General features: G+C 35.3%; 5 protein-coding genes across 12 annotated transcripts; 1 reads left to right on the plus strand and 4 right to left on the minus strand.

The window, feature by feature from the left end:
- Positions 1–8,950: 8,950 nt before the first annotated feature.
- Positions 8,951–35,034, minus strand: LOC113504710 (tubulin polyglutamylase TTLL5). 7 transcript variants are annotated; one of them, XM_026887115.1, is made up of 19 exons: positions 34,813–35,034; positions 34,145–34,246; positions 19,692–20,302; positions 19,471–19,610; positions 19,130–19,347; positions 18,780–18,932; positions 18,350–18,563; positions 17,870–18,126; positions 17,221–17,420; positions 16,921–16,993; positions 16,468–16,612; positions 15,962–16,184; positions 15,737–15,893; positions 15,483–15,620; positions 14,885–15,035; positions 13,163–13,329; positions 12,580–12,771; positions 12,009–12,050; positions 8,951–10,577 (listed from the first exon to the last, which is right to left on the minus strand). In XM_026887115.1, exons 2-19 carry the CDS (start codon positions 34,240–34,242, stop codon positions 10,433–10,435), a joined length of 3,324 nt encoding a protein of 1,107 aa, XP_026742916.1. In that variant the 5' UTR covers positions 34,243–34,246; positions 34,813–35,034; the 3' UTR covers positions 8,951–10,432. The 7 variants fall into 7 exon arrangements, with proteins under 7 accessions (XP_026742916.1, XP_026742917.1, XP_026742915.1 ...); XM_026887116.1 differs by having other exon boundaries at positions 13,163–13,314; positions 14,879–15,035; XM_026887114.1 differs by having other exon boundaries at positions 14,879–15,035.
- Positions 35,035–35,663: 629 nt separating this feature from the next.
- On the minus strand, positions 35,664–38,863 carry LOC113504711 (26S proteasome regulatory subunit 6A-B). Its single transcript, XM_026887121.1, has 5 exons — positions 38,195–38,863; positions 37,329–37,524; positions 36,658–36,854; positions 36,291–36,421; positions 35,664–35,942 (listed from the first exon to the last, which is right to left on the minus strand). Exons 1-5 carry the CDS (start codon positions 38,747–38,749, stop codon positions 35,735–35,737), a joined length of 1,287 nt encoding a protein of 428 aa, XP_026742922.1. The 5' UTR covers positions 38,750–38,863; the 3' UTR covers positions 35,664–35,734.
- Positions 38,864–39,244: 381 nt separating this feature from the next.
- Positions 39,245–43,120, plus strand: LOC113504791 (succinate dehydrogenase [ubiquinone] cytochrome b small subunit, mitochondrial). Of its 2 annotated transcripts, none has more exons than XM_026887234.1 (4): positions 39,245–39,401; positions 40,770–40,903; positions 41,314–41,498; positions 41,793–42,048. In XM_026887234.1, the coding sequence occupies exons 1-4, from the start codon at positions 39,371–39,373 to the stop codon at positions 42,031–42,033; spliced, it is 591 nt and encodes a 196-aa protein (XP_026743035.1). In that variant the 5' UTR covers positions 39,245–39,370; the 3' UTR covers positions 42,034–42,048. The 2 variants fall into 2 exon arrangements, with proteins under 2 accessions (XP_026743035.1, XP_026743036.1); XM_026887235.1 differs by lacking the exon at positions 41,793–42,048 and adding an exon at positions 42,447–43,120 and having other exon boundaries at positions 39,255–39,401.
- Positions 43,121–44,234: 1,114 nt separating this feature from the next.
- On the minus strand, positions 44,235–51,045 carry LOC113504790 (phosphatidylglycerophosphatase and protein-tyrosine phosphatase 1). The gene is made up of 6 exons (XM_026887233.1): positions 50,944–51,045; positions 50,708–50,854; positions 49,958–50,038; positions 46,309–46,412; positions 45,515–45,647; positions 44,235–45,101 (listed from the first exon to the last, which is right to left on the minus strand). The coding sequence occupies exons 1-6, from the start codon at positions 50,944–50,946 to the stop codon at positions 44,961–44,963; spliced, it is 609 nt and encodes a 202-aa protein (XP_026743034.1). The 5' UTR covers positions 50,947–51,045; the 3' UTR covers positions 44,235–44,960.
- An 18,646-nt stretch (positions 51,046–69,691) lies between these two features.
- LOC113504889 (proline-rich protein 4-like) lies at positions 69,692–73,441 on the minus strand. Its single transcript, XM_026887389.1, has 3 exons — positions 72,968–73,441; positions 71,812–72,057; positions 69,692–70,132 (listed from the first exon to the last, which is right to left on the minus strand). The coding sequence occupies exons 1-3, from the start codon at positions 72,977–72,979 to the stop codon at positions 69,947–69,949; spliced, it is 444 nt and encodes a 147-aa protein (XP_026743190.1). The 5' UTR covers positions 72,980–73,441; the 3' UTR covers positions 69,692–69,946.
- Positions 73,442–120,897: the final 47,456 nt, after the last annotated feature.

The following is a 120,897-nucleotide window of genomic DNA, read 5'->3' on the forward strand; positions in this document are numbered from 1 at the left end:
GTGCGTAACGTAAACTATCACTTGTACACTAACGTCAAAATACATCGCCGTTATGTTGCTATGAATCTCATATAATTTCTGTGTTCAACAGGCTCTGGGCGCCTGGCTGAAGAAGATCACACTGGGAACAACAGGAAGAAACTTTATTTTGTATGATACTGGCCTGCTCGCCCTCTGTGGGGCGTAGGAGACATGTCACATTGGTGTGTTGATAAATAAAACGAACTGTCAAATTCATTTGTTTCATTTAACTTAAAGAAACCTTCTCAAAAACAATTATTCCTTACAGCATTCATACTTCCTACAACGATAAAATAAATAGTAACTGGTATTCGTTGGGCACTATTTAGTATTAACTGAAGTTCATAAAGATGCCTAACTCAATATCTTAAAAGAAAATTATTTTTGAAGTACAAAAAATGACATGGAAAATAGACTTCTCATAAAAAAAATCGAAACACTTTCGTTTTTATTGTTTTTGTCCTAATTTTTTTACAAAAGAGAAATAATTCCATTAAAAAGAAAACATTATCGTGTAGCTGGCAGTTTGGTCATTACAGTAAGAAGAAAAAAATCAAAATTCGAAATTAGAATTTCATTTGTTTATCCTATAAATGAAATTAATCACTGTTTTGAGACAAATGTGTATTTAGGGTTGGTTGTTGTCTTTAAACCTCATTGTTTCTTATTTCATTTACTGTGACTTAGGGACGTCTGAATTTTTTTTTTTCTAAAACATGGATACTTCGCCCGCAGAACCCGCCCAAGTGGTGGCATTACTGGATTCTAGACTTAGTCAGCGTGTTGTGGCTGCAAGATTGCATCTAAGCTTATCATCTGTTCATAGAATCTACAAACGCTATCGGGAAACTGGTTCGTTCACGTGCCGTTCAGCATCTGGCAGGAATCGGGTCACTTCTGAGCGAGGTGATCGATTTATTGTAACAACTTCTTTACGAAATCGACGCCTTAACGCTTTTCAACTGCAGCAGCAGCTTCGCCTTGTACGAAGAGAAGCTGTAAGTGACTCTACAATAAGAAGGTTGAAGGAACGCGGATGAGCACCGCATAAGCCAGCGAATGGGCCGAAATTAACTGCAGACCATCGAAGAGCGCGCCTTAACTTTGCACGCGAGCACCTAACTTGGTCATACCTTCAGTGGAGCAAAGTACTGTTTTCTGATGAGTGTAAAATTATGCTGTATGGTAACGACGGAAGGAAGAAGGTCTACAGAAGAGATGGAGAACGCATTGCACAATGCTGCATTGAAGAAAAGGTCAGCTATGCTGGCGATTCGTGGACGGTTTGGGGAGGAATCAGCGCCGACGGTAAGACAGAACTTGTCTTTGTGTCTGGGCCACGGCTGCCTGCACTAAACTCTCATCGTTACATCAAACAGTGTCTTGAACCTCATGTGATGCCCGATGCACATTTTATTGGCAACGACTTCATAAACATGCACGACAATGCTAGAGCTCACACCGCGGCCGTCGTACGAGATTATCTTACCGAAGTCGGTATCTTCATTATGGTATGGCCAGCAAGAAGCCCGGACATGAATTGAACATCTATGGGATGAATTAAAGAGACGAATTCGAGCAAGAGATCCAGCCCAGAAACACTTAGCCAGCTGCAATATGCAATCCAAGAGGAATGGGATAATATACCACAACATGTGATCGTGACTCTCATCCGATCGATGAAGAACCGTATGGAAGCAGTAATAAGAGCTCGCGGAGGGAATACAAGTTATTAAATAAACGTTTCTTATTTTTTCATTCATTTACGCGTGTTGTTTTACCCATTTCCTTCATATTCCATACAGGGTAAAAATTACTCATTATACAAAATACGAATCCTATGAAGACTTAATTTGAATTCAGAACATTAACATTAGGATTTAAAAACCTCATACTACTCACTATTAAATGACAGTTTACATTTATTCCTAAATATACACATTTTTCTGATAATCCTTATCAAATCATAAACTGCGAGGCGTTTGATGAGAAGTGTATATAGTCAGTATCAGCACCAACAATGTTAATAAGATCCCATTTTAAAATCTTATATAAGGAATATTCGAGGTTTACCATGTATATGAGAAGCTTTTTCTCACCAATATTAATCCACTTTTTCAAAGCGTTAGGGTGCTTACACACGTTATTTTAGGACCGAAATAATTTTAAAATTTATAATCTTGGAATTGGGGACGGGACAATACTTATAAATTTTTGGAGGCACTGTATTTTTACCATAGCAATCCGCTGATAGTTTCAACAAGGCGAAGTGATTGCTGCGGCTAAGGGTGCGTCGGGGTCACGTTACCAGATTTGTCTCTGCAAACTAGCGTCGTGCGTCGCGTCGAGCGGACGCATAAGGCTGCACCTTAAGGCATTTTAGAAACTATCAGCATTCAGCTATTTGTGACATCAGATAAGAAAGAGCGCTACAAAATAAAAGATTAGGATACTAAATATAAGGAAATAACAATTCTGATTTGTTGCGATTTTTAAAAAATACTGCCTTAAGAAAAATGCAGTCCAGTAATTTTTTCCACCTTGGTAACACTGTTTATAAACGTTAATATTGTTATTGTTTGTTTGATTCGTTTTGTAGTCGCACGCATTTATGATATTATCATTGATAGCGGTAATAATAGTGTTAAAAATGGAAAACCTTAGCTGTGAAAGTTGCTCAAGTGGTGTCTGTGTACAGAAAATAAAAACAGGTGCGTTTCTAAAACTGTCTTTCAGCGAGAAAAAACAATTTATTGTGACTGGCCGTTGCAAACCTTTTTTGAACCTAAAGCAAACAGAAGGAAAAGTCAATAGGAAATTTAATGTTAAACAATATGAATCATTTAGTTGGCTGACGGGTTGCACTCATAGTAATCGCTTGTTTTGTTTCCCGTGTTTGTTATTTTCGAGTAATAAAACCGTATGGAATGACGCCGGTTACAGCAATATTCATAATTTTCTTTCCGCGGCAAAAAAACACGAGCTCTCGGAAGACCATTTAAATTCGTCTCTTAGCTATGCAACCTTTGGAAAAAATCTTGCTGAACTATGTTTAAACTCACCAAAACGAACCGAAATTGATAAACATAACGTGGAAGTCGACCGGAAACGAAATATTTATCGGCGATTTATTGATATTGTTTGCTTTTTGAGTAAACAAGAACTCTCTTTTAGTGGGAATGACGAAAATACTTCGAATTATTTGGAGATGGTCAACTTGCTTGCGAATTATGACGGGGTTTTAAATGAGGATTTACAAAATAGTTCTAGTTCTTTAACCGGTTTGTCTTATCAAAATAATAAAATTCAGAATGACCTAGTCTCAAGTGTAGCTTCAGTAATTATTGAAACAATAAAACAACAAATCGCTGAAACTGATTTCGTTGCCGTGATGGTAGATGAAACACCAGACGAGAGCGGTAGAGAGCAACTAGCAGTTATTTTAAGATATTTTAACAAGTCACAAGTGAACGATCGTTTTATTAAATATATTGACGTAAGTTCTAACCAGGGACCGGCCGGATACTCATTGAAAGGGTTTTTGAAGGGGTTTTTTTAAGCGCTTCAAGAAAAAACCCTTTGACATATGTTACACCTTCGAACGGATTACTGGAACCCTGTTCCGAACAGGTTACCCTTTACTACCCTGTAACACTGTAACAGGGTAACCCACTCCAACCTAAGACAATGTAATATGCACTCTTTATCATAGACATTAGTTTGAAAATAGTATAACCACGAGCGCACGTGACATCTTACCGCCCAGCGGCGCCATTGTTGCATTTACCGAGCGACTTGTAAACATGGAATAAAAATCATTGTAGATATGACCTTACAGTTTAATTTTGCTGGTCGCACATTTCAAACGTTGTGATATATATTTTTCGTGTCTATACTTGTACACCAGGGTCGATAATTTTTAAAACCAAAAAAAAAATAGTAGGATGAAACCCATTAGAAAAGTAGGGGAATATTATAAAAATGAAAGGAAAAATAATTTACGGGCGATCTGAGGTCGGGAAGGGGGTGGGAGTGACGTTTGAAGAGTAAAAAACGGTTTTTCTCGATTTCCGGCAAAAGTAAAATTCGTATCAAAAAAAGTCAAATGGCAAAGTTGTAGGTAATAAAAAGATCTAAAACTTTTGTGTTCACATTTTTTTCACATAACCTCAAAATTTATGTGAAAGATCCAAAAAACCAAGATTTTGGTTTTTTATTTTTATCTTTTACAAAAATTTATTTTTGTAACGAAATTTGGTGAAAGCTTACTTTTTTTGTGTCCCAAATACGCTGTAATTTATTTGATTAAAAATATTTATTTTTTCACCTTATTTTGAATTAATATAAAAAAACACTCTAATTTTCAATCGAAAATTCACCCGTCAAATCTTCTCAGAAAATGCAAAAAATGAAAAAAAACTTGATTTTTTTTTAAATTATTATAAATAATTTCATCTAAAAAAATTGATTTGAGGTTTTAGGCTAGGTATATAAAATTACGCTGCAACTAATAGGAGCGAAGATTTAATGGAAAATGCGGCAAATACGGGGAAAAATATTAATCTTCGAGGGCTTTCGTTCAAAAATTCCTAACTTATATCTTCTAACCACGCGGACGAAGTCGCGGGCAACAGCTAGTTACCTATATGAAGTTTCGCGCGTAGGTAGTTTGTCCGAGAGGCGCGAGTCGCGGCGCGACACGTCGGCGATAGAAGAAAATCAGCTGTAGTCTTAGTAAAGCAATGAGGGGCCGCTAGGGTGCAAGTATGCAGCTCAAGTTTAGTGGGTAATTCAGGGTAACACGAATAAAAGCCTTTCGTGAAGGTAACCACTTCAAAGGGTTAAGTTATTGAAGGGGTTAACCCCTTCACGTGGTTACCCTAATGAAGGTGTTAACCATTTCGCTGGGTTTCGAGGATGTAACTCGAACAAAAGGTAACACTGCGATATGAGTTACCCCGTGTACGGGTTACCCTGTCAAACGGCTTAACTCTAAAGTGGGGTTGTCCGGTCCCTGGTTCTAACCCAGACGCTCAAACTATTAGTCATATCATACTGCAAACTCTATCAGAATATAGTTGTTTATCGAAATTAGTAGCTCAGTCTTACGACGGTGCCGCTGCGCTGTCACCTGAAGTAAATGCCCTTGAGTCGTTGGTTCGCCAGCAATGTCCTCTTGCTGCACGCGTCTGGTGTTCCTACTATGACTTGAATTTAATTATCTCAAAGTCATGCGAAAATATTTCGGAAACAAGACGTTTTTTTTATTTAATAAAAAATATAGCCAATTTCTTTGATAACAATACCAAAAGGCAAGACCAATACAATAAATTGGCTGATATCAAAAAAATACCTCGCGATGACGTCGCGCAATGGACTCATAATTCGCGATCTGTAAATGTTATTTTTAATTCGTTAAATAGTTTAATCTATTTATTTGAGGATATCGATGAAAACGGTGACTCGTGGGATGGCGAAACCTTAAGCCAGGTTTCAAAATTATTAAACGTTTTAAACGACTTCGAATTCCAATTTTTACTTCACTTGTTTAACGAAATTTTTGCGGAAACCAATATCTTAAACGAAATAATTCTAAAAAATACATCGGGTGTAATTGATTGCGTAATTAAAATTAAAGAATTCGAATCGTTTATTGATAAGTTCAGATCTCAGTTTGAAATAATTTTTGAACGCGTTCTTATTATAACAGGACCGCCAAAACCAAAACGAAATGTTACAGACGCGAAAAATAATTTTAAACGAATTTTTAATGATATCGTAGATAATATAGCTAACGCATGTCGTGACCGTTATACAAATCTAAGTAAGTTAACATTTTTTGACTTACTCTCGTGGGAAAAATTTGATCAATATAGTGCTAATTTTCCGATTGAATTAGTAACAAAATTTGTAGATGATTATAGACCATTCAACTTTAACTTGGACCGCCTTATTAATGAGCTCAAATGTGTTTATAAATACGAAAAATTTAAAGATAATATCAGTATTTATGGAATTATACAATATTTTTACGAAATTAATTTAAATTCAGTATTACCCGAAGTACTGCGTTTGGCAAAATTAATTGTTACGATTCCCGCGAGCAGTGCTTCAACCGGAAGGTGCACGTCACTAAATCGTATTCACGCTCATTTTAAAAATACCCAAGGCCAGGAAAGATTTACTGATCTTTCCATTATAGCAATTGAACAAGACCTTCTTACGACAATAAAACGCGAACCCAAATTTTACGATTCCGTATTGCAAAAATACTTACTGAAAGATAGACGGGTAGATTTAATTTACAAATAAAATCAGGTACTCTAAATCTTTTTACTTCTGTTCACAACATTTGAGCAACTTTTCCCTTTAGATTTTTTAATTTTGCAAGTACAGAACAACAGACAAACGCGCCGAAAGGCCACTTCGAATATTCGCAAATTGATATGTTTATAAAATCAGTCAATTTATGTATATTTGAGATGGCCACACAAAAACAAACATCAGAACTTCAAGAACGGTCAACCTTAAACAAACTGCACTGAGGTAAGCTTTTTTTGCGTCTGTTTAAAAACTGTGTACGCAACTGGTAATGAAACTTATCTGTGTTCATTATATACATACGTCCGCGTGGTTAGAAGATATAAGTTATGATCTATACCTGCCTTGTTTTTTTCTACATTTTCCATTGTATCTTTGCTATTATATTGTATAATCGCAGCGTGATGATATATAGCCTTAAACCTTATTCGATGAATGGTCTATTCAACACAAACAATATTTTTCAATTTGAACCAGTACTTCCTGAGATTAGCGCGTTCAAACAAACAAACACTTCATCTTTATATATTAGTATAGCCGCATATGATGGCTTTATTACAGAAACTCTCATAGAGAAACAATTCGTAAAAAGCATGTCATCGGTGCGTATAAAATGCGTATTGTGTATCTATCATTTGTCGTTCTCCTACGTACTGTATCAGGTTCGTGCACAAGAAATGAAACAAAATAAAGATTTCAACTTTTATTTAGCATATTCAAAATATATTTTCACATATGAGATTAAAACTTTGCCAATATATCTCAATATTTCACACTTTGTACTCAAGCGAAGCTCCACCTTTCGGTAGCAGCATGTTACATGATGCACAGCGAATAATATCTTTGGGATATGGCACTAGTTCTACATTTTATGTTATAAAAGCAAAAACATTTTCACTAGCTAAAATAAAAAGTTTATAAATCTATAATTTTAAAAATGTTTAAGAAATTTAAAACAGCTCAGCTGCTAACAAAAAATATTCAAATATATTATAATCAAAAATATATATTAAAGAGATCTGTTTCGGTGGCTGTAACCGCGTCAGTGATTCATATCAATATTTTTACATTCAAGTAAAATAGAAAACTAGTCTGTTACATTTGTTGAATGCCAAAACTATATAACATGTAACGCTGAGGGCATACTTTTACGCCAATTTTTCATCAGCCAGGCCTCCACATACGTCATTGGACCGCACAATATGTAATAATTTGGAGTTGTGCAAAACTAACAAACAAGTTAACACTGCTCACTTAAAACTAATAATACTTGTAATAAATACCGAGAGAAATTATAATGTCATGAGATTCTTAAATAAAATGCGAGCATGCGCAATGGACGGTAAATCTTATGAAGTATGTTTTTTTCGAGTGTGTAATATCGTTGAATTGATTTGAAAAATATATTGAACTATCACTACTACATTTCATTAAAAACATTTATCGCAAATGCTTGATAATTTATAGTAAATACAGATATTAAATTAAAATTATATTAAATTAAGCAAATAAATACTTGGGAGACTTTGGCAGTTGCGCACTGTGACCATGTCGACTAGCATATGTTGTCAAAATCACATCTAATAGGCTAAATACATAAGATAAGGCGCGGCTTACATAAGTTCTCGCGGGTTTACACGAATATTATAAAAAACGCTTAATAAATTTTATAACTAATGACATGTTGAAAGAGATTTTTTTCCTTACCTCTCCCTATTATTGCCTATTTATTTGGCTACTCCCATTCATCCACATGATGGAACCTTTCACATACTTATATTACTATCATCATGAAAATACCCGCGTATATAACAAGTACACATTCAAATTCTAAAGTTTTCACAACTTCCTCATAGTAATATTACATTCATGCTATTTAAATTCACAATCAATGATATTTAAAACATGAAGAACACATATGCGGTAATTCGTTCGAGTGCCTTTTTCTGTCAGCGAGATTGAAGCAACGTTAAAACGACCATTAATAAATATAGTCCAATTTGAAGCAAAAAGAAATACATACATAAAATACTGTTGGCGTCGACGTGAGCGACTGTTAATTTGGCCATCACAAAACCAGCTATCTTGTAAATAAATACTATTATTTTGTTATTTGTGGTTAAATTTGATGTTAACATAAGATATTGTCATACGCTTTTTTTTATACTTTTATCATAAGTTTGCATCAATTATTTGAATATTTTAGTTACTATAGATGGCCAACACGGTTCAATTTAAATAAGTTGGGCTTTATCGGATTTAGAAATAAGAGTGCCAGTGGAAAGAAGATTAAATAACCATAAGATCTTCTTAATTAATACAGTGCTTAATTCTGTATAACTATATAAAAATACCGCATATGTGTCGAATAAGTATTCTGTTAAAGAGGTGCACATAAGCGAGACTGTAATAGATAAAATTGCGTTGTCCATAATCACAAGTCGGCATCTGCCTGGTACATCACTACATCAGTCTAAAACTTGTATGACGAATATGCAACTGGCATGGGTAGAAACAAACTTCTTTACTAGTCATTAATATTAATGAACTCTCCAAATATGAAGTCTTTAATAATCTATTGTGATATTAAGTATCAAGAGGTTTTTTCTTTGTTTATTCAAGTATAGCCAATTGTATTGTCTTGTCAATTTAGGATTGACAATAAATAGCTTGGCAGAACTGAAGACAGTGTTATCTAAGTAGCCCGAGGATATTGTAATATACTAAATGGCAGCTTTAAGTCAACAACTAATATTAATAGTTCTTTTATTGGAAAAAGAAGAATAATATTCTCAATTTCCAAAAATAAATGTTAATAATGGATCTAGAAGAAAAGGTGTAAATAAAAAAAAAACTGAAAAGATTAGCAATACAAAAGCATGCCATATTCATTTACCGATTGCTGGTGATTGAGACAGAAAAAAAGAATATTTTAGCTGAATGCCTGTGCCCCATGCCAGTTTCACAGTCGTAAATTCTACCAAAACAGAACATCGACAACATAGCACCTTCAGATCATTATATCTAGTGCCAGGTACACAGTAAATACAAGTATGGTATCATATAATTATTGCTAACCCTAGAAGGCAGACCGTGCAACATCATTGTACTATTTGGAAGGCAGCTATAACGGTTCATAAAGGATTTATTATCACACTACTGATTGACTGGGTAGACTAATATTACGTTGAAAGAGAGAGAAGTATGCAAGATAGCACTAACTCTTTCTTCTTAAATGTAAAGCGAATAGGCGTTTTATCGCCAGATCTGTAACAAATTGCTACGTGATTGCAATAAGGTTTATTTTTCTACGATGTTTCTATCACATCTGAAGTTAAGTGGCAGTATCACTTCAAAAATATATTTTATACATATTCTTCTAGATTTGGTATTGTTTGTACATTTTGGATGACAATAGAACATCTTCAGGGTATCTTATAGCTAAGATAGATGCAAATGATGATTAGGAGTGGTAGAGGAAGCTAAGGCAAGGATAAAAGTATTAAAAGGGAACACGACACTAGCTAGACTAGCGGGGACAAGCGAACACTTGCTTTTTCTGAGATGTAGAAGATTTTGCTGTAGCACTTTAACTAATGTGGACTTTAAAACAGTAATTAGTAGAAAATTTTGCTAAAATCTCTCGTAGACCCGTCTCAGTTGGAAATATTCGTATAAAATTGATTATTGTTAAAAGTATATAACAAGCAAGATCATTTTTCATGCCATTTAGTAAACGGAAAAGGACAGAATTTTTACCACATAATAAGACAATTTGAACGCGTAGTTTGAATTTTTGACGCGTATAGAAAATATGGGATATCCTTTTTGAAATGTCGAAGATATTCAAAATGAATTGGTGGTCTTCTACCATGGTATATGACCAACTGAGACTGTTTAATAGAGATCTTTATTACAATATTTATTTATGAATGCACACATTATTTCTTCTAGTTCGTTAAGTGTGGTTTATAACTAGAACTATCTTTTAAGGGGATCAATTTTAGTATAGTGACTTAAAAATAAATTTTGAGTAAATTATCATAAGGTACAGCATATCTTCTACGTCTTACTGTAACGGGGACTGTTGCTATGACCTCGCGTACTTGAGGGCTTGCGTCAGAGGCTTCTCCTCCTTCAGGGATTCCTTGAGGACGATGTCGGAGTTGGTGAAGGGGGGCTGAGGGTGGTCGCTCTCTGTGTCTGTCTCTGAACGGCTCTGGGAATCTGTGGACCTGCAATATAATGAGAGAATATATGAGATTGTAAATAGCATGATTGATTGTATCCACTCACGTTACCTAGTTAGGTGAAACACGCCTGAAAAAGGAATTTAAATCTTGTGTAGCAGTGTTATTTAATTTGTGCTTTATAAATGGGTCTTCGATATCGAAATTACCAAGAAACAGGATTCCAGAGTCTAAACAATAATATACATTAATGCTTAATCATTACCAACAGTGATGTGTAAATCTTAGCTTTAATAGTGCAAAAATATTGTGTTCTTAGAAAAAAACTTATATGATAATAGGTGAACATGCTTTCACACGTGTGTTTCTACCTTACGCTGCAGTTTATTGGAAGCGTCACACGAAGGAACACACCGCTACTCACATCACCGCATTATTTTGTTTAATCTGTAGCTATGCAGTTATTCCTGAGTCTTTGGTCCGTTTCCCCCTCCTCACACTTTTGTCTATGACCCGAGTGGCCGGGTCGACGCCTTTCCCCACTGGTAAGCTATTTGTATTGTTTTTGGTAAGACACGCAAGCAATAGCAGTAGGGTAGCCCCGTATTCATAGTTTAATTATGTCATTTATATACTGTAGAAACGACATTTTACGATTTTTATAACTGATTCTTGTTTGTTATTAAATGATGTACAGGTTTACTCACGCGTATTTATCAGGGGTGCCCGACTAGTTTCGGACCCAACCGGAGTCCTTAATCAGAGTAAACCGTTACATCATTTAATAATTAATCAGTCTCACGATAGTTTATTATAAAGATACTTGTTTGTGTAAACGAGTGTTTTGAAAATGAGTTTTTATTTTTCAAACCTGGTTAGAAAACTTATATCTTAATGATTTTGTTTAGAAAATATCGCAATTATTATTATTAAATGACAAGCCATGACGGTGACTTTTACAAAGTTTTCATGTTATGAATAATGGGCTACACTAAACGTGGTAAATATGATTGTACAGTCAAAATGAACCTTAAACACTAACACATAAAGCTGACACAACAATTTAAGTTTCAACATACACATATTAATATACAAAAAAATATTATTAATACACAAAACGTATACATATATGTGTATGTTTCATAGTTTATTAAATGTTGGAGCAAGCTGATATGAAGAAAAGATTGCTAGACCAAGACATAAGGGTTTTCAAGCAACCGTTAAAAGATTGATGAGTGAATATAAAAAAAGTTTGCAAAAATTTGAAAATGGCAAGACGGAAAGAGACAGAGAAGTATTTAAAAATGTGCAGTCATATTTCTAGTAGTCCCACAAACAGGTAAAATTTATGTCCTCACACACTAGCCTAGCGGGCCTGTGAATATGTGTTTAAATAATCATAGTGGTTTGGTAATTATAGTAGATATTGAGTGTGTTTGTGGGACCACCAAAAACGTTGCGTATATAATTTAGTACCCCAATTTAGCTGCCGTGTTGATCCAAGTCGTCCACTCTGATCTGAGGGCCAAACATAGCATGTTCAATGTTTTATTCATATTTAAGTTGTATTTGTCGCTAAAGCCAAATATATAAACAAGTTGTATAAAAGTTTAAGTAAGAAATAATATCAATAAACGTTTTATTAATTCCTGTTGTAATTATTTTTCAAATTTATGACTTTACACTAGGCGAACTTGTCGCTGTGCTAGAAGACCAGATGTTGCTAGGACTGATTTTAGAGTTGCTCTGCATGTCGGCGCTGATAACCAAAATGTTTGTAACTCTTGAGTCATTCTTAAATGACATGACTGACACTTGTGATTGCTAAGTATTTTCATATCAGACCTTTGGCTGTCAACTCCAATGTTCGATATAACTCTAAAGCCGGCCTCAAATAATTAGCACCAGTTAATAACCATACTATGATCTGTAATCTGATAACAATCACACTACATCTAAACAAAATACATTATTATCCAACCTAATCTAATTCCAATTACTTTTTATTTACTCTGAAACCTATTCTATCATTAGTAAGTCTGTGTACCTGTACTTCCTGGTGTTGATGGGCGAGAGGCAGGCGAGATGCTTGAGCAGCGTGTGTCGGGCGGGCGGCTCCGCGCAGAGCTTGGCGGGCGGCAGGTCCACGCAGAACATGTTGCGCGCGTCGCCCAGGAACGTCGTCTGGTAGTTCTCCATCTTCAGCTGCAGCAGGAGCACGTCCTCTAGGTCTGCCTCGCTGGATAAAACAGTGAAATGGGTATATACTTATGCTCGACGACTAAGGTATTGCAGTTTAATAACTCATCGATCAACATTATAATAGTCAAGTATGAAATCTGAAAACGTTTAAATCATAAGATACGACGTCCGAAGTGAGGCAACAGTTAAAACTTAGTAAACTCGAAAATAGCATATCGTGATAGCACGGATAGCCGAGTGTTTAAGGTAGCTAAACCAAGTGTGATCCATGAATGCTTGCTCTAAATCTGTGTCTTTGTGCATGTGACTTGAAAAATTGTGAAAGCACCGCGGCACAAGGATTAAATTCCTTAATGCGGACGCAAAAATAACCCTTAAAACTGTTCCCATAAAGTCCATTAACAGTCAATAAATAGTTGTAGACTCACCTAGCGGAATACAAGAACTGCGCGAAGTGTATATTAGAGACGCATCCCTCCTTGTCCTCGCTGTCGGTGTAGAGGTCGGTCTCCCTGTAGTACATGTACAGGAAGTCGTTCAGCTGCTTGGCGATCACCGCGCACCTGTCCTTGTCGCACATCTTCGCCGGCGGACCCTAAGAACTCCAGGATTAATCGGTACAATAGGGGCAAAGCACGATGTTGGTACGTAACTAGGTAACTATACAGCATTTTGTTTAGGAGTTTAGAAAGGTAAACAATCATGGTGTATTTTTGTCAACACTAAAGATTAGATTATCTTAAATATGTAAAAACAAAACAATAATGAAAGGACACACTTAGATTATTTACCTTTTTTAAATTCGTAAACGAAGGCAGTATAGTGTATGTTCAAACTACCTTATGTGGATGTTGGTCTTATTTTAAAAACCTCTGGTAATTAAATGACAAGAGTTTTTAATTAAATGAAAACGGTGTCCAAGAAAATTTAACATTACAGACAGGCACCGAACCTGTCACTCTTGGTTAAAAGCACTAGGTGCGTTATTTATTACAGTTATAAAAGGCGTCGAAGACAGAAATCGAAGGAGAAGGAAAACATGACAGTAATTTAATTTCAAGACTAATTCAATAAAGTAGTAAATGATATAAAAGATACATTAAAAGCGTTTTGCATGCGAACAAAGCTTAAACGGTGTACATACATATTGTCAAGCCAGGTCCCTTGCCGGGGTAGGCAGGAGGGAGGGAGAAAAGCATAAGTTAGTACTGAGGATCTTCAAATGGTTTGAAAATCATTGTTTTTCATTCTGAGATCCATTATTTCCTTTTATCAACAAGGTTTATCTGAATTTCAAGTTAATTTATATCTTTTCCATGGAGGTGATACTGGATTTAATATCATATTAATACATAAAATATAGAATATTTCAGTTGGCGATGTGCACATCGCACATGCAAACACAATATCAACATATTACATAATAATTATGAAGTCTCCATACCATCCCAGATTAATCAAAACACATTTTTTATTAATGATACGATACGAAAACTTCATTATAAGTTAGTTATACATAATAATACCTTTAATGAAAGCACAAATACCACAAATCCGACCACAAATACACTCGCTGCATAACACAAACTAGAATTAGTAAAACACACGAGTTAGTAAGCATATGTGTGTAAGTGAAACCGTTTAATAACTTATGTCAATAGTATTAAACAACTTTTGTTTAACCATACTTTAATCATAACGTTACATTTATTAGTGGAAATAATAAATTCATATAACACACGCATAGGGCCCTTAAACAGACGTGGCTCCATCTAGAATAATCGACTTAATTCTAACGATAAAAGTATTGACAAAAAATACTGTCAAAATCAATGTGATGGAAATTAAAATTGAGCTAAAAAAAATCGTAAAACAAAAGTTATTTTTGTCTTATTTTTTTAACACAAGTCATTCAACGTCCACAAAGTTGAGTGTGTGTGTGTGTGTGTAATCAGCCAGAGTATTCCTTGTTACGCGTTTTATAAATAGTAGTGACTTATGACACACACGTCACTTACTTTTTATATAACACCCACACATTACTCATCTAGTATGTTTGTAATGTCCGTATCTGTACAAGTGTTTGTGTGTAGTAGTGTGTATGTGTGTGTGGGCAGTAGTGCGGGCATGCTTAGAGGCGTCACCTTTACATTGTAAGGCATGCGCAGCGAGGCGGAGGCGCGGCGCAGGAAGCGCAGCACGAGCGCGGCGTGCTGCACGCCCAGCTCGTTGCAGGGCGACGACACGCGCTTCAGCACGTGCGTCAGGAACAGCCCGAACGCGCGCCGGCCCTCGCCCATGCTGCGCGGACACACAGAATGTAGCTATACCCCTCATATACTTGGACGTAACTTAATACACAACACGCATTCAGAGGATATAGTACACTGTTCTTCGCAGTCGGCTCCGTTTCGGTGCCACGTTATCCGATGAACTACGGAACTTAATGGTAAAAGGTAAATGCCCGTAAGATCCATGCTGATAATCAAGCATCGGAATGTGTAGCAACGCATAGATACCACATGAGAATACTTCTAGGCTCGAAGACAAGAAACATTTCTCCGAGCTCTAGCGCTAGTTAATCCCTAAAATGTATTCAAGTAACTTAACTACCGTAATTCGCTGTAGAAAAATGTCGTTCCGTACATTTGACTGATTCGATCAACACTAGTCGACGACAGCTTCGAATCAAAAGGAACTATTAGACAAATATATAACATTATGTATCCGTATTGTATTGGTACTTACGTGAGCTTCATGCCATCCATGAGCTGTCGTTTGACCAGCTCCTTAGCGCGCCTGGTGTCGTGATGTTGCGGCGTCGTCTCGCCGAGCCACACCGCGGGCGCCTGGCATGTTATACTTACCGCTTCGTAACGTTTTAACCTAAAAATTTATTAAGATTCACTATTCTGGTTACTATAATTGTTTTGTTTCGGTAGAAAGTTGCCTTCAAATATTTTTTTTGGTATGTACGAGTATAACAATGTCATAGTACCGACCTTTGCGGCGTATCGGTAAGGCTGGTGGCGACGGTGGCATGCTGGAAGTGCGGCAACACGTGCGAGTGTACCAGCAGGTTGTAGTTATGCTGGACCACCTGGTACGGGATGTTGTTGTTCAGCGACGTCGAGCACACCGGGATGCCCGTCACTGGGTCTGTGGAACACCAAAAAATCATAAAGGTATGTCTTCGGCTGCTGTGTAGTAGCGGTTGAGGTACGTACCGAGGTACTGCGAGTACTTCTGCCAGGAGTTCTGGCTGGGGAAGATCCTGACGAAGCCGCCCCTCCTGGCGTACTGGGCCCGCACGGCCCGCACCAGACGCAGCTCCTCGCCGGTGAGCGCGGACAGCGCGGCGCCGGCGCCCCCCGAGCCGCCGCCGCTGTTCTCTGCGCTGGTCCGCTTGCCGCGCACGAACACGTTCTCCGCGGAGTGCACGCGCCGACACTAAGTTACATCAGTCCAATGTTCAAATCGAGCCAAGGTAATATAGTTGATTTCTTAAGCTCGTGTTCAACCACGCTTCAAAAGAAGGAGAAATGTTCGCAAAATTTCTCAAAGAGTTAGCGGGATCCTAACATTCAAATCTCGATGGCAAAATCCAAGAATTCCAAACTGCTTATATCTGTGCTTGATCGCAAAAAATGCGAGTAAGAACAACTCTCCAGAAGCGTGAAAAATAACAACTTCCACAAAACGTAAAAAAAATAAAAATATTTTTAGTACTCACCGCCCCAATCCTCATTTTGAGGGAATTACTTTGCGTGGAGATGTCTGCCTTACTCATGGGGACAGCTGGTAGCCCCACCAGGGTGAGGGTATCAGCCAGCAAAGCCGACTTCACGCGAGCGTCGAGAGGACTCTCGCATGCAAGACTGAAAGTTCCAAGGTAGAATATGATAACGTGGTAGTTGACAGATGTACTGGATCTAAGGATCTACTTAAATAGTAAAAAACTTGTCTAAATATGATGCGACTACTGTCAGTTGAACTTATCTATGAAGACGATTTTATTTTAATTCGTGCTTTCTAAGAAGCAAATACAAAGGTGTTTTTCATAAACAAAAGCCTAGTTTAGTCTGTCCTAAGATAAAACAATTGGGTTAACTATAGCCTTCATAGCATTTCGTATCCTTGACTCTAGTATTACGAAAAATACAATGGTTAAGTAATGGTGTGTTACCTGGGCGAGAGATTGATTTCAAGCAGCCACGGCTTCAGCATGTCGTCGATGAGAATATCATAACCGAATAACTCTGAAATAAAAACATTGTGGCCCATAGTTGTGACATATCATTACACCCAGACTATTGAATTCTGGCGTTGGTACTTTCCACTTAAATAACACTCACCAACTTTTTATTATTCATAAAAAGCGTGTTGAAAAAGACCAAAATTTAAACTGTTCTTGGTCCTATTGCCCAAAATATCAACCGTCCAAATATTACAGAATACAACTAAGAACAAGAAAGCAAATACTTACCAAAGCAGTTAAAGAAATTGGGCACAAAGACCCTGGCTGCCGCGGTGATGGTTTGCGCGGAGGATAGGATGGACTTGACTACCAGGTCTTCGATGGCTGCCATCAGAGCGGTGGTGTTTCGGCCCTGCTTCCGTAAGTGACGGAGTAGGGCAGAGAGCGTCCACTTGTGACCTATGTTGCCAGCGTTGGGGTCGTCACATCTGTACCACACGTGAAAATTTCGACATGAGTTTGACAGCTGTTAGGGGTAGTCAGAAACTAGAAAGTCCGACAACAAATATGTTTAAGGGGAACAGTGTTGGCCAGGTGACTAGATTGAGGTCACAAAGGCAGTCGCTCCTTGTAAAACAGTTAGAATAAGGGTTACACTGGAAGCCGATCCCAGCATAGGTGGGAAAAGGCCACGATGTTGAAATCCGAGATGCGTTGCAAACATTGATATGGGTTAGGTAGTATTTACCTAGTAATTCGAATTGTGACAAATTGAAAACCATGAAGATGTTAGTATGTCTCACGGAAAAAATGGCGAAGAGTAAAGGCTTATATGTTTTTCGTGACCCATCCCCATGGCTCATTAATTCATACTACATTAATACAAATACACCCGGATGGGCTGATGGTTATGAATGGTTCACTTTTAGATACTCACTTGATGTAATCCGTATGATATTTATTGATGCTGTAGTTACAGAGATGCATGCAGGGGTTCCACAGGTTCTTATTGGTTTTATCATACTTGACAGTGGCAAACCTCACGAGCCCCTCCTCATACAGGTATATCAACAGGGGGTCTATAGACGTCACGCACACATACAGCCGGAGGTCGCACTTGTGACCACCGATTAGAAGAGGTTTATCTATGTATTTTGCTACTACTACATTCTCGCCTTTTGGTATTTGTTCAGGCTGTAAAGAAATGTTTCTCTTAGAATATGTCTTGTCTAAAATGTCTAAACCTCAATTTTATACATACATGTCACTGAAACAACTTCATTATAAATCAGTTATTTGATTCCGACTCATCATAAGCCTATGATTTTTCTGACTGTATATTTGTTATAAAAAACTCTACATAAATACTACAGATTTTTTATCAGTGTATAATTATGACTATCTTGAACCGACTTACCGTGTTAACAATATAAATGCCTCTGCCCCGGCTCGAAGCCGCCGGCTTGACTATCCAGGGTCCTTTGGTCCTGTAGTGGGTGGAACACAGCTCCTTATACTCTGCAGGCATCAGGAAGGTGGTAGGAATGAAGTCGAACTGCTTCAGCCCTCGAAAGTATTGCATTTTCTCGATGTTCTTAAAAAGTTTGTCTTTACGAGTCAACTCGTACGACCTGCAAAGAAAATACTATTATTTATTTTGCAGAATTAAAATTCTTACGTTAATGTTTGGATTACTGAATGTAGATTCCTGAAGTGAATATTTATTCAGATGAAATACATAAGATTCTAACAAACACTCCTATTTATAGCTTCTTCATGTATATACCTACCTATTTGATACACCTCACTGGTTTTATAAGAAGGACCTAAAAGTTGAACAGATTTACCTGGGGAAATGATTGACTTTCTGGTTAGGGTTCAATGCTTGGAGGATATCGAAGGGGATCATGAGTGCTGACCACATGAGCGTCCAAGAGTTGGAGCTCAATTCCGCTTCGACCAGCCCGTGGCTATCCAGGAGAGAGCGGAGCAGGCCCGGCCTACAGCGAAGTACTGTCAATATTGTTGAATTGTGATGTTTGTGAGTACGAAAGTTATGAGGGAAGAACTCCAGTTTGGGCGAAGCAACAAACGTCTATCTGTACATGATAAAATACCTACTTATCTACTAATAGCACTAAAGACCAAAATCCAATAATACTGACAGTAATTCATCTCTCTCATTCCTTTTCCTCACCTAGGGAAGTGGTTGACGCGCTGGTAGGGCGACAATGACCGCAGGACATCGGGCTTCGGGTGCAGTCCTGACCACAACAGGTTGAAGTCTTTCGACTCCATGACGGCTTCCTGTAGCCCGTGAGCTTGGAGGAGCCGGTGCAGGAGTTTAGTTTCCGTGTTCACTAGCTTATAGGTTATTTTGAGGAGACGCGCAGGCATGTGACTGCTTTCTAAGACCTGAAGTTACGGTTAGCTGGTTGTAATTAATTAATATGCTCTAACAAACTACCTATTCGTATATCGATCATTAAATGAATTTAGGCTATAATCTAGGTATGCTGAAGGACTAAGATCACTCACCTTTACACTCTCGACCTCTTTCACCAAGAGGTGTTCTGAGTCATCACTGTCAAGCGCCGGTGAGTTAGCACGCTGCGACACCGGCGTCTTGCGTTTATGCTTACCTTTGTTCTTCTTGCCTTTCTTATCGTCTTTGCCATCTATACGAACAGGAATGTTGATGTAGCTTACAATACTATTTCAAAGTATCAATAAAATAGGTTATGTAAATGAGAACAAACCTTTGCTAGTACCATTAGGAGGCGGTTCTTCCGGGGGCTTAATGTTAGCTGTTGTATTCTCGATGTTCAGGTGTTTCTTCAGCGTGATCTTACTCAAGTCGTTTAGTACGTCTTCAATGTCTCTCTTATGTCCGAGTACGTCCTGACCCTCGTGACCTTGGTCCTCCACCGGTATAGTCTCGGGGATATTCGTATCGCTAACGTGTCTCACTATATAAGCATGCCCGTGAAACTTGTTGCTGGTTCCAAACGTTTCCATCACATCGTGCATTATGTTCTTTGGTCTCATAGCAAAGGAATGGGGCTCAGCGACTAACCTGCGTGCCATGTTCTTAGCCTTGTTTAAGAGTATTGTTGTCCCTGTGTTATTGCCGATGGTTTTCGTTTCTGACTCCATTGAAGGAGTCCTGGACGCGAGGACGCATGATCTGAATACCAAAACGGCTCCTTTAGACCCGAGAGGCCCTCCCGATATCCAGTCGGAGACGGAACCTTCGTTTTCCTTAACTGGAGCTTCTTCGTCATTTTTTCGCATGCTGTGTTCGTTTTGCTCGTCTGTAGTCTGAAGGCCTGAGGTCGACGGATTTTCGGTGTCTGATGATGCATGTGGACTACAAACATAAGATATTATAAAGGATTTGCTAAAATATATGGATGCCGAATGGTAGGACTACGTGTCTGTGGAATATGTTCTAATGATTAAGCATTTGAAAACAGCGTGATTCGAAAGAACACTTCGTTACAAATTGTAACATTTTTCATAGAATTAAATAATTTCTCACAGAAGCTTGAACAAGTGACATAAAAATTTAAATATTGAATGTATGCAGAGATCGAACCTTATGAGCTAAGTAAACCTGAGCTAACTCACTTATCACTACGCTATGTTTACCGTGGACAGTAAACAGGAAGTAAATTACAGCATTTATTTATGAGCGGTGCGGATTCCGCAGCGGGATGTCCCACAGCGCTTGTATCCACAACACAAAAATATTATCCGCCAAGCCTTAGTGGACGTTGGTGAGCTCATTGTTTTAGATAAAAGAGTCTTATCTAATAATTATAAATCTAATGACGCAAGCATTGTCTTAAAATTACATCATGCTAAGCCATACAAAACATGAACAGCACCAAATTCAAAACTCCGTTCTGAATTCTACAAAAGCTGGTCCTTTTATCCGCAAAGTACTAAGCATATCAAATCATTGTAACACGGGTGGGTAAAACTGGGTTAACAAGGGCGTTGCCAAATGCCATGCGAACATATGGCCACTATGGTCAATCAATGAGGCGATTGTGCCACCATAAATGGTGAAGGCTGGTATAGGTACATGCAATTCAATCAGTTCGTTGTCAACCGTTGTTACAAAGTTGTGTCTGCATGTGAATGATAAATACGTGTAAAAAGGCAGGTTATTTGAAGAAACGATGTCGCGTTCAATGATGGTATTTACTAACAATATGTCTTGTTAGCGTTTCCGAAGATGACAGACTCGCATGGTATCGGAATCAATGGAGTTTACTATTACCTATTACCTAACTATCATTTAGCACTTTTGAATCAACTTTTTGGGTGTTCGTCCATGATCTCTTTCCGTTGTACAAACTCATGAAACGAGTATATATTTTCTCTTTACACACTTGTTGGGATTCAGAACTAGGGAGAGGCCAAGGTTCCGCTGTCTGTCCGTCCATTAATCAGTTAGCAAGAATTTGATGAGTGACCAAAAATAAAATATTGTTAAAAGTAATTTGAAATCCTGTTTCAGTCTATTTGTACGGAACCCTAATGGTAGCTCGACAGAATCGCACTTGACTGGTTTTACGTAATAAATGCTGACTATTAATACTTTTGATCTACTGCAACCCCAAGTGACTTTTCAGAAAAGCAAATATTTTACTATTAACATTACGCATTTTTTTCTATTTGATAAACAGTTGTTGACATTCCCAACACCTATTGATATAATAAAATCATTTATTTATTCACACGCCGACATAAACAGGTGGTATCGGTAACACAGTTCTATATAAGGTCGATTATTACCAAGAATTCATAAAAAATAAGTTGCCAAGGCTGTATAAAGGCTGACTTATCGATTAGTTGAACAACTTGGTTAAATAATAGTTGTAAATACTAAATAGTAGCTAGGCATTAATAGTACTTTTGGCATAACTCCATTTTAATTTTCAATTGTTGTAATATTTATTCAACATTATTATTATTAATCACCTAGTCCGATATTTTCCTTTCTAGGGAAATTTTCACAGTCCCTTATTAAGGAGTCGTGCTCATCACACTGCATATGCCTGGTTCTACCACGTGGTCTGGCAGATAGCGAAAATAAAAATTTGACATTTTGGATACTCAGTTAATTTTAAACTGTCCAAAAAAAAAATTCACGTGGTTCCCACTACATAATGAAATTAAATAATCTCATAAATCTCAATAACTACAGTTTCAGTCACAAATTATATTAGCAGACAAAAACAATAAGATGGATAAAAAAACATGAAAGACAATGCAACCAGTAAAACTTTTGCATCTGATAAAATAACGGTCACCTGAGTGCTTTTGGCAACCGTAAATGATAACGGAGCGTAAAATTAACGGGTTGACGTGCTCACTACGAGCTGTAAGCGAGACTTTTGCAGTTGTGTGAGCGGGACACCACTATACGATGTGTCAAGCGCCATCTCGCTTACACCCCGGTATTTCTCGTGGTTTAATATCTCATGGTACTGGTACTGAAAAGTTTCGTGTTAACCACATGGGATCGGTGTCCGCGAATGTCTCGGCTCTCGTGTTATGTGCCCGTAAACTTGTACTGACGGAAATAAAACATTTATGTGCTTACTGTTTTGACCAAGGATGGAAATTTTGGTGAACGAATTAATTTCTTACTTTTTTGGGTACAAGAGGAGTTTGATATCTATATAAATGGGTGTATATCAAAGTGAACTCAGACGCTATTGAAGAACCTTCCGTTGAAGATAAAATAATTAAGTAGGGTATTTGGCTAAATCTACTGGTATAATAGATATTGAATACGACTTTTCAATTAATTACATCATTAAAAAGTAAGGAAAATAAAAAGCACTTAAGAATGGTAGTGGGGCTAGAAATATCACTTACTAGAAAAAAATGTACTGGTAAGTGACGTCACACGAGATTTTAAATCACTGTACCTCCTTAATTTTTTGTTTGCGAGATAAAAGAATAGACACTTATCCAATATTTTTTGGAAATCTTACTGACTAAACAATTTATTTTTTGTCAAATGCCTAATTATTCTATATAAAACAGTAACTTATAACAATCCCTAACCTTCACACTACCATAGTTCCACTACTAACTACCAATTCATATTATCTCCACGTATCCCATCGCTGTAGTAAATTAGTTCTACTCATACTAATTGCATAATAAACAAGTGAAGCTGTACGCGGCATTATCTCGACAAGACGTTTAATCACGTCACTGTTTGTATGTGAGGCGTGTGGGCAATCAATTATTACTTGTTATATTTGTTTAATCTAGACAGACTGAGTATGGAGTTAATGACACTTGTCCCATTTAGCACATTATAATTTTAAGAGATGATTATCAAATTAAATTATAAATATGGTTTGTAATTCTCGTAATGTTATGGAAAAGGAACTAATATGCAAGGGACAACTAAAAGCGGTAGATTTCGTAATAAAAATCCTAACAGCTTTTTGTGAAGAAAAAACTCCATGAATATTTTTTTTTCATAGATGACAATTTAATGATCTGATATTATTCAGATAGCGAAATAAATCAGCTAATTGACAATATATCAAAGAGTCTTCATAAAAAACTCATGATTATTAATGACGGTATGTCGCCAAAAAACGACAAATGAATAGCCGACGTAAAATATCTAATCATAAATTCTAATCAGATTCAGTATCCCTATTTGTGATGCGAGAGGCAATAAAACAAAAATAATAAGTTTTACAGTTTATTGAACTGTAAAACTGACACTGTCACTGTTTAGAATTGAAAAACTGCTGGTTGCTTGAAAAATATGAGGAACGATTACTACTAGCTAACAACTTAAATGTAAGTGGATCTTACATCTGAAACAAAAATATAACGCCAAGTTGGTTCAGATAAATAATTTTAATCGGTGTTCTAGTTTTTATTAGCGATATTTTCAAAATGATTTATTACAAAAGTAATCCCATATAACTTCATAATCATCATAAATAGTATAAAACAAAGTCGCTTTTTCTGTCATCATGTTGTATGTCCCTATGAACGCTTAAATCTTTAAAACTACGCAACGGATTTTGATGCGGTTTTCAACAAAAGATAGAGCAATTCTTGAGGAAGGTTTTAGTGTATAATAAGTTTAGGTTTTGTGTAAACTGACAATATTACAACGATATTAGTTAAACATGTCGGAAAAAATTAAGCCATTCGAGAGCTTTCCTCGAGAACGCTGCCAAAACCTTTTGAGTTACAACAAAACTATGTATGGCGGGTTTGTACCTCTTTAATAAATCTAAAAAAAGTCCGCGGTGGTATATGTCTATCTTCCAAGGATAACCCACAATAACCATTTTTATGTGTTTTCTTAATACAGTAAAATTATGGGTTATTTACGAACCTATTTTTAACAATACAGTATTAATCCTTATCCAAATAAATAAGTTAGATATATTATACATGTAATATAGAACAAAATTGCCTTTTACACTACACCAAAAAAGTGAATAGGTAATGAGTTATCGTAATATTAAAATCTCCGCGCGAGAAATTAAAAATCGATGAAACGTAGCGAAGATATCGTTGGCATCTATATACTAATATACTTATACTAATATATAAAGCTGAAGAGTTTGTTTGTTTGTTTGTTTGAACGCGCTAATCTCAGGAAATACTGGTTCAAATTGAAAAAATATTTTTGTGTTGAATAGACCATTCATCGAGAGAGGTTTTAGGCTATATATCATCACGCTGCGACCAATAGGAGCGAAGAAAAAGTCATAACTTATATCTTCTAACCACGCAGACGAAGTCGCGGGCAACAGCTAGTAACTTCATAAATGACAAATGTCACGTGGCGCTCCCGGAATAAAAATAAAGTCCTTGAACTTGAGCGACACGGCCCAGGACGTGTTCCAATATTTTTTTGCAATGAGATTAGAATATTTTGATTTGAATGTACCAAATAGAATATACACGTGGAAATCATGTTTCAAACTCACAATTCGAGATCTTGTGATCGAACCCAATCCAAAAATTAAAATCAAAATTTAATACCTCTCCTTTAAATCTGTAGTCTTTGTAATCTTTACCACCATAATATACGTAATTAATAAATTCGTATGCACGTCATTCGGTCTGATTTCGTCGCGGCCATATCTGGCAACATTTATGGCTGAGTTTCCGCGGTGTGGAGCGCCGCCAGACGAATAAATTCGGACTTCGACACGCGAACCCCTCAGGCCTATGTTAGATGCTTAACTGTCCAACTTTACGAATGCAATTTACTTCGAAATCAGATTTCCGAATGGCACAATATGTTACCGATTGTTTGCAGACTATTGTAATCGTTTATCTATCTACATTATCTAGCATATGCTATTGGTTTTAATCTGGTCACGGGAGCTATTCTACTAAGCTAGTACTCCTGATAGGTACCAAGCAAAAAACACGCCTGTGTAGTTAACAATAGGTTGAAAACAAAAGTTCTCCGAGCCTGTAAATGTCCCAAAGACAAAGGCTTTTTCTGCTACGAACTGGAGCGAGCATTGATTACAAAACACAAAAGAAATCCTTAAAATACGTATTAACTATGGCTATATTGGGGACGTATAATAACTTGTATACTTGAACTAACTTTCATCCAAGTCTCAAAATGTTCATAACATGATAAAAAATACAGGACTAGCTTCGCAGCAAAATAGCGAAAAATTTATGAATATCATACAAGACCTAACAATACGAGTGGGCCTGCAAATTACCCTGATACCAGAGGCCGTTTAGACGGGGGGATGGTAACAATTTCCTCTCGACAATTTGACCTCCCTTTTTATTCCCTCCGGTGTTGTATAAGTGGCTCGTATAAGAGAAGACCTTAAAAGTGTGCGAGCGCTAGATCTCTATCGATTTATAGACCCTTTTTGAACAGAGATTTAGATAGGAAAGGGACTAAGGATAATTGAGATCTTTGGGATAAAATTTGTTACTGGTTTTTTTTTTAAATAAACGAAAATCAATAAATTTGGAGAGTCCAACAACTTGAGTTTGTGTATTTTTAACTCTCTGATTCCAAATCATTTTTTTTCTAAAACGTCACCGTGTGTTCTCACATTCATTTTCGTATCTTCAAGATTGTCAAGCATAAATTCCAATAATTGCACTTTCATAATGGTCTGATGTGTTCATTAAATTGCGATTCCAGAAATACTAATTTTATTAGCATTTTGCGGAAGTTCTGCCTTCCGCAACCGGAGCGGGCTGGGTGTTATTCTGCACCATAGTGGCTGCCGGGGATTTTAACAGTTACAAAATCGAACTAAAAGTGAAAATGTCTGGTCAATCAATCGTGGGCGTTTGTTGTGTAATAAGCAAGGTTAATGGTGTAGTACCTTAGTTATTTACGTTGGTATGGCAGAGGTATTTAAAATTATATTACATAATGGAGTTAAGTCCCACGTAAGTTATAAAATACATTATTACGAAATTCTTTCCAATAGCGCTGTTAGTGGCAGACTTACTCCTAAAATATTCATATACTTATTCGAGGAATTGTTATAATATTAATTTTAGTATTGTCTTTCAAAATTGGACGCAGATTTGTGTTTGCTAACGCGATAACTTAACTGTAATAACATGCACCGTTTTTTTTTACAAAAACAGGGTGATACTGATTTGCCTTTCGAAAAAAAAATCCCTAATAACCAGTTAAATGACTTATCAATAAAAAAAACCACCAGTCAACCGTAACCAGAGGCCTACGACCCGTGGGTTGTTTTGCCAAACGAGAGTTACCATAGTAACGGGAACTGACGTATCGATCCCGGGTTTTATGGCCACATGTCGAGGGAGACACCCTCGCTTTAGGAAACGATAGCGTGGAGCGAGAGACGGGTTAAAACTTTTTTTTTAAAGTAAATTTTATAGCCACGACGGAATTATGTAATGTATGCAGTTTATTGACAGTGAAGTCAATTTAACGTCATAAAACTTACCTGCTTAAAAATATATATTTACCCGACAGAAAACAAGGAATTATGTTTCGACGAGTTTTTCAGAACTCTGAAGTTTACTTTAAACTAAGTATTTTACTTATATTACGATGAACTTTGAAAGCAGAATGAAAGCCCCGTGACACAAGGATTAAACTATTTAGTACAAAAATCGTATCGGTTTAAAAAAAAAAAACCACATATTTTCTTCAGAATACAAAGAAAGAGCAGATAGTGATAAGATGAAATAAAATAATTATATGAATTCAATCACTCCTTATAAAACACTGGTACTTGGCCGAGTCCGGTTAGACTGGAAGCCGACCCCAACATAGTTAGGAAAAAGCTAGGACGATGTCTCTTTAAATAAAATGCATCAAATACCTCAATCTAATTACAATTAGTCCCAATATAGATTCACAAATACTTCAAACCAGCTGACTAACCGCTCCGCTCATCAATGAATCACCGGCCTTATATGCCGTGCCAAATTCGGATGCAAGCTACAATACGGTGCAAGTTGTTAGAACGGCGAGCATGCTTTCTGTTCCCTACCAAGACTTCATACACCAAAATCGTTGTACTTGTGAAGCAGGATAGCGCATTACACAACGTAGTGCACCATCACGCTCCGACAATTACAGGATTTACTTTATGAGGTAGTAGTAGGTGGGGTAAAGCTATTTACATTATAATTCGCATATATTTACCGGGTCATGTACATAATCCATTATGTTATTGCAGGGCTATATCGGTATTGGGTGTGTGCAAAGGAAATGGGTGCAGAAATAGATTAATTAATGGCTTTTTCTTCTGAAGCGATAAAAAGTATTATTGCTGTTTAATCAAGATGTAAGGCATAATAATAAGTGCACGTAAAAAAAATACTAGTTATTAAAACAATTAAGAATTATAATAAAAATAGCTTTACTGGTGCGATTGTATCGCAGTATGTTCTTATCTGGGCGATATTTATGTCCAAAGTTACGAATACAGGTTGAAACTAATGAAGCATCTTCAATAATAACCTATTCGTTAATAAGTCTCGCGACACTTTTATAATAATAAAAGTTCGGTTCCGTTTCTGTTCCTTTCTGTTGTTGAAAAACAGTCACCTGTCGTGTTTAAGACACAAAAATTAATTAATTATCCACAAGTGTGCCCTTATACACGTAGCCTAATAAGGCACATTATACACCGATTTATCCCTTTGTTAAAACTTTTGATGTCTGACTTGTCGAGAGAAATAATTTATTAAACGTTTGACCGTCAATTTAAATCCAACGATATGTTAACGAGGAAATGTTGAAGGAGTAAAGTTTGGAAATAAATTCTACAAAATTGGAAGAAACATTTGTTTCTCAGCACCATTAAGACCGCCAAGCCAATCGTTTTACCACTATACTACCGTAGTTAGGGCTATATTCGGTTATGATCCAATGGATCTTTCAGTTGAGTTTGAGAATAGTGCGTCACGGTATTCAGAATAAAATTATGATTGTAAAATTCTTGCGATTAGTCAATCAATGGTATACTTATTTAGTAAAATAAAATTCACGCTACTTTTTACATGAAGACATATCTTTTAATATTGTTAAAGATATCGTTGTCTTGGTCTATAATTGTAAATTGCTAATTCGCCCAATAAACATAAAAGCAGCAAAATATATCAACAAAAAATATCCCGAAAGACGCAAAAGACATGCACGTGAGTAGAAGTGAATAGAAGAGGAACTTAAAGAGTGAATGAAGATCACGGCAAACGGAAATCCGTAGTAACATCCATCACATAGAGATCGCTTTGACAGAGAGGCGTGGCTGTAAGTATGTATGCAGGAAGGAAATGAGGGCAGTCGTAAAAGCTGAGCCTATGACAATATGGTATATATTGAGCCCTCGACGCCGGTTGTAAACTTTATAGGAGTATCAATATTGGATGCCAAACGCGAGATGGATTAAGTTTTTCGCGCACAGATGTCGAATGACGAAAGACTGTCAGATCATTTTTGAAACGGAGTTCGGGAAATGGACAAAATTAAGATTTTGAATAAAAAAATATAGGTGTTTTTTATTTGGATTTAGATAAATCCTTGAGGGATTTTTGTATTATTGTTTTAGAAAAAAAATACTGTACATCATCGCGTAAGTCCTACTTATACCTTAAAACAACGTAAAAAGAAAAAATAAGCAAAAACTGACTCAAACTAAAAAGATTGGCATAGTAAAAGTGTCACCGAAAGTTACCACACTTGACTCAGAATAATGCTGTAAATTCTTATTTTCCTTTGAGAAACTAACGAAAGCTTTGAACGTAAATCCCGACCTAATTGGCCCTCTTCTACCCAAGAGCGTACATGAGTTAGCTCTCAAAACTTCAAAAACACGTGCAAATTTACAAGTTTATTTCCAACATACATTTATTTGCGACATAAGTTGCAATTCGTAAATGAAATGGAATTCAAGTCAATTGCACTTCACAAAGACAATAATCTAAATCGCGATTAGAAAATGCAATCAATTTCGATTGACTACGACCGATACCGCGACAAGCGTAAAATCTTTACGGGTATAACTCCAAGTACTCAGCCCGACAAAAACCCTCAACTACAAAAGAAAAACTACACTCGATAAAAAACGTAAATTAATATAAATACTCACACAAAAACCATGGCTATTTAACACGATCGCGTTGAGTCAGTGTCCTAAATATACATACGTAGTTAGCGTAGTAAATAAACAATGTTTGCGGAACAATGCGTTACGTCCGCCGCGGGTGACCAACGCACGTTGACTGACGACGGGAAGGAAGCAAGACGCGAACCGAGCATTACGCAGAGACTTATCGAAGTTCCCGCTGAGATCCCATTGTCTTGGGTTCGGTACTTCGGCGGCTGCTTCCAGTCGTTACTTAGGATTTCGGTGAGGTAATGAGAAAGGGACAGAATATTGACGTTTTCTTTTAGGGATGCTAGGAACGTGCGGTCTCATTTCGGAGAAGCTTTTTGCTTTTGTTTTCCGGGAGGAACTATCTAGTATCTTGTGATCTAGCTTTTTTGCTACAGTAGCGTGATTATCTGTGATAGTAGAGTATAATTGTGGTCCATGATGTTATGGGTTTTCATCGTCGATTTAAGTGCGATTAGCAGACGTTTTTACGATTTAATGGGAGGGTTTTCATCGCAATAGATAGTAACTAGCTTACTTTTGAGCCTCTAAAACTCTCTATGCGATAAAAGATTGAACTGAAAAATGTAACTTTTCAGATAAATCATTTCATAAAATTTTCGGCAATCCTAAGCAATAACCAGCAAATTTCTAGACGATTTCATCTCAAAAATAACCCAGACAGTACGCAGAAGACCAGACTGGTTATCCATAAAATTAGACGATGCCGGAAACCTTATCCCAACATGTAGCGACACCTACAGCTTATAGCTGACTATGCAAACAGCGTACAGCTAGGGATGTTTGGATTCAAGCCAAAAAGTTTAGAGCCAAGTTGAACTTGTTGAAAATTTAAAGGCGTTTTTGTTCTCATTAATGTTTGACTGAGTCTGGATACAAGGATCTCGTATTTTCGTCTCGTAGGATAGTTTATGTTTTACAACAGTTGAACAATATGATGTCATATGACGTGCTCATAAAGTAACTGCTAATGCTTTATCCTAATAAGTGCATAGTCTACTTAGTAAACGACGTAAAACTAGTAAATTTTAGAGAGATAGATGACTTTTGCTTTACAAAATGTATACTGTCATTAAATAGTGCACGTAGAAAGACTTTTCTTTTGCAGAACATATACATATATGAGCTTTCCCTTTCGGGGAATTTTGCATGAACACTGGTAAACTACTAGTCAGTGAAAACAAGACAATGTTTATGGTCCATAAATGTCATTATTGCGGTTATAAGGAGTCATTGGTATTCATGTTCTGTTTGATTGCGTATTATGAACTTAGTATCCCGCACCTTATGCAGATTTACTGGCTATTAGTCTTAAGGAAGAAACGTTGGAACTGAAGTTATAATTATTTACATAGTAGGATATATGACCAAAAGTCCGTCAACGTAACCAAAACAATGAAGATGATACAGTGAAACAAAATCTCGCGTGATGTCACTTACCAGTACGCTTTTCACTAGCAAGTGATATTTCTAGCCTCCACTACTATACGCTAAATCCTCTGAAGTGCTTTAATCTTCCTAAACGAGTCTTTAATTTTTGGAAACCTGTCTGATGAACTACTTACATTTTTTTTTATCAAATACCCTATTTGACCTTTGCTTGATGCATTTGCAGTGCTGAAATATTCTAAGCACTAGATTGCTACCGAGACCACAACTTAAATGTCAGAACATCTAAGCAAAATTTATAAGATTGCAGGTTCACTTTTCAATAAATAAGGAAAAGCTAAGGAACATGCAAAATATTTTATGTATGAGAAGCATTTTAATAACCCCAATAAAAAATGTATCAAAAAGATCGACGGTGCGTTTCGAGTAACTCCTTTAACGTTTCATTTCGACTCCCCTAATTTAAAAAAAAAACAACTTCTCGTGCACGAATCCCATTAATGTTGTTACATCCTGATACAAAATTGAAAAGAACGGGACTAATAACTTCAATGAGGTCACAGGGTATGTCAATGTTTGCATAGAAATTAATCAGTTTTATTGATTGGGGGCGAATGATGAATATGGATATTATGTAGAATGGCGATGCGGGTTAGTCGATATGTCAGGGCATACGTCATAAAGTGCGTTCTCTTTACTTGTAAAAAGTAATATGGCCTCCTTCAAACCCTCTCTTCTCTTTACGAATATAACCAGCGGTTTTTTTATCCCTATCCCTGTTTTTCTAAGACCAGGTAAATGTTCAGGCCAACGTCTTCAGGTAATTCAGGTGCATCAGGGAACTACTGCGGTCAGGATCTCTTTATTCATATTTTAAATGATAAAAAGTCGTCTATAGTGTTCGGACAGTCTCGTTGCCTGGCGCCTATGCCTTTGAAGTTTGAAGCTACCTATCAATTAAGAAGCAAACGTCTAAAACCATTAACACATACTGTGATATTCAAATCTAACTATTCCAATCTATTCTGACCTCAAAAATTATTTAAAAAGGTCAAATTAAAGCTATCACGCATTTCCCCCTAGTCAGTAACCTACGTAGTTCCATCAGAAACTCAAAGAAATTAAAAAACAAACAACCCATCACATAAAAGTGTCACGCGAGACATACTCGTTAACGACTATTTTTATAGTTACCTCCGCGTCAGTACACTAAGTGCTAAGTAGGTACTTCGCCAGTCGCATTAACTTCAATGGCAATACTAAATTGGAAAAAAGCGTGATACTTCTCTTCCAATATTTCTTTAGTAACGACTTCAAATTGATAATATTTATCTAATTTATTCAATCGTAGGCGTAGGGGAGTAGGGGCGATATTTCTTTGCGCCCGTGCTCAGCTAAAGTGGTTCTATAACACCGATGGTGCCCAAATCAGTACCTGGTACTGGCTTCGCCGGTTTTGGGGCAAATAAGGTCGCATTCACGTAGAGGCGGCAGCGGGAAAAATACAATGTTTTAAATTCTGTGTGAAAGTCTTACAATAGGACAACTAATGTAATTAAATGAGGTTTTGTATTGATAATAGATTGTTTAATATCCTCGGTTAGGTATTGTTTTGTACGATGTGTTAGTAGGATTTTTTCACAGGCGATGTATGAGTGGGGATACATTGCATAGATAAAAATTGAAGTCATATTCTGTTTTAATTATGGTCACTACTGTAATAGGTGAGTTAGCAGATCAGTCAAGGTTTCTAGTTGATCAAACTATACAGTACTTCGACGACACTGTCAGTTCCGTAACACTTAAGGGCCGATAACGCCGTATAGTAGCATAGTCTCAAATCTGTACTAACTTTATTTAGCTGAAGTTTTTTCGTTATTTTAGTGTTAGCTAGTCGATTTATTGAGGAAGGATGTAGGATACATAGAATCACGCTATTAGTATGGCGTAGAACCGTAATGAAATGAAACTATAGATCAGATTTTTTAAATTCCTAACTTAAATCTCAATAGCCACGCGGACAAAGTCACGAACTAATAAAAATAATGAAATGACATCTTATAAAAATAAAATAGCTTGTTTAGAATAAATTTCAAAGCGAAATAACAATCGATAGGTTTAACGGCAGATACCATTACAAAGAAATAATTAGAACATAGCATCAAATCGTTGTTATCGTTAACCGATTGGTATCCATGCCAAGACTGCAGTCGCTGGTAGCTGCATCGAAAATTAAAAATGTCTAGACTAAAAGTTTGAGAAAAAAAATATCTTAATTATTTTATGAAATAATAATACGACATGTCATCTTCATAGCCAAAAACAGATAGAGGGAGAAAAGATTAGACCGCCTTTGCCGTAATGAGGCACACAAATGAATCAGAAAAAAAAACTTGTCAATAGATCCTTGACAATAGTAATTAAAGTTAACAATAATGCCGTTGCTGTAGGTTACGGAATCAAAGGGATTCGTTACACAGCCGCATAAACAAATGCGGCCGCGACCTAAAAAGAAAACATTGAACATCGTATAAAGGAAAAATACGGCAATACGTTAATAGTGCGGCGAATAAAGCCTACAGCTACACTCGACATTTTATTTTCATTTTATGTCTTTATTACAGTTTGGACTTCAGGACTTTTGGGACAAACTTATCCGTTTTTATTGTAATATTTATGTTAATAGGTAGTTTGATTGATTTACTTTTTAAAGCTTCTTTTATTTTATTTTTTATGTATTTATGATTTTTTATATAGGTACTCGACTCTAAAACTAGTACAAAATATAACTAGCATGATCATTTTTAAATACATAAATTTATTACTGGTGAACCTGTGAATTGTATGCTAAGGACAAAAGGTAAATATGTAGGTACTATACTTGTTTTGATATATTTAATAAATTCTAAACTGATAAGCATAGCTGCAGTAGATGATTTAGTGATCAATATTAAAATATACTCTACAGTAATGTGTAATGTGAGATATTATTAAGACCCAAAAACATAAAAACCCATTCATTAAAAACAAAATTTAAAAAAGTATATTTCTCAATTAAATTTGAATCCTGGTTGTATTAAACAGTTTATGGATCTTATTATTTAGTGAATATATTTAAAAAATAAATAAAAATTAAATATACATAACATAGGAACCTGGTGTGTGGACGGTTGTGGTTGCATACTGAGTGTACTTTAGGAATGTCGTCTGGTGCCGGTTTTAAACGAGGCTCACACTCATCTTCTGGCTCCATGGCTCTTTTGTAGTAATAAAATAAATAAATATATTAATACATAACTAAAAACATATTATTACCTACTTGTGTGAAGTACTTAATATAATGCTAATTTAAATTAAGTTATGGAGCAACATTTTATTTTTAAAGTTTTCTTCAAGTTCGAAATTCAAAAGTTTTTAGTTGGAAAAAAAGTTTTTAAGGGATTAAATTGAACCGGCATTATTAATGTTAGGAAACTTTTAATTTCAACACTAAATATTTTTATCAATAATTAACTGATTCAAATAACTTTTTAGCAGGTGCGTCGGGGTACTTTACTCTGTTATAATATATAGTATTACTATATAATTTTATAAAATACGGCCGTTTAAACAACTAGAAGTATAGGGCACTTTCAACTGCAGAAATAGCCAATATATAAAATGCACTGGAAGATACCACAAGCTGATAATTAAGCTCTAAGCATACACACCGCATACCGGAAATACATTCACAAATCGATAACGTAATGCGGCATTATCCACAAATGTTTATACTTTAGCCAATGTCAAATTACAATTTTCAAAACATAGGTTATGTACTTACGACTAAGGCCAGAATCTCTTCGCCGATGGTACTTTCTAACGAAGTAAAAATTATCGACACTAAATTTTTCACATTTCTAAGTTTTCAAATTTTTTTGCTACTTTAAATTAAATTACAAATAACCCAACGAACTAGGTACTAAAATTTTGATAGACTTATTTCCATGTTTCAAATTTAGCATACGCACGCGCGTTGCGATTTTGTGAATTATTTTATCGATGCATTCGTAAATAACTATTTGCTAAAGTTTTATTGACATCAAGAAAAAAAATGTCCGTAAAAATAAAACGTTATGTTTTGTTTGGAGATTATAAATATCATGGATATTGCAGAACCAAAACTACAACAAGCTTTTATTTTTAGAAAGTCTCCCACAGTTTCGTTTGCCATTGAAAGCATCTGTGAAAGTATATTTTTATGACCTACACCAACAACTTCATGTGGGTATTTGAGATTTTTTACAGAAGCAAATCTTATTGCTTATATTTACAGTTGCACTATTACGATTGTCCGTAGATCTACTTACCTACTCACCGTATACAGATCTCGGATTCCCGACGACCTCTGCTGAAGAAATTAATTTTAAGGGTTTTGGAAATAAGACTTTCTTTTTTCTAATTTAGTTTTTTTCTTGATCATACTAAAAGCTTTGTTTTTTTGTCACGCGCACAGGGTTTTTTAACGAACTACTTTATGAGTGTGTAATGTGTATGTTTATGTATGGTATCGAATGGAATACTAAATCGTACGATTTTTTATGGACCTTTAGTTTTAGATGGACCCTGAAGGCTGAAATTTGATGAACTGAACTGATATACAAAAGTCCGTAGAGTCAGAATTAAAACACAATATATTTTTCCTAAATTTTATTATACAATAGACTTACAATTAAATACCAACTGGTTATAGTATCAAATTTCGTTTAAGCATAGTAGCTGAGGTTGGCCTTCTTCTTGGCCTGGACCTCTAAAATGGCGTCCATGAAGTCTTCGTGCGTTACGGCGGTGGCTGAGCGGCGGAGGGCTATCATACCGGCTTCGACGCACACGGCCTTGCACTGAGCGCCGTTGAAGTCGTCCGTAGAACGAGACAGCTCCTCGAAGTTTACGTCGGGGCATACATTCATTTTCCTGTTGATAAATTAAGTATTAGTAGTAGTATTCTAACAGATATTGTCCACATTGTGACTGTGCTTAAGCCTACTTTTAAAAATCGCCCTAGACATGATCATAGATCTATGTCAAAGTTTTGCTAAAATTAGATTACTTTAGCGCATCGCTAACGACCGCGCGTTAAGATTGTTTCTATAGCAAATTACAAACGTACCTATGTCACGACTACAGTGTTTTCACATGGCTACAAAAGTCGCGGTGAACAAGAGGTCTAACCCAGTTCTATTTCTTTTTATATTGCTGGGTCTGGGTACTGGGTCCCACAACTGAAACTGAAACATTGAAATAATTAAATATAATTCATACCTGGAATGGATCTGCATAATCCTAGCCCTGGCTTCTTCATTGGGGTGGGGGAACTCAATCTTCCTGTCCAGACGTCCTGAACGGAGCAGGGCAGGGTCGAGGATGTCCACTCTGTTTGTAGCAGCTATGACCTGGAATTGAAAAATAGTCAGTCCAGAAATACAGTGGTCTTTGCCATGATTTTATATAAGAAAGAGAAAAATAAATTTATTGAGTCTTTGTGCAAAGATTGGAGAAAGAGATGCTACAAAGAAGATGATACCATGTATACGCATTTATGATTTATCATCTCTAAAACAGGAGGGGAGGCCTTAGCCCAGCCATTTTCAATATCTACGCCAATTGTAATCATTTTAAACTATTTTACCTTGATGTCAGCAGTAGAGCTGAATCCATCAAGCTGGTTAAGGAGCTCCAACATAGTACGCTGGACCTCACGGTCACCAGCCTTCTCGGAGTCGAAACGCTTGGTACCGATGGCGTCCAACTCGTCAATGAAGATGATAGCGGGCGCCTTCTCCTTGGCTAAAGCGAAGGCGTCGCGAACAAGCTTAGCACCGTCACCTGTAGTAAGAAAAGATAAAATTAACAACCTTAAAAGCCAGTAAGTAAAAATATTTACTCTCACAACTTTTAAATAGCTCGACTAATTTTGATCAAACATGTTTAAGAACTCTCTGTCTCCACTCTCTCCGTTTAATTCACTATTAATACAAATAAACTAAATAGATTTAACTCATCGATTTGGGAGCTATGATTTCACAGACAGACAGATGATACTTAAAGTAGTTGAAAAGAGCAGGTCATAAGAACTAAAAGTTGTAATAAAAAAAAACGAAAAAGGTCATTATACCAAGCAATACTTAAGCATATCTTTCTCAGAACCTTTGCCAGTGCCTCTCCAAATAATGAACCAGCAAACAGCTTATGGGATATATACCCATTCTTACTACAAGTAACAGTGACTCCATACTTTATTGAACTATGCAAATATTCCAACCTTTTAAAATGTTGATGCTTTGTCAGTCAAAAGCTTACCAATAAACATCTGCACAAGCTGAGGTCCAGCCAGCTTCAGGAAGGTAGACTTAGTCTGTGCAGCACAAGCTCTCGCCAGCAAGGTCTTGCCAGTACCAGGGGGTCCATATAGAAGTACACCCTTGGGAGGGTGGATGCCAAGGTTCACAAACTTCTCCTTGTGGGTCATTGGCAGTACTACTGCTTCAATCAGCTCCTGTAATGGGAATATAGGAATTTGTTATTGTTTTGCCCTGTATTAGATTCATAAATTTATATTGTAGTTGACTTTTAAAACTTAATTTACTTAAGTGAGTTTTAAGAAAGAAGGACTACAGAGAATTTATAGTTTTTAATGATAATATTTCAAATCATGTCAGATATGAAATCAGAAAAGATAGCCAAGTTTGGAAGATGAAGATTTTGCCCAGCAATGGGGGTCATATACTGGTAAGGTAAAAAAATATGTATATTTCTTATTTGAATAAACATTAAACTACCAATATTCTTTTGATAAATGTTCATAGAAGTAACATTAACAGGTAAAGCTAAATAATTTAAGATATTTTATGTTATTGCAAGATACCTTTGTTAACAACATTCAAAGCACCCATTTAGTTACAAATATATCACCCATAAGTTACAAACATTATGAAATTAGATTGTGACTACAATGTGGGCAGAAGTTGTAAGTGGGTGTCAAACATTGTAAATGCATTATGTTTCAACAGTGTCTGTTTAATGCCATAAAAAATTACAATTATTATAGTACTTTGTGAAAACAGGGTCAGTGGTATCATTCACAAGGGTGGAATAACAGATTCATTATCATTAGGAAGATTCAAAGATCAGATGACAAAGCAGAATTAAGTAAAGTTGTAACTGACCTGAATTTGTTTGTCTAGACCACCAATGTCCGAGTACTGTTCAGTGGGCCTCTCGTCAACCTCCATGGCCTTCACCCTGGCGTCGTACTCCGCTGGCAGAGTCTCCAGAATCAAGTAGGAATCTTTGTTTACTCCTACAAGATCGCCAGGCTTCAACTTATCTGCGTCAACCAACCCAATGACTGGTAAAAAGTAGGTCTGACGTGTGGAGGTTTTAATAACCGCGCATTTGCCCTTGCGCTGCGAGTCCAGGTCCACGACCGCACCATCCTCCTCCTCCTCTTGAGGATCAACGTCCAACAGCTCAATCACATTGGACACCAAATATGGCAATGTTTTGTTCACTTTGATCTTTTCTGTGTTCTCCTTTATTTTATCGTTCTGAGCCTGCAGTTCGTGGGAGATTCTCATTACTTCGCTCTTCATAATTTTAATCTCATTGTCTAGAAGTCTGGTACGGCTGATAATTTCGTCTGTGGGCATGCGGAGAACTTCCTCACTAAGAGCTTCCTCTCCATCCTCCCAGATAGATTTGTCTTCTAAGGTTGTAGCCATTTTGAGATTTATTTATTATGGACTAATTAAATATCTTCACTTCTAAAATGATGCTAAACAAGATTGAAAATATTGGAGTCACCAAAATGAATTGTCATTCAGCAGAACTACAGTGTTACCACGACATAAAAATTTCAAATACAGATAACCCAGTTATTTTTCATTTTTTTTTCATTTCGTTTTAAAATTAAAGACGTTGAAAGGTTCGAAGAATAATAAATATTTCAATTTCCTGAATTTTCCTCTTACCTTAACACCATCGTACAGATTTTTAAAGTTTGCTACAAGCAAATGCAAATGCCCAGTTATTATAGAATCCTATGTCAATAATTTAATAAGATATAGTCTAATGACGTAATTTAACAAGCAACTTCAGTTTTAGTGTTTTTGTGATGCTAAAAATCGACATATTCAATTACATTTTCTAAGCAAAACAAATAAATCTGTAAATGGAATCGCAAGCAACACCTGACAACTTTGACAAGAGAAGGTCATTCGATTTTTGAATCAGTCTATTTTGACATTTATCGAATTTGGGGACTCGATGGCTGACGTTGTGAATTAATATTTTAGAAATTTTTATTTAACATAATCAGTAGCAAATCCATTATAACATCAAGAATGGCGTTTTCAATGTTGCTGCGTACGCCAGGTAATTTCTCTATAGTAGTGATTGTTTTGTTATTACATAATAGTTGTTAGTGTTTAGCCCATTCGTTCTCGTACTCTTGCACCACGTTAAAAGCATTTAAAATCACAAGACCAGCTCTTATCTTTAACTAGGCAATAATTATTATGCGACTTGTAAATTTTCCTTTCCAATTAAGGTATATATTTTTTATACATTATCTTAGGTTAGAATTTGACTGCTAGTGGTTAGTTGGGATAATTGTCTTAGAAGTTTGTTAATTATTAATAATTGGTTTGTATTTAAGATAAGAAGAAGATAAGCTAACCCCTGTCTGTAAGTTATCCGGAGTGCTCTGCACTAACAGATAAAGCTTATTAGCTGTTTACATTGATAACATGAATAGTATTATCTAACTTTTTAAACTACAGATAATCCCATGTTTGTTTTGCTTTCTTACAGGCTAAAATGTAAAACTAGGTTTTGTGGAGCACTACATATTGTAATTGTATATTTAACGAATAAAAATAAATAAATAATAAAAAAAATAGAACCAGAAAAAAAACTGTTATTCATTTGTTTTTAAACTATGTGCAAGAGTTAAATTAACATCACATAACAACAAGTTTAACTTAGTTTTATTGTTGATAACCAACACAATTGTAAATTATTATTTTTTAAAAGGCCATAACTATGCTCTATTTTATAATTATTTATTTTAATTTTATGAAAGTACTAGCCATGAAATCATGTATGGTATTATAACATAGTAACAGCAGAATGTTCTGGAATTGAGTGAGATATAAATATGGGCTTACAGTAACAATCAACATCATTGTCTGTGGAAAATGATAGCTTGGTTCGTAAACATGGTACAGGTATATTGACTTTGGAAACACATGATAACTGTTATGAACTGGAAAAGACTGAATTCAAGTAATTTAATCTATTGTAGGTTTGTTGTGCAATATTTAAAAATAATTAAAAACCAATTTATAAATTTTGAGGCAGAGTTGAAAATGCCTTTACCATGCATTAGGGCAGAAAAGACTATAAAAAACATTGGTTAAATTTGGACTATTACAGGTTTTAATTTTAGGCTTACTAATCATTATAAAACAAAAATTTACAGTTTATATCTGGAATTTTTGTTAGTATAAACAATGAACCTAATGTTATTATAATTACTTCCATTCATTATTGTTTACTTAATAACTGTTTATCCTCACACATTTATCAAAATTGCCTTACTGGTTGTGGACCCAATGAAGTCCTTAGTCTTTCGCTGACACGCCGGCAGGGTCGCCAGCCGAACTTGCGTACGTTTCTCTCAAATCATCCGTAAATAAATAGAACAAAGTGTTAAAATATTGTTTGTTCTTGTATTTCCAGGCTACACAAGTCGGCTGTACACCCAGCAGATGATGAAGCTGGCGACACAGGCGTCCCTCCAGCGCTCCGCCGTCAGCGTCTTACCTGCCACTGCTAATGCACTCAAGGAAATGAACACTCCTATCCTTAACTCTGTAAGTCATGTTTGATTTAGCCTTTGATTCATATAGCCTCTTAACTAAGGCCTAGACTATCACAGTAGCTGTGGAATGTCGTCAATGTGGAAGGCTGCAATGTCTACTCCATTTATTGAGAAAAGCATATTTAAAAAACATATTTTCAATATTTTATTATGACATATTTTGATATTATCATTTTATTTATTTTACAAATTGAAATCAGTGGCGTTATTGGAATTCATAAAAAAAAAAAAACAAGTAAATTGACTTACCATACAATGTCAACATTTGTTAAAAAACTGTGCAGGAAGATATAAAATTTCTTTCGGCATGTGGTCCACGCTTCGCGATTCATGTAAGAAAAAATTTAATATATGATTGCAATAAATAGATACCTAACTATATAGTCGGTAATTTATTTGCAGGTGCGTTCATTCCGCACGTCGCCCGTCCGGCTGTCGGACGAGAAGCCGCACGACCATTCCAAGCTGTGGGTCATTGAGAAGGGCGTGGCCGCCCTCATGGTGCCCATCCTGCCCCTCGGCCTGCTGCTGCCCAACAAGATCCTCGACTCCGTCATCGCGATCCTCATCTGTGCCCACTCCTTCTGGTGAGTTCTGTAGATTCTTTGATTTGTCAGTAGTTTTATTTACTAATAGTTTGAGGAAATGAGCAGAAAAGATACTTGTTGGTTTTTTTAATAATGTTATTCTGTGTCGAAGCGGTTATCAAAATTGGTCATTAAGATTCGCCTTGGTCTGTAAAAGAATGGTTTCTAACATTATCTGGTGTCCATAATGTATTACATGATGATGAAACCAGCATTATCTGTACATTCAGTTCCCTAGCTTCCCTAACATATTCCTTCCTTTTCCTGCTCCTACCGTCCTTTTCCCTCCCCCAGGGGTCTAGAAGCGATGGTCGTGGAATACATCCGAGTGCTTTTGTTCGGGGCGTTCATACCCAAAGTGGCGATGGGCATCGTGTACTTCGTGTCGGTGACCATGCTGGGTGGCCTGTTCTATCTGATCTTCAACGATATCGGCCTCTGCAGAGCCTTCTGGCGAATCTGGCGCAACATGAGGAAACCCAGCAAGTCTGGCGGCTCTGGGGGGGGTGGAAAGAAGAAGAAGAAGTGCACTTAGGCAAGCTGACCTAGTTATTTCGTTGTAGTTTGTTCCATAACTAGGTGATTGGTGATGTTGATCCCCTTTACTCAAGCTAAGGAAAAGTGAAAGTGTTCGTATTTTTTACTACATGCCACATGAGAAAATTGCGGCAGCAAATAACGAACTTAGATACTCTAAATAACTGTCGCCTTAAATATTTTTTTAGGGCGAGCCGACAAAATTGTTTAAAATTTATTGGGAGTGAAATTCGCTTCTTTCCCATGGGGGTAGGGAAATTCCTTTCGTACCTTTTTGATCCAGTTTAGCGAACCTACAATCCATGAAAGATCTTACAAAATCCTTTTCCTATCTGCTAGGATAGAATGCTCCTATGATTGAAGAAAAATGTTATTTATTTTTTGTTTAATTTTTTTTTGTCTACATTCCAGGGGTTTGGAAGCGATCGCAATAGACTACGTCCGAGCAAGTGTTGTGGGTCCCATTCTTCCCAAAATTGCCCTTGGGCTTGTGTATATTATCTCTATCGCCACCCTGGGCGGGCTCTTCTACATCATCAGCCACGATGGCGGCATCGCGAACACCATCAAACAGATCTGGGCTATCAAGTCCGATCGCCAGAAATTATAAACGTCTCCAAGCGAAGTTATGTTACTATGATAAGTAAGCTAGGACTAATTTTAAATAGTGTTGCCATGTAAGCGGGCTTTTATCTGTGGTCTAACGTTTACCGCCCTATTTATTCCTTTTTTTTATTTGTTTTTTTGGCAACGCTATTAAGGCACTGTACAAAGAGCGACTCGGCAATCACAGACTGCGATACCGTAACAATGAAATTAGTTGACTGTTTGTTTTTTATGAAATATTTTTATTAGTCGAATGAATGGTCGAAATTAATATTGGTATGGCAGAGATTACCTTTGCCGGGTTGCGATACGACAATATTCAAGGTAGGTACTTAATTGCACAAGATTCCCAAATTTCGTTTTGCTTCAACGATTAATGTTTATAGTATTATTTATTGTTTACGCAGTTTGTTCTGATAGTTTGAAATGTACGCACTTGCGGGGGTGTAGTTCAATTTATTAGAATAAATAATAGTTGATTTAATTGTTGTTTTATTGTGGACTTATATCCTTTCAGAAACCGTTATGCTAAAGCATACACCTGGCTTACTGACGTTAGTCATATTGTAACGCATTCCAATTTCGTAGCAAATACAAACTTTACATTTGTAGCACTCAAAAAGCATATCGCTCGACATTATTTGAAGTGCGCGTGAACCTTGGCAGAATAGCTGATGATGATTTTATGAAGTTGATATTTCTAGCAATGAAACTTGACATTCATAGAGGTTTCAAGGTCGTCCCAAGTGGGATCCGACGGTCTTATCAAAAGGACCCTGCTTTAGGAAGATTATATTCGTATTAAATGAAACATGATAGTCGTAGCATATATGTATGTAAAACTTGAGATTCGTAGCATGTGGGCCCCGAACCTCGTAGCAAACTTGACGTTTGTAGCAAGTAGAGACCGAAATTGATAGCAAACTTGAAGTTCATATACCCTGACATTCGTAGCCAAGTTGACCTACGTAGCTAATCTACCTACGCAGATTATAATCTTTGTCGTAGAAATTAAATATATCATACGACTCAGCAGGAATGGGCTCGGGTCCATGGGCGAAGGAGGTTAAAAAACAACTTCATACCAAAATATTATTTTTAATATTTCAATAATAATCTTATACATATTTGTAACAACAATCAACTACATCTTGTAAAACTACTCTGCACCACAATATTAAACTGTAATAATTTGAGCATATTGGATATAACAATAGTTTTTACGCTAGTGCAGGAGCACTATTTTTCATACCCTGGTGGTAAAATTTTGAACTAACGAAACCAGTGTTACTAGGTCAAAAAAATGTATTCGAGCTATTTGCTCCTGTCATTATTCCTTCCTGTAATATATTATATTGGAAAACATATTTATACGGACTACCTACAAATATACATAAATATATTTTGGATAAGGTAACTTTTATAAAATTAACAAACATAATTAATTTGTTATGCTTCTGTCTGTTGAACGAAGACAATTGAATACTATTTGATACATAACAAATATAAGACAATATTAAAAAATAAAACATTTAAATAGGTATTTCATTATTATAAAGTTATAGATTTTCAGTAACTTTTTGTAATAAAAATAAACTACGTAACATATTTTAATAAAACAATAAAATAGTTTGTTTATTATTGTAAATTGTGCTAAACTGTACTTTCGGTTAACTTTGCATTATTATTGTAAACTAAATACGAATGTTTAACATTTTAAATATTTTCTAATCTTGATTTGAGGTAGAGGTGCGAAACGTATTCAATATACATGTATTATCTCGAGGCAACAAAGGAGGGCCCCCTTGGTTCAAGTTATTTGCATTCAGTGAAAACTTTATCGAGCTTTTTGGGGGTGATTCTCCGGAAAAAAGTAACACAAATTAACAACATCATTATCCTCACCACACTTTACATAATGCAGATTGCTTGATTTAATATTATATTTATCTAAACTTGTAAAGTTCTACGGCTATTACTAAATGACGTAAGGATTAAAACATTTTAGCATCACAGTGATGTAAACCAGTTGGTGAGGATAATGACGACCTTGAATGGATGTAATTTTTTCTGAAGAATCACCCGGGCCCCTGGTCATAGTGGCACTGGGCTAAAGTGCCTTATACGGCACTGTGTTTTATACCGATATTGTAAATGTAAGTTTTCCTGTGAGGTCTATTATTGACTGTAATTAATTTGATGTTAAAACAAGTTTAAACAGCCTAATGACACCTAACATCACATTTAAAAATATCATAAGGCATTGTTAAAACGCTCAAATCAAGTTTGTCTAATTGTCTATGACTACAGTGTCTACTCTCATGTTCGATTGACGTTATGTCTATGGACGTGTTGTCTATGGAATATGTCTAGCGCCTCCCACTGCTTGGTGTGCAGCAGGATGTGAGGCCGCCTGTGTCGCATGTACTTCACTGCTTCTTCAGGGGACCATCCGTTTTTCTGTAAGAGAACGAGTGTAATATTAGACATATGTCGTGTATTTGTAGACAGGTTTTTGACTGGTCTTTTGGTCTGATGGTTAGTGGCCCTGATTCCCAACCAGTACTAATGTTCGTGGGTGTTATGTGTCTAGATGTAATTAATTTATGATGTTTATGTTTTAAGAAATATAGGAGTATGTTTACTAGTTGTCTAGAAGTCATAATGCAAACTTAGCTTAGTTATACTTAGACTAATGGCGTTCTGTAAAAGTTGTTTAATAATATACAGCATGACGCAACAAAAGTGTATATACTTTAAAATACGTACAATTGACTGACTTGGAAGGTTCCTACCGTTTAGTCGTTGATACCAAAATAGGCAAAACTATGATTATTATATAGACTACAACATTATATAGAGAGCTAGTTCACCATCATGAGATAGCAGCCCACGAGCGTGGCGCTGCGCGTGCGTCCCGCCTTGCAGTGCACGTACACGCTGCCGCCGTTCACCTGCGCGCTGTGCGTGGGCACGCCCGCCAGCTTGCTGTCCGGGGGTAGGAACCTGGGACACACAGGTGAGATAATGGTTAAACACGAATTGGAAATTATTTTACATTGTCTTACCTCACTATTGTTGATATTATTGTTAATTTTGACTTTTATTTTAATTTTGATTTTAAAAGAGTATATTGGAGTTGATGTGTTGACATTTTCAAATTTAACTCAAATTTGTGTTGTTTAATGTGTTGTTTAATAATGTTTTAAAATTAGTCTGACACAGTATTCTCTACCTAACACAAATGTTATTACCTAATCACTAGAGCTGTTTCATTCATATTTGTTATACAAAATGTATTTAAATTACTTTATAAATAGCCGATAAATATCTCATTCAACATCATCATCATTCCCCTGCCCTTATCCAAATTATTTTATATGGGATCGGCGCAACATGTCTTCTTCTTCCATACCTTTCTATCTGACGTCATCTCACAAGAAACGCTTTTCAGCCATATAGTCTTTCACAGAATCCATCCATCGTTTCTTTGGTCGTCCTCTTATCCTATATCCATCCACATCCCTGCTCAACGACTTCCTCACCACGTGATTTTCATTCCTCCGCATAATATACCATGACAGCCGATAAGTATCTCATTCATGATTTAGATTTCAACAAACAAATAATTTACCAAATAACAACTTATTAAATATGAATTCGTCACCTGTTGATAAACGTGACTCCCTCAAACAGTTTGTCCTGGTCTGGCGCTTCAAATATATCTGTAGTTGCTAACTGCAGAAACTCGACGCCTTGTTCCCGCCATTTCTGGAAACACATGTCATAAGCATTAGTGTAGGTGTATTACACGACAGTTAAGTAGTACAAGTTTGTTTGTAATTATATAATGTACATATGCAGGTAATAAATGTACGTCTTCAGTAATCTATATCTATACTAATATATAAAGCTGAAGAGTTTGTTTGTTTGTTTGTTTGAACGCGCTAATCTGAGCAACTACTGGTCCAAATTGAAAAAATCTTTTTGTTTTGAATAGACCATTCATCGAGGAAGGCTTTAGGCTATAAACCATCACGCTGCGACTAATAGGAGCGAAGATACAATGGAAAATGTCAAAAAAAAAATAGGGCAGGTATAAATCATAACTTATATCTTCTACCCACGGGGACGAAGTCGCGGGCAACAGCTAGTATTAAATATGTGCTAGTGAGATTGTACTATATAAGATATAGAAAAACATATTGGTCACCCCTATATTAAACGTCTCAACCGCACCTTAACCTCGACTTTTACATATATATTTATCGTCATAACGGCAACAGAGGACCACAATTATTCTATAAAAATCAACCGTCTCGCTATCCCTCCCAGTAATCCCAGTTCCTGTGGTACAGCTTAGTGACAGACGGATAGATAAACAGCGGAGCTTTAATAATAGTCTTCCGCTGTACCCTTAAGATAAGTTACCTTATCCGTGTTCTTCTGCATCTTTTCTTATGTCTCATTTACATACATTTCAATTAAATCTACAGACTTGGCAGATAGCATAGCTATAGGCATGAATTATGCAAAAAAAAAAGTATTTTCCTTAATATATTCACCAGACTGTCGCATGTCGTAAGACTTAACTACAATTACATTCAAGGCCAACTTCATTTTTAACTGTAGAGGTTTTTATATTAAGAAATTGCCTTAGCTTCGATGTACTGTACCTATTTCATTTACTTTAAAAAAGGTGATATTATTGTCTATCTAGATACAATTGTAACAAATTCCTACCAGAAAATCTAGATACTAAAATCCTGAGCGAACCAATTAGCAATACCAGGGTTTCCTTGACAATTACTTTCGGGAATTTACCGTAACAACTTATGTAGAACGGGTAACGCAAAAAAAAAAATTGTGACCCTCATCTTTGTTTTCATCACACATTTTTGAAAAAACATATAGTAGGGTAATCCCGTAAAAATATATTCATGTGATGACATGAAAAACCCTGTGAATCATATCTCTGACTGAGTGTTATAGTTATATTAAGATTTATTTAGCTAGGCATTGTATTATTTGCTTACTAGCCGTTGCTTTTCATCCCTACAGCTGCAAAAACATTACTTTAACGAAGTCATTAAGTAGCCTATGTGATTACCAGAGCAAATTTCCGTGCTTTCAGGCGTTTTTGCCTGATATCTGAGCCTAACTCAGTTGTCAATCTCTTTTCTTTGCTACAACTAGCTATTTCTTCTCTTGTCTCCCGCTTGCTATGGAGGGAAGTGGAACATTTTTTCTTACTCCTCCTTTTACTATTTCTGATTAATTTCGTTACAGGATCCAGGGCAGTTAATTGTTTCCCGTGGTACACTCCGAACTTAAGTGTTTCGGTGGTTTTCGTTGGTTTCATTTTAGATCCTGGCTTACAGGAGTTGCAATGACGGGCATGTGTGGCGGGCTAGTCCCAAAAAAGGCCTATGTGATAATCTAACGTTCAACGAAATCGGTCTAGGGCACATACTTTTGCTTTTACAATATCAGTGTGACTATTACAAATAAGGCAACATACATAATATAAATACATATAGCTACGAACATGCGTATCTATATCTAAAAATACCACAACCGGAAAACTCGCTACAAAACCAAACAACAAAAGGGAGAAAATCTAAGATAGAACGTCTAAGTAGGTTACATACCTACGACCTCCATACTAAAATATAATAGAATTATCATAACAAAGTGATTTTTATAAAGTTCGTCGTCGAACAGATGAACCCTTGTCGTTGCGATATCAGTTGAATAGACGTTCATTCATCTACACGTGTTTGTGGGCTCATTCATATGCTTGGGACAAAGTCTAGTGCGAGAAGACCAGATAGGAATTTAAGATAGCCATTTTATAGGCAATATTAGTCAGGTACTGATAGCTTAAATAAATATGTTTTAACTAACTGACACTTGCGGTTCCATACCTTTTATTCATGCGCTTTTACGTTTTTTTGAGGGAGATGGAGAACCTAACACAAAAAAAAGCCTATAGATGGCCAACATCTGGGCACAGGCCTCTGCCCCTATAAGGAAGGCTTGAGTATTTAATCACGCGCCACACTTGCTCACTGCGGATTCGCGATTTCAATTCCAATTTCAATAAAAAATGCATCCCCAGTTTTTATAGTTAAAAAACTATGATAGTGGATATAATGCCTGAGGCATTTTCTACCAGTCAAAAATAGTGTGGTATATGAAAAATGTCTTATAGTGTCTTAGAATAATTAAGAATGACCACATAACTTCGAAAAAGTCACATTGGTATTAGCCTGAGTTGAGATCGAACCTGCACCTCATGCTTACAAATTCATACATAGAACTTCAAGGCCATGACAACAGTCACAACAACACAATATTTTTTTAACTCAAAGTTAGAGCTTCTAAGATAACCATATTCTATTTATATGTATAATATTAGTATGATGTACATACATACACAGAGATTAAATGTGATATATAATATATAGAGACGTGGAATGTTTGGTGACTGTCCCAATAGGCTCCTGTGAGATAAATGTTATCTTTATAATTATTTTATTATTTAACAATTCTCAATCTAGTTTATTTAATATTCTACATTAATTAACAGGGCATATATTTTTCATCAGCATAGATCTGATTACTAAAATGGTTCATGAGGCGAAAATATCTGACTACACTTTATTATAGTTAGCTTATGCTTAACAATAATGTCTTATGGTTTTCTTAAAACTTTGTGTGGAGTATTACACAATGCATGATGGCATAACAGTCAAGACAAACATAAGGTGCTAAATACTGTTTACCACTCTGGCAATAGAGATATCACACAACACATGCTATGTATTGAATATAATGTACTAAAGTATTTCAGATGGAAATACAAAGATGAAAACTTAATAGATGATACTACCCACATTTTTAAATGTCACTCCATTCAAATTTTATCAAAATCGACCCAGTCATTTTTATAGCTGTAAATTGCATTGTCATTGGGTTTGAAGCTACCCTGAAATTTTCAGCCTGCTAGCTTATCGGGAAGTGCTACAAAATTGAGTTACAAAGTGGCACTGGTAATTTCAGGGGTCCTCTCTAGTGTTGAGAGAAGTTTTTCAAGTTAAATGATATAAAGTTCTGTATGATGTCAAGCACCCAAGAATTACTTGGTTTCCTTAAAGAGAGATGTTCCATTTGCAGAAGCAGTGTTACAAAATATGACATGGCTTTGGCAAAATACCTTGACATACATAATGTTAAATCTTGGAGTAATTGTTTCTTTGATTAGTGAAGTTTAATGATTCAAAGTGTAGCATTATAATTTTGTAATATCTTACCTCTGCATCATTTGAGAATATCTTCAATTCATATGTCTCGTTCATAGAAACAACTCCTTTAATATTTTCTTCTTCTTTTAACTGTAAATAAGAATTAATACAGGATGTTAGTTAGTTTTCAAAACGAGAGCTGTAACAACAAACGATATTAACACAAAAAACATATTTCGGAAATTATTTATTTTTTAATGATCTAAATAAATTTTATTGGGTGAATCATATTCCTAGTTTTCATTTATGATTTTTGGGATCTTTTGCATAAATTTATTGAACATGAGGACTACTATGAAGTAATTATGTCCTGAGCAAATAGATGTTGATGGTATTTGTCATTTATCAGTGACATACCTTTAAACTGGTTAGAAAGTCTTGAATGAATTTATTGTATTCAAATCATATATCTATTAGAGTTTGTATCTTAATGACTCATTAACCAGAAGTAGACCTATAGCATTCTTTATAGATAAATCTATTTGTTAATCGATTTACAAGTTCGTGAGGGACGTGAATATTTTTTTACATAGTTATTTAGCATAATAATAAAGTATTACAACATGAATTTTTAAGTTAAATAACTATCAAGTACATTAGAAACTACACTATTAGCTATCGTAGACATGTCAAGGCAACTATTATTTACTCATTAAACATCAAAAACACCACGTCTTCATTTAGAAGAAGCAAGAAAAGGTCGATAATGTGAAATGTACTACCAAGTTCAAGTTGAACAAATAACCTACTAAAACGTACCTGTTTTGTCATACTTTGGAAGGGGAGAGCGCCCAGGATCACAGTATCATCCATCCTGTCGTACCAGCGCCGGCTGGTGACCTTCTCCATGAGGACATTGTACAGGAGAGTCGGGTAGAAAGTCACTCGCGCGAACATTGCGGTCGCCTAAAAAATACAGTTATGTTAGGATCGAGCGCCAGAAGCCGGCGGCTAGTACATTGCACGGCGGATCTGTGACACTGGAATACAGCTACCATGGTGAAAGCTGATCTTCGTGGTGGGGATTGAATTTTAATTTCTGTTTTGCGATCCTCCTTCCACTTGCGATGACAGCTAATGTGTTATGTCATCTTGACAATGACGGTTCTTGAGATGTGTTGCCATGCCATTTGTTGTGTTCATCGTTTAGGATGCGTTCCTTAAAATATGGTATCACAAAATAACATTAATTATTTTACTGTTTTTTCCTTATATTTAAGGTTTACTTAATGAGTTCTGAAATCATAATACTTGTAATGCGTGCATATAAAGCATACTCAAGTTAAATATATAACGCCTTCGAGTTTAATTTAGGTAACGCAGATCGGCGAGAAGAAACTTATTGCTATAATAAACCCATAAGGAAACTACAATTTTATATTAGTACATAATATATGAAAAAATGTAATAATTTTATTTGACCAGAGTTTTGCATGTTGCTATTTTGTATAAAAACTCAAAACTAATCAGTCGGTAACTATTAAAAATCACATCACAAAATAAAACGTGAACATGATTGTGTAATTGAACAGTTTGGGTGAACTTTGTTATAATTAATAGTACTTGACCCTTTCTGTAACTTTGATTATATAATATATAAATTGTGATTAATTTTGATTATGTGCCATAATTTATTCACATTCGAATGACGTTTTCGGCCCCAATTTGATTCGACATATATTTATTAGTCACCTCATAATTTAAACGATACATTTATACGACTAAAATTAACTTAATTAAGTTTACAAGGATCATTTATAAAAACCGTGACTGGGCTTCTAGTTTCTAGTAACTGCCCGACTTGATAATATTTAACTCGTTGGTCATCTAATATATCAGTATGTGGGGTTAATTTTTTCTACGTATACAATTTATTAATTCGCTGGCCACGCCGCGCTGCTTTCAAAAGTTGAAAGAGATATCATCGACGTGATGTATAGCCGCCATTTGTAATCGCGGCGGGGTGCCAGACGCGCAACGACATTCCGAATTCAAATTAAATTAAAATGCGGTAAAAACAACGTGTTTCCGTTTGGTTCGTTCCCTATTCAAATTCTGTGTAGATTTGATCTGCACTAATTTGTCTATGACGGTTTTGGGAACGCGGGAGTTGATAAGATTATGACGACGAACTGCTGGGAATTTGAGACCTTTGATTAAAACGTAGATGTGTTTCAGTTGTATCTTAGTTATGAGAGAGTACTATTGGAATCACTGAATTGCAATATTGTAACATGGTCGCTATGACCGGTAAGGAAAACCTGCTGCTTCGTAATCGGTTGCCATCGTTAGCCGATATTAAATTTGCCTTTTCACAGGATTCAAATTCATGTTTTTCCAGGACTTATAGATTTAGTTTAAAAAAAACGTGTCCTCATAGGGTGGTCAACTAACTCAGAGTTGATGTTAATGGAATTTTGTGATCGTCAGAGCTTAAAAGTAACTTATATATAATAGACCCTTTTTGGTAAGGCTTCCTCTTAGACACCCGCCTCTACGGGGGCAGAAGTAGGTCGTGCCACCGACTAGTCTGACTAAACTTGGACTATCGTGCTACTGCTCCCGGGTTTGGCCGGTGCATTTGATGGCAATACATTGCAATTCCTCACGAACTCTAGCAATGCATAATGAGCATTTTTATTTACATAAATAGGAAATTTCGTTATCGAGTAAGCAGTTTTAACAACCTATTAAGTTTAGTTATCAGTTAAATGCCCAGTACACGTTAATTATAATTATCAATTAAAACCAAAGAAAAGACATAATAATTTAGTTTTAAGAACGTTTTTTAATCCTAATTAGCAATAAGACAACAACGAATGTGTTTAAAGGTTACAATTATCGCGAATTAGATTAAATTCACCTGTTGACAATTAGCATACAGACATAGAAGAAATAATTTCAAACTATGTTGCGTTTGGGATTTGCAATGCAAAAATATTTTCTATGCAATGTTTTTTTATATTTTTACATTAGTTAGTAACAAATTGGGCAAGGTGCGAACCCTGTGCAAACAGTTATTTTATGTTTATTAAACACCTAAGCATAGGGGTTGGCAGAATCGAGAGAACATGGCATGCTAATGACAGACTTATTAAAAAAAACATGTATACAGGCATTCTGACTGACAGTTATGACCGGTAGGTTTAATAAAAAAAATAGAACGGTCACAGTTTCATAAGAAAAGTTTAAAAACACGATCTATATTTTTCATTAACTAAGTTATTCGCCATTCTTCGGAATATTTGCTAAGAATTTTGACAGCAATCATTATCAGCGTCTATTTTTGAATGCATGTTTTTGTTTTTAGACCAAAATAGAAAAAGAAGCCTCCTAAAACCTTTCGATATTGACAACATTATGGGTAACGCTATTCACTTTTGAAGAATTGTTTTTTTATTTAACCATTTAAAAACAAACACAGAGTGACGGATCAGTTGAATTTTAAGACCTTTCACAAGTTAATCCGTAATATGTTGACCATAATAGTTGGACCCTTAATGATATATTTCTAGCACATTAATATATAACTAAATTAACCAAACCATTGTAAGTTACATGACCTCACCGAGCCTCTAACAACCCGAGGGGTCTTCGTGAAAATAATCAGTTGATAATTGTTAAGTTAATGTGTTACATTTGTCTTCGCAACAAAAGGACTCACTCCGACGCGTTTCTTTGAGCGTGAAAATAGTTTTGTTATGCAGATTACACTGCCCTAACATTAATAAAACGCTACATACTGTCGCGATAAAATACCATTAAATATTGTTTTCAATTACGCATTTTAAATACTTGATATCTTTGCCATTTGCGTTCCAAACCGACCGTTAACTAATTACTTACACGCCACTAGTTTTATGTCTAACTGTGTGGGTGGATAATATACTGAAATAGGCATCTGCGTATCTTTAGTACGTTTGTAGAGACGCCTACGTCCGTAATTACGTTTCGATATGAAATAATTTACGTAAATATATTTTTTTCTATCAACAAGTGAGCGCATCGTCCGCGGCGGCCGCGGCCCGCTCCGGCCGCATTAAGCCGCGATACCCCGCCTCATCTGTCATCATTAATGCCACGGTATCCTAATAAGTTTGCTACAATAAATAAAATAAGAAATATCAAAGACTTGCGCCCCGTTTAATGGTTGTAATTGTGGCCAAATGAAATATGGCCACGGACGATACGGACTCTCTGTCGTGGGTGTCTACCCGCCTTAATATCGACGTTTACACGCTATAAATATTTTAAATGATTATCTTAATGCGGTATTTGAAGTCGTCATTTACATAAGCGCCGATGGAATGAGGTTGAGACGAGACCGGTGCAGTTAAAACATTCGCACCCCGTTCGCGAAATAGCCGCCAAAGTAAACGCGCTTTCATCACGTACGTCTCATAAATAGTGGTCGGGTGCAGCTCGCGTCGGGGCCGAACTAAATCTGACCGTATTATGCGCGTCCTGTCGAACATCAGACGCTTATTTGTGTCCGAAAAGCGCTCGAAAGACTTAAAGCCTTCCCGGTTGATGTATGGCGGCGACACGTGAATGCCGACCTTTATATTCAAATCGGCGGTATTCAAATGCGCTCGTTGTCTATGCGACGGTTGACAATTCGCGGGCACTTTCGAAAAAGGAACGCGGGAAACGTCATATCACCGGCGAGGTTCGAAAGTCGAATTTTGCTTTTTGGCGCGTCGATACGCATCTGGCTTCTGGGTTGCGTTCAGGAGTCATGTTCGGTTCTTTGCTTTTATTTGAGTTCGATTGTGTCGGACGGAGATATAGTTTGAGATCTGTAGATATTTTGACGTGCGCCGCTGATAAAGTTAGTGTTTCGCGGCGGCCGGTGAGTTAACGAGCGGCTGAGTAATGAGCGATGCTATTGTGATTTGAACAATGGTTGGCGATCGCTATTGTTTATATAATTGAAAATGATATTCGATAACGACGGGTTGCATTTAGACGCGGCACCTGCGGACGATAAACTGTCGGATAAAAGTATTTCTACTTTCATTTGCGGTATTTTTGAAATAGCATCGTCGGTATTATTTTGAGCTGAAATGTTTTTACGGTGAATGGTGGTTATAATTAGGTATGGGGGCGGCTTATTTGCAAATTTCTTGTTCCGAAAGTTGATGCAAATGTTGGTGGTAGACGCGGTCGGATGTCCGCCATCTGCATACAATGAGATGGTGCATCGCTCCAGTTCACTCGTAATTTACTGCTGATCCCGCCGCTTAGATGTCGCCCTAAGATAGCACCGAACCTAATTTAAATCTAAAATAAAAGGTGTTTTAAAGTGCCGAACTCTGTTCTCTACGACATTGAGACGGACTTTTAAACAGCTGCACATTTCAGCAAACGATATATTTAAAGATATTTACTCGGAAAATATTGTTTTTAACTTAGCTTGAACTTACCTACTCTTATGCTCAATTATGCTGTAAAATTCTACGACATGTCAAACTTTAAAGTTCATGTTTCATACGGTATAAATTTTAAATCCAAAAAAGTTAACAAATAGTTGTTTGCAGTAACAAACGTGTCAAAATACGTGTAACAATAACTTAAATTTAGTCGACCTTTAAGGGAACAATTATTAATCACTTTATTGAGATAATTGCTAAGTGTACCAATTAAAGGAATAAATAACATATTTGGTTTGTATTCCGAGTAACACGGTAGTGCGCTTTGACATTTATTTTTAAGATTGCCATCTGCATTTAAAACGTCTTTAAATGCATTTAATTAAATGGCCAATAAGGTTAACACCGCAAGGTACTGAAGTTTTATCGTATCGATAACTTACTTCGATAACTCCACGTTTTTATTTAGAAATAGCGTAAATTATAACATTGGGCGTTTTGTATAAGTTTTAAATAAACAAAGGAGTTTTTTATCATCAGCTGTTCGTTACCAATTATCTGTGGTCGGAACGCCTACCGTTGACAAATTGATGTGAATTTCTGAACGGGACCGCGCCCTTTTTAATTTTTAAATATGGCCGACATTTAGGCAATCTATTTCGTGTCAGAGAGGGTTGTAGGTCGCTTAATGATTACAATTTATGAGAATTTTAGTGTTTAATTTTGTTTACGACTTACCTACGTAAGTAAAAAGGAATTCTTTCGTAAATATTGATTAAGTTACGTGCCATTCCAATGTGGTTTCATAGTACATGTTCCTTTTTTTAATTATACTGGCAAATGATTTGGGACAACCAAATTACTTGAAATTAATTTAAATAACTTAATTATTCTTTTAAGTAAATTACGAAACCGTGATTAGTCTTCCTAATTAAAATGGCGGTCCAGCCCACATTGTGTCCCAGGTATCTTCATTATCAGAAAGTTACTTTTAATTTTAACAATCCAGGCTCTGTCCACGGTTATGACAGATGACTCCTGCACATACCGCCATTAATTTACATTGTATGTAATTTAAGTTTGCGCGCGCAGCTTGCGCCGGCGCACCTGCGAACTTCAGCGCCATAATTCTTTTTAATTGGTTACTTGTCTTATAAAATAATATTGTAACAGACTATTAACGTCTCATTATTGGAGTTCAGAGGGCATTAATAAAATCTACGTGTCCGATATGCAGTTGTTTGGATTTTATTCTGTGATCTCGCAGGAAGATGGAGTGGGTCAGTTGTCTGCGCTGGCGTCGGACCAGTGTCTTGTCACTTCGGCTCCATGGCAATGGCAAGCCCCTATACATTTTATGGATTGTCTTTATGCAGGCTTCATATTATATCAATTTGAGTTTTACGTTTTTCTGAATAAGTTATTCATTGTATAAAATGAATTTAATGTGGATATATATTAAGATTCTTAAATTATTATAAGTAGTAAGTAAAACAAAGTAAATTTACAAATTACAATACGAAGTACAATACACTTTGCAACTTCCAACATATGTATATCTAACTCAGTCTGCAAAATACGACAAGAAATTTACACCTAGTTAAAAAGGTTTAATATTCGATAAATTTCAACGAACTAAAGGTCGAATAGATTAAGTACCACGCCATATTCTGAAAAAAAAATCATCGCTGTAAATATTATATTATTTAAAATTGTAATGACGTCACGCCAGCAACCCCGCTAAACACTGAACTAGCCACATTCCCTCGCCGCAGCCATTAAACAACATCAGCTCGCTATCTAAGTCGTTTAAAAGAAGCAAAGCAACAAAAACACATGCAAATCGACTTAATTTATCTACGTTCATTGAAAAACCTTAGATGTCCAAACAAAAGTTTAGAGAATTCAATTCAAATGCCGCTATTGTTGTCTACCGGAGTTTGTCCGGTTTATTTTTTTTCTTGATAAACGGTTCTCGACCGGTAATTCGTTTGGCAGACATCGATTAATTATGTTTAAATCGGCGAGTCTATTACGGATTTTGACGGCGCGTCACTAGCGATGTAGTTTGTCAAAATCATTCCCATGGGTGATGTGATGTCACAATGTTTGTTCGGAGTTTTTTGGGGTGAGTCTGTGGCTCTGCGGCCAAATTATAGAGCAAAAGATTGATGTTTGGAGCTGCTGGCATGTCACGAATGATTTGGAGCTTCGAGGGACGTTTTAGAAGTCCGTAAGACTTGACTTTGATTGTTAGTTGAAGTTCTGTTTCTTTAGTGTTTGAAGTAGGTATCTGTAAAAAAAAAACATCTAAGTAAATGTAATTTTTAAAGAAAGGGAAGGAAAAGTAATTTAAGTAGATAACTTTTCCTTTCAGCTTTACATGTTGCTTTCAGTTCTTAGCCCCTAGTGCACTCCTGACACCTTCTTTTGTAAATGAATGACTAGATTTTGGTCTAGACTAGAAGCACTCACAACGGAACCCTGCCCATCCAGATCTTACCTGCATTTTTTCAAAGTCAGGCTACCGTCCGCCGCTCGTGTTCGCGCATGACTAATTGACAGTCGGCCGTGGTACTTTGACAGTTTGACTAATGTTGCTCTATAGTCGATGCTCAAGTTTGACAGGTGAATTAAGACGTAGAATAGGAGTTTCGACATCGCTGTTATTAACGGGATAACAACGCGATGACGTCAAATAGATCCTTCTGAAATTTGTCCAGACTAAATTATAGTCTGTTGAAGAGGCAATCATTTAGGGTCCGAGTTATTTCGCGTTAGATTTATTGTTTTAGTTTTTTGGATTTTAATTTATTATTTCTAGTTTGAATTTGATAGGGGTCGGGAGTTTTTGACCCAGATGTTTAATGGTATGAATGATAGGTTCGGCTCCAGCTGTAGGTTTGTATGTGACTTATATGCAAGTATCAGTGTTTGGTAAAGCCTAGGTTTCTTTCTTATATTGATTCTTGTATTCTTATATCTTAGGGAAATAACTTCCTTGGTCTATTATCTACTCATGAAGACCTATCATATTTTTGCTGAGGTAGGTACTTTTTATTTGATAAAGCTAAACGTGGCCAGAAATCGCAAAAGATTGAGAGTTCTGAAGAGAAAATGGGAGGCTTTTGCCCAGCAGTGGGATCTAAAACGAGCTACATAAAAGAAAGCTAAACGATCCGGTATCTCCTTTAAGGTATTTTACAGTTAAGTCGCAGGAAGAAGGTAGTCACGGGAGCACCTAAAATTCAATTTCGTTTTTTAACATGTAGCCAAAACACGAAGTATCTCGAACCTGACGCTCTCCATAACCAGCGAGCTTCCTGATACTTTTGATCTCTGATTTATTGATGGACATGAACATTACATTGTATATCGGTTCCCAGGATGCCGGACTAACTGACCAAGATAGACGGACGTCACAGCGAGTCATGCTCACATCATGCACCAAGCATTCGGTTTATGACGAGATGTATATTCCTAAGAATTAAGACGTAACATCCACAAAGAGGCATGCCGAGTGTTTTTAAATCTACCAACTTAACTCGCAACCATCCTTCTTTCTCCAACCCTTAAAGCTTGAGCAGTATGGTTGGGAATCGCATGTTTCTGAGTTATTAAGTTGTAAATGTGTGTTGGTTATTGGTCGCCGATCGGTTTGTTCGATTAGACAGCAGATGGGTTATCAGCGAGTGTTTCGAGGTTGGAATGTCAACCGGTGTTTTGTCGAGTTTGTTTGTATATCATATCGACGTACGATGTTTACGGGGTCGCTAGTAACTGGTATTAAAGGTCTGTCGATAAATTGGTTCTTCGAAATCGTTTGAGACAAATTCCTCTTTGAATTAAATTTTTTGGTCGACATTATTTTAGAACTGCTTAAGGCTCAAAATGAGATTACTTCGTAAAGTAGTTTTTGCAGTATAATGCTTTGTATTGCTTATCATTTCTATCCCCTACAATTGAAGTACATTAGTTACTTTAATATCAAAGTAAACCATCAGAACACAATTCAAAAGGCATGCCTTTGACAGAATAAAAGCAAAATGTCGAAAGCAACATCTGCAGAGTGAGTTGTTACTACCAACTGATGAGCGACTACTGCATGCATCTGAGCAATTTTTAACCCTCGTTATAATTACAGAGTACGTTAGAACCTTATCAACGCACCTTGTACAAATCATTCGGTATAACAAATGAGTAATACTCGTCGGCGTAACGCTGACTTGTAGCTCGTAGCCTCATAGCCTCATGGCCCACCTCAGACTTACTTACCGTCCAATCTCGTCTCAAAATAGCACACGGCTGTTCGCTGACGTGCAAAGGGCCTTTGTAAAGGGCTTATTAATCGCCGGCCGACCAACCCTGCGACTGGGCGGGGCCGCGGGCGCGGCGCTCGCGTGCAATTTGCATCGGTCCGGCCGCCGCTGCCTGACCGCACGCAAACGCCTGTTAATATCGCGTTAATACTACGTTAACACATGCAATCGCATCGCAAGCCTTGATTAATTAGTTTCTGTAATGGACTGCCGTTAGGTCGTTGGAGAATCTAGGAATTTTAGTTATAATAATGCTTGATTAGCATAAGTCTGTTAGTGAGCCCCGGTATTCATGCTGTTATCTGTTATGGTATTACTGGGTGAGCGGGACGCAACGGGGATCCTCCACTTGAATTAGCTTTGTTTCATGTCCGCGTTGAAGGAAAACCGTGCATTTCATTTGATATTTTAAGTTAATTACCTTAAAGCAGCTTTATTTTTCTGCTGTCAACAAGGTTTTAAATTACTCTTTTAGGTGAACAAATATTGTATTTTATGATTTAAATGAAAATAGGGCAAAGGAAACAAAATTCAAGTTGCCAAGGTATTATCAACATATTTTTGATCATAACATAGTCTCGTTAGCTTATCCGTAAGACTTTGTTTGAAGTGATGATTGTGGTGACAAGTGGTGTGAAGATTTTCTTCGACTTTTCAGGGTTCAAAAAATGGTGATAGAATTTGTTACTTTTCTAACAAAAAAAAAGTTACCTGATAGGTTGTCGTCTAAATAAATACGTAGGTGTCTTCTTATCCTAATACATCCATAAGAGCCGGATCGGATATTTCGCCTCATACGTTACAGCTGTCAGCGTAAGCAGCCATGTTTGTTGCCGAAGCGCGCGAAATTATCCAGATTTCGCGGGCAAATCTCCCGAACAGTTTTGTTTACGATCTGACAAAAACACATTTACAAATGATAATTTTAAGATTTTAAGTAATTTTAAACTGTAAAGCCTTGAATTACGGACTATTAATGTGTAACGTAATGTTTGAATGGATATAGTTTTAAATGATGGTTTGTTTACGAGCGTAAAGTGAAGAGTTGGGATGCGTTCGTGTGATGCTAAGTTGTTTTATTATTGTTATTAAAATTTAGTATTACCTCAGTTATTGTTATATTAATGTGTTTATCTACGGAGAGTGTTGAGTCGGGAATAGAGATCGATCGGGAGAGCACTTTATTTGATGTATGATTTTTAAAAAGCATTCGCTCGGGCGCCATTTTTCTTAACCGTTATGACAGCTTTATTGTACTTTTAGTGTGAATTACCTTTCAGATGTTTTACTGACCCATTTATTTCTACGTTTTTACATAATATGTATAGACAATACATAACGTAATTCTTATAATACTGTATAACGAATCTGTAAAAGTTTTGACAGCCGAAAATGTAAATATCAAATCGATTGCCTAGAAATTGAATATAAGGAATATAGCTCTATTTATAACCCATAGGTTTTTATCCAGTCTTGATATCTCCAGGCTACGTTCAGAAGCCTGTAATTAACTCCTGGCGTCGGCCTCCTGGCTAAACGTAGCTAAAGGCGATCCGTCCGTCTATCCGTTGTTTGGCAGAAGCAAACTATTAACTATCCTATATTGATTTAATAAATAATGTCAACTATGGTTTTAAAAAGAAAAGTGCGTACAATATCTACAGAATTGTTTGCTGCGAATATAAAGGATTACGTCCAAAACGATTGATGATTTAAGAACTGTGAGTGCATTTTACGGTTTTTTTTTTCAAAATTGTTCATCGTTTAAATTGTAAGTGGTAATGTATACAAGAAGGAGCTAGTCTTAATAAAAAATGAAATGTTTATTTGGTTTGTCAAAAGCTAGTAAACTCTTTTGCATTGTTCTTAATGCTATTATATTCATTGATTCGAGCAGCTATTTCATGTAAAAGATTAATACATTTCCACAATTATCAACTTCTTTAAAGAGAAAAGTTACTTAAAAGATGTTTTCTATCTACATGGCCGTCTTAATTTGACGTCTAACCTCGATCCTCACACCAAGAACCAAAAATACAACCTTTATAACCAAAACGCGACTTCTCATACAGGATTTTTTTAAATATATATTTTTAGGGCAAAGAAAACCTGGCATTAATCCGTCGGCATGAAAGGAGGCCGGGCGGCCCCCCGTGGGGGAGGCAGGTGCGCGCGCGCAGCGTAGGCGACCGGAAAAAATGCGGGGACAAGTGTGAACCTTGTACTGTATTTGAAAAAGATCAAATATAATTAGTGGGTATGTAGGGTTTTATTTGCCCGTTAGTAAACTACTACTGCCTATAGAAACTTTATTAACTACTAGAAACCTTAGGTACTACGTTAGCGTTTTATATCTGCCAGAAGGGTAGAAAACCGCATTTTTATTTTGTTTTGGAGTTTATCATTCATTTCGCTACGAAAATGTTTTAACAAGTTCCTTTCTTATTATTGGACTTCCAATTTTAGTTAACAAATTCACAAATAATATTTTTAATCTTAGCTGAAGTAAATAATTAAAGTTCACCTTTATAATTTTCCCGAACATTACCATTCCTATCAATCAAAAGTTCTGTACAATACCGGAATACATTCTACTGACACGGATCCCTAAAAAAATCCAAAATAAAAGAGGTGGTATCGCCCGCAGCGCGGCTCGCGGCGCGGGCGGCGCAGGCGCAGCCAATCGCTTGGTTACGGTAACGCTATCATTTCATATTCGGACAAGTGACCAGGATTCGGGATTATGTTCACACGAGGATTATGTGTTATCGTATGAGGGTAGGCAGAGATTGAATTACTAAGAAACTGTTTTTGGTTGTAAATTTTTGCAATACTTCCTGGGGCTGGACTTCGTTCTGCGAATTTCCGTATGGAAATCATCAAATGACTCCTCTTGGTTGAACTGAAATGTCAAAAATACTGATTAAAAAAACACGCTAGTTCCTTTCTTTGCCCATTATGTACCCGGACTGTGGCAATTCTTTCGATCAATTCCACCACCTGAAGTATATTTTTTTTTAGTTTGCAGTTAACGATGGCAGAGCAGAAACCAAAACTGTTTTAATCTTTTAATAGGTGATGATAGGTACACTGAATTATATGTACACCTCATATATCTTTATATAAAGGAGAAATTATTAGAGCTACTTTAAAATATTAAATCTCTACTTTATATTGGAGGCTCTATGGCACGGATATCCAAAGATAAATGTAAAGGGAACGGTGTCGGAATCAGGGTGTTGTACAATGTCGACATTGACTTTCGAAAAGTGCTACTTATTCGAAAAAGTTGAGTAGGTAAAAGATTATGTATATTCTCATTTCTAGCTGGCAAATTTCATCAAACACGGTTTTATAATTTAGGTGCTACAAACACAAATTATAATAGTTCACTATCTAGCACTTAAGCCGTAAGCTAACAAGCTTCTTTAGCAATTATACGGCGGGGGCAAAAATAATTAAAATTACCTATCTTTATTAAAATATGCAAATACCATAATATAAAACAAATACATTTCGCAATAACTGCAAGAAAGAGTGCTCATAATATTATGCGACGATAAAAAAGTGTGAATTAAGCGCCACTAACTGATACACTGGCCTTTTACGATGCGCGCGCGCAGCTGGCCGGTCTAAAACTCAAGTTCCATGTTTAAAAAGCTCCCTTTACGCAGTTATTGCTCTTTTTTGATAATATTTGTGGAATCGAGTGTTTGTATGGGATTATCTCTGAAATGCCTGGATTAATCTCGATGCAACTTTGTTGGGAATGAGATGACGGTGGTGCTTGTCTTTTTATGTTATGAAATGCTAAGTTTTAAGAGGTAATTTAATAAGCTTTGGTAACTGAAGCCCGGATTACTTATTTAATAGTTACTATGTAGTAGCTGATGTCTAAGTTATAACTACACAAGCTGTTCGATCACAGGTTAAACTACGCTTGATTTGGTCGGTTCGTGGATTGGTGACCTATGTCAAACCAAATTAATCCGTGTTTCGGAACGCACGTCAAATTGTGAGGGCACGGCGTTACGGATAGTCAGAAGCTAGAAAGTCTGACAATCAGTCTAACTAAGGGGTATCGTGATGCCCAGGCAACTGGGTTGAGGAGCTCAGATAGGCAGTCGCTCCTTGTAATACACTGGTACTTAACTGCTAACTAGTCTGGAAGCCTACCCTCAACGTAGTGGAAAAAATGCTAGCCTCATGTGAACTGAGGGTCAGCTATCAGCTCTTGAAGAAGGTTGATTGACATTATGGATCGGACCAACAGATGAGCGGACAGACAGCGGAGATTTCATAATATAGTTTCGTTTTTACCCTTCACATACGGACTTTAATAATAAGACCAGCTTAAATACCTCAAAGTTAAGAACCTCTTCCTCATTGATCACCAGAGGCTCTACCACCATGTCTTAAAGTTATATTGTTGTGATTGTGTAAGTGTGACAGCGCGATACATAGATAGAACGTAGTCACTTTTCTACACTACAACAATATTAAGTATTACTTTAAGATATAACGGTTGGACCTCAGGCTTACTGACTAGGTAGTGATTCCAATTTTTTGTCAAGATATATTTTTCTTCACCGTTTTGTCAGTTTAAATGATGAAGGGAACACTACAAAAGACTTTGACTCGTCTGCATTGCGTTCGAATTTGCAAACCTCTTCAGGAATTCCATTTGCGAATCCGTTGCTAGCGAAATTTATTTGTCTGACTATTTTATTTTTGGTATTATAAGTTTCTTTTCTTGACATAATTCTATAGTATAGTTTTCATAGGTTCTATCTTACTAAAAACATGTAGATCTAACTAAACAGACTATGTAGTTCTATTTATACAGCATTAATTTATTATAAAATATTCGCGCTTTCTCATATTGTATCGAACTTTATGTTATGATGGCGTTTTTTATTAAAACTAAAATAAAACTACACAAGGGAACGCTATAAATGTGACTCGTGCGCAGCAGGAGCGCTAATCGATACCTGCTAGTGATGCGCCGTAAAAGTATCGATTGTTATCGATTTATTTGTTTTGTTAGTACCGTTTTGAATGTGTGCTGTTATTACGATTGTATATTTGATGAGAATAGGAATGTTTAATAAGATGATGACTTAATACGTTTTTATTGTCCGGTTTGATGAAACACTTGTAGAGAAAAAGACAATATTTTGTTTTCTTGGAAATAGAAAAATGATTGAAATAAGTAGCTGAAATAGTTACTACTTATAAGTTAAAAAATTGTAACGCAAACTTAGTCATAAATTATTTTGTTTTTGCTATTTAATCCCAAAATTAAATTTTGGCAAATCTTCACAAATCTAATCTACACAGTATAGTGACCGCATTTATTTAAAAATTTCTAAAATTTTTGAGTTTCGTAAAACATTCACTAATCCAAATCGATCGATTTCCCCGCACTAGTCGAAACTGAAATCGACATAAGAGATGATATTCTGTTTACCAGTAAAAGATATAGTTTTAACATAGCCCGGGTCATGTAATGTGTCTCATGGTCTGTATAAATAACGTTGTTGTCGTTAGGTGATTCCTATTCCTTACTCGATCATGGTGCGGGTTCGATTCAAGTTTATACTGTTTAAGGTGACGATAAATTTTGCATTCGTATGAGAAGTTTTACTCGTGATAAGTGTTGTTGACGTTGTTGTGTTGGGTTTGATTCCGATGTTTTCATGATTCTCATGTTTAGCTATTTTGTATCTTTGTAGTCGGGGCAAATCGATTTTCAATTTTTGGGGTTCATACCTAAAGGGTTAAAAATGGAAACTAAGGCATAGCTGTCTGTTCGTCACCATCACTAGGCTGTATCTTATGAATCCTCAAGGCTAGGCAGTATATTTTTAAATATGACGAATTTCATATTTAAAAAGCAGTTGTTAGGGCCAAAAATTTGATGGTTGAGTAGTTTATTTGTAAATTAGTTCCTCTTTTTTTGATAAAATATCTGTAGCAGATTCCGGCGCTGTTATATTGCTCTAGAGCAGAGGAACCGCCTCACGCCTTGGGCCACAGTGGATTTCACAAACATACCAGTCACAAGAAACCCAGTCTCAGAACAAACATTTGTGGATATTATTCCGGGTATCGAATCCTCGTCAGGTGGCCCACAGGCGATTTTACGTAGTGACCATAGTGACCAGTTTGATCCAACTTGTAAGATGAAATAGGTTCTCAATTTAATCAGTTCGTTATACGCCACGGTAGTTTTTATAAGTACTTATAGATTTTCTTCCTATCTACGATCGGATACAGCTATAATCTACCAAGACCAGTAGGAAACGATTACAGGAACCAACATTTATGTAATAGTGATACACAACTTTCTCTGCATGTCTAGAAAATCTAGGTTATGTAACTGTTTTGAGATAATCACTCGCTTGAATACTGGCTCTGAAAATTACTTGGTTATGGCAGAGTAATGAACTTTTAATGGTTTGAGAAGTGATTCGGTTTCATTGGTTTTTTTAAAGCTAAGTTGAATATAATCGAAATAACGTCAATTTATATTTTACTTTATACTTACGTAATACTACAGAAAAAAAACATTTTAAAACAAAAGTACACAGGGGCTTAACTTCTTTCGTAAAAGAAATAAAAATATGAAGGAATTACGAAGTCTATAAAATTTCAATATAAGTAAGTAAGTAAGGTTTATGCGGCCCTTACAAATTGTAAGTTTTGTGCCTAGAAACAAGGGTATGACCCATAATCGAATTATTAAAAAGTCCATATTAAAAGGCTTTTAAGAACGCCTTAATTCAAGTTGCGACTCATTAATGACAGCTATTGTCATAATTTAAAGATGAATATAAACTTAAGAAACAAGAATTCTTATTAAACTACTATGTCAGGTGATTATACACCGTGATTTTTTAGTCGTCTTACAAAAGCAGCCCAGTTCATGTATCCAATGACTAGAACACGTTCATGATTAAAAAATAGGTATTTATGAGATTTGAAAAAAAATTACATTTTTTATTCAATATTATGATGCAATTCGTAGTTTTTTAGAAACACAGCTCATTTGCGAGCCCGGTCCGAGCCTTGTAACTATGGTGAGGGGCGCGGGCGGCGGCGTTTTTATCATTATTAAGAGTATATTTCAGATTTCTCTTGTTTAATTTTTCTTCGTACTTATTATCTTAGTTGACGATCAAAAAATAATAATCGCGCCTAGGGGTATTTTACGTCGAATACATGAACTGGTCTACTTTTGTAAGACGACTAAAAAATCGCCGTGTATAACCTATAAAATTAGCAAAACTTCTTGAAACGTGTAGTTCAGTTTATCATTTATCTAGTTTATAATTGAATAGATAATTGTGAGCATTCTTAGTTATTACAAGTGAGTGCACCGTTGTGACTGCATTAGGACCGCACACTTAGTACAGGTGACTACTAAAGTGCTAAAACTCTCACTGTTTAATACTAAGAAATGCAATGGTTTACTCGCGCCTTCGCCGAGGCGTCAGCTCATGATGAAGGTCTCCGTTTGGGCCTGAAACTAGTAGTGCTTGTTATCATTGTGAAAAGAGTTATTTTTATGATTTCTGAAACTCGAATCTTTACATATTCTAAACGCTCCTCATTTACCTAAAAGGATATGAATAAAATAAAATTAGTAAAATTAAATTGATTTACCATAATATAATTGTAACGTAAAAAGTTTATTATATCTACGAAAATATACGTATAACTTTTGTCGTCGACTGTACTGAAACTGGATTCGTATCTACATACCTAGATGCACCTTGCATAGAAACAACCAGCTATCAACTACTATACGTTGGCCTGTTCTGCAACTCTCACTTGCTACAAGATATCACGCTGTAAGACTCATTTCTACGACACAAGAGAGAGGTTAAGCCATCCTGGGTGGATGGGTGACAAAAAATCCTCCAGTTCACAATCTTTTAGGTCATGGTTGAGTGTAAAGTTAAATTTATTCAGAATTAAAATTACTATCGATCATACGAAACGAAATTTCCGTTCGTATCAATTACTCAACGAAAACAAAATAAATAAACAATCGATTTATTTACAAGCTCTCAATTGAGCGACCTATAACGTACTAATTGAACATTCGATAACCATTACCGGCTCACAACACATCTATTCTTAAATACGTCGTATGAAACACGCAATGGATTAGCAACAACGCGGACTTTCAACGTGTGCCACCAGTAGAGTCATTGACCGAAGCCTTGACCGCCGCCGCTCAGTGAAAGTTGCATCGATGCTAAACAAGACACCGAGATATCGATTTGCAGTAAAATCGATATAAAGTATAATCGATAAGTCTGATTTTGAACTATCGTAATATTAATCCTGGTTAAATCGTAGCCTGTTCACTTCATTTTTATTGTGAAAATTAATGCTAAATAAAAGTAAGTTCATTTGACTTAAATAATGCAAACATAAATTGATCAAATAACGGTGAATGTTAACTCGTGACGTTTATGTACTTTGGCTTAGTTGTTACGTCACAAAACTTTTAAACTTTAAAGCAGTTTATTTTTGTCATTTTTAATAGTTCAGGAAAAGGTAAAAATGCATGTCTCATAATTTAATTATCTGTGGAATGGAATAAGAGATTCCTCAGTCTATTGTGTGTGTAATTCAATAATGTTTTTGTTCTTGACATATATTTATTTAAATCTCGACTATCTAATTTAGCAAACTATAGAAGCGGTGTCACCGTCGCCATTACGTCTAGAATTCTTTAGGTACCGGGTTTGAATAATGGAAGGGTAATTTATCACGGTTTTAAATACTTATAGGTAAAAATATATTGATATATTTTCCTGGTTCGATTTAAGTTAGGTACTACAATCTCTGCCTACCCACCATACACACTCATAACTTAGATAAAAAGTGAATGTTCTCAAGCAGTAAACATAATTGCAACGCGAGCAATGAAAGTCATAAAAACCTGTACTTAGTGATAATAAAAGTTGTCTAGCACTAGTCATTAGTATCTAGAATTCTAGATAATTTATGTTATCATAGCTAAGTGACCGTGTTTTGACTACCTGGAGTAACAGAGACTGAAGTTTAGAGTTGAGTATGTGCTGTCTGGAGCGGCCACAATAAAATAATAATAAAAAAATGGGTTACCCGAATATGTGAAGATGGTAAAACTAAGTTAAACAGGAAATGCAGCAAAAAAACACATTAAATGAACGGGATTCGAACCAAAACCTAAAGAAAATAAGCCTCCAAAGTAGAGCACTTTCAAAATACGTAATTATGATTATAGTTTACAACGTCGTGGAAACAACACTCAAATTATAATCAAAACAGCAGCGATTAAGTGTGGAATTGAAAATGACTGCCTAATTAAAACACAGATAAATTAAACCAAGTAACTAATCCCGATCAATTAATCCGGTTCAACTCGAAACTTTAAACTCATTCCCAAACGTTATTAAAAAAAAAACTTAAGAAAAGAAGAAGAAAAAAACATTTTCGAAAATGGCCGCCCGAATTAAATTTGGAACGTCATAAATTGCCTATGAAATGCGTTCAGAATCGGAAACGTTCGTTCTATTTCAAATATATCTCGCATTATATGGAGATTGACGACTCCTGTTTAATGGAACATAAATGTTTATGAATTATTCAAGTGTTCCGAGATTTGTTCCGTTGTATATTATGTAATAACATTAATTCAAATTGAGGCTTTATCAATAAACTAGTTCGACTTGAAACTTGTTTACAATTTTGTGTATTGTTATGGACTACTAAACTGTGGATTCCAGTTTAGATTATACAGAGATATGTTATGCTGTTTGAGTCGTAAAAGCTTGAACAATATTGAGGCAACAACTGTCCCTAATTTCATAGGTTTAGTGGCCCATTTCGATCGATATTGTATTGCATATAAACACCTTCTTATAACACATTTATAACGCTATTTCATTTCACTCAATTACCTTTAAAAAGGAAATAAACTACTACACAAAATCTTGAGACGTAAAATTACAGTAAGAATTAATATTGTAAGGATAAGAAAACATAGGAAGAACAGTTTATAACATTGTTTTAATCTACAACACTTAAAATTAAAAAACATCAACAATTACACAATAGTCAACAAAAAACGCTAACAAACAGCACGGACGGCAACACTCATTGTGCACACAACAATAAATATCACAACATTATTACATAAGTCAACACTGATGGAAATACATCTCCATCAGATCTACAAAATTTGTATTTACACTGGCAACCCTGCTTATTAAAAAGCTTTGTGACCCCCCTTTAGTGTTTAGAGCTTAGTGCTTATGGCCTCCTTTGTGGTGGTATACGTGTTTGTAGACGGGGACGTGGACGGGGTAGGGCTTGGGGATGGGGACCTCAACCTTCTTCTCCACCTCGACGGGGTAGGGCTTCTCAACCTCATAGGGGACGGGTTTCTCAACGGTGTACGGCACTGGCTTCTCAACGATCTGAGGGACGACCTGTAAATAAAGGTTGAAATTAGTCCCACTATCATGTACGGAAGCTGTAGTCATAAAACCATATTACGACTTAGTTATAAGGAAATGTAAATTTAACATCAACTGTCCACTTAAATTACCGCGGAAACATTACAACTCTCCTCCATTACATGCAATATAACTATAAACTCCCTAAACACGGAACTAGAACCTTATTTGGGATGAGTGAACGTATCCGAACGTAACTGGCCGCAAAGTGTCACAAACGCGCGGGAATACTGTTCTTTTTTCAAACGCACGCTCGACTGCCCGCGCTTTTACTTTCGTCATGGCCGACTGCATTACATAACAGATAATGTTGCAGTGAATGACTAACGCTGTGAGATAATTGCAAAAATGCAGAAACACAATACTGTGATATAATACTTGCGTTCTACTAATTTCTTTGTCGAAGGAATAAGTTTCTCTTTCGCTTCATCTTGTGGTTTGGCAAGCGAGAAGTTTAATTGAATTTGTATTAGGTAATTGTTGGGTAGTGTCCTTTTATTTATGATAGTGTTAAAGCTCAAGGTGTTTAAAATATCTACAATTAGCTACCAGCGAACAAAGAAGGCATGCCCGCCATTACATCTATATGTATTATCATTATTTGTGAAAGTAATAAACACTCGCTGTGGTCATTTTATTTGAGTATAAATTTTTATGTTTCATTTTATTTGTTTTGCTAACAGCTCGCTTAAAATGAATGCAAATGTTGTAACGCATAGTTTTGAATTTATTGCTGCTTGACATGGAACAATTAGCATTTTTGAGGAAGAACAGAAAATGCAACTTTATATAATGATAACGAAAAATTATGCTCGTTAGCTTTTATAAGACCATGGGGACTGAAAAATGAGTTTGCATCGATGACTCATTTAAACAATCAAACTTAATTCATCGCAACATGTTAATAATGCGCTTTTAGTTAAAGTTAATTACGGAGAATGATTGATTCGTTCATTACGTTTCAGTATGGGCATGGATCGAGAGATAATTTATGACTAAGACGAATAAAACAATATTTTACAACGATGAAACCGAATGATACGGAATTGTAACGTGACTTTAAATGTTGGAGACATTGAGTGACAGGTGTGTGAATGTGGACAGAATGCCACTTTGGTTGTATTATTAAATTGATATTATCTTGTGCAGTGAATGTCGGAGATTGTTCTACTTTCCAAGCTATTAAGTTTACATCTTTCTTTTTGCGATTCAGTACTTTTAGAGAGTTCAACTTTGATGTGTTCCTTAATAGTAATTATATCAATTATAGATTTTAATTGAAGATTGAGATTTCAATGCATTTTGAACGTTGTTGCTAACCTCAAAACTTCCGATATTGTAAGATGAGAAGACTTGATTGATCACGGTCAAATGATTGGTAACCTAATTTTACGAACTACAAAAGTACTACCCCCATTTTCCTAAATCCCCAATCATAATTCCCTTCACTAATCACCAAGAACTTATAACAAACTAGATAAACCTTTGCCAATATAGTTCAGGAAAAGACTACCCTCACTAAGTCCTCTTAAGAGAACCAGTACCGTTGTGCAAGTGAAACAGCGCTTTACACAGCGCGTATTGACATCTCACTTCCACAATATACCTTAACTTATTTCCTCGTTTTACTGCTAGGTTTGATTATAGCTTACCTTATAAACTGGTACATGGATCGGTTGCTCTACCGTCACGTGGACGGGGTAGGGCTGGGGGATGGGCACCTTCACGTACTGCGGGACTGACACGGCGACTGGGTGCGGTACAGGCACTCCGATCTTCTTCACCACCGTCACGTGGTACGGCTTCGTGTGCTCCGAGTGCGAGTGGCCTTCTGGCTCCCAGTCTTCGGAGGGGCGAGCGCTGGCCAGCGCTGCCAGGAGGAAGATGGCGGCTGTTCTCTGGAAAATGAGAGGGATTTTGTTGATTAGTTGACAAAAGATAGGATTATCTACATTTCGAGGTGTTATTTCTTTGTAGTTATTTAGGACTCCACAAAAATGTGACAATTTTAAAGTTTTTTTTTTACCAAAGGACGTCTTTTTTAAGAGTAATAATTTTTACCAAAAGTCTTGAAAGTGGCGGTTAGGATGGCCTGTTCGTAAAGGTCAAGAAATGTTGCTGTTTGACACTTTGATCTCAAGAACCAAGTTAACGAGTATACGTTTAAGTCAGAATTAAAGTAAGTCTAGATGAAATCAAGAAGTATCGTGATAGTATCACATTGTATCCAATGATACGCTTCAGCGCTTGTATGTAAGAAATATACAACACAGTATTGAATGACCGAAGTTTTTAAAGCAAAAATATTGTTAATAAAACTCGAAGATTTATCTATGAAAATAGATGTCTAATACTTTACTTCTAATTAAGAATTTTTAAACATAAAGTTATGATAGACCATCACAATTTCCTTTTATTAAAAATGTAAAATGCAATTAACCATAAATAGATTCTACATTGGTAAGTTTAATTATTTATGGAGTCGTAAAATTTTACAGCGCGTTCACCATGACACTGGTTGTAACAAAGTAGTGATGCAACCAACATTATGTCACTATCAATAAGAAAAATATGTTAGAATTATACGTTCAAATACATTTAGAGCGTGAGAAAGTCATAACCATAAAAATTTAAATTAAAAATATATGTTTTATATTTACGAACAAAGTACGCCATCTTGAATGACACTTTGAACTTTTAAAGCAAAAGAAACACACGATACAGCCTAAAAGCCCGCGAAAAAGTTCCGTTCCAATTATTTTCTGTTATGTCATGTAACTTAAGAAAAAAATAATATAAATAACTTACAAAAGCGATCATGTTGAATAGTTTAGATGCTGTTGACGACTTCTAAGTATTGACTGGTGCAATCCGTGATCCCCACAAGCGTTTTATACTTGGTGAAATGTACAACGCGCCTTTCCATTCAGTGATAGGGTCTTCCTACTGTGAAATTAACTAGTTTAACATCTGAGTGGACACGATTGCAATGTTTCGATTACATTGCGGTTTTTGCGTGTCGTGCAAAATTTATCATTCATTAAAATGGCAATGGATTTGATGCAATTTGCAGTATTTGTTATTGTGATGTTTAGTATTACGGCGTGATTGTACTATTTCGGCTTAACTAGAAGTAATAGTTTTGTTTTGTTTTTATCTCTACATGTGCTCGATTTTTACAAGCTCCTTTTTTAAGTTATTATGTTCAATAGAAAGTACGACAGTTTCATTAAAACCCTAACGGCGTTCATAAAACTTTAATTTTAATAACTTTAACGAGATGTCGTTCCGACGCAGGCTATTAATTCTTATTCTAAAATATTGTTTTGGTTATGTACAAGGTTTGTCGTGAAACTATTTTAATTAGGTGTTTTTATAGTATGTTTGGTACAATTACAAAAAACAGGAACAATAACAAAAGGATTGACAAAAAAAAATACTGTAGAAGTTAAAATATTATCAATTTATGACCATGAATATGAATATTGAAAAAGGAGATCCTTTCAATAAGGATTGTCATAAAATTATACTTCGTATTTAGAACGCAAGACAGTCCAAATTACATAAAGCATAGTCCACACCAAGAGCTAAGCGAACCAACTCATCTCAGAGAGCTGAACTTGATAGCTTTGATAACACCCTGCAGTTCTACGTAGGATGGTTCAAGAGAGACGAAACACTAAGCTGTGTATAGCGCTGTCCCGCTTCAACAAATGCAATAATAAGAGTAAGGGAAAGAGAGAGACGGAGGCTCTACCATCAGGTTTTAAAGTAATATTGTGATGGTGGTAGAAGCGTGACAGCGTTATACACGGCGTAGACCGACATCTCTTTTCCACTTACAGTCGTGGTGGTAGTCTCCTGGTTGGACTAAATAAGTGGATATTAGACTTCACTTACAGGATAAAAGTATTCAAAGGGAACCGTTTTATACCACAGTAATAGCGTTTAAGAAGCCATGAAAGACAGTTTCAAGTAAGTTTCCTTCAAACAGTTCTACTTAATCGCCTAATTTTGATGAAGGTTATTTTTTAATACGTTATTTTTAATATTAATATCCTATTCATAGCTGGTATCCGAGATATCATTAATTACAAAAAACATGGAATATAGTATCCAAAGTTTTCTTCATCAATCACGAATCAACTTAGATTCAATCAAATCTAGCTTAGCTCACACTGTAGCTGACACTTAAAAGACTTTAGCTCTAATCACAGTTCCTATCAGTCACCATCAGGAAGTGACGAGCACCAGCGTTAACAGAATACGCAGTGTTTCCTGTAGTCCACGGTAATGGCTAAGGAAGATGCCTTACACAAACATTTATGTAAGGTACTGACTTAACTATACCGTAATGTTTATGTGGAGATAAGAGATTATTATTTAAATTACGCTGTTACAAAGTTGTTATAGGTATACGTGATAAGTAAGGTAGTTTTTGGGGTTATATACGTAAGTGGCAAATACGGAATTATGCCATTGAAGCTTTGATATTTTGTGAGTTTGGAGTTCTGTCTGTCAGTCAGTCTGCAGGTTGTATCTCATGAACCGTGATAACTAGACAGTTGTTTTCTTTTTACAGGTGATGTTTTTCTAATGCCGTTATAACAAATAAAAATATAACACAAATCGGATAAAGGTCCTTACGTTTGATCTGTGTTCTACGTGGGGATCGAACTCGGGGCATGTCAAGCACTGTGGGTTTGACGTTCTGATTCCACTCGGCTATCAAAAAAGATCTACTTTAAGAGTTCATAGTTGACTTCCTGGATCCCCAGTTGAAATGGGCAGATGTATATTGACCACTGTGCCATTAATATCTGTATGTGCATCACAACATGCTTACTGCCACTGTCAATTAGCAGTGCCCCGGAAGGTATGAATGTTATAACTATAGGTGCAGTGTACACGACAAAATGTGGCACGGAATGGTATCGGTGGCACTCAGAACGAAATCTAGGGCAAAGATTTTTCGTCTTTTCAAACTTAAAGAATGTTTCGATTTTAACATTACCCATACAGTACGTAAGATCAAAAATTATACGTGGTTACGAAGAAAGACGATGTTATTTTTATTTCATATCTATTCTCCCTATTTTTGTAACAAATTTTCTTTACTGCTCTGCTCAAATTAATTATACCGTGATGACTAGGCTATCTAACATTGAATGAGTTCTAGAATTGAATCAGTACCAACAAAGTCAGTTCATCTAATCCGAAGTTTTGGAGGGAAAAAAACAAAATAAAGACAAATCTACCCCCTCCTTTATGAAGAAGTCGCTTGAGAAGTGGACGATCCATACTACACGTTTCAATAGTTTCTCATGGTACCATTTTATTTGATTTTAATGTTACTTTTATAGGGCCGTATACTTCATGTGTGGCCTATGCAAAAGTGATAAAAATGGTATAATACTTATCTTTTTAATTACTCTTTGTAAATAGGATATTAGGGCTTTAATACTGCACTCCATGGTGGTGTTTCAAAGTAATGTTATCGTGGTTCATATTCTTTATTTTCTCCAAAAAACAAAAAGACTCCCGCACTAAGAATTTAATCCTTGTGTCGCGGGGCATATATAGGCATTGGTGGATCACACAAACGCTTGTCCTACGCGGGGATCGTACCCGTGACACACAGTGCACAACACATAACTTTCAAAGGAAGTTTTAGCGTTTCCGAGACCATCTTAAATGACCTACTTAACTTTAGGTTGAGTATTACTTAACAAATCCCGTTATCAAATACAAAACATTAAGATAATACACAAAACTGCATAAAAACATTAAAAATAAACGTATTCGCGCCGAAATGCAAATTAATAGCAAAAATATGCAAATATGTTGCCATTAATTGATCAAACCGCGAATGTAGTAACAGTGCAGTGTCACCACACAGGTAAGAGCAGAAGGTCCACTTATATGAAATAGTTTTAGTTTAGATTAAATTACATTAGATTTTATGGTTGCATGTCTTTTTTTTATTTGTTTTTTTTTTTAATTTAAAAACAGTTCAAAAATGCAACGAGTGTCAAAAGTGACTTTCTTTAAATACAACTAGTGTGGTTTCCCATTCATTTGACCAAGTAATAAAGCATGAAAATAACGTTCCTAAAAAAAACGTATACTCCATATAGTAAGATAATTCACTGAAGCTATGACTGCTCACGTTGATCGATCATAGGTTAAGCTAAGCTTGATACAGTCGGTCCGAGGATGGGTGACCTTCTGGTTCCAGGTGACATAGCAAGATCCTCCGTGTTTCGGAAGGCACGTTAAATTGTGGGTCACGGCTGTTATTCATACATATTTGACAGTCGTTACGCTTAGTTTCAATCTAAAAAGTCTGGCTGCCAGTCTGATTAAAGGATATCATGTTGCCCAGGTAACTGGGTTAAAGAGGTCCCATAGGAAATCACTCTTTGTAAAACACTTGCACTTAGCTGGATCCGGTTAGACTGGAAGCCGACCCCACATAGTTGGGAAAAGAATAGGCCGGTGTTGAAGACTATCCCTTTCAAGTAATTCCATACCGTAAATGCTCAAAAACCCATCTCATAAATCAGAATTTTACCTTCATTTGTACAGACTGGGACTCCTGTAAACATGTTTCTAGTGGCGTTACTATCATTCTGACGTAATTTGTACTCGCACAAAAACACGAGTCGGTTTGTCTGTCGCGTGGCGAGCGCCGCGCCGGGTCTATAGAAAGTAACTCTATGTACAACTCTAGTTTGTTTTGTACTCTGTGCTCTCATTTGTTTTTGTTCGCAACGTTTTGTAGCTCTGCGTAAATGGATAGCGAATTGCGACTTATGTTACATACGGTCTCTTTAAATCAAAGACTTTCAAAATGACATTTGGACAACCATAAGCATAATTTTTATTTTTCTTGAAAAAAATGCTGCTTCATCGTTGAACATTTTCGTATATTTACACGATGTCTATGTAGGCTAGCGACTACAGAAATACAACTTGGGTATAGAGGAAGTTCTGTGTATAGAAATGCATTATTTTTTATTCATTATTGTGTTAGAATGCTGCTCCACTTAAAAGTTACATAGATAAAAACGCTCTAAATGGGACTCCAACCGTGAACGCGGTTCAAAGGCTGAGATATTCGCGTTTTTGAACCACATTTCACGTTTTGGTATAGATTGAGTTAAAACTCCAAATTGAAATTAAATACATAGGTATTTATAAGTAATAGTTATAAAACTTCATCCAAAAATACATAAACACCACACACTTGTCTTAATTGAGACTCAACAATATTTATAGACAGTATTAAAGATTCATTTCATTTATTTATTTTATAGAAATTTACCCATTCATTATATCTTGGAATATCAGCCCCGCTCTACATAATCCCTCAAATCAGAGTTAAACCTACATTACAAAACAAGCACTCTTTTCAATACTTCATCTCAAAACTACATGTCCACTAACCGCTCTCTAAGGGACCACACTCTAAAACGCCACTACTTCACAACTCGCTGTAACTGCGACCCCGCCTCACAGCGCATTACAAAGCACGCTATCTTCCGGAGAGCGGGTTCCGCATGCATTCTGCACTTATCTTGTTCTTATTGTACCACTCACATTGTAATTACTGCAAACGTAATGACACGTTGTTTGACGTTTGTTTAATTAGTTTTATTAAGATTGTCATCGCTAAGTAGTGTAGAATGACACTGACTGTTGTTCAGAAGTGGGAGTCAGTGGGAGTCAGTGGGACAGATATTAAGTGAAGATTATGCAAACTTTTGTTTAATCAGCATCAGCACTTAGAATTTAAAACGGTGAAGGGTGGACGAAACTGGGTGCTTTCGAATATAATTTAATCTTCACAGAGTGCTATTTAGTAGATTGATTTTTTTGTCCCAGCCCCCTGTTTCCCACTTCTGGGCCTCCCCAAAATCCTTCCACGTTTCTCTGTGCAGGGCCTCATGGAACCAGCCCGCGCGAATTAATTTTAGTAGGTATAAAATCACTGGCAGTGTTGCAAGACTATAATATTACAAACAGGAAGCTGTGCCTGCCTCATTTTGCGTGGCTGCAAAGCAAATAACTTCGGTCCTAGAGAGGGAACTGCGTGGGGATATGTCAATCTCTCATCTCTTAAAAGCACCCTGAGCCCCTACATTTGCTTCAGCCAAAGTCACGGGATCGCTCACGCTGGCCTGTGCGACTGGAAGCTGCCCCAACATCATAGCCGGGATAAGAGTCAGTAAGAGTCTGACACTACCCGCTCTCTTCCCCGAGGGGCGGGTGTATGAGGATTCCCCCGCCCAACAAAAAATGCTGACGATATGACCAACATGAAATAAAATGGATAGACAATTACATAATTATTTTATACCAACTTCAGAAACCTATCCTATACTAATATTTTAAACGACAACATTTCATTTTATGGATATTTATTTGTTCCTGAAAAAGAACGGATTTAGACGAAACACAGTACAGATAGCTTACAGCCTGGATTAACACATATTATAGGTTTTATTCCGATTTTATGTTCCCATGGGATCATTTCCGAAATGTAGCAAGCGGGTCGGCAGATCACAGCTTGTCACACGAATCACAACTCTATTACCCTACAATAAAGACCAAAACAAAAGCCTCAATAAATTATACCATATTTCAAAACAAAGCTTAATCAACACAATAACAATAGCAACTAATTTCTATTTAACAATAAGACAGGTATTACTTTCGATCTTAGATAAGTTAGGGTACCTAGGTATTGCCAAATACCTAAATACTAGAATGAGACTTACAGGCGGTTTGTCAACGGAAATGTACCCTGGGAAAGAGATTGGCTTGAAGATAACATCGTGGACTAAATGTGTCTCAGTAATTAATACCAGAGCAACCAGGGACCGTCAGTAACGAAAGCCACATTTCATGTAACTAAAATGTTTGTAAAACCCCTCGCGACACAAGTTTTAATTCCTTAGTACCTACGAGAGTTGTTTTTTCAAAAGTGAGATTTACAAACTGTTATGAATGTTTAGCAACAGCTACAATATAGGTCAGATTTTTTTAGTAATTTTAATGACATTCTTGGTATTCTTTTGTAGCCCGAATAGAAACTTATTTTATTTTGATATTCTACTGATAATATAAATGTGTTTTTATTGTGGATGGATTGGTGTTTGTGTGTCTTTCACGCAAAAACCACGGGACGAATTTGGACAAAATTTGGTTCATTGATAGTATTTAACCTTTCAACCGTAGGATCTTATCCCGTTTTGTACATATCGAAATGTCGATCAAATCAAATCAATCAAATCAAAAATAAAAAAAGTCAATCGAAAATGATCCCACGTCACAGCCTAAAGTTTCTTTGCTGTCCGTACAATAAGCTGTCGAGGTGCAATAAGAGCCTAGTTGTTTCACAGCCAAAATCTTGTGAAGGAGAACTTTAAATCACATTTGCTGTAGTTTCATAAATACTATGGCGAAGGAAAACATAGTCAGGAAATATGGATTTATGGTACCTGAAATCCAGACACATCAGATCCTTATTTATTTACCAAACGAACGTCTTATATAAAACGATAAGCGAAAAGTATTCTTTAACGACAAAAACATGCAACAATTATTTATGGGAACAAATAACAGCTATTTCAAATAAAAAATAACAAAAATAAGGTCCTATCCAAATAGGTAATATCCAGGATTCAGAACAAAAAAACTAAATAGGTACTGCCAAATACAGAACCTCCCTTTTGAAGTAGATTGAAAACTGCAATCAACAGTAGTAGCTACAATTCCAATCTATAAGATACATCAAGAAACATTTCGTGGCTAGCAATTACGAAGCTAACATCAAATAGAATGTCCTCAGTTCGGTAGCTAGACTAGCTAGTCACCTGACCTCACCTGCACTAATTGCGTGCCTAGTAACAGCGGCCGATTGCACTGACCGATTAGCTTGAATTAAGACCAACTTTTATACAGCTGACATTCTATTAGAATGAATAACGAGTTAACGAGTTTGGTTTACAAGTTCTTTATTTGAAAAGTCAATGTATTAAAACCTTTTTTGTATGTAACTATTTGCAGCGGTCATGCTTTTTGTAATAGTATTTTTAATTTGCCTTTTTTTTTAAGGTCCTGCATTTAGTTTTCGTTTTTGACACCAGGTTGTACGTCAAGTATAGGAAGAGAGGATTTGCTGGGTAGGTATTTCTATCTGCTGTCAGACGATTGAAGACTACCAAAAGTTTCGCTCTAACTTAATTAATACTTTATGAAAATATTGAGTTTTTAATAACGAACATTGTTTCAAGTTTTATCTGTTTATTCCTAAACTTATGTCCTATACAATTTGGATGATAACAAACCGCTAAAGAATATAGTAAATTGCGTACCGGAGCCATTAAGATCAGTTTTACAAGTTTTGAACACAGTTCAAATGATTAGCGTAAAACTAAAATAAAATCTTAGCCCGTATACGTTCCATTGGACACGGGACTCTACCCATATAGGAAAGATTTGCTCGTTGGTCCCCGATTTAGCATGCTTGCTAAGTATTTTTCAAGAAAATATACTTACCAGGTACTGAAATCAAAATCGAATATATATAATTATATGAAAACGGAGCACTCACTACTCAAATTTCAAGTTGTGTGGAATCTTAAAAGCACAATTTACAACACATCACAATCAAGACCAGTTAACTTTTTCTTTTAAAATAATCTTAAACTAATCTGTTACAAAATCCCAAAATATAGATTACAAATAAAAAAGTATTCCTAAAAATGCGACGGCGTATGCTTTTTCATAGATAATATTCGTATTTTCGGGACCACACAAGTGAATTCCTCCGTCAAGTACAAAATGGCGTCCGAAGCTGTCAAAATAGTTGAAAACGGATTGATTTATCTGCGACCTACTGTTCGGAACGCTGTAGGTGGTAACATGTGCTGCCTGTATCTCTACTCATATTGTTTTGCTTAAATATAAATATAGGCCCAAAGAGTGTAGTAAGATGTTTTTTGAAATATTGCATACCTAACGGTGTGTTTGCAAAAAAAAATACTTTGCTACTTTCGTTTCTTTCACGTTTGCGTATTTTACATTTCAACTGTGTTTTCCTTCTGTGACTCTTTATGCAATGAAAGTCTGACAATCAGTCTGACTAAGGGGTATAGGTAGTCCAGGTAATTGGGTTGAGGAGCTCAGATGGACAGTCACTCCTTGTAAAACACTGGTACTAAGCTTCATCCGGTCAGAAGACCCCAACATAGTTGGATAAAGGCTAGGATGATGACTCTTTACATACCTAATTAGAATTAGATTATTTATAGCATCTACATACGAGAATGTAAGCACCTACGATATACCGTTAAAAACCTAATATTAGCAAAAACTGAATAGTCTGAAACACTTGGGACAAGTGCCAGTCGGACTCGCGATGTTAAGGACAAATTTACCTTCATGACCTTTATGATTTTTGCTACTTAAATTTTAATCTCAATTTGACTCAAAACTTGTGATTTGTTTTGCTTAGAATAGCTCATTTATATGTAACATCAGAAACACATCATCTGTAAACATTCCAACTGTCTAGAGATGGACTAACAGACAGCGGAGCCTCAGTAATTAGGGACAGTTATTACCTTTTGTTTACGTAACCACAAGTTCCTAAACATCTAATTATATTTAACTACCTACATGTCTTATATTTATATCCGACATAATTGCCAAACAACACCAAACAATAGAATCCCGACAATCAGATACAAACAAACATGATTGCCTTTCAAACCTAATCGAAGCACATTTTTCCATCGAATCCAGCATGGCGGCCAGTCGATCCATCATGGCGACCGCGGTCACAACCACATCGCCTAACAAACTCCATAACCATTTGTCTTCTGATTAGATCAGCATTAGGTTAATTCACACCTACGAGTGCGATGGTAATTACTAAGTCCAACAGATGGTGAGAAATGTATTGGTAAAGGTATGTGTCGCTTCAATTAGGTGAACAAGGATAATTAGACGGATTGGTCTCGTTAAGTATGGAAGTTTATGCGACGAACGAAAAATGTTTAAAAGATTAAGTGTTTTATATTGAAACTAGCTTTTCGCCCGCGGCTTCGCTCGCGTCGATGTCGGTTATATCGCGATTCCAAGAGAACTCTTCAAAAGTCCGGGTTAAAACTATCCTATGTTTTTGTCAAGGTCAACTCTATCTCAGTACAAAATTTAATTAAAATCAGTTCATTGGTTTTGACGTGAAAGCGTAACAGACAGACAGAGTTACTTTCGCATTTATAATAATATATAGAGTAGGGATTGAATGTCGAATTCTCTCTTTAAAGTGCACATAAATCTATGTTTTTAAACTGAATTTAAAATGGGGGACGTTTTTAATTCGTATTCTGTATTTTTTTCATAGAAGCACAATGGAGTTCCCAACGTATTTAGATACTAAGCTATTGTAATTTATGGAGATAGGACTAATTCGAGCTATTGGTATTTTTGTGTTAAATGTGAGCGCTTCCTTTATGAAATATGGAAAGCAATGGATTGCATGAAAGTCTAAAGTCATATTTAGTCCTAGTGTCACGGGAATTAGACAAACATCAAAAGTGTATGCACATACAACACTGACAAAAAAGATCAGTATTTTCTTTCGGGTCCATACCCGCAGCATTTCTCATATCTAATATACCTACGCCCTAAGACGCCACTTACATAACAGACCAAAAATACATGTAGTTATGTGACATTTCTGAACTAATCAAAATAAATCCATCCATAGAACAATTTGTCTCGTTTTTGACTATAGCAACATATCTTAATGAGGTGATTTCGCACCAGCCAGAAGTGATTATTGCTGCAGTAATTTTGTCAGGCGTTTAAACTGTGTTATAAAATATATTATACATACATGTAATTCGATGTTATAGTAACCGGTTTTGTACTATCCTGAGGATCGTTGCGTATCCTTGTGATGTCCTTGTGAGGTTGTTTAATGCTATACCGTGAAATTTAGTGTGGAATCTGTTACTTTGTATTTATTTGTGGTTAAATATATCTATACCTATAGGAATTATATGTATGTGTTTATATTTAAGGAGTTTTAAGGGGTAATGCAAAGGGATAAGGGGTAAAAAGAAGTGACTCTTTTGTTTATGTATTTGAGTTAATTATTGTTTAGTAGTAGGGTCACTAAAATATAATTATTTTGTTGTTTTTAGAGAATCCTATTTTTATGGTGTTATTTATGGTCTATGTTTGTGTGCATGTTTGTGTTGGCCGAAAAATTCAACATGTAGGTATACGTACGTAACGGAAGAAATCAAAACTCAGACAAATGGGTAAAAGCTAGATAGACGCGCCCCTGAGAGGTAAAACCTGTTTTAGGCTGCTTTTAAGAATTACAAACTAAGCTACTACTGCACAAGTAAATCACGGGTTAAGCTACGCTTGCTACGGTCGGTCCATAGATGGGTAGCCATATATGTCATAACGAATTTCTACGTGTTTTGGTCGGCACGTTAAATTGTGGATCCCAGCTGTTATTTACACATTTTTGCAAGAAGCTAGAAAGTCATTAGTGTTGTTACCCAGTTACCTACCTGGAGTAGGTAACTGGGTTGAGGAGGTCAAATAGGAATTCGCTCCTTGAAACGACTGTCAATGATGCATAAATAGAAGCCGATTTCATTATTTTTATACTAATTTTGTAACGAGCTAATTGGTAATCAAACCAAAACACGTGACTCGATAAGATTCGTTGACGTTTGTAACAAAACTCTGTCTCTTTCACTTATACGTTCTGATTTCAATTCTGTAATTTTCATCACTTCCATTTGTGTAAAAGTGTAGGGCGTGAATCCTCCACAAATATTCAAAAAAACACTTTCATCAAGTTTTTATTTAGATAAGAGAGTAAGGTTGTGGACAAATATTTGTGTGAGCCATGAATGTTTGTCCTGAGTTTGACTGTCTTTGTGCATGCGACTTGAAAGTTTGTGAAGCGGGCTTTTACATACTCACACTAGAATTTAATTCCACAGTAAAAAATGAAATGAAATGAAATCATTTATTCTGTAAGTAGGATATATCATCACTTTTACATGTCTTTTTGAGAACGCTGGAGTTGACATTTCCTATCTGACTGCGAATCTGAGAAGCAATGTCGAAACAAACTCAGGGGTCACAGACTCTTTTGAAGTCCAGACCATTTCAATGCGAATAGATATGCATAAACTAATACACGGTATTTCTTTGGACTGGCCTTTTGAAAAAGTACCAGATCGATCTGAGCAAGGGGAAAAAAGAAACTCACTCAAGTCGCCAGTTTGAGAAACAACAAATGAAATATACCTAGTAGTGGAACTGTGGGTCCGAAGCTAGTCGGGCAAAGAATACGAGTGAGTAAACTTTTGTAGGTATCATTCAGGAGCGTATGAAGGATTGCGACGCACATACACCGACACAAAAACGCGGATGACGTAGCACGGCGGTTCAGGTTTAGTCAGTAAGAGTCTGACACTACCCATTTCCTCCCCCGAGGGAGTGGGTGTCCATGAGGATTCCCCCGCCTAAACAAAAAAAAAGGTATCATTCAGGAAGGTGCGTTGTCCAACACCTTACAGTAAATAGTTACCTAAAAGGGTCCCTCTACTTTTCGTATGATTGATGTATAACCTTGACGTTGTTTTAAACAAGAGTTGTGATTGCACTAATAGCCGAGTGGGTCACTCCACCAAGCCTACTGTGTCTCGATGGTTCGATCGGCGCGTAAGACAAGTATTTGTGTTATCCACAACTGTTTGTTCCGATTCAGCGTTGGTTTTTACATGTAAAATCTCCGTGACAAAACGATTGATTTTCCGACTGCGGCAATCATATTTTTAAAAGAAGGATAGGAAAAACTCACGAAACTTTCCTTAACCGCTTTCAGCAAGCGGTTTTTACTTGTACACGCACATACGCACATGACCTCTAACACTCACATTCTTCCCGTCTGGATTTGAACATACGACCCTTATCTTCGCAGCTTATCGGCCCTACCACTATTCCATCACATAAATGCTAACTAACCTTATTAATGTAGGTTCCGATGTCAACTGACACCTTCCTTACCTAAGTTCAAATGCTAATAAACTGGTTTGAAGCTACTTGTCTCTTGAACTCTTTTAGAATTCCGTATCCAAAGGTTGAACAGAAAGCCTCTTACTGTGGAACTGTCGTCTGTCCGTCTACCACTAAGCTGAATATTATATATACGTCTATTATAAACTGTGATAGCTTGGGAGTTGAATTATACAGATGATGAATTTCTTTTCTATCTATACGGTTGTTTTACCGGCTGTTATGGTCATAAATATGTCAGGTGATAAAAAAAATTGTGAGTATTTTTTTTTGTCATCCAACTGATTTAATTTCCTTTAGCCTATTTGTATGGGAGAGCTCGTGGCTAAGCTATAACTGCATAGGTAAGTAGGTCTAACTCAAGTTAAGCTACGCTTGACGCGGTTGTTCCATAGATGAGTGACCATCTTTGTCATAACGAGTTCCTCCGTGTTTCGGAAGGCACGTTAAATTGTGCCTTCTGTCGCAATACATACATCTTTTACAGTCTTTACAAGCAGCCAGAAGCTTGAAAGTCGAACAAACAGGTAACTGGGTTGAGGAGGTCAGATAGGCACTCGCTCCTTGTAAAACACTGGTACTTCGCTGAATCCGGTTAGACTGGAGGCCGACCCAAACATAGTTGGGAAAAGGCTAGGATGATGCTATCCTACTTGTACGGAACCCCCCCCAGTTTCGTCAGTCTGTCTCGCACTTTCCCGGTATTTTTTATGGTTGCTCATATTAATATGTATTACCTACATTTAATTTATCGTTATGCCTCGTAAGTTGGACTAAGTATGACACATCACATATCACTTTGAATAATTTATAGCTTGTCTAAGCACTTAACAAGTAAACTCTACATTCGAGCAGCTGGTACTTTAGGTACCGTCTATGTGCTACTTCTTTGAAAATATTTATATATTTTTGCTAAACGGAATCCGGAATATTAATAAGGCTCTGCTGTCTGCTTGCCCATCAGTCTGTCTGTCAACAGGCTGTATCCCATGAATTGTGATACCTTTAGAGTTAATATTTCAAAGATGACGTATTTCTGTAGCATTGAACAAAATTCTAAGCTTGTTCAAACCGTCATAAAATTGATAAGTAAGCCTATTTATACGAATCCTTCGGTTTATTACACATATGGACATTAGGCAGAAAGGCCCTTAATTGCGTTAGTGCAATTTAACCTTGCGACAGACATATATTGCGTATTTACCTACACCTTGAAGTAACAGAAGAAATATAAGACTTAATTCAAAGGCATATTGTAGTTAGTTGTATTGTATAATATAATTAAACTAGCTGTCTCCAGTGGCTTCGCTACCGGTCGGTAATGAATCGGAAGATGAAATAGGGACAATCTTAGGTATGTGTTAATCCATTATCAATCTGAGTACCGAATTTCGTCCAAATCAGTTAAGTGGTTTTTGCGTGAAAAAGTAACAAAGATCCATAGGTTTTCATTCATTTCATTTCATTCCAAACATTAATAATAAACGTTTATAATATCAGAAGGATGTTAGAACATAAGAACTTGAATATCGAAACCAAAACTTAACTTAGACAGACACGTTTTTAATATGTGTATATCACTAAGTACCTACATTACTAATATTAGGTAATATTCAGTTAATAGATATTCAGACATAGGTAGGTAGACTTAAAAAAGGCTGCACCACACTTCATAGTGTTAAAAGTAATTGTTAGAAAACTGTTTCGTATTTATTTCCACTATCAGTAAAATTTAGATTAGCCATTTTTCTTCGATAACAAGTGTTTCGTATTCAAAATTTATTAGAGAAACCTAGTCATTCTTCAAGCAAACTATTCGTAACGCAAAACACATTACAAAGATGCGTGTTAAACTAAGCCGATCGGAATTACCTTTAATTAATTACATTGACCTATTAAGGAATCAGTCGTTACTCAAACTATTGAATGCCTTTATAAATTGCTATTCCTAATTAACCAGCCATTGCTGGCCACTTAAAAAACGTGTAGATATAGGTAGGAGTTTTCCCGCCGCCCCGCTTTTCCCCGCTTTCCTTGAGGAGGCGCGCGCTCCGCCAATCACCTCGGCCGCCATGTTGGTAGCTGGGCGGGGCCTACCGCGCCACGACCTCTGTCTCGCTCTATGTTTTAGTTTTCCCGCTCGCACGCGACGCTCGCTCATTGGCGGGGCCGCAATTAAGCGCGGGAATCCGAATTCTATTTTTGAAGTAAATGTTTTTTCAGCGGCCGTTAGTGCCAGCCGCGATGACACCTGTCCACGAAGGTTCGTATTCCATCATACGGCCATCAAAAATTGGTCGCTTTCGAGTCTTACATAAAGTAAATCTCGGTTGATTTATGTTTGTGAATTAACACGTTCGTCTGTCCGTGCTGATGGATTTATTAGATGTGTTGTTACAAATAGATCGATAAATCTGTTGTGCCGAGGTGGGCGGTAGCTACCTACCCCTGGCGTAATATTAACCATTTTCTACCGTTGAAAGTTTGATAGTTATCTGAAACATGGTAATGTGTCTTGTGCATTGCGTAGCGCGGTGTTTAGCGTCGCCGCGTCGGGCGCATCTCACGATATTAACATGAATTAGACAAATTAGAAATGTTTACCTGCACTTTGTAATGGCGGACATCTTTATTTACGATACTGGCTTTACTAATATAATTCTGTTTGAATTTAGTGGTTATTTGTGCACCACAAATAATGGTAGAGTATTTGCTTGTGTAGGGGAGTGGGTCAGGGATGCATCGGTCACGGGTTCAATCCCTGTAAACTGGTTTTGAGTTCCGTGTCTGAGTAATAACGCGAACACAATTATACACGCAGGAGGATGATACATAGTAGGAAACCTTGAGTTAATGGCGGGCTTTTTATTCACATAACGTTGTAATCAACGCGGTATAACCGACATAATTATATGGCGAGCTGTTTCCATTCTGTCTCTCATAAATTTATCAAAGGAGGTTGTATGTGAAGACTCTTCCTACTTGTGTTTAAAGTACTTTGTTTTAATTAAACTAGGTGTGTGCTTAGAGTGGCAATGAAAGAGTTGCTAACATCAGGAACGGCCTGATTAATTGAATGTTGGTAGAAGAAAGGTTTTTTGTAATGGTTTATTTAATGTTTAGTTTGCAAGCGCTTAGGGTTTGCTTTGTTGTGTATTGTTACTTATTTGATTTAAAAGTAAAATGCTACACAACATATAGGTAAGCATATGATAGGTACATATACGAGAATAAATCTTCATCTGCCGAAATAAGTAGATAGATATATTATAGAAAGTGTACAGTAAATAGGTACACCACAACACTTAAAAATATAGCATTGTTCTTAGGCTCCTCATTCTTTGTACTCGACATAGGTACTAGCATACAGAAACTCTTCAATGTTGCGTGAATAATAGCGTCTAGCAAGCCCACAACTGGACAAAAGTCTCTCCTTCTAAGTCAAGAAGAAGAAAACTTTTGAACCTGCTGAACTTTTAGCTTCATTTTGACTTTTTGTTATTATAGCGGCAACAGAATTTAAACACAAAAATTCAATCTTCTAGCTACTATAGTTTATGAGCTACAGCCTGGTGACAGTCGGATAAACAGCGAGGCCTGAGTTATAGAAGTCCATTTTTGCCCTTTAGCTTTAAGTAAGTAAGCTAAAAATAGCGATACCTTTTACAGAAAGATACTTAATCGATATATATGTATACACTGCACGGATAGCCGAGTGGTTGAGGTCATCACGTCAAACCCACTGTAAGTGTCGTGTCGCGGGTTCGATCCCCGCGTAGGACAAGCATTTGTGTAATCCACATGTAAGCATTTGCGTTGTCCTGAGTCTGGGTGTCTTTGTGCATGTGAATTGTATGTTTCTGAAACCCCCCGCGATACAAGGATTAAATTCCTTAGTGCGGGAGTCAATTAAAAAATAATAATTCGGAAGTAACTTAGATACGAAATATCTACACGTCCAATTATACAGCTAACTTTTGACCTGACATTAACACTATAATATATAGAAAAAAACTAATATTACTAATATTCTAGCTACTATTTCTCTATCTCTGAATATCTAAATAAACATCACACATGTTGACATTAACGTTGACGTCACGAGATCGATGTCAGACGCCATTTTGTTTTGGTTAATTAGTAATTAACATATCTCGGTATTTAAATGTTAACACGTAACATTGTTTGAGGGGAATAAAAACAGGGTGTTGAATAATAATAAGATGTGACATTTAAACTATTTTTAGTTATCCGTAACATAATGTAAACCAGTTTTAGGGTCACCAAATTCTACTACAGATAAATTATCCGAATGCTTCAAAAGAACTGTTAAGTTTTCAGGTTTGTGGGTATGTAAGTTTTATTACTACCATAACTACTAAATGCCTAAACCGATTTGGATGTATCAGGTGTCACAATAGCGGGAGATCAGTAAGGTTACTTCGGATGCAATCAAATTGAGATATTTGAGGTTACCACGCCAAATCCATAGAGCGTGACATGTCGAGGGATCGATCCCCGCGTAGTACAAGCATTGTGTGGTCCACGAATGCTTGTAATGAGACTAGGTGTCTTTGAGCATGTGACTTGAAAATTTGAAACGTTTGTGAAACCCCTTTCGACACAAAGATTAGCTTAGTGCGGGAGCCGTTTTTTAATAAACTAATTATGGACCCACCAGCTAATAAACCAGTTCTTAGTATATATTTCTAGTTATATAAAATAATATACTATTATTACTATAGGAAATTGATTTCCATATTTCACAATCCCTCTCAATAATTGGAAATAAGCAACAACACTCAAGTTAATAAATTTTCAATTACCTACTCGTTTCGTCAAAACAGTGAAGTTTCATAATTTAAATATTAAAATCAATTAGTAATAATTGTCAGATTATGTAATTTATTCCACATCGATTTAAAGAGCCGACTTCTAGGTTACGTTATATATCCCAAATTCTGTATAATAAAGATATAAGATGGTTAAAATGAATAAATGACGGTTAAATTAATAATTAATAATATGTTATAACTTAGCTGTAGCTTCGAAAACATACTCCTGTTTTAATGCAGTCTAAATGTTAATTCAAGGTACCGCCATACCAAATTTCACCTAAACACGTTCAGCGTTCCTTCCTTCCTTCCTTGTCGTTACACTCTTGCCAGAGTGGTCGTGGTCGTCACGTCAGGGGTTAAGAGGTAGTAAATAGTCCCTAAACATACTTCCAATTACACTCATATACTTTCGCATTTATAATATCAGCTTGATACCAGTGTTCCATAAAAGGAAGTTTTGAACATTGATCAACAAATAAAATTATCTTTGAAAATACGATATAAAACCACTGTTAGGAAAATTTCCTATCGTTTATGTTTTTGTTCAGATTTAGTATCAGGAATTTAGTATTCTTTCATTCGATTCTTCAACTTCAAAACTATTTCCTACATTGGACTCAGTTTCCATTTACTCCGAACTACATAAACATATTTATTACACAGCATTCAATAACTAAATAAGCCCTTATCCTCAACAACTTATCGAAATCAATATAAATACAGTAAGTTCTTCACAAGCCCTTCAGACCACCAGCATTATCATATCGCGACCTTTTAGCTTTGTTTTGACATGTGCGGTGTACAGTTTGACAGATGTCAGATCACTAGCCGGTAGCGAGTGAGCACTAGAGTGGGCTATGACGTCAGCATGTACAGTATGATGTTAAATAATATAGGTATATAATAATTCATTTTATTACTAATATATTATAATGTAGCCATGTAGGTAATTAAACGTATTTGAAGTTTTTTTTCATGAGGTAGACGGACGTGCCTCAGTAATAGGGATCCGATTTTAGAATTTGTTTTTTTTTTTAAGTAAATGCCTCCTGCATTTAGGAATTAATTCCTTGTGTTGCGGGGGTTTTCACAAATATTTAATTCGCTTGCACAAAGACACCCAGAAGTTATGATAAAAAATCCTCTCGATATGTTTGTAGGTATATCATTTAATTAAACGTTTTATATAAGCTTTAGTTAGGATGAGTTTATAAGGGGTTAAGTTGGAATAAAAGTGTTTTTCGTTTAGGTAATGATGTAATAGAATTAAAAATTTAAAGGGGTTTTTTTCGTACACTGCATATTATTGACAAGGATAATTCTTATCACGGTTATGAAACATTAAATTCTCATTTTTGTAATGAAGTTTTCTTTTACATGCCTGTTTAATTTTTTTTTACCATCTTACAGTCAAAAACTCGTTCTTAAGACATAACTCTTTAAATTTCATGATCTAAAAGAGTCGATAATAGTTGTATTTAATTCATCTAGTTTTTTTGCAAAACAATCCATGGTGGGTCCACTTAATGCAGTTCATTTTCTACCATCAACGTCCCAGGCGATGTAGTTTGTGTGGGCGTCAGTGCGTGAGATGTTTATGTTCATAATCAACTCCCTAGTACCAAGCATTTAATGCGAAGAAAATTAAAAAAACGATTTTGTGTGGTCCACACATGAATAAAAATTAATTGTAAAATATCGGCAACGGAAGACACTAACATTGTATGTAACAGGCAATAACTGGTCGAATAAGCTTTTATTGTATCCGCTTAAAAAAATATTCGAGCAAACTGCCTAGTATTAATAACCGCAAATAAATTATTAACTTCAGTTAAAACATTTTTAATGTGCTAAATGGAAAAGAACCGAGGAAAAGCGAAGAAAAAATTACGTAAATCTTGGAAAACATTGCATTTATACAAGAAACGTATTGCATGCCGACACGCAATGATGCCATTAAGAAAAAAAACGATACGTATTTATGGTTTTGTAAATCGTACGATCATAAGTGTTTTGGACGTCCGAGAGCGCCATTCGTCAGTCACCACGTCCAACATTAAGCCATATTGTCAACATAATCGTTTCGTTCTCGTTATTAATCTTGTTTAAAATTTAATCGGACGCGCACAAATACCTGCGCGACGGAGCCGAACGCGGCGGCAAGTTTGCGCGCGAAACTAAACGTCACATTGACATATTAACGCGCGAAAACTTTAATGGCCGCGCACTTTCACAGGCAATTTCACTTATTTCCCTATCGCGCGCAGACTAAATCACAGCCTTCGTTTCTTATTTTGTGTAATAAAACGTAATTTACATAGCTGTACGTATGTTTACGTTTAAGGCTAATACCAGTTCCTCGCTGTCGTTTACGCGCGCCGTGACGTGTGATTGACAGGTGAAAGGGCGCGAAATTAGCCGGCCGGACGGCGACCGAATGATTCCTTAAGACCGAGCCATTGTCCGTTCATTACATCCATGGTTCATTGATACAAATTAATAAAAAACGTTACAAAAAAGCACATACTGTGCGCCCGCGCTTTAACGTTTGCGCAAACGATTTGGATTTTAGGGAAATGTTTGAATTATAATAACTCCATTAAGCGCTCAGTGAACATATGTTGTAGAGTGGGCACGATAAGATAGAGCCGTATGTCATGTAACAGCTACCGTTTGGCATCCGCCAACAAACCGAGGATGAGGGGATTAGTTGGCAAACAATGTGATGTTGTTATTAAAACGAAAACTCTTTAGATAAAGACATGAAACAACAGGCCTGAGGAGATTTGAGATAGCGGGCTTAGCAAGCGTCGCTGCGTCGAGACTTTATCTCGCGAGCGCAGCGTGCGGCGCGCAGCCGGCCGCGCACCGCAAACACTACGCATTACAAAACTCAACTTCGTTCTGTAGCGTTCTTATTCTTACATTCAAATTCAAATTTGAAATTGGATCTTATTTATTTTTCTATTCAAACATGAAGCTTGATTTACTGGCTACATCTATGTATAAATTCTGTCAGACAGCATGCAGATTGGGCATAGATAAAGTTAGGTCGGTTTAGTTAGAAGAGTTTTTACGCAAAAATTCGCGACGAATTGCAAACTTTTTGCACATTACATGAAAAAATTATATTTAGCTACAATTATAATTGTTCAAACTCTTCTTAACAGTGACTATGATAATACTATACTAGTTGTAAAGTTCTTAATAAGAGACTCGGTTACTCAGAAGCTGTGTTTACTAGATAAGACACAGCGATACCACCGAAACCAGCGATGACTTTGTAATGTTATTTCTGTGGCACTTTATTCTAGAGGGTCGTTGTTAGTTAGTTAAATATCTACTACTTAATTACCCAGTTCTTGTATTACCTATAGTAAAATTAATTAAAATTTGTTCTAGTAAGGTGAAGGAACCCATTTTCGTCATAGTAGATTTGAGTTACTTAAATTGATAGTGAAAGATGTATACTCAAGTAAACAAGCTCAACTCCGTTTTATCAAGTTGTTTTCAAAATAATAAATAGTATGAAATTATTTTGTTTTGTTACAGCAAAATATGACATATGCAATGCAGCAAAAATTCCATATCCTAAACTTCGACATATGTTTTCCAATTTTATTTTTCATTGGCCAATTATCATGAAACCCTCAATCTAACTAGTCCAATTTGCACTTAACTGAAATTTCAGACATAAATCGATCCTCAAACGTGAAAACAACAAGTAATGTGACTTTTCGAATCGAGACAGAATAAAGTCGTTTACTTTCATATAGGTAATTAATACCATTAAACACTTGTAAAAATGTCACTTGTCTGGCCATCAAATGACACACGAAAATGCAGTTGACATAAAACGGTATCACAATTCCTCGGTTACGTTTAAATAACTTATTTTCATACGAATGCTTTCGAAGACTTCACTTAACGCATGAATTAAGATATTTCAACGTTTGCAGTCATTATGAAACATTGCGAGCCAATTAACAGCGTACTGTCAAAGCAAGCACTTGGTGATGCTTGATCGCACGTCGTCTTGAATAATAAAAACCGATTAAGTGCGAGTCGGATTCAAAAGTATGATGGTTCCGTATAATTTGGCTTAGGAAGAACAAATAAGTAAGGTGACGCATAAACTAAAAATAAACCTCAAATTTAAGTGAAAGCTACAAATTTATAACCTTAACAAGATGCCTAGCCTTGGTGTTTATATTTAGTATTAGTTATTATAACGGCAACAGAAATATATCTTCTGTCCAACTATTACGGTTCTTTAGATACAGTCTGATGTAAGACTGAATGACAGACAGCGAAGCTTCAGTGAGTAAGGAACCTTAATTAAACCACCTTCTAATATTACCACGAAATTGGTGTGTGAGAGAGATGCCACTCTACGCCGTGTATCGCCCCGTCTTGCTTCCACAGCTGCAAGCTAAAGATAGACATCCAGGAACAGTAATTACCCATCACTTAACTTTCATAAGCCAATGTTATGGATTAATGAATAAATACCTTTTAATACTGATGAAGATATGTTATTTATTAATTTGCGCAACGTTTTGTTCGCTATCAATGGTATAATAATGAAAATTCATGATCTTTTTGTCTCATTGAATATGTTCACACTGACCTGTCAGATTGTAAAAAGGTTGAAGTCTCTTTTTAGTTCGATAAGTTATGCATGGATGGTTAATGGGGTTTTTACCTTAGACGCAATGATCGGTGGAGGTTAGGTGATATGACAGTTGTATTTCAATTTAATATCGAGTAGCTTGTTTATTAGTATTGGGGTAAGTAGAGAGCGGTTTCCTTTGTAATTCATTGATGTTGTTCAATTTTTGAAAGTTATGGGTATAAAACTCTATTTGCTTATAACCGCTATACACAAACCCCGGTCAAACTGTCAACATATACAATCTCGTTTATGTAGAATAACAGAGATCCAGATTGACCCTTGGAAACCGATACAAGAGCCAATTAGTGCATTGCAATGAAAAATGTTTATTAAATCGTTCCTAAACAATTACTTTTTGCTAAGCTTAAATATTACCAAAAACTAAAATAATGATCAAAATTAATTACACACCATTAAAATCCTAGTGAAACTAATTACCTATAGTAATTATATTTCGCTGAGGTCCGAAATCTTATTTGCTGAAGTTTTTTTAGTACGCAGTGATTTTAGGCACTGTAATTACCATTTCAAATTAGTTTTCAGCCAATGACGAGCCGCTTTACTATATCTAAGGAATAGTCAATTAAATTACATGCTAGAGGTTATTAAATGTATTTAGGTAGAAGACTACCCAAAAAACTGCGCGATGTCTTCAAAAGACTTACCGGATTTGTCGTCCTCTAAAGGCATCGTACATCTAGACTCTCTTCCACTCGTTTTTTTCAGAGAAACATTGCTAGGTATAGGCTTCAGTTCATTTATGCCATTCTCCTCTTACAGATGAGGAGAGTTCTTCGCAAACCTCTCGTAAGTCAGTGACGGAGCTGAACACAAGCTTAAAAAAATCTCAGGCATCCAGGGCCCAAATCTGCTATTTACTATGGCCGATGAATGAATTAAATTTGGCTTAAAATGTCAATTTTCGTATTCTCTTAAGCTTTTTTCTACACAATAATTTTAAATTCAGTATAAGATTATTAAACTTCATAGTTTTTCACATCTTGAAAATCACGCAGACAAAGTCGCGGGCAACAGCTAGTTCAGTATAAGACGGTACATTCACGGTCAATACAATTAACTTCCAAAAAATATATGGGGGAAATAGGAGGCTAAAGAAAATAGGCATAATTTCATATTTAATCCAATTGCCATTCATTATGCGGCCACTGTAAAATAGCAGAATCGGAGCCCTGGTTCTATCACAATGTGTACGATATACGATTTTAGCCTTATAGTTTTTTTTCAGCGTCTCAGCACCGAGGTATTTGAGAGCCAATATGAGTTTTGAAAGTAAGTATCCAAAATGATTGCCACTTTCTTAAAATTTTAAGTTAAGTATGGAAAACTTTGAAAGAAATCTTATCTATTCTTTTGTGTTAAATGACTAAGACAGCATATATAAAAACAACAAATTAAAAGTGAATTAACATTTTAGTATTCATTTTTGTATTAGAAATTAAGTGAAAGAAGATACGACAAGGCTATAGATATAAAAAATGTAATATAGGCAACAGGTCTCATGAGTTTACAGCCACTTTTCTTTGACGTCCACAACAATTGAAATAAATTTTAGTGAACAATCAGTAATAATACTATAATGATATAATATCTTTGCCAGTAATAACGTTGTAAAACTTATGGAGCCATTGTTGCAAATGAAGACGTGTCGCCATTTTGGAATGCACAAGATGGCGGTTTTTTTTGGCGGGAATTTTAATTATGATTGAGTTAGTAAGTTAATGATCCTTAAGCGTTAATTTGTTGCTCTGTAACAAAGAATTCTATAAAAATAACGAAGACGTCATTTGGCATCCTCTGCCTGTATCTTATTTAATGTGGTACCTATGTATTGCTTGTTAAATAAGTTAAACTTGTGCAAGAAAACGATAATAACTTTTTTTTTAATCTACTATGTAAATATAATTATATTTGAATGCAGGTGAATTCGTTTTATTAAACCGCATACTTTTGACGCTTTCACTGAAATGGATTAGAGTCCAGCTGTGGGCTATAAAATCATGAGTTTAATATATTTATAGTTAATGTCCAACCTTCAACAATTAGATACAGACAGTTAGGCGGAGCTTAAGCCCAAAACTTTAAGCATGTGACGTTTATTACGGAATTAAATTCGTTTTATTCCTAAAGCTCTAGTTGGTGCTGCATGTTGGTCCCCTGGATATACTTATACATATATTATAAGTATAATTACTACTTACTTGAGACTGTGTTCCGAAAATGAAGATTAAGTCACTTCCGAAAGAATTGGTGATCGTTTTCAGGATACACCAGAGTCAGATGTTTTTCCACAAGATCTACTAAATGGTCAAACACATTATGATGTGTGGGGTATCATTAGAAGCCTTACATAATTGGCCGATGAATATGTGATATTGGTGGTTTTCGTTGCACATATTAGGTGTTTTTCTTTTTTTTTATGTAAAATTACCGTGGTAACGGGTGAATTTATATATTAACTTAGTCGGGGATGGAAGTGAAGCGAGAGTGGAGATAGATTTTTGATGCTTAAAACTGAAACATCCTTCTGACTTATGCGTGGCAGGGTACGTTTTACAAGGGTAGAAATGATGTGTGGTGGGCTCGCCCTATAACAAAACTCTCTCAAATCATAGTTCCAAATTGCAGACGGGTTTTAATTTTTATCTGTTGTGCGTAACATTTATAAAACTTATTGGAATAAGGGTTGTCTTCATAGCCAATTCGGACGTTTAAATATCGTTATAGAATACTTTTCTTCACTGGCTATAAAACTATTGAAAAAATCTTTGCTTAAAAAAATATTTCCCATCCTATTTTAAGGAGTAAATATCGAAGTTATTACTCCGAAGCCCTTAAAAACCAATTTCTAACCGGTTTAAATGCTTTAACTATCCCAAGCAACAGTAGCTAAGTTTTAAAACTAACTACGTACTTAAATGAAATATAACAGGCTAGTATTACATTCATAAAGGGTGTTATATTAGATATAACATCTACAGGTGATTCTTGGGCCACCTGTTTTACTTTATGGTCAATAAAAAATAAACGGCTATCTGATCTGACTGTATTTTAACTGGCCGTTTATCAGAAAACTTTGATATGTACGATCAGTGAATGACAGTTATTAAATTAGGTAACAATATTAGTATTTTTTCGTGTAAGCGACTTTGTAATTTTTACAATCGGATTAGGGTTGGGGCAAACATTTGTGGATGTGTCAATCTACTGATTTAGTTGCACACAAACTAGGAACAAATATTTGTGTATCACGCAAATGTTTGTATGCATATAATATATGTATGCTTATACCCTATTTTAAGCTCAATCTTTCGAGAAATTTTCTAAGAAACCTGGCTCTATTTTATGACGTTTCTTGCAAAGCTACTTAAAAGGTACTTAAACCAAATCATGGATACTTAATTTTCTTAATTAGATAATTATGTTTATTCAAGATTTTTAATGGAAACTAAAAATTAATTCTATGTATCAAGTGCGCTTTAACTGGAAGTAATTTCCTCAAATAATTGGGTAATAAAAGTTTACATAATTAATTAATTATAAACATAAGTACAAAACTGTTTATAAAATACTTAACAAAAATGCAAATATATGATATTATCCTCTAAGGTTAAAAACCCAACTAAAATGAGAACCCTCATAAAAACGCACACCTAACAGAATCACCATTGTATTGTGTACATTAAAATTTAATTTAGAGACACAACGAAATGTTAATTCAGTCAAAAAGGTGTCGGTTACGACCGCAATACGTCTCGCAACAAGATCGAATAGATAAAACCCAACAAAATTAATGTCTGCTCGTAATTCTGAATGTTACATTTCGTCAAATTGACGCGCGGAAGAAATGAAAAAATCCATCGATCCGCCATTTTTGAATTTCAAATTTGACATTGGAATGCGCATGGCAGCTTTTATTGTCTCGAGCGTGTGCTTTTTTCTTTTTACCGCCAAATTATGTCGTAGTCAGTTATTAAAGCGATCCTGCAATGTATTATGGATTTTAATCTTTAAAAGCCTACGTATTTTTAATGTGGCAAACATAAAACTGTTAACTGAAATTAGCCTTTTTCAGAAAAAGAAAACTTAAATAATACTTCAAAATATTTATTTTTCAAAGCAAACAAAAGGTAGTTAGTGTCTTTCGATTAGCTTTTGACGTCTCAAACGGCAATTTGAATATTAATTTACGCGGTAATATTTTAGCAAGATGGCCGCAGTTGAAAATGGCGGACGCCTAAGTTAATTAGCGTGGCGTAGTTATTGTTTATTGTTGTATTAACCGAGGTAGATTGGTTGCTTTGTTTCCAACTCGTAAAGTTAACATGAAGACTGAATTTAGAAAGTTAAATTTTGAACTTGGGTCGTTTTTATATAGATTTACATGTTGTGCTTTCTGAATGAGGATGTCTGAAGTTCTTGTGATTTTTTTGGAAACTGTGAAACAAGCTTTGCTAAATGCTTTGGTAAATCACTGATGAATTGTTTTACCGTTGGTCTCCCATCACATTTATAACTACAAAACGTAAACTAATTAACCTTACCTACGTATGATAGTTACGTGTAAAATTTGTAATTTTCTAAAACGTTTCACGAGATATGGCTTTTTATTGCTTAATCAAAATTTTGCAGTTGTAAAGATAGTAAGTAAGTAGTAACCAAGTAATTAAATTGAATCCTAAACTACAATCGTTGATGCGTTAATGCGGATCCCATATTCAGTAAAACAATGAGGCAAAAACTAAATGATGGCGTCTCTCTATTAACGTATGATAGCGGGAAGGAAATTAATAGCGCTGAAGAAATACCGAGTATGGGAAAGGCACTATAACAGATACACTCATTTATACTGTTGCTAGATTAGCTGTAATGGCCGGGGAAATTAAGACAGAACAATGAATGAATCTAAACAAAATTAAGTCCGTAAGATTACAATTCTATTATGAGAGCTATGTACCCAGGGCTTTTTATATAATCTGTAACAACATAGTATGTCAACCCCTTTGGTTTGTGAATAAAAAAATAAGTTTAAATCTAGAAAAAACAAAAGATCATTATATATCGAATCAATAAAGAATTAAGACGTGTCTGTTTTTCTTGTGTTTAACACTTGAAACAGAAAATTCGAAAGAGTTTGCACTACTTCCAAATGCAACTAACCAATATATTAAGCTTCTCGGCATTCCATCATAACAACAGATCAGAGATAGGCATAAATATAACTTGTCTAATAATAAAACGTAATAAAAATAACACTTTTAAAGCCATAATAAAACATTTTAAATTATTCTCACTTTACAATGTAGTATCGAAGTCATTAGCACTACATAGCGATGCAGACACCATATCTGAAACTAAGGCTGTCGCACCTGAGGAAGAAGGACAGCGCTATACACGGCCTATAGCGTTGTCTCTCTCACACCTGTAATAATTTTGTAATAAGAGGTGGTACGCCCGCAGGTGTCCTCTTATCTGGAGGGGAAACGCTAAGAAATAGGTCAACGATTAAATAAATAACAGCAAACATAATATATCTGATAAAAGTGAATAATTATCGAATACAAAGGTTATGTTATCACCACTCGCGTGTCTTTGTATTTAACGATATGTGTAACATATTACCGAAGGTGGAGATGTAATTGGAATTAATAATTAAGAAATAAGAAATATTTTTTTTCAAGCCTCAACGAATTGTTTAAACCTTATTTACATGGAAAGAGGCAAGCAGTGAGGTATTAAGTTAATTAAGGGAAATGAAAAATGGTATTTTAAAAAAAAACTTAGGATAAATACTACAGGACAAAAAAGACGGATAAGTTGTGTATCGTAAAATATGTTAACAAAATGTAATGAAATAATATGAATCTTCATATTTAACGCACGGGAATTACATGATAAAATAACCGACAAGTGCAACTTACATTTGATGAAACAGGTATTACAATTAAATTAGCTGACCAGGGCCCCAATTCTGCTATTTACAGCGGCCGATGAATGAATGAAATTTGGCTTAAAATGACAATTTTCGTATCCTCTTAAGCATTTTTCTACACAGTTATTGGAAATTCAGTGCAGGACGATATACTCAAGGTCAATACAGTTAATTTCCAATTATTGTATTGGCAAAATACTTAAGATAATAGGAATAAATTCAAATTTAATCCAATTGCCATTAATTCATCGGCCATTGTAAAATAGCAGAATCGAGGCCCTGTGCACAAAACTGCCCACGTCACTGTTCGGTATTTTTCGAATATGGGAAGGTGGGGTAAGACGGGGTAGCGAGGTAAGATGGGGACCCTCCAAAAATATATAATACAGTATTAATTGAAAAGTTATTTTGACGCCATCTAGTCGTATTTATCAGTACTTGTTAGAGTCGCAAAAAGTTTGTTCGAAGGAGCGCACGATTCTTCATGGTAAGTACATTTTTAAAATTTGAAGTGGTTTTATCTAATTATTGAAGCATATAAAGTGCATGACTGTTATAATGTATGATAAACATAATGTGTGACATATTTTTTTTGTTAATTTGTATTTATTTTACTATTGTAAACTCATTAATTCATGCCGGTTTCTTTTGATTTATAACCTCTAAAAATTCAATACAACTTTTAAGTCCAGTTTGGGAAAGATGGGACACTTATGTGGGGCAAGACGGGGTAGGTACCCGATCTTATCCGCTGAGTTGTTATTCAGTTTGTATTGAGATTGCATTCAACATTAACTATTTTTTTATAGTACAGTTCCAAAAACAGTAATGTTGTCATTTCCTGATGCTTAAATGGCTACACCGCCGTAAATCATTTAGCAAACTCTCCACCTCCACCAACTGCTTCAACCTCATGTCTCAAGCAGGCAACAGTAAATGATTATATAGATAATGATGCATTCCATCTGGTTAGCCCGAAAAAGTTAATGCCTTATTCGCGATTCGCCGAAAAAAGACCAAGACAAGTTCGAAGAAGGGGAAAAGCAGCTATTATTACTGCTTTTCTATATAAAAAAGAATGAGAGGAAAACTAAAATAGGTAGAAACTAAAACCACATGTAACAAACAAAAAGTAAATGACAAAAATAACAATAAAGAGAACTTGAAAAACCGAAAAAGCGAAAAGGCACAGAAGAAGAAGATACAGAATGTCTATACTGTCGCGGCTTGTATTCCGATTATCATACTTGTATCACTTATCGTACTTGAGGCAAGTGAGCGCATTGTGTCTGTGCAGGAGTGGAAGACAGCGATGACGAAGCTGAACATATCTGCCCGGTTTGTGAAGATGACGGCGCTTAAATAGTCTATACCCCATCTTACCCCAGGGGTATACCCCATCTTACCCTATAGGTGGGGTAAGATGGGGTGATTCAGTTATTTTTTAAAAGTTTATATTTTTATGAGAAGAACTTATTTTTTTTTGTTTTGACTGATTGTTATTAAAAGAAGAAAGACTGATTATTTAATTAATAAAAGTTCCTACGTTGTGCAATTAAAAAAGATGGGTTTTATTTATGAAATACCTTAAGGTCCCCGTCTTACCCCACCTTCCCCTACTATAAATACGTCGTCACGAACTTACAAACTTTATAATATTAGTATAGACAATAGATAATACAATGACTTTCATCTTAAACGTTCGTTTCATCAAAATAAGCTGAAACTTTCTCATAGAAAACGGGTATTGTTCATCGCTTTCTACATCTTTGAAACACCCAATGCGGTGACAATAAAAATTCAATTTTACAATACACGGACAAACACACAATAAACTCTTGTGATGTACTGTAAGATATACAGCTAAATTGAATATAAGTAACGTGGATACTGTGAAGAGTATGAATGAGAATAAGACATGTTTTTATCAGAAAAGCGAAATAGGTGAATCGATAAAGAGAAATAATATTTATTCTATCTGTAATTTGTAGTACAGAGTATATATAAACGTTATTATTTGTTTGTTTATTTTAAGAAAATAAGTTCAACCGATAATGAGTTTATAAAAACGTGGGAGAAGTAATAAAATTCGTTTTGATGTCCCGTTTTTGTTCAAAATTCAAATACTTACAACTACTGACATTCTTCAATACATGATTATCTTCAACGTATGATTGGAAGCATCTGATTACGCGGCAACAATTAAAAAGGAGTAAAAAAAATGAAGTCGCTCAAAAATACAATATTGAATGAAAATTAAAAGCACGTTAAAACTGCAGATAAAACCGGTATCCAGTAACAAATTCCAGGCATCCTAATACATTATAGAAAAACTAAATATTAAGAATAAAATGGACGTTAGAATAAGCAATTACTCGCAATATATCGTTTTTAAACTATCCATTGGCAGTGTTAACGCGGGAAATTTAAAGCTCGGTAGTAAGTTTGAAACAGGCACTTTTAGAACGTTATAATAATAAAAAAGTACTGGCATCATAGTAACAGGGGTTTAAATTAGGCTGTATGGATCGATACCGGGGCCTCAAATCCGCTATTTATGATTTTATTGTTAACTAGGTGACCCAGCAAACGTTGTTTTGCCTAATAATTTATTTCTAGTTGTACGTATGTATTTTTTAATGCCACATTATAAAAAATAAAAATTAAAGGTAAGCAACCCTTATCACTTAGGGGTATGGAAAATAGATAGTAGCCGATTCTCAGACCTACTAAATACGCATTAATACGCATATAAAATTTGGTGAAAATCGGTAAAGCCGTTTCGGAGGAGTACGGTAACTAACATCGTGACACGGGAATTTTATATATTAGATGAATGGAATGAATATTGGATTAAAATGACCCTATTCGTGTTCTCCTAAGCATTGGGCAAATGCCAATTCGAAATTCAGTACAGGGCGGATCACTGTCAATACAATGAATTTCCATTCAGTCCTCGGCAATTGTAAATGGCGGAACCGAGGCCAATGCTAGCTCATTTAAAAAGGCGATGTTCTATTTACTTTTATCGTACTTCCAAATTAAAAAGTTGCATCGATGACGCAGTGTGTGACATGGAAGGCATTTGTATTTCAAAAGAAAATGTTTTTCTTTCCGATTTTGTTTATTCTTAATTTGACCAGTTGATTTTATAACCATACTTAACTCCTTGCTCCCGTCTTAAATTGGTTAATATTGTAACTAGCTGTTGCCCGCGACTTCGTCCACGTGGTTAGGTTATTTCCACATTTTCCATTGTATCTTCGCTCCTATTAGTCGCAGCGTGCTGTTATATAGCCTATAGCCTCCCTTGATAAATGGTCTATTCAACACAAAAAGATTTTTTCAATTCGAACCAGTAGTTCTTGAGATTAGCGCGTTCAAACAAACAAACAAACTCTTCAGCTTTATATATTAGTATAGATAATAATATTGGTTATAGTTGCTTGTTATTTGAGTGATCAAATGATCTTATAAGTATTTTTCTAATATAACTAGATTATTATCAGTCTTCCTAACCTTCAAGAGTTCAAGTTTACAAGTTTGCAATCTGCTGAATCAAATCAAAAGTATTTTTCCTCGTATGACGCAACATCGTATTATGGCGATTGAATATTATTTAGTTGTACTAAATTTTAAATAAATGCTTTTTTCAGATGCAAACTGCAATGTTGGGATGCGATGAATAATAACTAGCTGGCGCTTATAAACAAATAGCCCTATCGAGTTCTATCGTGATAGTGGCTTTCAGCATGACTTTCAGAAAGCGTAAACATATTTAGTTCGTATCTCTAAAAGAAACAAATGTTAATACGAATGAGAAACATGTGGTTATTTGTAACTCTCGGAAAATCCAATTAAAATTCAAACAATTATCTCCAGAAATTATAATTACACCTCGTTTTGTCGTTAAATAACAATAATTCCTTGACACTTGACGAGGCCCGCCCGCTGGCCCATATGTCCGACAATTTCGAATGAAATCGAAAAATCCGATCCGCATATGACGCCTTCTAAATCCAAAATTCTCTCCAAAACCGATCTCACGCTGAGCGCGCATTGAAAAAAAGATCTGTATGCTTGTTCTTTTTTCAAATACCGTTTTTTTTTCTAACCATTGTCATGGATGAATTTTCTGTATTGCCAGTTTGGAGATTCGAAGTTTGAATTTTATTTGGTTGGTCATTTTGCGATGTGTTACGTCTTACGTGTTGCGCGGATAACGGTTAAACATTTTTGTACGCGTGTATTTTACATGACATGAATCAGCAAGCTTTCGATTACATTATCACGATACCGTATGATTTTATCTAAATGGTTGATTGATTTTATCACAATGACCAACATGGAAAATTAATATGTATTAAGTGAGTACTACCCAGATAATAAATATGGAGATTATGTGGCTCCATTTTACCGTAGCCAGCATCAGGTAAGTTCCCACATTTAGATAAAGGCCCTCGAGATCTTTACACCTGTGACTTGTGAGCCACCCGGGACACAAGCCGCTTTATTAACAAGATTTTGAATATCCTATTGTCACAAACACTTTCTATGTTCGAATTTTCGAAAATTCGAAATTCGAAGATCTTTTTTTTTACAATACAGTTTGGACATTTCGCTTGAGTTATCGCCGGCCAGTTCTGTTAAAAGGTTTAAGATTTTTTTTTCCATAAACGTCAGTGCGCGGGTCGCTTTTGACGTGGGTGAGCGCGGTTATAATTGCTGTTCGGATGAGATTACATATGAATTTTTAATTTCCAGGATAGGTCTCGAATTTAAAATTGGGTATCAAAAGTTCTATAAAAGAAAAGAGGCTTCAATTTAAATAAGTTTGTTTTCAGTTAGAGTATTATAACAAACTTACGTGATAAAAAATCCACGTCACAAAATGTTAGCCTTGCTCTTGTTTATACGACGATGCATTTTTGATTATTAATACCCTAATCCTCATATTTGAATCAGCATTAAATCAAAGTCTAGACTTCTTCAGACTCTAAAAAAACATGTTATCATCAAACTATAGAATCAGAAAATAATCTGTTATTTAACCAGCTTCCACCAAAAACTTGGCCACCCTACCGCCAGGTAGTTTCAACCTGGGATTTGGTAATATATGGATAATTATAATACGGCTTAACGTGGAATTTTTGTCAAAGTTTATCGTCATTTTGATTGAGGTTACGACTCTTCGTATCTTACAGATTGTGTCGGTAGCTTTATCCAAACGATCCACCGATTGTTGCCTTTCCACCCAATTTATTTTCGAATCAAATGTTATAAAACGGCTTTTTGTAACCCCAAAATATTTAGCGTTCATAACTGTCCGATAAAAACGTTTAGCAAATACAATTTGTTTACAAAATTCAAGAATTTAAACTACAGTACAAAATTGACAACTCGAGTTTCGAAATTTAAATTTACTGGACAAAAAAGAAAATGCGCGTGACTCAAAGATCGTTACGAATGTACACGAATACGGAACTAATTTAAAAATCAAATACTTAATTCAAAATCTATAATGAAGGGACGATAATTGGCCGAGCCGCCCGGCGAGAGGCCGCGGACCAATCGCGACACGATTCGTCTTCCAACAACATGTCGTTAATGTGAATCGATCGTAAAACTCGTAGAACCTCCTTTGATTGGACATTACTTTTAATAGCTAATATTTTATTGCATTTTTATAGTTAATGGGCAATATTCGATGCGGTTGAACGATGCTCTAAACGTAAAAGTAACTGCTTAATACCTTGAGATATATCTAGTAATGTTTTTACTACACCTGTGTTCCTATTTCAAATGTTTATTCGACGGTTATTTTATCCCGTTTAAAAATCGATCGCTTCGAACAGTTACAGGTCGATTTTCGAACGTTTTATCTTCTTTTTATGTCATCGATGACAATTATGTGCAATTAATTGAATTCTATTTTTAAATAATGACATTTGTGTCACAAATGACGGTTGGTTTTATTTTTTTAAAGCTCAGTCGTTACGGAACTTGGGTTCTTTGCTTTTAAACAATAATTAAGTTATGCTTATACTTGAGATGGACATTCCTGAGAGGTTTTCAGATACCGCTTGAGCATTCCCACGGTTATTGTACTGTGAACTTTGACTGAGTGAATGATCTCATACGATTACAATCCGCCGTTTGACTGAGGTATCGGTAAGTACTCGGCTATTAAAAGGTCAAACTCTTTTATGATGATATGGGATCTGTACGTACAGGTATGTATGTCTACACTATTTATATTATTCTTGTAAGCTTCCCGAGAATATGAAGGCCGTCGGCTGCCTGTAGGGCTGCCAAAAATGTAGTATATTTAATTATTTACCGATATACAACTAAAGGAGCATTATTTTAGTATTTTATGGAAGTGTGAAATGGAAATGGAAGTTTTATTTGTTTGTATCGAGTGGTTGTAAAAACAGAAGAAATAGATGATGAAACTACGCTTGTATTAATTTGTCTGCTTCTTGTAACTTTGTATCATTTCTGTTTACAATTATATATATACCTATACCTAATGTAGGTACATTTAAGTTCACATATAAAAAGAGTTTGATGTAATTGAAATATTTTTATACCTTTACGTAGGCTTTATTCTTTTTATGCAACAGCATGAAAAAACATGACAACTAGGAATGGAATAGCTCTCCTTCTTTGAGTCAATTCTACCCTCAGAACATCACCTTTCACCGAGATATTATCTATTTAAATTCCAACATTTTCAAATACTTTTAAGTAATAAAAAAACCACATACATTTGAGCACAACACTAAAACAGACAAACTCACCTATATCTATTCAGGTTAAAAATATAGACCAAAACACTATCCAATCTCTCACAGACGTGCACTAAGATTTACCGTGTAGATGCGCACGCGCCGCTTCCCATAGCTCACTATAATATTTATATGTGTTAGAACCATTAATCATCATCACGGCGGCGCCGCGCGGGGGCAGGCAGACCAAGCCTACATCACTTTTATAATAAATCGTGAAATTGTTGCAGTTGTTTGAAAGAGATACCGCTCTAAGATTTGTATTGCTGTCTCGCTTCTACGAATCCAAAAATCTCGGATGAAGGAGTGATGGTAAGTGGTGATCTGGTGCTATTTAACTCTACAAATCATTTTGTAGTTAAATAGGCCAAGAAAGTAGTCCTTGGTGAGGTTTTTGTCTATGGTTGTTGACGGATAAGTCCGTAAGAGTATGAATTTCTGTCATACCGTTGTTTTTATGTTTGCAGTTAAAATGGCAAGTTGATCAGAGTTTTGTAGGCTTATAAACGGTAAAATTCATAATCCTACGGAGGACCGTAACTTCATATTCAAACAAACATATAAAATCTTTTTATATTTGTGAGTAATCCTTCGATGCTGTCCAGCGCCACTAATATACTAACGAATGAAATACTGTTTCAGCAATGACACAGCTTTACGCAACAAAAGTCTCTAAAAGTATGCATTTAATATTAAATACATATTCAGTACATCGTATATGTCAGTATTTACGTATACGAGAACGTCGTAAAATAGTAAATATTAAGAAACTGACCACGGAAGAGGAAAAGAAACGTCTTTTTAGACACATCTATACTAATATATAAAGCTGAAGAGTTTGTTTGTTTGTTTGTTTGAACGCGCTAATCTCAGGAACTACTGGTTCAAATTGAAAAATTGAAGTTTTGAATAGACCATTCATCGAGGAAGGTTATAGGCGAAGATACAATGGAAAATGTGGGAAAAAGCAGGGAAGATAGAAATCATAACTTATATCTTCTAACCACGCGGACGAAGTCGCGGGCAACAGCTAGTTAACGATAATATTCGTATCACCTTCAATCTTTATTTTTAACTCGATCTAAATTTAATTGAAAACAATATATTATATATTTTACTAGCTACCTTTTAACCGACAGTCACCACCTACCTTTCAATTCGCTACCAACTTACAAAACTAAGTCACAAAACTTAAGTACCACTTAAAAGTGTCGTTATATTTAAGTGTCGGTGCCTATAACATAATAATACTTAGCATAAATAACGATGTATTTGATATCTTGGTGTGGGCTCGCGACTCAAGTTACTCCGTTATTTCGCTATCTGCATCTAGACAAGTTAAACGTGTATGGCGTCATACAAGTATTGGATGAAATTATATTTAGGTATCAAGTTTGAAAAGAATTTAAAAGAAACAGTTTTAAAAAGAGAAATAAATGTTAGAGTGCTTTAAAGTTCGTCGAGAGCTTTCGGAATTAATTTAAAATTGTAACTGTTACTAATTTTTGAGACTGCAGATAAATGACGTTGTTTTTTTAACCTTCAACTGGTTTTCTGCTTTGCGTCTGTATAGCTCATAAATATAGTAGGTACTTACTAAAGATAGTAGATGTCACAAACATCTTTTAAACTATAAAAATCGACTTCTATATAAAGTGCAGCCATAATTGGCTAAATATAGTTATATCTAATTAAAATAAATACCTAATGTTTAAATTTTTAAACTAAAATAACGTACTTAAAGAAAACCAAAATAATATACTTATCCAATCTAAGACATCTAGTCTACCTAGGCCTCCTTCACAACGCGTCAAGAACCCTAGTTTCTTATTCAAAATTACATCAAATCAAAAGTAATGACATTAAAACTGATAGAAATCTTCCATATCAAACCTTATCAAACCTTATCAGCCTTTACAGATGGCCTATAGATACGAGACGAAAGTTTGAAAGTATTGATAACAGATACATTGTGTGTGCTCGGTGCCGGCGGGCGGCGCACGCGCACCTCACGCGCTATCCTCCATCAGAGGTGACCTATGATCTGATGGCCAAAGGCTTCGATCAGACAAGTTTACTATTGATATAGTTTAATTATTTTGCTGTGGGTTTGGGTTGTCTAAAAATTTTGGCAATTATATTCTAATATAATTTTGTTGATCTCTGGAAATGCTGAAGATATCTATGAAATATATCTCTTGAAAGGCTGCGTTTAATAAGACTTGTATAGGAAGATAGTTAAGATTATAGTGTACAATGTATCTAGGAGGATGCAAGCTAACATGATACAGGTAAATATGTAGAGAAAAAGAAACTGAACAAGTGCTTGCCTACTTATAATTAATTTTCCGGTAAAATTTGGTAAGTAATAAGACCTACTTGTATAATTTGCAATTTCATAAAACGGTCAAACAATAACAATAGATTAATAGCTACATAAATTCATTATCTACTCATTTGTTTCCATTAACAACTTAAATAATATAACTGTATTGTTCCTTTATAACACCCCAACTAGACACAATGATAGCAAAACCAATGAAAAGAAAATAAAGACGGTACAAATCAAACGAAAGAAATCCTTCAAAATTATCCTAATTTACCTACATAACTTGTCAAAAAACTTAACACCAACACAAAGCGAGAAAAACTAAACGAATTCGACACTTCGATCCATCAAAAAGCCCGCCATTTCATCCTGAGAATAGACAAAAAACAAAATGGCTGACTCATCGCAATCAATCACCTTTCGAATGTAGATTATTATATTAATTTTGTAAGGCATTATTTGACTAAGTTGGACACAAAGGTGCTTCAAATTTAAAGGTTTAAGATGACGTATCAATTATAAAACTATCAATTGTTGTGTGTTAAGAAAGCGGGGAAATTATAGTGTGATATTTGGATGGGAGAAGTATTGTTTGCGGTAAGCGATAAGCGGTTTGTCGATGGTCGTGTTAGCTTTTTTCTTTGCGGTTGCAACTTCGGTTGTTGTTTTTTTTTTGTTTTAGATTCTTACGTCTTAATTGTTCTGTTCTTGTGTCTTAAACAATCGTGGAGGGATGTAGAGAGGCCTTTGCCCAACTGTGGGACACATTGAGCTAGATAAAAAATATATTTACAGCTGTTTTATTCGCAATTGAGCTAAGAATTCTTTCTTACGAACCGAATTTGAGAACTAAGACACTTTTACATAGAGCTACACTAATTTATTTATTTTAATTTATTTATTTATTTTAATCAATTACAACGGTGAAAAACCAATTACAGCAATTAAAACTTGACTTATGAAAATAATATCTTGCTCATCATGTTATTCTAACGGATCGCTCTATACTACACACGTACAGTTACGAGTAATCATCTAATCATAATTCTGATCTCCATGAGAACCATTAGACTAACAAATTATCTCTCAAGACTACCTAATTATGATCTAGTAGACGCTACCAAGTAGCTTATTTAAAAAAACAGAATCATTTTTCTTGACAGCCAACGAATCACCTCGAAAAACAATACAAATTAAACCTCTTTAGGCACTATTAAATGATGTAAAGGTTTACTCACGCGTATTTATCGGGGTAGCCCGACTAGTTTCGGAACCAACCCGAGTCCTTAATCATGAGCAGACGCGGCGGGATCGCGAGTCGAGGCACTTTACAAAACCTAGACCTCCTTGGATATTCTCGAAATACTTTAACTTTATCTTAAATACAAAATCTGAAACTAATTCCATTATATGATAGAGCATTGACCCCATTTACATGCCTAACCTTCTCAATATTAAACAAAAACAATGTTTAACAATATATCATGATGCAACTACTTAATGTAATATTATCTTGGATGCGATGTAAGTTATGTCATAAAATTAAATTGTTTAACATCTTGTACAAACAAACAATTAAACAATAGATGGTGGGTACTTGTTTTAAGGTTTATAACACACTTTTAAAGGTATAGTTTGGCTCTACAATATACTCAAATACCACCTAGGCACTTAAACGACTCTCGCACTAAGGAATCTATCCTTGTGTCGCGAGGTTTTTCACAAACACATATGAAAACCATTTTCTACATGATATGAAAAGCATTTTTATAGATATATATAGATCCACTTTATTATTTACTAGCTGTTGCCCGCGACTTCGTCCCCGTGGGTACATGATATAAGTTATGATTTATACCTACCCTGCTTTTTTCACATTTTCCATTGTATCTTCGCTCCTATTAGTCGCAGCGTGATGGTTTATAGCCTAAAGCCTTCCTCGATGTATGGTCTATTCAACACAAAAAAAAATAATTAAATTTCGAAATGTAGTTCCTGAGATTAGCGCGTTCAAACAAACAAACAAACTCTTCAGCTTTATATATTAGTATAGATAGAGTCAACTTTCCACATTTAATTACTTGTTATTACTAACTAACAACAAGCATATTTTTGAAAGTTCAATTATTTCTGGCAATTTAGTAATTTCATCTTAATCCGGCGTAAAACATTTTCTATAATTAAAGTTCATATTTTCTAATTGTCTTACTTTTTATAAATTGTTATGACAGCAAAGAGTTTGAACATGAAATTAAAACTAAAAATTCGTGTAAAACCTCATTTTAAAATTTCGTTCCACGTTCAAAATTCAAGTATACAATGTTACATAAAAAAACTTAAGTGTGCATGCAACATTAATTTAATGTTTTGAATATTTACTATGGTATGGCGCAGGCTTACAAAATGGTGGTATATTTAATATAATTTGTGGAAACACAGGTTGATGTGAGGCGCGGCATGTAGATTGCTGTGGGCGGGGCGGACTTACTTATTGAGGTGGTTAGTTCAACGGGGTGAGCTGTAACTGTAGTCCAGCAACAGTTTAGCTCACGAACTTAACAATTAGGCTTTGCGTTTAAAGTCAAAGTTAAAATGGGAAAGTTCCAGCAAAACCACCTTTTTCATTTCACCATATTTTTGGATTACTAAGAAATATGCTAACGGTATAATACGAAAAAGGAGAGCCTAATTCACTCAACGACAGTATAAAAACAAAACCGATTTAAGAAACAAATTCCTAATTTAAAATAAATGACATTTGTGGCAGAACGACCACATGTCTTGGTCTCAAGTGATCAAGAAAAATGGTTCCGTCATCGGCGACGACTTTCGCAGTCCATAAATGTTCTTCTTTCAAAATATTGCCATAGACATTATAGATACGGTCGTAGGGCAAGCGCACAAAAAACGTGCAAAAACTTTTTGGAGAGCTGAGTAATATTGCAACTGAAAGTAGAAAATACAAGAACTAAAAGTAGTTTGTCAAAATTTTATTCTGTTGTTCGTGCCAAAAATATAATAATCTAATAATCTTTTGAATTTTTGGAATGAATATTTTTGGCTTATTTTAATGTCAAATACAAATATTCAACTGCTACCTACATTTTAATCTATTCTGTATAGTTGTGAAACAAAACCACGACGAAAATACACCCAACCTAAATTAATTCGTGTTGTGAACATGGATTACGCTTCATTATATAATACCGCCATTTTTCCCATATACTGAGCGCGCATAAATCTAGAAAACATAAACAGGCAGACTTTGAACCATTGCCTGTTATACGTTTCATTTAAAAATAAAATCTGCTTCCAAACACTCTTGAAAACTGGGCTTATTAACTAATATTATACATATCATATAATCAATGGTCTATGGAACTCAATAACGAAATAAAAGTATTATATTGACACTGAAGCTAAATACTAAAATGTTAATTATTAAAAGCTTTCTCTATTAAATATCTGGAGTAGAAATCCAGTTAACCTTCGATTTACATTTATTTAATTAAAGCCAAACAAGAACGTCCCAACAAGGTTACATCGCATTAGCTTAGCCAAATAATATAAAAAAAAAGTTTTCAAACATAGGAATGATATTCTTTTTTTTCAAGTTATCGTCTTTCAGTTTATTACATTTTTAATTAAACGATTCTATTGGCGATAGCGCTTGGAGAAATGTAACTCAACTACAGATAAAGTTAAAAATTAAAGGAAAATAATTTGTTCTATTTTTGCTCAGTAATATATTACAGTAAATTAAATAGGTATTTTATGTAGACATCAGATAATTATGATTAATATCGTCGCAGAGATACGTGATAAATAAGTAGGTGCCTTGAGTTAAGGTCGCCATAGTCTCTGGCCTTAACTGATGACTTATATACAAATGTAATGTTTCAGCTAAGGTGTGTTTAATGTTTAAATGTTGCGTAATTATTTATATGAAACGTCAACGGTTAATTCACACGCATTTTTAGGGATCGACGTGTTATTTTGGTAACGTGTATTGTGAGCGGAACCATCTCTTCGTTTATTTTTGTAGAGAAAAAAAATGTATTCTGTCTTCGATGCAAAGTTTGAGAAACCCGAAATTTACAAAGTTTTCAAGTGGCATCGTCTTGAATCTGAAGTGTTCTTACTATGTTTTGGTACAGGACCCTTAGAGCCGAGGACTGTTGTGCCAACCGCTCAGTAGTTACCTGGCCCCAAACAAAACAACATTACAACGAAAACACATACAAATGATACATTTTATTATAATCTGTGTCAAAACCAAGTTATTTCATAGTCTGTCGCGCCCAACAATTTAAAAAGTAATAAAATTTACGCGCGCGTTTAAGTGTTCTAATTTCAAAAGTAATTGTTTTTTTAATGACGCCCTCCACAAATTGTTTTTTTTAAATAGTGATTACGGCAGAACTCTGCGGATTATAAAAATAAAATGAGATTTTATGTTCGCCATTTTGATATTTCGTAAACAATAATTAAAATCCATTGAGTTTTGTTGGATTATAGTGTTGAATGGAAGTATTATGGTACTAAATATGTAAGTATATAATTGACACTTATTTTTTGCGCTTTATTTTCAATGCGGGTGTATATTGTTTGCTTGCATTGTATGTCTGTATGGTTCCGTTACTCCGTTATTTGACCCAAGCGGTTACAACTCGTCCTTGCAACTACAGTTACAGGTAGGCCTGTGCGAGTGAAGCTCACGCTTAATATTGTAACACAGTTTCTATAATCCTTACCTCGGAAATAATAAAAAAAGACAAGTCACCCAAACTTGGGGATAGGCTGAAAGAATTTTGTTCTTTGCCCAATAGAAAAGTAGCATTAAAATATGTAGGTATTATAAAGATTTTATTAGAAACACGACAAGTCGTTTCGCCGTCATAACAAACTGTGCTCGTAAAAGTCAAGTTGACTTTAACGATTGTCTATGATATACATTCTTTTTCGGTAAGCGTAAACCGCCATTGACGCTCCAAATTTTATATCTTTAAAAATAAAATGCGTTTTTATAGCTGAATTATTAAAAAGTTTATATTTACTAATTATGGATACGGCTAATTATGTCATGATCTCGTAAATAATTATAGAGTTATGAGATTATTATTATAGTTTGTAATTTGGTTTTATGACCACAAAAATCGTCAAATTTTGAGTTGTACGCCACAAGTTTAACGACTCTATAAAATGTTTAGAGTTAATTAATGAGTTGGTAGATTAGAAATAAATATTAAGTATCGATATTATTATTTATAACATATTCAAGTGTATTATGTCGTTAATATTATCGTTGCCTCGTGGATTCTATGAGATTGTTTTTTTTTTCTAGATATATAGAAAAAAATATAGTAATAAGTAGATAAGTAGATATATAAAAATATCGTAACCTTTACTCATTCTTAATTTAATAACGAATTTCTCGGATTTTGAATCATTCCCCATTGCTTAAGGTACAATTTTTTTACAAAAATAAAATGCATCTAACATAAAATAATTATACCTATTGTTTGTTAAAATATACGGCTAAAATTATGTTTAAATAAAACGCAATAATAAAATTAAATACTCGATGAAACTATCTGAACAATAGCAATTAAGTCAAGCTGTGAATTTTATGCGCAATATATGCCTACTTTGATATAAGGTTTTGTTTTAAAAAACCATTAAAAAGACACTAAATTAATTTTTAATTACTTATTTAGCATATTGTAGAACAATTAGAAGTACTTACACACCGTTTTAATACATTAAGGTATTTTGTAACATTAATATTAAGTAGAAATTTGTGATGCAGTATTTTCGTTTTTTACTTAATAAATAAATCTTTTAGTTAAGTTAATTCTAGAGAAAGGGTAATATTTAATGTTGGTGCTAAAGTCACCGTTAAATTACGGATGTTAAAATAATTCGCAAGTAGGTTTGTACCCAAAAGTGTTTTAAATTGTTTTATTATTGCAAGTCGTTTGTCAGAAAATATAGATCGACAAAAGATTCAGACTCAGCTCCACAGAACAATACGAAATAAAATGATTACTTCTAGGCGTGGCAGTAGACCCCAGTAGTTTTATATATTTACCTATCTAAAACATAAAAGAAGATTATACCTATTAAATTATCAACGATAAAACCATTTAAAAATACTTACACCTGTAGACAAACTCGCGTGTTGCTGCGATACCATTTAATAATTCTTATTTCCAATCAAACTTCACTCGAATACGCAATCACATATAAAATATCCATGAAAACGATAAAACAGACCATCAAATCAATAATTCTGACATTCAAACGATTTCGAATCGTTTATTACGAACTAAAACGAATCAACGAGGTATCACGGACGATTTTAATTATAGCCGAACGAAATCTTAGCTATTATAGCAGTATTATTTTCGTTTTGTATATAGTTATAATGTTAAAAAACTAGAGGAAAATGTTCATCTAAAATTAAAGATGGCGGATTACTCAGAAACATGTGACATTTGCTTTTTTTTTTTTAATAGGCTTAGGTAGTTTGTAAAGGATTCGTAGATCATAAGCGGATCTTGTTGCAGTGCATGTTATTGTGGAATTATTACACGATGAGATTACAATCTTTGTACCTATGTCGCTGCTTTTACAATTTTTATTAAGTTTTACCTGTTGTTTGTCAGTTTGTCGAACTGTTATCTAATCTTGCAAGCTTGCGATTGAGCTGATTTTTTTACAACGTATTATCTATACTCTATACTTAATATATAAAGCTGAAGAGTTTGTTTGTTTGAACGCGCTAATCTCAGGAACTACTGGTCCAAATTGAAAAATTTTGTGTTGAATAAACCATTCATCGAGGAAGGCTTTAGGCTATAAACCATCACGCTGCGACTAATAGGGGCTAAGATACAATGGAAAATGTGAAAAAAACAGGGCAGGTATAAATCATAACTTATATCTTCTACCCACGGGGACGAAGTCGCGGGCAACAGCTAGTTATGTATATTGGGTGATAATGATATCAAAGATTTTCACCTCATTATATCTCTTGTGCCCCGGATACATTGCGATCCTGCAATCCTTTTAATTCCATCCTCTAATATTTTACCTACGTATACCTTATGATAAATAGGATTGATTTATTTGAAACTAAATATGAGACCTAGCACTCTTTAACTGTAGTAGAAAAATGTGCAACTACATACCGACTTTTAAAGACTTATAATGTATTAAATATCCATCTAGATCGAAGGATAAGTTAGAAAGATTAATTTTAAAGTAAAATATGTTATTTTTAAGCATTTTACCTATTTTAGCAAAACGATTAAAAAACTTGCGAAATGATATCATAAATAAAACAATTATATGCGATGAATCTATTTTGATATTCAGATGTTTTTAAATCGATGACATTTTAAACGGTTGGAGTGAAATAACGTTTTTTGTAGCCTTATCTTTGGTAATAGGCTAATCTATTTTAGTTTTGTTTTGACCATTTGGTAGGTGCTATAAAAACTGCGCTGGTTTGAACTGAGAGCTAGGCGATTGAGTTTAAAATTGTCAATTCTTTAATTCGATAGGTTTACTGCATTCAATATATGCAGATAAATTATATCACAGTATCGACTTTATTTAAGTTTAAGTGGTATAAACAGAATGCCTTGTTGATTTTTAAGTTATAAAACCTATACGTAACATGAAACGTATGTGCGTGAAACGTGCGTTTTTCAAACACAACCAAAGAGCAGATTACTACCAGTTTTGACTGTTAAACAAGACTACCTAAGTCAGTATAATTTCTTCATAAATAACTTTCTAAGTAATTAATCTAGTTACAGTTTTTAATTATTTTCTTTAGTTATGTTGTGTCATCATATCAGCTATGGATTACCTACTTGGTTAACGTGCAACGTAAGCAACGCCAATATAAAGTGGTATTGCTTTTTTGCTTTTCATACGTAAAGGACTAAATCCCTAAGAACCCTATTGACTAAGGCTCCGCTGTCTGTCAGTCCGTCTATCGCCAGACTAATAGTTAGACAGTTAAAATAGTCACAGATTATGTATTTCTACTATAATAACAGCTGTAACAGTTACAAATTTGTTAGAACCAATAAATATTATGTTTGTACGGAAGTTTCAGTGTTGCGAATCCGACTCGCACTTGACCGATTTTATATTCGTGAATAAACTGACTTGACTTTTTCAATGTGTGCACAAAATTACATATAACGTATTTATGCCTATATCAATTAAAAATAAGATATTCAGTCAGCCTCATGTTCACCTTAAAATATTCATTTAAATAAATAAATTGAATCAGTTGTCACTAATTTGTCTTATTTTTATTTACACCTTTCGAAACATTTATTAATAACAGCAAATCTTACGCAAACTTTCTTTTTAATTAAATAATGACTGCAGCTAACTGAAATCAATATAAAACTCATGCATTTTTATTTAAACATAAATATAAATATACTATATAGTCCAAGACCAAGCATACGTATTCTAAAGAAAAAGTTAAATAAAGCAGTTTGAATTCTGCCCGTTTAGTTCCGCTACTCGATAAGAGATGGCGCTGGCAGTGCGCGCTCGGAACATTAAGGCATTGAGTATGTACTTATCTTTTACGATACTTTTCAGTCTTTACTTGGTTTTAGTGTTTGTGTTCATAAGTATTTATTTATTGGTGAAACGTGTACAAATTAATATGTTTCAGTAAATGAGTTAAGAACTAACTCTTTAATATTTCGTTTTTAAAGTGTTGAGTATTCTAGCGAAGTTTTTATGTCCATTTTTTAAATGCTTAGTAAATTCATAGGTAAGACAGCTATTGTAATACTGGGTTATATGTACATACTGACAGAATATATGCCTAGTTTTTTTTTCGATTCTAATACATGTTTTATTTTGAAATCAGAAACAATATGCTTGAAGTATTGTTTTTCTTAATGTCATTATGATTGTTATAATAATACTCACCTGTTATGTTTTCGTATGTTGTTTGAATATATTTTACTTAATTTACATTAACTTTCTTAATTTAAGTCCACGATCCGTCGTAAGTTGTCATTAATCAAAACTTAATCCTCTTTCAAATAATGTAAAAAAAACAATACATTTATAATAATTACAATATTAAAAGATATCCAATAGACGTTACAAGCAATAATGATTAAACCTACACCCAAATATAACAACAAAAAAATAATAATTAAAAAACCTTTATTATTCTTAGCCGTCAACTATTGATTTCTGTAACTCACGTTTTATGCAACAGACAACATTCTACATATCTGTCAAAAAAAACTCAACCTAGACCTAAAATCTAGACTCAAACAGATCACATATCATCACCAAGCATCCTCCTGTCAGTTCCACATCAAAAGTCAAGTGTTAACAGGCATTACTGATTGTTTAGCAGTTAATAACACGCATAGGTTCATCCGAACTATGAATACATGTTCCTGAATCTATACGTGATTTTTTGCTGTATAGGTAAAATAGGGTTAAAAGGATTTAAATTCATAGTTTTTAGCTATAAATGAGTTATGGTTTTTATGGAGAAGATAATATGAAGTTTTTGAATAATTAAGTATATTATATTGATAGATTGTTATATTGTTGTTTATGCTGTGAGATTTATTTAATTACCACCTACATATATTTCTTTAGTAAACAAAAGAGTTTAAAAAAGAGAGAATTAGAAAAAAAAACACTGTCTTTTCACATTTACCAGCGCCGTGAAATGACCACACATTTGTTAAAACTAATAGTTTGTTAGCTACTTATTGTGTTATTTTTTAATGTTTTCTTAGTTTTACTTATTCGAGATTATTTCTTATTTTTAATCTTCATAATAACGTGTATATTACTTTAACCTCCATTTTCTACAGACCTACGTTTAGTTTCAATATTAAATAATCTACCATTATACCTATCATACCTTAGCATAATATATCTTTATAAAAACCTTTACCGACATAGGTGCCTACTTACTGAAAAAATACATTTTACTGAAACATTATTCTTCACAACGATACACTCAGAAAAGTCCAAACCTCCTTCAATTATAAAAAAAAAAGTAACTCATTCACCATAACTCCACCTTTCCCGCCAGAGTCACCTTAATCTATAAAACCATAAAATACCCCATAGCTAAACGAATAAGACTTAAACTTCAATTACTTACCCCGCACCCCATAAGACGACTTATAAGTCTGGTGGTACTCAAAAGTGGGGCGTGGTGATACCACCTCGCTTACATGCAACCGCGCAATTATAAAAGCTGAATTTTCTTTTTTTTAAACCACCATTTTACTTAAACATGGCAAAAATATTGTTTAAAATTTTTATGAGTTGCGACTTTGAGGTGGTTTTTATAATTTTTTTTTATTATTGAATAATTTTATTTGTTTGTTTGACTTTTTAATTGTTGAATTGTTTTATTTGTGTTGGTTTATTTTATTACTATGAGCGGTTAACGATCGCTTAAGATATTAAGTACAGACTTAATCAGCCGTGGGGTTTACACTAATAGGTATAGGGGTCTATAACTTAATTGTGTAGGTAAATGCGCTTTTTAATAACAGACTCTTTTAAAAATATTTTCTTTGAGAAGTTATTTCTTAACCGTAGGAATACAAATTACCTTTTTCCTAATTATTTAATAGTTCCTTTAATAGTTTTCTTAAACAACGTAATCCTAATTGCTTAAACTAAAAACTATGCGTTTTATATAAATAAAAAAATAATTTTAAATTAATAAATATAATTTATCGAATAAAACGATAAATACACTGAACAGAGAGATTTAGGCTACTGTTAAACAAAACATGATTAGAATGATTTTATTCTTTCGCATCATGGTGACTTTTGCAATTTTCTATTTGAAAATAAATCTCAGTATTTTAGCTACTTTATTAATAATCTGGAATTTACTTTGATTTTATATACTCACAACTTCAACGAACCGATTGCGATGATTATTTTTTCATTTTACATGAAATGGCTGACAACACCGCGCCCATCAAAATTT

The sequence above is a fragment of the Trichoplusia ni genome, chromosome 23 (assembly GCF_003590095.1).
Source record: "Trichoplusia ni isolate ovarian cell line Hi5 chromosome 23, tn1, whole genome shotgun sequence".
NCBI classification, from domain to species: domain Eukaryota; kingdom Metazoa; phylum Arthropoda; class Insecta; order Lepidoptera; family Noctuidae; genus Trichoplusia; species Trichoplusia ni.

What these genes read in the sequence shown, in the direction of transcription:
- LOC113504710 (XM_026887114.1), bottom strand. Translation starts at nt 34,242, where the DNA reads ATGGAGCCAGAAGATGAGTGTGAGCCTCGTTTAAAACCGGCACCAGAC. An exon ending in TCAAAATGAGGATTGGGGCG is followed by an intron (nt 16,185 to 16,467) that starts GTGAGTACTAAA and finishes GATGTAACTTAG; the next exon opens with TGTCGGCGCGTGCACTCCGC. An exon ending in GCATGCCTTACAATGTAAAG is followed by an intron (nt 13,330 to 14,878) that starts GTGACGCCTCTA and finishes TGGAGTTCTTAG; the next exon opens with GGTCCGCCGGCGAAGATGTG.
- LOC113504791 (XM_026887234.1), top strand. Translation starts at nt 39,371, where the DNA reads ATGGCGTTTTCAATGTTGCTGCGTACGCCAG. An exon ending in ACACTCCTATCCTTAACTCT is followed by an intron (nt 40,904 to 41,313) that starts GTAAGTCATGTT and finishes ATTTATTTGCAG; the next exon opens with GTGCGTTCATTCCGCACGTC. An exon ending in ATCTGTGCCCACTCCTTCTG is followed by an intron (nt 41,499 to 41,792) that starts GTGAGTTCTGTA and finishes TCCCTCCCCCAG; the next exon opens with GGGTCTAGAAGCGATGGTCG.
- LOC113504790 (XM_026887233.1), bottom strand. An exon ending in TATTCTCAAATGATGCAGAG is followed by an intron (nt 46,413 to 49,957) that starts GTAAGATATTAC and finishes ATGTGTTTCCAG; the next exon opens with AAATGGCGGGAACAAGGCGT. An exon ending in TGGGCTGCTATCTCATGATG is followed by an intron (nt 45,102 to 45,514) that starts GTGAACTAGCTC and finishes GTTCTCTTACAG; the next exon opens with AAAAACGGATGGTCCCCTGA.
- LOC113504711 (XM_026887121.1), bottom strand. Translation starts at nt 38,749, where the DNA reads ATGGCTACAACCTTAGAAGACAAATCTATCTGGGAGGATGGAGAGGAA. An exon ending in GTCTAGACAAACAAATTCAG is followed by an intron (nt 37,525 to 38,194) that starts GTCAGTTACAAC and finishes TTCCCATTACAG; the next exon opens with GAGCTGATTGAAGCAGTAGT. An exon ending in GCTCTACTGCTGACATCAAG is followed by an intron (nt 36,422 to 36,657) that starts GTAAAATAGTTT and finishes TTTCAATTCCAG; the next exon opens with GTCATAGCTGCTACAAACAG.
- LOC113504889 (XM_026887389.1), bottom strand. An exon ending in TCCATGTACCAGTTTATAAG is followed by an intron (nt 70,133 to 71,811) that starts GTAAGCTATAAT and finishes CTTTATTTACAG; the next exon opens with GTCGTCCCTCAGATCGTTGA.